The 144,179-nt window shown below is 43.4% G+C and overlaps 1 protein-coding gene across 2 annotated transcripts; it reads left to right on the plus strand.

Moving 5' to 3' along the window:
• The first annotated feature begins 27,170 nt into the window (after nt 1–27,170).
• Nucleotides 27,171–92,160, plus strand: TMEM38B (transmembrane protein 38B). 2 transcript variants are annotated; one of them, XM_073666735.1, is made up of 6 exons: nt 27,171–27,386; nt 77,337–77,493; nt 80,632–80,816; nt 83,959–84,046; nt 86,956–87,073; nt 91,917–92,160. In XM_073666735.1, exons 1-6 carry the CDS (start codon nt 27,278–27,280, stop codon nt 92,148–92,150), a joined length of 891 nt encoding a protein of 296 aa, XP_073522836.1. In that variant the 5' UTR covers nt 27,171–27,277; the 3' UTR covers nt 92,151–92,160. The 2 variants fall into 2 exon arrangements, with proteins under 2 accessions (XP_073522836.1, XP_073522846.1); XM_073666745.1 differs by having other exon boundaries at nt 83,962–84,046.
• Nucleotides 92,161–144,179: the final 52,019 nt, after the last annotated feature.

Here is a 144,179-nt window from a genome sequence, read left to right on the forward strand (position 1 = left end):
CTCTATGAGAGCCATTGCAGCTTCCTGGGCGGAGATGTCCATTGATCAGATATATAAGGTGGCCACGTGGCCCTCTCCTTCTACCTTTTATAAACACTAAAGACTGGATTTGGCTTCTTCTACTGATCTATCCATTGGGGCAAGGGTTCTACAGGCTGTGCTCCCTCCCTAAAAGTTAACTTTCTCTGTAAATCTCTTTGTGGTGCTGTTATGGGTGATAGAAAAAGACATAATTACTTACCGGTAATGGGGTTTTTCAGAACCCATGACATCACCCTTATATTCCCTCCCGTCACTTGTAATGGGTGAGCGTTGGTTCATTTTCTGATATGGGGGTCACATTGTGCTTAGGGAAGCAGTGTGGTGTTGGTGTTTATTTATTGTACATAACCATTATGGAGGCCCTCTCATGCTCTGTAATCCAACTGCTGTGTGGGAGAGGTTCCGCCCTTTTAATCCTACAGGTTTCCTGTCCTTGAAGGGTGGATTTTCTCTCTTCATGGTGCTTTCATGGGTTTTGAAAAATCCCATTACTGGTAAGTAATTAAATTACATCTTTCCTTTTTTTTTTCCTGAAATATACAGACTAGGAGAAATCATGTTGACAGTGGAGACTCCTCGTCTTGCCATAATTCCATTAAGTATTTTAGATAAATTTTCATTTTGATAGAAAATAGGTAGATAATAAAGGATACATTTAGTACTGTTTTATAATCTATACTATAATAAGTAGAAAAAATATGATTTGTTTTCGGTTCTCTAAAAGTATTCGACAAATAGACATCACGTGTTTGTTTTGTTTTCTTTTTTATCCACAATAGACCTGCAAAGTGTAATTTTATTATAACCTCTTTGTGTTTAGTCTTTTGTTAGTAATTTTTGGCTTCTTGTTTATATGTGGCATTGTCAGAGCAAGTTCTTTTAGCGCTGACAAATTGGCAGATTTCTGGTAGTATGTCTAGGATGACAACAACCTGTGTGTAGAACAGTGTTCTCACTGATAGATTTTCTAAAAAAGTAGTTTTAATGGACCCATGACCTACAGCTCCAAATAATGAGACATCTAGGAAAGAAACCATATTTTTTTTACATTCCACAGTGAACCGCAGGGTCATTTGATTAGAATTAATAAAATCCAAAAAGAGGGCAGAAGAACTCTTATTACCACAACAAATAGGAAGAATATCGTCTATTTAACAACCATACCATTTTATGGATTCCAAAAACGGATTGGTGGTCGTATGAGGGTAGAAAATTCTCCTCCCATCATGATATTTACAGGTTGGCTAATGAGGGGGAGAATTTTGCTCCCATTGGACAACCTTCTATTTGTAAATAGAATACATCTGCAAACCTAAAAAAAAAGTTATTCTATAAAAGAAAAAGTGTAAGGCTGTGTGCCCACTATGCGTTTTTTAAGCATTTCCGCAGTGGCAATTCCGCCGCAGAAACGCTTAAAGAACGCTTGCTAGAAGGTCTGCAATGTTCCCCAATGATAATCTGCATGTACTGGGCACATGTTGCGAAAATTTCCGCTGCGGATTAACATTGCAGAAAAATCCGCAGCACTACCAATTATTTTGCGGAATCGCAGCGTTTTTGCCGCCATTGACTTGCATTGAATCTCTTAATATCCGCATGACTACATGGGCACATGTGGATATTAAGCAATTAAATGTGCGTATGGTACCCGGGTCTGGAGAAGAGGAGACTCTCCTCCAGACCCGGGTACCATGGTACCTGTAAAAAAAAAAAAGAATTTAAACTAAAAAAAAACATTATACTCACATTCTGGAGTAATGGAGTAAAAGGACCTTCCATGACGTCATTTAGTCATGTGACGTTGGCGGTCACGTGACCTGTCACATGACTAAATGACGTCATGGAAGGTCCTTTTACACCACTGCGAGACACCGGGGAGACCGGACGCATCGGAGAAGGAGACCCGGGGCCATCGAAAGGTGAGTATAATGTTTTGTTTTTTTTTACCATTTTTATTATTTTTTTTAACTAACTGGGTCACACTATATAAAATCCATGCAAGCCGGTTGCATGGATTTATATAGTGTGACCAAGTTGTCAAGCACTTTTCCATTGTCTTGTTGTCTGTTTTTTTATTTGTTTGTATTTGAATGAAATAAAATATATTATTAATTGTATTTGATACTATTGTAGTTTCTTTATACCTCTATTCGAGCAACATGTATGAAGAGAAATCCCAACATGTTCCTGGCTGTGAATAGGGGAAAATAGGCCGGTCTTGAATTGGGTATGAGAGGTGCCCATGACATACACTCAGCATAGGCGGTGAATATCAGATTGGTTGGAATCAGGGGCATACATAGAAATCATGGGGCCCCATAGCAGAAGTTCAAATTGGGCCCCCCCCTTCCAAAAAAAATTAAACAATTGGGGTCACAGAAGTGCATATCTCACAACTTTCCAGCCATTACATAGTAATTTTCCTCCTGCTGAAGTCCTATATTCCTCTTTTATTGCCCCCATTAAGTATGATGCAAACAAAAGTGCCCCTCAACACACTATGAAAACCCCATGGTGAATTCCTCTACATTAGCCTCCACATGCACAGTATAATGACCCTACTGTACCCCACCTCAGCTCCAAAGGCAAAGTATGGTGACCCCAACACAGTATGATTTCTCCAACTGTGACCCCGCAAAGCCCTCCATGCAGTATGATGGGCCTACATTGTTAAATATTAATTATGGTTATTAATTTTGTGCTCAATTCTGAACTAGGTACATTGCATCAGCCACATGCAAGGTTTTGCTGACATCGTATTCAGGTTATTCTTGTACACTTAGCTCAGGGTAGATGTTAACACCATATATAGAAACAGGTGCTATGTGAGACACATATATACAGTACAGACCAAAGATTTGGACACACCTTCTCATTTAAAGATTTTTCTGTATTTTCATGACTATGAAATTGTACATTCACACTGAAGGCATCAAAACTATGAATTAACACATGTGGAATTATATACTTAACAAAAAAGTGTGAAACAACTGAAAATATATCTTATATTCTAGGTTCTTTAAAGTAGCCACCTTTTGCTTTGATGACTGCTTTGCACACTCTTGGCATTCTCTTGATGAGCTTCAAGAGGTCACCGGAAATGGTTTTCACTTGACAGGTGTGCCCTGTCAGGTTTAATAAGTGGGATTTCTTGCCTTATAAATGGGGTTGGGACCATCAGTTGTGTTGTGCAGAAGTCTGGTGGATACACAGCTGATAGTCCTTCTGAATAGACTGTTAGAATTTGTATTATGGCAAGAATAAAGCAGCTAAGTAAAGAAAAACGAGTGGCCATCATTACTTCATTTCTTAAAGGTCAGTCAGTGTGAAAAATTGGGAAAACTTTGAAAGTGTCCCCAAGTGCAGTTGCAAAAACCATCAAGCGCTACAAAGAAACTGGCTCACATGAGGACCGCCCCAGGAAAGGAAGATCAAGAGTCACCTCTGCTTCTGAGGATAAGTTTATCCGAGTCACCAGCCTCAGAAATCGCAGGTTAACAGCAGCTCAGATTAGAGACCAGGTCAATGCCACACAGAGTTCTAGTAGCAGACACATCTCTTCAACAACTGTTAAGAGGAGACTTTGTGCAGCAGGCCTTCATGGTAAAATAGCTGATAGGAAATCACTGCTAAGGACAGGCAACAAGCAGAAGAGACCTGTTTGGGCTAAAGAACACAAGGAATGGACATTAGACCAGTGGAAATCTGTGCTTTGGTCTGATGAGTCCAAATTTGAGATCTTTGGTTCCAACCACCATGTCTTTGTGCGACGCAGAAAAGGTGAACTGATGGACACTACATGCCTGGTTCCCACCGTGAAGCATGGAGGAGGAGGTGTGATGGTGTGGGGGTGCTTTGCTGGTGACACTGTTGGGGATTTATTCAAAATTGAAGACATACTGAACCAGCATGGCTACCACAGCATCTTGCAGCGGCATGCTATTCCATTCGCTTTGCGTTTAGTTGGACCATCATTTATTTTTCAACAGCACAATGACCCCAAACACACCTCCAGGCTGTGTAAGGGCTATTTGACCAAGAGGTAGCGTGATGGGGTGCTATGCCAGATGACCTGGCCTCCACAGTCACCAGACCTGAACCCAATCGAGATGGTTTGGGTTGAGTTGGACTGCAGAGTGAAGGCAAAAGGGACAACAAGTGCTAAGCATCTCTGGGAACTCCTTCAAGATTGTTGGAAGACCATTTCCGGTGACTACCTCTTGAAGCTCATCAAGAGAATGACAAGAGTGTGCAAAGCAGTCATCAAAGCAAAAGGTGGCTACTTTGAAGAACCTAGAATATAAGACATATTTTCAGTTGTTTCACACTTTTTTTGTTAAGTATATAATTCCACATGTGTTAATTCATAGTTTTGATGCCTTCAGTGTGAATGTACAATTTTCAAAGTCATGAAAATACAGAAAAATCTTTAAATGAGAAGGTGTGTCTAAACTTTTGGTCTGTACTGTATGTAAACCATGCAACACACAGGGGGGTCGCTTCTCTCTCATTTCATTCATTAGAAGAGGGTGCATGCAACAGCTGAGATGTGTTCCTCTTGGATAAAGGCCTAACCCACGTGCTCGACAGACAGATACAACCGATCATTCAGAATCCAGGAAAAGATGGATGAATTTCGACTAATAAGCTAATTATGGACAAATGGACAATCTATTTGTAACTACTTCAACTATTTTATGTTTTGCTTCAGTGATTCTTTTTTGATGGTCAATCCAATAAACCTCTACATTTTTTATAAGAATTATCGTGATATGTTGTTTGAAGTATTGTATCTGGTAAGAAGTCTTGTATAAATAAATATACAAAATAAGCATATTTAAGATACATACAGTATAATGGCCCACACTAGCCCTCCAAACAGTATAATGGCCCCCACACAGCCCTCCACACGGTATGATGGACTCCACACAAACCTTCACACTGTATAATTGCCTGCATACAGTATAATGGCCCCCCACATAGCCCTAAAAATATAATGGCCCCAGATAACCTTCCACATAGTATAATGTGCCCCCCCATAATTCTCCATATAGTATAATGCCCCCCCCATAATCCTCCATATAGTATAATGCACCCTCCATAATCCTCCATATAGTATAATGTGCTTCCCATTGTCCTCCATACATTATAATGCACTCCCCATGGTCCTCCATATGATATAATGTGCTCGCCATGGTCCTTCATACAATATAATGCACACCCAAGGTCTTCCATACAGTATAATGCACCTCCCATGGTCCTCCATACTGTATAATGCACCCCACATGGTGGTCCATACAGTATCATGCACCCCACATGGTCCTCCATACAGTATAATGCACCCCCATGGTCCTTGATACAATATAATGAACCCCCCATGCTCTTCCATACAGTATAATGCACTTCCCCATGGTCCTTCATACAGTATAATGCACCCCCCCATGGTCCTCAATACAATATAATGCACTCACCATGGTACTCCATACAATATAATGCACTCGTCATGGTCCTCCATACATTATAATGCACTCACCATGGTCCGCCATACAATGTAATGCACTCGCCATGGTCTGCAATACAATATAATGCACTCGCCATGGTCCTCCATGCAATATAATGCACCCCCCATGATCCTCCATATAATATTATGAACCTCCCCATAGTCCTCCATATAATATAATGCACCCGCTATGGTCCTCCATATAATATAAAGCACTGCCCATGGTCCTCTATACAGTATAATACACCCCCCATAGTCCTCCAAATAATATAATGCACCCCCATGGTCCGCCATGCAGTATAATGCTTGCCCATGGTCCTCAATATAGTATAATGCACCTCCCATGGTCCTCCATACAGTATAATGCACTCCCATGGTCCTCCATACAGTATGATGCACCCCCCATGTTCCTCCATACAGTATGATGCACCCCCCATGTTCCTCCATACAATATAATGCACACGCCATGGTCCACCATACACTATTATGGCCACCAGTCACTGATTTAAAAAAATAAATACAATACTCGCTTCTCCTCGTTCCACCCGATGCTCCGGTCTGCTGAGCCTTTGGTGTGAAGTGCCGAAGAACAGTGGACATGCTGTAATGACATCATCGCACCCGCTGCTCTGACACGTCAGGCGCCAAGGAAGAATGACAGTGAAGAAAGCATCTGCTGACGATCAGTGCGAGCAATGATGACAGAGGAGGGAGTGTCAGCAGACGCTTCCTCCCCCATCATTCTGGGCGGGTGGCAGAGCGGGTGCTAACTGGTGGAGAGGGGGGCCCGATGCGAGAGCTAACATCAGGCCCCACCCCAGCTCACAGGCCCCATAGCAGTGGCACGGCCTGCCGCCATTGGCTGTACGCCACTGGTGGGAGTCCAACACCTGGCATCCCCACCGATTAGCTGTCATCTGCTCTGATAGTGGCTGGATGTAAATACAATTTATGTTTCCAGAACAGCACAACCCGAAAAAGCGCTCCCATCAAAGTTTTTATCCTATTAAAATATTGCAATCATCTTATTATATAGCACTGTGTACTTACAATTGCTCATTTTGCTAGTTAATTCTTAACTTTTTCATTAGGTCTATTACATCTTGTGATTAAAAGCAGACTAGCTGAATCCATCTAAGCTCTATGTAGAAACAGGAAGCCTCTTTTTCCTGCATGAGTCTTCAACTCATGGCCCATCTGCTCCACTCCTCCTCCTACACTTAACTTTGCAGTGGTGTAGAATTGTAGTTCTAATGATGACTCATGCGGGGAAAAGAGTCTTTCAGTTTTTACATAGAGCTTAGAAGGATTCAGCTAGTCTGTTTATAATCATGTCATTTTATAGACCTAATGGAAAAGAGAAGAATTAACTGGGTAGAAAAGGAAAACGAGCAATTGTAAGTACACAGTGCTATATAATATGATGATTGCAATATACTAAGAGGATGAGAATTTTGATGGTTGTGCTTCTTTAAAGAAGTGCTTGCTTGAGCGTCTTGTTTCAGATAAAGGCTACACTTTCTTATTGATGCTGAAGCTAATACCATACTGAAAGCTATGTTTAAACACTTCTACAGGTCTCCTGTACAGCTCTGTAAGCAATTTTGCAGTTTACAGTTATGATGGCTTAAGGGTTTAAAACTATCAAAAATCCAGTGAGACCTTCTCTAATTTTGGGAGCTGGCCCGCTGACCCTGGATGTTGGGATATGCCCTGAATTAAAGTACTGTCTTAGCATAAAATAAAAATGTAAGCAGCTCATTACACATGCTGCTGTATGTATCCCTCTTTCTTAACTTACAAAGTTGAAAGGTATGCATATATTGATATAAGCTGCAATAAACACAATTCACTGCTGAGTACCACATTTCAAGCCTGTGCTTGATCACAAAGTTGCTGGGATGTTATTTTATGTGTATGTAGGAAGTATAGTAATGCCTCTGCTGCCACTTAGTGGAAATTTGAATCATTGCAATCAATCAAGAAGGAAATAGCATATTGGCATTTGTCTGTTATCTTTTATATACTTTTTTAAGGAAGTATGAACATAGAGATCTCCACATATGTATTAAAATAAAATAATTTGCATTTGTGTCTCTCCTTTTTACATAACTATATGTACCTGGAAAACTTCTGTAACCATTGTATAACCCAAAGTTACTAAATGCGAATTTCTAACAGACATTCGGGCAGATGTTTTAATATTGTCCAATTCTAAGACATTGCAAACATTTATCTCAGTGGTTCTTGCTTTTTGAGAAATTCGGTGCATATTCATAGATTTGCCATCAGTTTATTATTGAAATGGTTTACTGACTTCGTTCTTCCTCCCCTTCTAAATTTTCTCTGTACAGTGGCACTCCTAGCAATATGCCATCACTTTGCAAGATAAAAATACCCATAAACTCTTTTCCAACATCTACTGTACATTAAAATCAAAGAAATGAGTCGGAACAAATAACCTGCAGTAAGTAAATAGTAATAGTACATGTAAATAACATAGGATACCTAGTTGACGCTATTTTCAACAAAAGAGCGTGAAAGCCATCCCACCGCGACAAGGTGTACCTAATCAGGATGGACCCTAACTCTTGTAGTTCATCTCACTATATGTCAGCAGACCTCAAAGTAGACAGGGTAGAGCAGGACCCAGACTTGACAGTTTTGTTCCTGCCCATGGAAAGCCATATAGACAAAAAGCACAGCTCAAAAAGTGGCTGTGACGCCCATGTACGGCAGATGTAGGGTGCACTGCAGGTTTATGGAGCAGGCTCAGACTGGTGGCAGATGTCGGATGCGAGATTCAGCCAGCACCTGCCTCTAATGGTAGTGGCTGGTGGTAACTACACTCACTTCTGTTTAAGTACTTAAAGGAACTGTCAGCACAGAATGAAAGTTCAAACCATGTACAGGCGCTTGGTGCTTCATGGCAGGGCCAATCATTTAAATCCACCTGCTTGGTTTCCATCTATCTCCACCCTTCTCTGACTCTATGAAGCCAGAGATGTCAATCAGATAAGGGGATGGTGGAGACTGAGGGAAAACAAGCAGGTGGGAAGGTGTATATAAATGATTGGCCCAGCCGTGAAGCACCAAGCGGCTGGATTTTGTCAGCACAGAATGACTGTTCAAACTGAGTCCCTTTAAATGCCACTGTCAATCTCTAACAGAAGCAATTAAACAGAGCGGCGATCTCAGTAAAGAGCTGATTTGTGTGCCCATCCACCATCCCCCTCATAATCGAAGGTTACCATGGCAGTGCATTAAAGGCCCCACTGAAATCTTTGTACTCCCATGGGTTTTCATAGGAGATTGTTATTTTCAGGACCTTTCACCAAATTATTCATGTTGAACTTGACATATCATGTAGTAGTGGAATAGAAAGAGTTTTTTTAAAATTTGCCTCACTGTTGCAGAGATATCAGCAATCAAATATTTAGTACCTAATGAATTAACATCCATTTGGATTTAACTAAAGTTATCAGACAGTTTTCACTGGGGGGGGAGGGGACGGACTTCTGCATCCAGTATAATGCTGACCAATCATAAGCAGGCAGCAACATAGAACTGCACAAAGACAGACCAGAGTGCATAGTTCCTGACAGCCGGAGTGTGCAGACTCAATAAGCACTAACAATATATTACACAGCACAGAAGTGTGGAAATATTAATTAGAGTTAACATTCCCACAGCAGAAATTCACTGAAAATTGTTTTTTTACCTGCAGTTTTTCTACCTCTAATGCAATCCTATGAGAAAAAAACGCAAATAAAACTCAGCATACCCGCAACATAAACTGACATGTTGCAGATTTCAAATATGCACCGCAGGTCAGTATACAACCCCTGGCAAAAATTATGGAATCACCGGGCACGGAGGATGTTCATTCAGTTGTTTAATGTCATTGAAAAAAAGCAGATCACAGACATGGCACAAAACTAAAGTCATTTCAAATGGCAACTTTAGGGCTTTAAGAAACACGAAAAGAAATCAAGATTAAAAATGTGGTACTCAGTAAGGGTAATTTTTTTCAGACCAAGCAGAGGGAAAAAATTATGGAATCACTCAATTCTGAGGAAAAAATTATGGAATCACCCTGTAAATTTTCATTTCCAAAACTAACACCTGCATCAAATTAGATCTGCTCGTTAGTCTGCATCTAAAAAGGAGTGATCACACCTTGGAGAGCTGTTGCACCAAGTGGACTGACATGAATCATGGCTCCAACACGAGAGATGTCAATTGAAATAAAGGAGAGGATTATCAAACTCTTAAAAGAAGGTAAATCATCATGAAATGTTGCAAAAGATGTTGGGTGTTCACAGTCAGCTGTGTCTAAAATCTGGACCAAATACAAACAACATGGGAAGGTTGTTAAAGGCAAACATACTGGTAGACCAAGGAAGACATCAAAGCGTCAAGACCAGAAACTTAAAGCAATATGTCTCCAAAACAGGAAATGCATAACAAAACAAATGAAGAACGAATGGGAGGAAACTGGAGTCAATGTCTGTGACCAAACTGTAAGAAACCGCCTAAAGGAAATGGGATTTACATACAGAAAAGCTAAACATAAGCCATCATTAACACCTAAACAGAAAAAAAGAAGGTTACAATGAGCTAAGGAAAAGCAATCGTGGACTGTGGATGACTGGATGAAAGTCATATTCAGTGATGAATCGCGAATCTGCATTGGGCAAGGTGATAATGCTGGAACTTTTGTTTTGTGCAGTTCCAATGAGATTTATAAAGATGACTGCATGAAGAGAACATGCAAATTTCCACAGTCATTAACCCCTTAATAACATCTGACGTACTAATACGCGTCTGTGCCCTGGAACTTAAGAGCCAGACCCGTATTAGTACGTCATCGCGATCGCGCGCGCACACAGGCTGTGCGGGCGCGATCGCCGCCGGGTGTCAGCTGATTGTCACAGCTGACACCCGGTACTATGTGCAGGGAGCGGTCCTGCACCGCTCCCAGCACATTAACCCCCGCGATGCTGCGATCGAAGTCGATCGAAGTCGATCGCGGCATTGCGGGGGCAAGGGGAGGTGATCGGCGATACTCACCTCCTCTTCCGGCTTCCAGCGCAGTCTGCAAAGGCTTCCCGGGTGTTGCCATGATGACCCGATGTCGTCATGACAACATCCGGGTCACCAGAGAGCAGGAAGATTGCTTGGACATGCGCAGTGCATCTCCAAGCAATCTTCACACTGTGCATTTCTGACAGCCTTCATGGCATAGGGATGGTGCTCCATTCCTGTGCCATGCAGGCGATCAGAAAAAAAAAAGTGAAAGTCCCAGAGTGGGACAAAGTAATAAAGTGTATAAACTGTGTGAAAGTGGGGAAAAAAAAAAAAAAATGTGCAAAAATATTATAAAAAAATAAAAAAAATAATTCACCAAAAATAAAAATATAATGTACCCATCAATAAATATTATTATAAAAAAAATAAAAAAAAAACAATAAAAGTACACATATTTGGTATCGCCGCGTCCGGAAAAACCTGACCTATAAAACTGTCCCACTAGTTAACCCCTTCAGTGAACACGGTAAAAAAAAAAAAAAAAAAACGAAGCAAAAAACAATGCTTTATCACCATACCGCCAAACAAAAAGTGGAATAACACGCGATCAAAAAGACGCATATAAATAAAAATAATACCGCTGAAAACGTCACCTCGTCCCGCAAAAAAACAAGCCACCATACAGCTCCATCAGCCGAAAAATAAAAAAGTTATAGCTCTCAGAATAAAGCGATACTAAAAAATATTTTTTTCTATAAAATAGCTTTTATTGTGTATAAGCGCCAAAACATAGAAAAATTATACAAATGTGGTACCGCTGTAAACGTACTGACCCGAAGAATAAAGCTACCTCATCAATTTTACCACACGCGGAACAGAATAAAAAAAAAAAAAAAAAACAATTCCTGAATTGTTGGTTTTTGTTTATTCTGCCTCCCAAAAATCGGAATAGAAAGCGATCAAAAAATGTCACGTGCCTGAAAATGGCACCAATAACAACGTCAAGTCATCCCGCAAAAAACGAGCCGTCACATGACTGTCTGCCAAAATCTGGAAAAATTATAGCTCTCAAAATATGACGATGCAAAAACTAGATTTTACAAAAAATGCGTCTTTTAGTGGGTGACAGCTGTCAGTCATAAAAACCCCATATGATTCTGGCATTGCTGTAATCACACCGACCCGAAGAATAAAGTCGTCTAATCACTTATACCGCACAAGGAACGGCGTCAAAAATAAACTCTTGGGTTAGGATTGGGCTAGGGTTAGGGCTGGGTTTGGGGCTAGGGTTGTGCTGGGGCTAGGGTTGTGCTGGGGCTAGGGTTGTGCTGGGGCTAGGGTTGTGCTAGGGTTAGGGCTGGGGTTGGGATTTTTTTCAAAAGTAAGAAAAAAAGATGACGATATGGTGACTAGTGTTGAGAGCAAGTGCTCGCTACTTGAGTTTGCATCGGGTGCTCTGGTATGCATTGAGTATCGTGGGTATTTGAGTGACATGCTCGAGTCTCTGCCCCATATGCTTCGCGGCCAAAAAACTTTACGGGGATTGCCTGCCATGCACGAGCGATCCCCGCATGTTTTTTTTTGGGTGTCTAATAACCGTGAAACATGCGGAGCAGGGACTCAAGCATGTCACTCGAGCACACGCTGTACATGGTGCATACCTGAGTACCCGATGCAAACTCAAGTAGCGAGCACTTGCGCTCAAGAATAATGACAACTTATTCAATATGATGACCTAATGTAAACAAATTCTGTGCCGTACCTCTGGGTTCAAAATGTTCACTATACACCTTAATAAAATCCTTGAGGGGTATAGTTTCCAAAATGGGGACACTTGTGGGGGAGCTCCACTGTTTAGGCACATCACGGGCTCTCCAAACGCGACATGGTGTCCGCTAACAAATTGAATGGAAAATCGGCTCAAATTGTTAGCGGACGCCATGTTGCGTTTGGAGAGCCCCTGTGTGCCCAAACATTGGAGCTCCCCCACAAGTGACCCCATTTTGGAAACTAGACCCCCCAAGGCACCTATCTAGATTCATAGTGAGCACTTGGAACCCCAGGTGCTTCACAAATTGATTCATAAAAATGAAAAAGTGTTTTTTTTTTCACTTTTTCATTTTTACGAATCAATTTGTGAAGCACCTGGGGATTCCAAGTGCTCACTATGCATCTAGATAGGTGCCTTGGGGGGTCTAGTTTCCAAAATGGGGTCACTTGTGGGGGAGCTCCAATGTTTGGGCACGCAGGGACTCTCTAAATGCAACATGGTATCTGCTAACAAATTGAATGGAAAATCGGCTCAAATTGTTAGCGGACACCACATTGCGTTTGGAGAGCCCCTCTGTGCCCAAACTTTGGAGCTCCCCCACAAGTGACCCCATTTTGGAAACTAGACCCCCCAAGGCACCTTTCTAGATGCATAATGAGCACTTGGAACCCCCAGGTGCTTCACAAATTGATTCGTAATAATGAAAAAGTGAAAAAAAAAAAACTTTTTCATTTTTATGAATCAATTTGTGAAGCACCTGGGGTTCCAAGTGCTCACTATGAATCTAGATAAGTGCCTTGGGGGGTCTAGTTTCCAAAATGGGGTCACTTGTGGGGGAGCTCCAATGTTTGGGCACACAGGGACTCTCCAAATGCAACATGATATCCGCTAACAAATTGTCGGCTCAAATTGTTAGCGGATATCATGTTGCATTTGGAGAGTCCCTGTGTGCCCAAACATTGGAGCTCCCCCACAAGTGACCCCATTTTGGAAACTAGACCCCCAAGGCACCTATCTAGATGCATAGTGAGCACTTGGAACCCCAGGTGCTTCACAAATTGATTCATAAAAATGAAAAAGTGTTTTTTTTTTCACTTTTTCATTATTACGAATCAATTTGTGAAGCACCTGGGGGTTCCAAGTGCTCACTATGCATCTAGAAAGGTGCCTTGGGGGGTCTAGTTTCCAAAATGGGGTCACTTGTGGGGGAGCTCCAAAGTTTGGGCACAGAGGGGCTCTCCAAACGCAATGTGGTGTCCGCTAACAATTTGAGCCGATTTTCCATTCAATTTGTTAGCGGATACCATGTTGCATTTAGAGAGTCCCTGTGTGCCCAAACATTGGAGCTCCCCCACAAGTGACCCCATTTTGGAAACTAGACCCCCCAAGGCACCTATCTAGATGCATAGTGAGCACTTGGAACCCCTAGGTGCTTCACAAATTGATTCGTAAAAATGAAAAAGTGTTTTTTTTTTCACTTTTTCATTATTACGAATCAATTTGTGAAGCACCTGGGGGTTCCAAGTGCTCACTATGCATCTAGAAAGGTGCCTTGGGGGGTCTAGTTTCCAAAATGGGGTCACTTGTGGGGGAGCTCCAAAGTTTGGGCACAGAGGGGCTCTCCAAACGCAATGTGGTGTCCGCTAACAATTTGAGCCGATTTTCCATTCAATTTGTTAGCGGATACCATGTTGCATTTAGAGAGTCCCTGTGTGCCCAAACATTGGAGCTCCCCCACAAGTGACCCCATTTTGGAAACTAGACCCCCCAAGGCACCTATCTAGATGCATAGTGAGCAGTTGGAACCCCCAGGTGCTTCACAAATTGATTCGTAACAATGAAAAAGTGTTTTTTTTTTCACTTTTTCATTTTTACGAATCAATTTGTGAAGCACCTGGGGGTTGCAACTGCTCACTATGCATCTAGATAGGTGCCTTGGGGGGTCTAGTTTCCAAAATGGGGTCACTTGTGGGGGAGCTCCAATGTTTGGGCACACAGGGGCTCTCTAAACGCAACATGGTGTCCGCTAATTATTCAAGCAAATTTTACAATCAAAAAGTCAAATGGCGCTCCTTCCCTTCCGAGCCCTACAGTGCGCCCAAACAGTGTTTTTTCCCCAAATATTGGGTATCTGTATGCCCAGGGGAAATTGCACAACACATTTTGCGGTCCATTTTTTCTTGTTACCCCTGTGAAAATAAAAAAAATTGGGTCTAAAGAAACATTTTTGTGAAAAAAGTTAAATGTTCATTTTTTTCTTCCACATTCAAAAAATTCCTATGAAGCACCTGAAGGGTTAATAAAGTTCTTGAATGTGGTTTTGAGCACCTTGAGGGGTGCAGTTTTTAGAATGGTGTCACTTTTGGGTATTTTCTGTCATAAAGACCTCTCAAAGTGACTTCAAATGTGATGTGGTCCCTAAAAAAATGGTTTTGTAAATTTTGTTGGAAAAATGAGAAATCGCTGGTCAACTTTTAACCCTTATAGCTCCCTAACAAAAAAAAATTTTGGTTCCAAAATTGTGCTGATGTAAAGTAGACATGTGGGAAATGTTATTTATTAACTCTTTTGTGTGACATATCGCTCTGATTTCAGGGCTTAAAAATTCAAATTTTGAAAATTGCAAAATTTTCAAAATTTTTGCCAAATTTCCGTTTTTTTCACAAATAAACGCAAGTGATATCGAAGAAATTTTTCCACAATCATGAAGTACAATATGTCACGAAAAAACAATCTCAGAATCAGGGGGATCCGTTGAAGCGTTCCAGAGTAATTACCTCATAAAGTGACAGTGGTCAGAATTGTAAAAATTGGCCCGGTCATTAACGTGCAAACCACCCGCGGGGCTTAAGGGGTTAATGATATGTGGCTGCATGTCAGGTAAAGGCACTGGGGAGATAGCTGTCATTACATCTTCAATAAATGCCCAAGTTTACATTGATATTTTGGACAGTTTTCTTATCCCATCAGTTGAAAGGATGTTTGGGGATGATGACATCATTTTTCAAGATGATAATGCATCCTGCCATAGAGCAAAAACTGTGAAAACATTCCTTGAAAGAAGACATATAAGGTCAATGTCATGGCCTGCAAATAATCCAGATGTCAATCCAATTGAAAATCTTTGGTGGAAGTTGAAGAAAATGGTCCATGACAAGGCTCCAACCTGCAAAGCTGAACTGGCAACAGCAATCAGAGAAAGTTGGAGCCAGATTGATGAAGAGTACTGTTTGTCACTCATTAAGTCCATGCCTCAGAGACTGCAAGCTGTTATTAAAGCCAGAGGTGGTGCAACAAAATACTAGTGATGTTTTGGAGTGTTCTTTTGTGTGTTTGTTTTTCATGATTCCATAATTTTTTCCTCAGAATTGAGTGATTCCATAATTTTTTCCCTCTGCTTGGTCTGCAAAAAATTACCCTTACTGACTACCACATTTTTAATCTTGATTTCTTTTAGCATTTGTTAAAGCCCTAAAGTTGCCATTTGAAATGACTTTAGTTTTGTGCCATGTCTGTGATCTGCTTTTTTTCAACAACATTAAACAACTGAATGAACATCCTCTGAGCCCGGTGATTCCATAATTTTTGCCAGGGGTTGTAGGTAGCATAAAAAGAAGCACAGTGGGCATAAGATTTCTATAAATCCCATCCACTTCACTGGAACTGCAAGATGCTGCATTTTTTGCACAGCGAAAATATGCAGCATCAAAAATTCACAGTTGGAACAAAGGCCACATGCACACGTGGAGTACAGGTGCATCTCACTAAACTTAGAAAAGCATCAAAAAGTTAATTTATTTCAGTTCTTCAATGCAAAAAGTGAAACTCATATATTATATAGAGTCATTACAAACAGAGTGATTTATTTCAAGTGTTTATTTCTGTTAATGTTGATGATTATGGCTTACAGCCAATGAAAACACAAAAGTCATTATCTCAGTAAATTAGAATACTTTATAACAACAGCTTGAAAAATTATTTTAAAATCCGAAATGTTGGCCTACTGAAATGTATGTTCAGCAAATGCATTCAATACTTGGTCGGGGCTCCTTTTGCATCAATTACTGCATCAATGTGGCGTGGCATGGAGGCGATCAGCCTGTGGCACTGCTGAGGTGTTATGGAAGCCCAGGTTGCTTTGATAGCAGCCTTCAGCTCGTCTGCACTGTTGGGTCTGGTGTCTCTCATGTTCCTTTTGACAATACCGCATAGATTCTCTATGGGGTTAAGGTCAGGTGAGTTTGCTGGCCAATCAAGCACAGTGATACTGATGTTTCTAAACCAGGTATTGGTACTTTTGACAGTGTGGACAGGTGCCAAGTCCTGGAGGAGAATGAAATTTCCATCTCCAAAAAGCTTGTCAGCAGACGGAAGCATGAAGTGCTCTAAAATTTCCTAGTAGACGGCTGCGCTGACTTTGGTCTTGATAAAACACAGTGGACCTACACCAGACATGTCTCCCCAAACCATCACTGATTGTGGAAACTTCACACTAACCCTCAAGCAGCTTGGATTGTGTGCCTCTCCACTCTTCCTCCAGACTCTGGGACATTGATTTCCAAATGAAAATTGGAACTCTGGGACCTTATGGAGTGTGTCAATGACTGCCTTCTGGACATCTGTCAAGTCAACAGTCTTCCCATGATTGTGGAACCTACTGAAACAGACAAAGGGACCTTTTTAAATGCTTAGGAATCCTTTGCACGTGTTTTTTGTTAATTATTTTCATTTACTGAGATAATGACTTTTGTGTTTTCATTGGCTGTAAGCCATAATCATCAACATTAACAGAAATAAAAACTTGAAATAGGTCACTCTGTAAGGACTCTATTTAATATGAGTTTCACTTTTTGTATTGAAGAACTGAAATAAATTAACTTTTTGATTATATTCTAATTTAGTGAGATGCACCTGTATACGGTGAGTTTTTTACCTCAGTATTTCTAAGTCAGAACCAGGAGTCTAACAATCAGAGGAAAAGTATACTAAAAATATGTACACAGTGGCATGCAAATATCAGAATCCGATGGGCCCCGTTGCAAGATTTGGACCGGAACACTCCCAATACAGGTATATATACAGTCATGGCTGAAACTGTTGGCACCCTTGAAATTGTTCCAAAAAATGAATTTCTCCTGGAAAATTACTGCAATTACACGTTTTGTTACTCATTTATTTCCTTTGTGTGCATTGGAACAACACAAAAAAACAGTAAAACAGTGAAACAAAGGCAAATTGGACACAAATTCACACAAAACCCCAAAAATGGGTTGGACGAAATTGTTGGCACCCTCAACTTAATAATTGGTTGCATACCCTTTGGAATAAATAACTGCAATCAATCGCATCCTATAAATATCAACAAACTTCTTGCACCTCTCAACTGGAATTTTGGACCATTCTGCTTTTAAAAACTGCTCCAGGTCTCTCATATTTGAAGGGTGCCTTCTCCCAACAGCAATTTTAAGATGTCTGCACAGGTGTTCAATGGGATTTAGATCCGGACTCATTGCTGACCACTTCAGAACTGTCCAGTGCTTTGTTTCCATTAATTTCTAGGTGCTTCTTGAAGTATGTTTGGGGTTATTGTCATGCTGGAACACCCAAGGACGAAAACCCTGCTTTCTGACACTGGGCACTACATTGCAACCCAGAATCCTTTTGGTATTCTTCAAATTTCATGAAGCCTTGCACACAGTCAAGGCATCCAGTACCAGCAGCAAAACAGCCCCAAAACATCTTTGAACCTCCACCATATTTGACTGTAGGTACTGTGTTCTTTTCTTTGTAGACCTCATTCCATTTTCGGTAAACAGTAGAATGATGTGCTTTACCAAAAGGCTCGATCTTGGTCTCATCTGTCCACAAGACCCTTACCTAGAAGGATTTTGGCTTACGTACATTTTGGCAAACTGCAGTCTAGCTTTTTTTTTATGTCTCTGTGTCAACAGTGGGGTCCTCCTGGGTCTCCTGTCATAGCGTTTCATTTCATTCAAATTAGACAAAGGAACATCAAGATCTCTGGAGATGAACTTGTAAACTTGAGATTCTTGATATTGTTCAATAATTTTGGTTGTCAAGTCCTCAGACAGTTCTCTTCTCCTCTTTCTGTTCTTCATGCTTAGTGTGGCACACACAGATGCACAATGCAAAGAATGAGTCAACTTCTTTCCTTTTTATCTGGTTTCAGGTGTGATTTTCAAATTGCCCACATGTGTTTCTTGCCACAGGTGAGTTTGAACGAGAATCACATGCTTGAAACAAAGTTGTTTACCCACAATTTTGGAAAGGTGCCAAGAATTTTATCCTTCCCATTTTTGGGGTTTATCTTGAAATTATGTCCAATTTGCCTTTTTTCTCTTTTTTGTGTGGTTTCAATACACATAAAGGAAATATACATGTGTATAACAACACATGAGTAATTGCAATAATTTTCTGGGAGAAATACTTCATGTTCTGGAACAATTTCAAGGGTGCCAACACTTTTGGCCATGACTGTATATATGTCCCTCATCCTGGCTCCATCCTGGTATATACACTGCTCAAAAAAATAAAGGGAACACTCAAATAACACATCCTAGATCTGAATGAATGAAATATTCTCATTGAATACTTTGTTCTGTACAAAGTTGAATGTGCTGACAACAAAATCACACAAAAATCATCAATGGAAATCAAATTTATTAACCAATGGAGGCTTGGATTTGGAGTCACCCCCAAAATTAAAGTGGAAAAACACACTACAGGCTAATCCAACTTTGATGTAATGTCCTTAAAACAAGTCAAAATGAGGCTCAGTATTATGTGTGGCCTCCATGTGCCTGTATGACCTCCCTACAATGCCTGGGCATGCTCCTGATGAGTTTGCGGATGGTCTCCTGTGGTATCTCCTCTCAGACCTGGACTAAAGTATCCGCCAACTCCTGGACAGTCTGTGGTGCAACGTGACGTTAGTGGATGGAGCGAGACATGATGTCCCAGATGTGCTCAATTGGATTCAGGTCTGGGGAACGGGCGGGCCAGTCCATAGCTTCAATGCCTTCATCTTACAGGAACTGCTGACACACTCCAGCCACATGATGTCTGGCATTGTCCTGCATTAGGAGAAACCCAGGGCCAACCGCACCAGCATATGGTCTCACAAGGGGTCTGAGGATCTCATCTCGGTACCTAATGGCAGTCAGGCTACCACTGGCGAGCACATGGAGGGCTGTGCGGCCCTCCAAAGAAATGCCACCCCACACCACTACTGACCCACTGCCAAACCGGTTATGCTGAAGGATGTTGCAGGCAGCAGATCGCTCTCCACGGCGTCTCCAGACTCTGTCACGTCTGTCACATGTGCTCAGTGTGATCCTGCTTTCATCTGTGAAAAGCACAGGGCGCCAGTGGCGACTTTGCTAATCCTGGTGTTCTGTGGCAAATGGCAAGCGTCCTGCACGGTGTTGGGCTGTGAGCACAACCCCCATCTGTGGACGTCAGGCCCTCATACCACCCTCATGGAGTCGGTTTCTAACCGTTTGTGCAGACACATGCACATTTGTGGCCAGCTGTAGGTCATTTTGCAGGGCTCTGGCAGTGCTCCTCCTGTTCCTCCTTGCACAAAGGCGGAGGTAGCGGTCCTGCTACTGGGTTGTTGCCCTCCTACGGCCCCCTCCACGTCTCCTGGTGTACTTACCTGTCTCCTGGTAGCGCCTCCAGCCTCTGAACACTATGCTGACAGACACAGTAAACCTTCTTGCCACAGCTCGGATTGATGTGCCATCCAGGATGAGCTGCACTACCTGAGCAACTTCTATGGGTTGTAGAGTCCGTCTCATGCTACCACAAGTGTGAAAGTACAACCAACATTCAAAAGTGACCAAAACATCAGCCAGAAAGCATTGGTACTGAGATGTGGTCTGCAGAACCACTCCTTTATTGAGGGTGTCATGATAATTGCCAATAATTTCCATCTATTGTCTATTCTATTTGCACAACAGCATGTGAAATTGATTGTCAATCAGTGTTGCTTCCTAAGTGGACAGTTTGATTTCACAGAAGTTTGATTTACTTGGAGTTATATTCTGTTAAGTATTCCTTTTATTTTTTTGAGCAGTGTATATATACTGTATATATATGTTATTAATCCGGGTATATATGTTGACCTTCAGGGCCCCAACCTGGCATATATAGTGCCCATCATTGTATATATGTCCCTTATCCTGCCTGGGTCCCATCCTGTTATATATATCGCCCATCCTGGTATATACAAGTGCTTCTCATTAAATTAGAATATCATCAAAAAGTTAATTTATTTCAGTCCTTCAATACAAAAAGTGAAACTCATATTTTATAGAGTCATTACACACAGAGTGATCTATTTCAAGTGTTTATTTCTGTTACTGTTGATGATTATGGCTTACAGCCAATAAAAACACAAAAGTCATTATCTCAGTAAATTAGAATACTTTATAACAACAGCTTGAAAAATTATTTTAAAATCCGAAATGTTGACTTACTGAAATGTATGTTCAGTAAATGCACTCAATACTTGGTCAGGGTTTCTTTTGCATCAATTACTGCATCAATGCGGCATGGCATGGAGACGATCAGCCTGTGGCACTGCTGAGGTGTTATGGAAGCCCAGGCTGCTTTGATAGCTGTAGCGCCGGCGTCTCTGCCTTCTGCCTCTCTCCCCCGGCAGAGACGCCGACCCCCTTACCGCTGTAGCCCTGGTGGGGTACACGCCGCTCCTCCTTCTGGCTCCCACGCTGACTGTGCCCAGGGTGTGCGCGCTGCGCCAGATTCCTGGGCACAGTGCTTAGGGCGCGTGAGCGCAGTCCCAAGGTGTCCCCGGCCAATGGACGGAGGGCATCTACTATATAAGGCACCTCCTCCAACATGGAGGTGCCTGAGTGATGCTGTCAGTTTGTGTTTACACGCCCTTAGGTCCCAGTGCTGCCTGCCAGCCCGTCTATCAGCCGTGCCCGCCTGTCTACCAACCGTGCCTATCTGCCGTGCCAGTCAGCGCCTATCACCAGTCCCTAGGGAGTCGCCTGCTCTCACACAAGTTCGGTCCTGGAGTAGCACCTGGTCCTCCTCCCCGGTCCTTCCTTGGTTCACAGAGTCGACTAAGCCGCCGTATAGCCAAGTTCGGTCCGAGTGAGGTCCCTAGTTACGCCCCTCCAGTCCCTCCTTTTACCACGGCACAGTAGTTCCACCACCCAGCACCTTAACAGTTTGCTCAGGCCATGGAATCCGGTGGCTCCCAGGCTCCTTCGGTCTCGGACCTTTCCCAAGAGGTCTCCAGCCAGAGATTGCAACAGGATACAATCCTGTCCTTCCTGCGGACTGTACACTCCCACCTGGATGCACTGTCTACACCGGCTGTGCCCACCTCTACCCAAGCGGTAACCGCTCCGGCGGCATCTTAATCCAGTGGCGGTGTAGTACCCGGCTTTGGACTCCACGCTTAGGCGGTGATACCGTTCTATGTTGGGGCTTTGTAAATCAGTGCACGCTACACTTCGAGCTCCTGGCTCATCAGTTTTCTTCTGATCGGGTTAAAGTGGCCTTCATTATGTCTCATCTCACAGGAGAGGCATTGGCGTGGCTCAATCCCCTGTGGGAAAGAGGGGACTCTCTGGTGTCTGATCTCCAGGCCTTCCTTGCTGCCTTCCGGAGTGTTTTCGATAAGCCCGGCCTCACGTCCTCAACTGCCTCCTCTCTCCTCCGTCTGTGCCAGGGTAACCTCACAGTGGGCCAGTACGCTGTACGTTTCCGCACCCTTTCGTCTCAACTCGTCTGGAATAACAATGCTCTGGTGGCTACCTTTTGGGAAGGTTTTTCTGGGCGGATCAAAGATGAACTGGCAGGTCGTGACATACCCACCTCTCTGGATGACCTAGTGTCTTTGGCCACGTGGATTGACATCAGGTTCCAAGAGCATTCCAAGGAGGTGGCCCGTGAGAAATGACCTCTACGCCTTGCACCCACCTTCCAAAGGCCGGTCTCGCAACAAGCCTCTGCCTCGGCATCCACCCCTGAATCTATGCAGGTAGACCAGGTGACAATGGTCAGGTGTACGGACAGCAGCCCAATATTCCGTTTCCTGTCTCTACTTCTGTCGACAACCCTGCTGCGGAGTCTCTCGTTAAGAGCTTTTATGAGATCTGGGAGGACACAAAGTCTGCGTTGCTTCAGTCCCCTGAGAGGATGAAGAAACATGCAGACAACAGACGTCTGGATCCGCCTCTATTCCGTCCGGGGGACAAAGTCTGGTTGTCATCTAAGTATGTTCGTCTCAAAATACCTTCATACAAGTTGGGTCCATGCTTCATTGGTCTTTTCGTGGTTTTGAGACAAATTAGTTCTGTGGCGTACAAACTGAAACTCCCTGCCTCGTTACGGATCCCCAATTCCTTTCATGTGTCTCTCCTCAAGCCTGTCGTTCTCAATCCTTTCTCTGATGATCTGGGTACCACTCCAGCTTCAGTTTCCACTGGGGACGTTTTTGAGGTAGAGAACATTCTGGCTGCCAAGAGGGTAAGAGGAAAAACCTTTTTTCTTGTGGATTGGAAGGGGTTTGGTCCTAAGGAGAGGTCCTGGGAGCTCAGGGAGAACATTCACACTTTTCTTCTGGAAAAATTTCTTGCGGGCTTGAAGAAGAGGGGGCGTAAAGGGGGGGTACTGTAGTGTCGGCGTCTCTGCCTTCTGCCTCGCTCCTCCGGCAGAGACGCCGACGCCCTTACCACCGCGGCTCCGGTCAAGTACGCGCCGCTCCTCTTCTGGCTCCCATGCTGACTGTGCCCGGGGTGCACGCGCCACGCGCAGATCCCCGGGCACTGTGCTTAGGGTGCGTGCACTCCCTGTCTCTAAAAGGGGCCACACGGGCGCCGTCCCAAGATGTTCCCGGCCAATGGCCGGAGGGCATCCACTATATAAGGCACCTCCTCCAATATGGAGGTGCCTGAGCAATGTTGTCAGTTTGTGTTTAACACGCTTGTCAGCCCTTAGGTCCCAGTGCTGCCCGCCAGCCTGTCTTTCAGCTGTGCCCACCAGTCTGTCTATCAGCCGTGCCCGCCTGCCTACCAACCGTGCCTATCTGCCATGTCAGTCAGCTCCTGTCACCAGTCCATGGGGGAGTCGCCTGCTCTCACATGAGGTCGGTCCCGGAGTAGCACCTGGTCCACATTCCCGGTCCACCTTCCCGGTCCTTCCTTGGTTCACGGAGTTCACTAAGCCGCCGTATAGCCACGGTCGGTCCGAGTGAGGTGCCTAATTACGCCCCTCCGGTCCCTCCTTGTACCACGGCACAATGGTTCCACCACCCGGAACCGTAACAATAGCAGCCTTCAGCTCGTCTGCATTGTTGGGTCTGGTGTCTCTCATCTTCCTCTTGACAATACCCAATAGGTTAAGGTCAGACGAGTTTGCTGGCCAATCAAGCACAGTGATACTGTTGTTTTTAAACCAGGTATTGGTAATTTTGGCAGTGTGGACAGGTGCCAAGTCCTGCTGGAGCATGAAATTTTCATCTCCAAAAGCTTGTCGGCAGAGGGAAGCATGAAGTGTTCTAAAATTTCCTGGTAGATGGCTGTGCTGACTTTTGTCTTGATAAAACACAGTGGACCTACACCAGCAGATGACATGGCTCCCCAAACGATCACTGATTGTGGAAACTTCACACTAGACCTCAAGCAGCTTGGATTGTGTGTCTCTCCACTATTCCTAAAGACTCTGGGACCTTGATTTCCAAATGAAATGCAAAATTTACTTTCATCTGAAAACAACACCTTGGACCACTGAGCAACAGTCCAAGTCTTTTTCTCCTTGGCTCAGGTAAGACGCTGCTGGCGTTGTCTATTGGTCATGTGTGGCTTGACACAAGGAATGCGACACTTGTAGCCCATATCCTGGATTCATCTGTGTGTGGTGGCTCTTGAAGCAATGACTCCAGCAGCAATCCAATCCTTGTGAATCTCCCCCCAAATTTTTGAATGACCTTTTCTTAACAATCCTTTCAAGGCTGCGGTTATCCCGGTTGCTTGTGCACCTTTTTCTACCACACTTTTTCCTTCCACTCAACTTTCCATTAATATGCTTGGATACAGCACTCTGTGAACAGCCAGCTTCTTTAGCAATGACCTTTTGTGGCTTACCCTCCTTGAGGAGTGTGTCAATGACGGCCTTCTGGACATCTGTCAAGTCAGCAGTCTTCCCCATGATTGTAGAGCCTACTGAAACAGACTAAAGGACTTTTTTAAATGCTTAGGAAGCCTTTGCAGGTGTTTTTTGTTAATTATTCTAATTTACTGAGATAATGACTTGTTTTCATTGGCTGTAAGCCATAATCATCAACATTGACAGAAATAAACACTTGAAATAGATCACTCTGTTTGTAATGACTCTATATAATATATGAGTTTCACTTTTTGTATTAAAGAACTGAAATAAATTAACTTTTTGATTATATTCTAATTTATAGAGAAGCACTTGTATTTCCCTTTTCCTGGGCTCCATCCTGGTATATATATCCCCCATCCTGGTATATATGTCCCTTATCCTGCCTGGTTCCCATCCTGTTATATATCCCCAATCCTGGTATATATGTCCCTTTACCTGGGCCCCATCCTGGTATATATATTCCCCATCGTGGTATATATATCCCTATCCTGTGCCCCATCCAGGTATATATCTCTCCCATCCTGGTATATGTCCCCCATTCTGCGCTGTTCTTTAATGCATTGAAAAAAATAAACAATTTTACTCGTCTTCCCTCCGCTTCCCTGACGAGCGGCGTCCTTTTCTGAAGCTCGCAGCTGACTTCAATGTGTCATGGGAGCGCAAGACGTCAAGTCAATGCCATACTCCCACAGTCTCATGCACGCCGACGTCAGCTGCTGGGCTCCTATTGGCTGGCAGCATGTATTGCCGCGCAAGGGCCTAAAGGGTCTCTGTGCTGCAAAACACTTCAGCTGAATGTGCGTCCAAAGACGCACATCCAGTTGAAATTTGTGCTGGCGTCGGTGGGCTCCCACCTGCATGGGCCCGGTCGAGGTGAAAACCTCTGTGACCGCGGTCGTTATGCCCCTGCATATGCACCACTTCTGCATTTCTTACCCACTCCTGGTTTTGGCTTACAAATACTGAGATAAAGAACTCACCAAATATTCAACGTGTGCACGTGGCCTTAAAGAGTCTTCTGATGAAAGTCTGCAGTCTATGTGACTTCAGATTTCTGAATCTTTAAGGCTTCTGCACCGCATGCTGTCAGGATTCTCCAGTGCTGTCGGTGAAAGCAGCCGGTCACGTCACCTCAGGTATGCGATTTGCATATTTCCAGCCACATTCCGATTAGACATATTTGGCCTCAAACAATTCGCTTGTGTAGTCGGCACCTGACCAGATGTTGCATACTTGTGGTCACACGACCGCCGCCTCTGGAGGATCCTACCATAGAGTGACTGGAGACTTTCATCAGAAGACCTGACAACTCATTTAACCTTAGGCCACGGCCCCACTATCAGTATTTGGTCAGTATTTTTACTCAGGAGGAACCAAAACCAGATGAAGGACAATCAGAGAAAAGGTATAATAGAAACAAGTCACCAATTCTGCATTTATCACCCACTCCTGGTTTTGGCTCCCACTCCTGAGAAAAAATACTGACCGAATACTGACCAAATACTGATAGTGGGGCTGGGGCCTTACAGCAAACATTGGAAAGTTAGGAAAAAAAAAGGAAACTCCAAAATGGCGCTTTTTTTTTGTGGCTCCTGACCCCAAAAATGAAATAACACAAAAAGCGATTAAAACATCATTGGTACGTCAAAACGATGCCAATGAAAATGACAATGCACCACTCATAAGGTCTCACACAGCTTCCTTATAGAAATGTAAAAAGTGTTTAGACCTCAGAAAATGGCGACAAAAAACTATTTTTTTATATAAAGTTTTGAAATTTTTTAAACACTAAAATAAAAAAAGAACTGTAGACTTTGAGGCTAGACCTTTTAGACCATCGCGAGCTGCCGGGAAACCAGGACGCATCGCTATGGAGACCGGGGGCCATCAGAAGGTAAGTATAATGTATATTTTTTATTTTAATTCTTTTTTTTTTTTGCAGGTTCTATGGTACCTGGGTCTAGATGAGAGTCTCCTCGTCTCCAGACCCGGGTACCATCCGCACATTGAATCGCTTAATATCCGCATGTTCACATGTACTCATGTGGATATTAAGCGATTCAATGCAGGTCAATGGCGGGGAAAACGCCGCGATTACCCAAAATAATTGGTAGTGCTGCGGATTTTTCCACAATGATAATCCGCAGCGGAAATTTCCGCAGCATGTGCACAGCACATGCGGATTATCATTGGGGAACATGGCAGACCTTCTACCATGCGTTTTTTAAGCATTTCTGTAGCGGAATTACCACTGTGGAAAAGCTTAAAAAACGCATCGTGGGCACACAGCCTTAGTATCACCGTAACTACTGATATGAGGAATCACACGGTCAGGTCATTTTTACTGCACAATGGATGTCGTAAAAACACAATCCAAAAAGGAATGGTGGAAATGCATTTTTTTACACCATCTCACAGCACTTGCAATTTTTTTCCCCATTTTTCAGTACATTATATTGTAAAATAAATGAAAGGTGACAGAAAAATAAGTGTCACAACTCTTAAAGGCCACATTCAGTATTTGGTCAGTATTTGCCAGAGCTGGGCACCTTGTGTACCGGGCACGTGCTTGTGTAGAGCTGCCTGTCTGTGTGACCGATGTAAACCCTGCAGGAGCGCCTCCAGCAGCACAACCTGGAGCCTGACACCTCCCACACACGTGACTAATCACATGACGTCATGGAAGGTCCTTCTGTCAAGCATTATTTACCGTGAAGCCTCCTCAGCTGTGAGACTGTCAGTGAGAGGAGCAGCGGGCTGGCAGCATGGAGCTCGTCTCTGAGGCTGCCGAGCACTTCTCCCGTCTGTCTATGTTTCCATACTTTGATGGCGCCCATTACTTGGTGTCCGTGTTGTCAGCCCGGGAGCAAGCAGGTGAGTGGGGGCTGGGACTTGTACAGGTGGGCAGGTTAATGGAGGCAGTGGCCGCAGTGCTGACAGTGGCTGTGACCTCCCAGCTGACCTCTCTGATGGTGATACTGTACTGGTTCTTGTGCACATTTTGTATTGAGAAACGATATAAGCCAGTCTACTCAATCAGAGCTGCTGAGATCACCGATTGGCTGCAGCGCTGTCGATGTGACCTTAGTGCTGCAGGCAATAACTCACACCGGGTGCATTGGTGGTGGAGACTCAGTGCTACACCCCAACTTGTTGGGTAAAGCATTATACATATAATATACACCACCCTGTGCTTGATTACTGGGGTTTTCACTAAACTGCTTTAATATGTGTTGGGGCAATGAGGTTACATTCACGCATTGTGGCCAGTGCTTTGAAACTGCAGGGTTTTTTTGCCACTGTTTTTGAAAATTGCTGCACAGAATGCACCGTCTGCATTGTGAGCGCAGCTTAAGAGCTCGTGCCCCAGGTGGTTGTTTTAGAATGAGTTCTACCAGCCTAGATTTTTGACAAACATTAATTTAAAGTGCATTTGGCTCCATTCCTGACACGACTGTTTGTTTTATTAGGTACTTGTTGTACCCAGGGCTGTGGAGTCGGTGTCCATTTTGGTGGAGTCGGTATAAAATGGACCGACTCCTAAAATATATAATAAATTGGGTTCAGTAGTACAATGCAGGATGTGCTGTAAATGCTTTCATAAGAATTTGGCATAGTTATTGTCCTATAAATGTCTGTTCTGTTCCTGATCTAATGATCTCGGCTTTTAGCTGAGATGAATCTGTGCTGCACTTTATCTACACGCTCAGTAGTGAGGCCGTGTTGTGGAGTCGGAAGTCAGGGAAACTGAGGAGTCAGTCGGAGGTTTGGCTTACCGACTCCGGTTGCATGGATTTATATAGTGTGACCAAGTTGTCAAGCACTTTCCAAGTGATGCTAAAATCGTTTGGAAAGTGCTTGACAACCCGCATGCGAAATCGCATGATCAAAACGCTTCACTTAAGCTTGTCCCTGGCAGCAAAAAACGCATTTAAAATCCGCATGCGTTTTTTCTGTGAGGGAGATGCAGAAATGCTCAGGAAAAATCCGGAGCATTTCTGAATCGTTGGCACTTAGCCTTAGGGCTCTCAGACAAGTAATAATACATACGTGGACGTGTGCTGTCGGAGTGCAATTCGGACAACACACTGACCAATGTAATTGAATAGGGCTGTACAGATGAGTTCATATCTTGGATGAATGTCACACTTTCAAGTCTGAGTGCGTTTAAAAAGAACCTGGATCCCGCGACGAACATCTGTATTACATGTGATCTTTATGAATACATTGCAATTATTAACCTAAAAGACTGTATTTGATTATGTAGATCAGGGGTTGCGAACCTTTTTTCTGCCAAGGACCATTTGGACATCATTTTGGAGCCGTACAAAATTATCAACTTTGAAAAAAATATAGTAGGGTAATTTTAAACAATTAACTCGCCCCTAATGTGATGTTGATGTTAGATGGTATGGATGATGTTGCTACTCGTAACTGCTTTTCATGGAGCTGCGGCATCTACCGTATTTTTTGGACTATAAGTCGCACCTAGGTTTTAGAGGAGGAAAATAGTTTTAAAAAAAAAATTGAAGCAAAAAATGTGGTCATGATGCACTGTTATAGGGGTTATGCTCCCATCCTGGTATGCATGGCATCCCCATCACACTGCGTATATATATATATATATATATATATATATATATATATATATATATATATATATATATATATATAATATATATAATATATATATATATAATATAAATTTTTTTTTTTTTTTTTTTTTTTTTTTTTTTTTTTATATATATAATATGCTGATGTCCCTGCCATGCATCCCCACATGCTGAGGTCAGCTGCCAGAACATTCACTGCTCCCCGGACTATACTCCCCACGTCCAGTGAATATTCATTCTCTTTAAGGCCAGTTTCACACGTCCGTATATTTCCGGTATCTGAGATATCCGTGTGTGGCAATGGTGTGCCGCATCAGGATCATACGGAACAGCCCTAACTGTAGCTCTAATTCCAAGCGCCGGGTGCTGAATGCTGCCCTCATCATGGTCCCCTGCCGGCACTGTGATCAGCCCCAGTAGGGACAATGATGAGAGTAGTAGTGTCTGCTCCCGCAGTGTCCACCTGTAAAGATAAGAAAAAAATAAAAAATTCTTATACTCACCTAAGTGTCCCCTGCTGTAATCCATGCGACCGATCACGCCGGGGAGAATGAACAGCCCCAGAGCTGCGCTCAGTGAGTGACAGGACACCTGTCACACTGATGTCATCCGTGTGTGTTCAACGTGAGACACTTTTATGGACTGCGCATCCGCAAAAAAAACCGGACATGTCAGCGTGTGGAGCACACGGTCCGTGAAAACACACTGAGATGTGCACAGACCCATTCACTTGAATGGGTCTACGTGTGTCAGTGTCTCCGGTACGTGTGGAAACTGTCACCACTCGTATTGGAGATACTGACCTGTGAAAGAGCCCTAATAGCGAGCACAAGTGATCGCCGAGCAGCTGCAGGATTCAGGTGGCTGACACTGCGTGCTATCAAGAGGAATGAATATTCAGTGCTCCACATGCCCAAGAGCATGGGGAGTAGTGAATATTCATTTTCTTAAAGGGGTATTCCCATCTCCAAGATCCTATTCCAATATGTAGTAGGTGTAATAATGATAATATTAGCAAATACCACCAATTAGAAATGTAGTATAGTATTTTTGATTTGCTATGCCTCTTTCCTCCTGTGCAGGCATTGCAGGACCTTAGGTATCCATGGTTACGTCCACTGATAAAGTGACAGTTAGTTAGCTAGCTACTAGTGGTGGTAACCGTGGATACCTAAGGTCCTGTATTGCCTGCACAGGAGGAAAGAGGCATAGTGAATCAAATACTGTACTACATTTCTAATTGTAGGTATTTGTTGTTATTAATAATAATAATAATAATAATAATAATATTATTATTCCTACTACATATTGGGATAGGATCTTGGAGATCGAAAACCCCTTAAACAGCGGGTACAGTATTAACAGCAGTAGGCGGCTCCTGCCTCCTGTACTCCGCTGCTACTCCCCACCACCATTCACAGCCGGACCGTACATCCGAACTATAAGACGCCCCCCCCCCACCCCACTTTCCTCCAAAATTTTGGTGGAAAAAAAGTGCGTCTTATAGTCTGAAAAATACGGTACATCACTGGAAATGCTGGGCTGGGGTATGTACATCACTGGAGGTGCTGCTGCTGTCATCATGTGTGGGACGGGAGCGCATCACGCCCTAACTCCGTCCATAAATACGTCCTGACCCCTGTAATCTTCCATTGCGCGCGACGCAACGTCCCATAGTGAACGCTGCGTACTCGCAGAGTAATAAGGAAAAAAATTAAAGATCTGGCAGCTGTCAAAACACAGCTGCCGGCCAGAGCACTTCGGTGCCGAAGGAAAGGTAATCGCGGGCCGGAGGTTCCCCATCCCAAATGTAGATATATGTAAAGTAAATCACACATGGATGTCACACAAACATAAAAAATCTGACAAACGGGTGATGATATGGAGGAAAATCTTCAAGGTTTTTTTTTTTTTTTTCATAGAGAATACAAGTATTTACAAAATCAGACATGTCAATAGACTTCGGGGGGAATCAAAGCACTCCCTTCATTTCCAGGCTAGTTTAATTGTGGTTTCCAAGCCTGATTCTCAACACCAGTGCATCAGATTACTACAATACTTTCAATGTATTGTTGTGTTAGGACCTACACAGCCATGCGACTAGTGTTGGTAGTAAAGTCATCCCAACTGGTTCCGTTAACCATCCTGTGCGGTACCCTTCCTACCAATTCCCAGTGTTAATACAACAACATGCTAACCTTAAAATATTGCAGCCAGCTACTGAATAGACTGTTAGCTGCTTTTTTTTCTTGCCATAATACAAATTCTAACAGTCTATTCAGTAGGACTATCAGCTGTGTATCCACCAGACTTCTGCACAACACAACTGATGGTCCCAACCCCATTTATAAGGCTAGAAATCCCACTTATTAAACCTGACAGGGCACACCTGTGAAGTGAAAACCATTTCCGGTGACTACCTCTTGAAGCTCATCAAGAGAATGCCAAGAGTGTGCAAAGCAGTCATCAAAGCAAAAGGTGGCTACTTTGAAGAACCTAGAATATAAGACATATTTTCAGTTGTTTCACACTTTTTTGTTAAGTATATAATTCCACATGTGTTAATTCATAGTTTTGATGCCTTCAGTGTGAATGTACAATTTTCATAGTCATGAAAATACAGAAAAATCTTTAAATGAGAAGGTGTGTCCAAACTTTTGGTCTGTACTGTACATTTTGCAATATAATGCTATGGGTACTTAAGATATGTTTGAATACTTTAACAGGAAAAAAAGTATATTCTTCTGACTTAAAGAAATTGTCCATGATTAGTAAAACATGACACTTTTTTTTTTTTTTTGTTTTGTTTTCCAAAAGCTGCACCACACCTGTATGAGATACTACAGCTCCGCTTCATTAATGTAAAAGGCCCGGAGTTGCAATACCACACAACAGGCATGACTTCTTTTGGGAATGGCCATGTTCTTGTAATTCTGGACTACTCCTTTAAGGGATTATTTCCATCTCTGCCATTCATGAATATGTCTCTCTATTTTCTGTACAGCAAGCTGTGTCATTTCTAGAAGTCCTATCCTATGAGAATTAGGCTACATTCCCACAATGAACTTTTGGTGCGTTTTTGACTCCCTTTGCTCCTATTTTTGCTGCCTGCAAAATGCAGTCTCTTACAGTTTCAGCATAGGGAATGGGATTTAAAGAAATCTCATTCCCACTGTGCTTTTATTTTACTCCGCGTAAACTGGCCTGCGGTGCGTGGTTTAAATCTGCTTTTTCCCCATAGACTTGCATTAGATGTGGAAAATCTGCATGTAAAAAAACAAAACAAACATATGTTCGTTTTTGCTACTGAAACAAATCAAAAATGCTTGTAATCCGCATATACCGTATTTGTTTTTGGACTATAAAGCACATGGGGTAAGTATATCAATAAATTTTTGTCAACGCCAAATACCAGGAAATATCCAAAACAAAGCGGCTTTATTTAAAGCATGATACACCAAAAACGCTGCATCGCAGAACACTATAAACGCAATGAAAAACCGCAAGTAACCTAATTTCAATAATGGCTGCAGAAATTCTGCAGCATCAAAAGCTCATCATGACTGGGAACGTTGCCTTCTGGTTATGGTGTACTGCAGCCCTCACGACAGCTTCCGATGTCCAGACCACTTGTGGTCAGTGCGTAGACACATGAATGGGAATACTCTTTTCACAAATAAACATGTTGCGGAAGGGACATGATCTGTATAAATGTACCGAAAAGGCCATGATACAGTGAAAAGAACAATATCTGCTTTGTAAGTGTTAACTTTTAGGCTGACAATTGCCTTTAGAAGCCGATCTGTTAATAGTTTGTTGCGCTTGTAAGGGCATAGTGGTATGGGGGCAGATCTGCTCTTCCACTAGTCAAAAATATCATTATTATGCCAGTTGACTGATGGGAGCAATTAGAGAATACACCGGACACACAAACTATGTATCTGGTGTATTTTATGATAGCTCCTATTAAACAGATTAGCATAATATTTGTTTATAATGACTGCTCTAATGGGAGACCAGACCAGATTTAATTAACCCAAAATCTAATTTTTCAATTGTATTGTTTCTGTCAGTCCAAAGCTCACAGTATAAACTAAACACACAGCGTTGTAGGAGGATATAGCATCTATAAAATCACACCTTTAGTGATCTAATCACTGCATTCGTTCTGCAGCAACTGAAGTTTTATCTAATAATCTAATTAGGAGCGTGGTGCACCCTTGGTGTGGCCAAGAGGCTTTGTGCACCTTTCCGCAGACTGGTTCTTCTTAAACTCCCTTTTAGGGTGTCAGCCCAAATGGAATTATGTTCACATGCATTGTTCTTGCTTGCCACCTTTTTTGTTTTTCATAGTTAAATGTTCCCTTTGGTAAGCTAAATATATTTGTTTTTCTCCCATTCAAGCATATGGGGGTAAAAAAACCAAATCAACATGTATCAAAAAAGAGCTAATTTTTCAGTTTTTCTTTTTTTTTTTTTTCTCCTTGCCAGCACTCTTCTTTTTGTAGAAAAATCTGCAATTGCTCAACATGTGCACATGCCCTAGTGCTTGAGTCCCTAACCTGTAGCTTGTGGCTGTCTGCCTGCTTGGTGCTAATGGTCTAGCAAACCGCTATGGAGAGCAGGTCTCCAGATGGTGACTTTTGTGAATAGACCCTTACAAAGGAGCAAATCTGGATGCTCCTGTACTGAGCTTGGAGGTTTAGAGATAGGATGATGATACCAGTTGGAAGAAGTATTTGAAGCTGGTGTGGTGGGAGTGTTTGTGAGAATACTGATTCAGGGCAAGGTGGCAACCCACGGATGTAAGTACCGCCTCGGTGTGATTTCTGTGGAAAAGCTTTGGCTGTCATTATACCGATAATTAGGACTTTGGGTGTCACTATTCTGGGGAAGGGAGAGGTCTGGATGTGGCTTGCAACACTTTTACTTTCCAGGTAAGAAAGATTGAAGACAACTTCCCTAAACTGTGATTAGTTTTTATTATGGATCAGTCTTTGCAGAGTACTGAATCTTCAGTTCAGGTGCATGCCACAAGGATCAGGCCCGATGTATTATATAAACAAACTACTATTTACCCATCACACATCAGTATGTCTTCAATGTATACTCAGCATTTATGCTTGTCGTTCTGTTTCAGACAGTAACATTTATAAAGTGAGACAGGCTCCATAGAGGTGAACTTGTCAGTGAATCACAAAAACCTCATTCTTATGACAAGCCTAAACAGGTTGTGCAAGATTAGACAAAATGAGGGTTCCCTTTCTGGTATTTCTAGATCAGTTGTTTTTCTTGGCAAAAATGTATTTCTTTAAAGGGAATCTGTCACCACATTTGACTTGTCTAGACTATTAACCCCATCGCTGGAACCCGCACCAAAGGGAGAGCCCCAACATGTGCTGTACACTTCATATGACCTTCATGCCCATATAGACAGCTCTTGAGGGTTGATGCTACTGACTCTTTAAATCCTGAAGTACTTGTATCTCTACGGTTGGCATTACAGACATCTTCTTAGATAAGAGGCTGTCTTTAGGATTGAGCGGCTACCTCCCTCTTGCTAATTAGCTCTGGCCGGGGTGTATATATACCTGGTGTGTCTGAGAGGAAGTTGCCGGCTATATTCATTTCTACTTGTGCGGCGGAGCAGTACTTCGTCCTCTCTGGAGCTTGAGGCCGTGTGCATATTTGGAGTCATCTAAAGCTAAGCAATTTCCCCCTGTTTTGTCTTCCCTTGTTGTCTATAGTGTTTAGTAGAGGTTGACTAGTGTTCATCTCCTTCCATCCCTAGCCGTATGCCAGGGAAAGTAGGGCGAGGCACGCGTGAGGCGATTGCTGAAGAGGCAATATAGGGACGGTAGTTGAGACAGGGTGATGCTAGACCAGGCTATGAGGTCTCCACTTCCCCCTTTCCCTAGTGTCTGGGCTCCCTTTCCCTTTCCCTTTTCCCTCTGTGTTGCACTAACACCTGGCATGACATTATAGCCGGCCGAACACGTTTTGAAAAAAGGAAACAAATAAAACTGACATTTTATTGTGTTCCCTTTCGTATGGATTCAGTTTCAGAGCGGCTGCACAGGCGGTCTCTGGAGGTGAATGACCTCCGTGGTGAGGTAAGGCATCAGCAGCTACAGGTCGCCAATACGGGGGTCTCTGCAGCTAGGCCTGTCCTAGTTGAACCCAAGGTTGCCCTCCCGGACAGGTTCTCAGGAGGTAGGGACAAGTTTTTTATATTTAAGGAGGCATGCAAACTGTATTTAAAACTTCTTCCCGTCTCCTCCGGTAATGAGGAGCAACGGGTTGGTATTGTGATCTCTATTGCAGGGCGATCCTCAGTCAAGGGAGTTTTCGTTACTGCAGGACTCGGTTTGTCTCCAGTCTGTGGAGGGGTTTTTTGGAGCTCTGGCCCTTATCTATGATGACCTTGATCGAGTCGCCTTGGCTGAGTCTACGCTATGTCACCTTCAGCAGGGGATTTGGTCAGTGGAAACATAAAGTTCGGAATTTCGTAGATGGGCAGCGGATTCCAAATGGAATGACTCAGCCCTTAGAAATCAGTTTTGTGAGGGGCTTTCTGAAAGGTTGAACGATGCCTTGGCTGTATATGAAACCCCTCAGTCCTTGGAGGCTGCCATGTCTTTGGCCATACATCTTGATAGACGCCTTCGGGATAGACGGGTGCGACCACCTTCTCTGGGGCCTTCTTGTCGGGGTTGTGTACCTCTGCCAGGGGAGTGGTGTGGGGGTGAACCAGTACTGGGGGAGGTGGAGGAACCCATTCAGTTAGGGGGTGTATCTAAATCATGCATCTCCCCAGAGATTCGCAAGAAAAAAGCGTATGTTTGTTTTGTTTTTTTTTGTGGGAAAAAGGGACATTTTGTTGGGGCCTGTCCTTCAATTCCTAAACAAAAGGAGACTTGATTAACTCTTGGTAGTCTGGATTTGCATAAACAAGGGGTGCATTTATGACTAAACTGCAGTTCCTGCTTTGTCCTAACAGCTGAGGTGATTCAAGAGAGCAAAACCGAAAAAAAATCTGTGTTTGACAGTGAAGCTGGAGTCAGCATGGTTGATGCGGAGTTTGTGTAAACTCATGGTCTTGCTTGCTGTGCTTTAGCTGAACGTATTCCCATCTTTGCCGTTGACTCAGTGCCATTTGCACAGAGAGCATTTACTCAGATTGTACATAATGTAAAACTGAGGGTGGGCTCAGTTCATTATGAAATCATCCCTTGCTATGTTATGAACAATCTTCCTACTCCGATTGTCTTGGGTATACCTTGGCCTGTTAAACATAATCCATTGGTGGATTGGCAAACTGGTGAGATTACTGCCATGAGAATGGTCTATATATTTCCATTGCTACTGTCTCTACGGCAGTATTACCTGCTTTTGTCTGATTTTGAGGAAGTTTTTTTCTGAGAAGAGGTTTCAGGATTTGCCTTCTCATCGTGCTTAGGACTGTCCTATTAACCCGAGCACCAGCGCTAAACTACCAAAGTCCAGACTGTATAATCTTTCTGGCCATGAGAGACAAGCCATGAAGGATTTCATTGCGGAAAGTCTGGAGAAGGGACATATCAGACCCTCATCTTCGCCCGTGGTGGCAGGTTTCTTCTTTGTGAAGAAAAAAGACGGCGGTCCACGTCCTTGTTTAGATTTCCGGGAATTTTAAATCAAATTGCCATACCCTCTTCCTCTGATTCCTGATTTGTTCAGCCAGGGTGTAGGAGCTTAGGTATTCTCCAAGTTGGATTTAAGGGCAGCCGACAATCTGGTTAGAATCAGAGAAGGGGACGAATGGAAAACAGTGTTCAATACCCCAGAACGACATTTTGAGAGTCTGGTTATGCCTTTTCGGTTGACCAATGCAAGTGTGGTATTCCAGCATTTCATAAATGATATTTTACATCATTTGGTGGGGAGGTTTATTGTGGTCTATCTGGATGATATTTTGCTTTATTCACCTGATTTTGAGACTCATCGGGGGCATGTTAAGTAGGTGCTCCAGATATTAAGGGATAACAAACTTTATGCCAAACTAGAAAAATGTGTTTTCGCTGTTCAGGAGGTGCAGTTTTTGGGGTACTTGTCATCTTCAGGTTTTCGTATGGATCCGGAGAAGATCTGTGCAGTTCTTGACTGGGAACGTCCCAAGAACCTGAAGGCTCTAAAACGTTTTCTGGGCTTTTCCTAATTTTTACAAGAATTTCATCCAAAATTACTCTGTTATAGTGATACCCCTTACTGACATGACTAAGAATGGGTCTGATTTTTTTTCCAAATGGTCGGATGCTTCCCTCCAGGCTTTTTCTTCCTTAAAGAATCATTTTGCCACTGCACCTATACTCGGTAAACCCGATATTTCTCAACCCTTTATTGTGGAGGTTGATGCTTCGGATGTCTGGGTTGGGGCTGTGTTGTCTCAGGGTTCGTCCCCTGGTAAATGGCGTCCATGCGCCTTCTTTTCTAATAAATTGTCTTCGGCTGAGAGAAATTATGACGTGGGTAATAGGGAACTTTTGGCAATCAAATTTGTGTTCGAGGAATGGCAACATTGGTTGGCGGGGTCTGTCCATCCTATTACTGTTATTACTGACCATAAGAACCTGTCATATCTCCAGTCAGCTAATCGTCTCAACCCTAGGCAAGCCAGATGGTCCCTGTCTCTTACTAGGTTCAGTTTTGTTGTTACTTTTCTCTTTCTCCATGACTGCACCACGGAGAGAGGGGATCCGCCCTTCAAGGACAGGAAACCTACAGATAAAAAGGGCGGCACCTCTCTCCCGCATCAGTTGGTTTCCTGTCCTTGACAGGCACCTACAGATGGAAGTTCCTGAAAAGGAATGAAGAAAATGAGCACTTACCAGGCCCGGCCAGACCGGTTCAGGCAGCGGGGGTTCCCTGCCTCGGCTGGTGCGGTGTCCTGTAGCGCCACCGCTGGGGGCAGCGGGCCTCTAGGGTGGCAGGGAGACGCTACACAGCAAAGAACTGGATCGCCGCGGTCTCCGGTGGCGTCGAGGCCCAGGTGGTGAGTGTGGCGGGGCTTCCGGGGCCCGGGTCGGAGGCTTGCCTGGGCTTCGCGAAGCTGGCACTCCCCTCTGACGCAAAGTGATCGGTAGTGACGCAGCCGCGGGTCCCTCTGGGCGTGCGGTAAGCTGCCCACACGGGGGGTACAGGCCAGAAGGGGGGGCGGACTCCTATAGAGTTTAAATGGCCAGGGAAGCACAGTGGAAGTGCTTCCTGGCATTCTCTGGCACTCTGCAGCTATGAGCGAGCAGGAGCCCCAGGAGGTGCAGTCCCTGCACCCCCACTCACCATCGCCTCAGAGGAAGCGTACGAAAGGATCCTACAGCGGCCCTTCACGGCAAGGTGACGGAGGAAGCGGGCGTTCTGGCAGGTCTTCACAACGTGGCAAGGACTCCAGCGCGGCGTCAGCCTCGATGAAGGACCCAGCTACTGGAACGGGTTCCTCTTCAAATCCGGTATTCCCTCTTACTACGGTTCGGTAAGTGACCTTCGTGAAAGCTCACTTGTAACTTGAGACCCCCCTCTTTCTTCTCAGGGAAGGAAGAGTACGGGCAAGTCCAAGCAAAGGGCCTGCGCGCTTTGCGCAGCGGATCTGCCCACTGCATGGCAAAAGAGACTGTGCAACTCATGCATCGAGCAAACTATCTGTGAGGAGACCCCTAAGTTTGCCTCCGAACTCAGATCCCTGATTAAATCTCAGATGGAGGACACCTTTAAGTCCCTGCAGAAGGAGGGGAGGGGGGACAAGGGAAAACTAGACGCCTATCCCTGGTGCCGGAGTCCAGTGGTTCAGACGAGAAGGGAGTAGTCTCCGATTCATCGTCTTCGTCGTCTTCAGGGTCAGGGGACGGGGGTCGTAGCTGTTTCCCTATAGATGGAACCGATACCTTGATTAAGGCGGTTAGGTCTACTATGGGGTTCGTGGATCCTCGCCCTAAAAAGTCTATCCAGGACATAATGTTTAGTGGCCTAGGACAGAGGAAAAAGAAATCCTTCCCTCTTAATGATCAAGTACATTCTCTGATTAAGAGGGAATGGAGAAAACCAGAGAGGAAAGGGTTGTTGTCACCCAAAAGGAAATACCCCTTTGAGGACCCTGTGTGCTCCTTCTGGGGGAAGGCGCCTAAAATTGACGTCGCGATAGCCAAGGCCTCTAGAAAGTTTTCCCTGCCATTTGAGGACATGGGGGTGCTTAAAGACCCTATGGATAGGAAAGCTGACTCCTTTTTGAAAGGCGCTTGGGAGGTGGCGGGGGGGGGGTTAAAACCCGCGGTGGCAGCCACATGCACGGCCAGATCTTTCATCGTCTGGCTAGACCAGCTAGAAGCGCAGTTGAAGGATAAAGCCTCAAGGGATGATATAATAGACTCCATCCCAGTGATGGAGGGCGCAGTGGCTTTTCTGGCTGACTCCTTAGCCGACTGTCAGGCTGGCTGCTAGGGCTGGGAGTTCTTCAAACGCAGCTAGGCGGGCCCTCTGGCTCAAATGCTGGCCAGGCGACCTCCAAACGAAGTCTAGGCTGTGCTCCATCCCGTGTGAGGGGGAATTCTTAGTCGGGTCTACTCCGGATGATATCCTGGACAAGGCCGGGGATAACAAAAAACGCTTCCCGGTCCTCTCCGGTACTTCTTTAAGGAAATCTTTTCGGGGTCGGAAATTCATGTGAAGGAGGCCCCCCCCCCAAAGACCAGGACAGGTGGGAGGACAGGAGGCAGAGAAAAGCCAAGGGGTTTATGTTTAACAGGCCCCCTAGTGACAATAGGAAACCCGCACCAGGTGGTGGTGGTGGTGGTGGGGGGGGGGGGGGGGGCGCTTCTCCATTTCCTCCCGGCCTGGGAAAAAATATCAAACGTGCGCTGGATTTTAGACCTGATAAAATCGGGGCTAAGATTCCAGTTCCTCTCCACTCCCCGTCCAAATTTCATAGTAACCCCCGTGAGGTCTTCAGGGGTAGAGCAGTTGGCTCTAGAACAAAAGGTTCTAGGCCTAGTGGACAAGGCAGTCCTTCAGGAAGTCCCAGCTCAGGAGGTAGGCGATGGGTTCTACTCCCCTCTATTCCTCAGGAAGAAACCAGATGGAACATTCAGGACTATTGTAAATCTAAAGAAATTGAACAGGGTTCTGAAAGTTCATTCGTTCAAGATGGAGTCAATAAAAACATCTGTGAAATTGTTGTTCCCAGGCTGTTTTATGGCTGTCCTGGATCTGAAGGACGCATATTATCATGTCCCCATACACAGAGACTACCAAAAATTCCTGAGGGTAGCGATACCGATAAGGGGCACAATAAGGCACTACCAATATACGGCTCTCCCCTTCGGGTTAGCAATAGCCCCAAGAGTCTTCACAAAGGTGGTGGCAGAGGTTATGGCCCATCTGAGGGAGAGGAATATCCTAATAGTCCCGTACCTGGACGATCTACTTATTGTAGGCAACTCCTTCAGCCATTGCAAGGACCATCTAGCAAAAGTCATGGGTTCCTTGACGAGTTTAGACATTAACCCTGCAGCGTTTTGTCTTGAACTTCGTCAGGCCTTTAAGGTCCACAAGGTGTTCTACAGGTCCTTACTGAAAAGGTATGTGGAACCTCTTGAGCCCTCACCTCTACCTCCGCCTCCAGTAATGGTTGATGGTAATCTGGAGTTCCAGATTTCGAGGATTGTAGATTCTCCTCTCCAATCAGGGTGACATTAGACCAGACTAGGAGATCTCCACTTCCCCCTTTCCCTAGTGTCTGGGCTCACTTTCCCTTTTCCCTCTGTGTTGCACTAACACCTGGCGTGACAGTTGTTCATGTAATCAAAGATCTTTGCTATGGGATAGTAATACTTGTTAGATGAAGGGTAAGAGTAGTGTATGAATTCATGCAAGGCTAGTGACTGGAGCTTTATAAATGTTTCCTTATTTAGTACAAAAAGATGGTTAGGCCACTGTACAAAACAAGCCCTTTTTTTTTTTTTTTTTTTCTTTTACCCTTTGCGTCATTAAAGAGCTGGGCCGGTTCCAAATCATCATTTCTAAATATCTAGCTGTACTCTCTCTAACCACTTTTGTAATTGGCTTTATTATACAATACCCTACACTTCTCCCTGTTCTGCTAATCCTTAAATATTGTTGTGTGTTTTTTATATAATACTTATACTTTGTCACATTTTGTTTGAGCGCAAAGGAGGCCAGGTCCACTGTCACTTTCCTGCAGCGTCTGTTGCACTTCCCAGAACAGGACTTCATCTGGGGTTCAACAATGCAGTTATAACAGTTTATTGCATTGCTGTTCTCTGGATGTCATGGCGATAGAAGCTGCAGGAGAGGTGAGTGCAGCACCAGTAGTCTGCTTCTATCTCCGCTGCTTTGAACTGTAAAAACAGACGTCATCTGGGGGGCGGTGATGGAAGCAATGAGTTTCACCAGTGCCACCCCCTGATGATGATTTGCTTTTGTAGTGCTAGAAGCTCTGGGATGGTGCTGGTGTCACTCCCACTGCTTCTATCTCCTTCCCCTGACAACATCTTGTCCACAGAAGATGTGGCAGATCTAAAAGCAGAGTGCCAGCGCTGTACTCTCCTTTCCCACATCGTCTGCCACCATTGATCCAAGACATCTTCAAAGTGTGGCAAAATAAATTTAGGGCCACCTCTGTTCCTGGAGGAGGATAGATGCTGCAGGAGAGTGAGTGTAGCCACAGCCTCCTGTGACGTCCTGTTTGAGACTCCTCTCAAATGAAATGTCACAGGAAGTGAAGTTAAAAAGACCAAACAAAATGCACTTTGAGATTAGTTGGCAAGCAGTGTAAGGTATTGTGCAATTAGCTTTATTATACAAGTGGTTGGGGTGTAAAGATAGATATTTCGAAAGGACATTTTAAATACCAGCCCACCCTTTCAATGTCCTTTTTATAGATTGTTAGCTTTTGAGAGTAGAGCCCTGTCTTTTATAAAACTTTTGATTAGATTGTCACTCAGTATTGTCTAAATTTAGGCTATGTGTGCATGACTTCTTTTTAAGATGGCTCTCCCATCCTGTGGTTAGTAGACTACCACCTGGACTTCTGTCAATCATAGCTACAGAGCACTTGGATTATGCCAAGAGCAGCATGACTGCTTCCCTGGACACACTGGGATGTCAGAGAGTGGGTCTCCCTGTGCATGCTGGCATGTCACCATGTGAAACTAGATTTCTCAGAAGCCAACGATTTACTAAGCAAATGCAATATATATTTTACATTGCACTTGTTCGCCTGTTGGACTGAGAGAATTCAAGAGCTGTTTTGCAATCATGCTGCATAGGGAGAAAGTGAGCAGTTGTATAAATATAGTCACTTTCACTGCTCCTGCTCAACCAGCCAAAAACTGGCAGACATAAGGTAAAAGCATCAACAAACCAATGGGGTACTTTGGGGCGTAATTGAAGAAAAGCCATGGCGTTTTGCTTGTATTTCCTAATATTTATTTGACAAATAGGTGGCAGTAAGCTATAGTTATGGCTGTGGTGAAACCCTTTAATTATAGACTTTAGAATTCATCATAGCAAAAATTTTCCTAGTGTTCAGTTGAACTAACCAAGCTACTCAGGTTAGTGGATTTCTGAACAAGTCCAGTTGATTGTGCCATGCCACCACTACAAGAGGATAATCTACCAGATAGGATGTGCATCCTCCATTCCCCTAAACTGCAGTGTGCTTAGTTCTTCTAACATGATATATTTCTGAAATGCACGCTGAGTCCCAATGTAAATGAGATGACATTTTAAGGATTGAAATAACCCATCACACTACAGGTAATTTTATTTTTGGGCCAGTGCTTATTCACCTCTTGAGCAATATGTAGCAGAGCGCATCATGTTTCATTTCAATTCTAGGGTTTGACATGCGGCTTTCCAAAATGAAATATTTCCATATGGTTTGCTTAAATAGCTTCTGTGTGAAAACGATTCCTCGAACACTGTAGCCTGACCGAAATAGATCTTGTATTTGGTCTCCAAATACATGAGAGAACCAAACTTGATTATACTGCCCGATGAAGCCAACATCTGTTGTAACTAAAGAATTATCTACTCAAAGTAGAGTACACTTACAGACAATACGAATGACGAATATTATTTAATGGAGGAATTACTGGATTTGTCCCATTTCAAATGTTGTTAGCTCATTGGCTAAGATGTAAAGCATGACTTAAATTTTTACTCCAGCACTGTCTACCTGGTGTTTCTTTCCGCTTTGTTGATCAGTTTCAGAACTGACTGAATATCTACAGCTTGCGGCTAATTGCTGAGCTCTGTTGCTTGTCTTTTCTACAGCAACTGAGTCATTAAAGGGGTATACTCTGGCCACTAAATCTCTCTAATTTGCATCAAAATAGCAAATTTTCAATTGACTTGATTTTCTGATCTGTCATTTCTCATCAATGAGAGCTTTTACCTTTCATAGTGTACAGCTGGTTTCCAAGGAGCTCGTCCAATAGAGCCTACCCAGCCCCTGGCCGAGTGTGCGTGTAGTAGCTATATTCCAGGAGAGAGGTTAAAGTGGTGGTCCAAAACGACATAATTATTTTCATTCTAAATGTCTGTTTATTGTAATGTAATATTTTTTTTTTTCTAATATGGTTTAATTTAAAAGTCCCTACCCTTCCCCCTCATCTAACTGCTTTTAATTTTTATTTTATTTTTCTTTACGTATTCGGTTTTGATGAAGCTTCGTTTTAGAATCCCCAGTGCATGCTGGGATACTCAAAGTTGACATCTCCACCCTGAAATAAAGCATCCTCAAACAGAGGCCATTGATGGGCTGGGCTTGTCCCTGCTGTACTGAGCATACATAGGACAGACGTCTGTTTTGAGGGCGTGGCTGGCCTCGTCTCTGCTCACCAGATTATCTCTTTACAATGTACTCTGACAGTGCGCTATGTTGCCGACTCGTCACTTCTAATTAGAGACTGCTAGGGAGCGCACTGTCACTGTGCACTGAGAAGAATGTTGCACCGTAAGAAGGGAGCTCATGCTGAGCATACGTCAGATTTGACAACCAACAAATGCTCAAGTATAGCAGGGACCAGCCCAGCTCCTGAAGCTGATGTCGCTGGCGCTTGGTTTAAGGTTGAGGCAGTGACAGTGACCGCAGCCTAAGCCCACAGATGACATCCCATTTAAGTATAACAGCATGCACTGGGGATTCTCAAATGAGTCGTCATCAAAGCAAATGGATAAAGGTGTGTGGGGAGGGGGGGGGGATAAAGCCTTTAGATTAGAGAGGGAATGGTAAGGACTTTTTAATTAAACCATATTAGAAAAACTATTATTAAAATAACTAAAGAGATGGATGAAAATCAATATTGGTTTAGGACCACCCCTTTAACTCCTAACATGCCATCCTCCTCTCTCCAGCCAATTGATTTCTTTACTGCAGTTAAGTATATTAAACAACTGTTGCTAACCCCTTTTCAATTCTTAATTGTCATCTTTTTATGTTCATCATGGCGGAGTGCTTCCTGCTTACCACTGGTGTTTAACAGTTGACACCAGAAGTTTACATGCATATGTGTCTTTTTAAATAGTGTGTGTTTTTATCAGTATCTGACATGAAATCAGAATAAACCTTTCCTGTTTTAGATCAATTAGGATTACCATAATTTTTATTTGCCAAATGCCAGAATAATGAGGGATAGAGAATGTTTTAAGGCATTTTTATTACTTACTGCAAAGTCAAAGTTTACATACACTAAAATTACTATGCCTTTGAATAATTCTGGACTGCCCATATGATGATGTCATGTGTTTGGAAGCTTCCAGATAGGTTTTTTTGGCAACATCGGAGTTAGAGACACACCTGAAACACACTGCTTCATTGTGTAACATCATGGGGAAAGTCTCTAAAGAAATCAGCCAAGATATCAGGAAGAGAATTATGGACTTGCACAAGCCTGGCTCATCCTTGGGTACAATTTCAAGATCCCTGAAGGTGCCTCGTTCATATGTACAAACAAGATGGGAATGTCCAGCCATCACACCGGTCAGGAAGGAGACTCGTTCTGTGTCCCAGAGATGAACGTGCTTTTGTCCGACATGTGCATATCAACCCAAAGACAAAAGCAAAAGACCCTGTGAAGATAATGGCGGAAGCTAGTAAGATTGTGTCGATATCCACAATGAAACGAGTACTGTATCAACATGGGCTGAAAGGCCATTCTACCAGAAAGAAACAATTACTCCAAAAGAAGCATAAAAAAGCCAGATTAATGTTTGCAAATGCACACAGGAACAAAGACCTTAATTTTTGGAGACGTCCTGTGGTCTGATGAAACTAAAATTTAACTTTTTGGGCATAATGACAATTGTTACGTTTGGAGTAAAAAGGGAGAAGCTTGGAAGCCTAAGAACCTCATCCCAACTGTGAAACACGGGGTTGGCAGCATCATGTTGTGGGGTTGTTTTGCTGCAGGATGGACTTGTGCCCTTCACAAAATAGATGGCATCATGAGAAAAGAAGATTGTAGTCCCCACATAATGTGAGACGTTGTGCCTGTCACAAATTAAATTGTAAAATTCAAATGCGTGCATGGAAGAACCACATTTGAGCATCAGGGCAGATCTGGGTTTTATTACACAATGGGTCACTTATATAGGTTAAGTCATACGTGGTAACAATATAATTGGCTCAGCTTCTCTCTACATATGTGCTGACATTAGCATAAACACATCTCATTGGCTAAAGGTAATTCTGTACAAATTTTAGGAACCTCTCACTTTCTACTTTCGTTTCTTCCTTATGTTTTCTCGGAGTCTCTAGACAAAGATATATTATTGAGGGACCCCTTATCTCACACACACACACACACACACACACACACACACACACACACACACACACACACACACACACACACACACTGACTCAAACTCCATTCCGGTAAGCAGAAGATACACGTACAAAAATCAAAATGGTGTCCGGATAGATAAAGTAACTCCTGCTGTCACAATTCCCTTCTCTTGTGGCAGTGGGTGGCTGTTCCAGCCGAAGTGCCAGTCTACAGACTCCCCCCAGATACATTCTCCTCTAATAGAAGCTGTCATGGCAGTCTTTGACTGGTGGGTATTGCCATTGGTAGCTTGAGCCATAATGGGATTCAGAACTTGGAGAAGGCAAACTTTGTCCCCCACGTGCCACAGTCAATCTAGTGAGTGCACCATTCCCTTCTCTTGTCATCTGGTGAATTCTTCAACACCAATGTGTTGTAGCTTCTGGAGACTGCCGCAGACCCACCGGTGACCTATGACCGAGTTCACCTGTGCAGCCGCCACCCTGACAGGGTTGTCTCTTGGTTGGGAAGCTGCAGAGTTTGCAGTCTGGTCAGGCAGGTGGTTGCCTTTAGCTGTAGTTGTTGTCCTTTGCATTGCCTTTGACTTTCACCATGGCAACTTTCTCGGGTAAAGTTAGGTTCTCCATCAGGCGTTGGACCGATTTATCATTCTTGACAGGCTTACTTGCTGCTGCGAGGAAAGATTAAGCTCTCCATATAGGTCCATAGTCCTGAAAGTATAGTAGCTGTCTGTATAAATCGTGGGAGTCTGGTCTTTAGCAGGTCTGCAGGCTTCTTCAAGGGCACAGAGTTCAGCTTCCTGGGTGGACATGTATGGGGGCACCTGCTTTGCTTCTATGGTTTCATGAAAGGGAAACGGCAGCATATTCGGTGTAGAACTGGCCATCCACCCCATACTGCGATCCATCCACAAAGCTCATGGTCTGGGTTATCTAGTGGGATATCGGTAACCTGACTAAACCCCCCCTGTGTGACATTATTTGTACAGTCATGTACCTCTTGTGGCTTAACTAGCAGATCACCCACATTATCACTACCAGCCCTCTACCCCCCCCCCCCCTCCCAGAGGCAACAAGGTGGCTGAATTCAGAGGAGTGCATCGTGAATGGTGATGTTATCAGGCATGAGGAGGACACATTAAAATCTGAGATGTCCAGGGGTACCGAGAGAATGGCAGTAGCCTCATGAGAAAGTGAAATTTAAAGAAATATTAGCAGACTTAGGATTCTTAGTGAGACACTGAATCTCTCCCTCCCTGCTGGAGAAGGGGGAAGGAGGGGGGTTATCATTAGTCAAGCAGGGCTGTAGTTTCTGTGTCCAGCTTTTCATGTGTATATAACGTGAACTTTTTGTCCTTGCCTGGACTTGGTCATACAGAAGAGGGGCTCTGGACTGAGTTTTTGCCTTGTTGTTCAGGGAATTTGTTACTTCCACACCCAAACCCTTGGCTACTTGGAGTATCACGTCTGGAGATATATACAGGTACTCTGGGCTGGACACTATTAGTGGCTCTTTAATCACGGGCTTTTAAACCTTCAACAGAGGCATGAGACAGTAAACTGGTGTGAACTTTAGACATGTTCTCATATACTAAGTCCTGCCATCTTTGCCAGAGCCGGGTATAATATTTTTCTACTAACAGGAGAAAGCCTTTCTAACTTAATCTACTTTCTCTAACAAATGGCATGGGGAACATTTCAGGGTCTGGCATTCTACTCATTATGGCCAGCATTTCACTAGGATTCCAGGGACGCCACACACCCTCCTGGGGCTCTAGACTGGGGTGTGAGGTCTGACCGTGAGCTGCGGGCGAGCAGCACATGGGATAAGGTGAGCTGCCCACCCTGACTAAGTAATTGTCCTAGTGAGTCTTTCATGGCAGCAAAAGACTGACTTATAACTGCTGCATCCATTTGGGTTGTGTCAGGGGAGGTGCTGCAGAGCAAGGTCTGAAGGGGCGTTAGTATTCATTGGGGGCCTGACCGAGACTTATGGGGGCGTAGCACTTGGGGCACTGGCCAAGGTGGGGGGCTCACTATGCAAATGGATTGTGGGGCGTTAACGAAAAGGGTACAATCCTGTTTTAGGAGTAGGAGGTTTAATGGTTACGATGGGCCAACAGGGGGCACCACATACATAACAGGTCTCTACCCAATCTGGATTCTGATTCCTACATACAAATGTCCATCATTTAGGGACAATGCACGGGGGTGGAGTCAAACTGGGAGCGGCAAAGGAATGCACGCCATCTTTATTACATACTTTAACATACAAAAACTTATCACCATGTTTTTCTTCCTCCAGCTCGCCTCTAGTTACAGATTTACAGTTTTTCCACCATATGTCAGCCTGGTCTAGTAAACCAGAATCATTTAAACAACCTTTCTGTTCCTCCAATACACTTCCAGAAATCTTCATCAAATCTGCCACCCAGACACTGAACAAAACCTATGCATTTTCTGCACAAATTTATTTTCTTTCTTTAGTACTGTATTCCTGTTTTTAAAGAAACAGAGACACAAACCAGTGGGGACTCTTGCCACACATACACTGGCTTGTATTCTCTCTACAGCACCTCTACCATGCGCAATCTGCCCCTTTTTATTGAACAGATTACTACCCATCTTCTGTTTCTTTAAAAATAGGAATACAGGACTAGAGACACAAGCCAGAGGGGACTTGTACCACACACTCTATGGCTTGTATACTCTGTCACTCCATGCCTAACTTGTAATCAGACGAAAACCATCAGCTCCTACGTCTAGGAGCCGGAACCGTATGGATTTCCTTAGCAGCAGCCTCTTGTATTTCTGACAATCGCCAACATCTGCTCCACCGGTGGCAATTAACTAATGACTACAATCCAACCCCACCTACAGATGACCAGTGAAATGCCAAATCCACACTCTCCATACAACTTACAGCACAGGAATTCAACACAGTACAAATGGTCTCATCAGGGTTCTTTGTCTAACAATAATGGACCCACTTATTATGAACAGATCGAATGACAGAATACTCACCCAATGTACACCGAAACCACCAAAATGGAGGGATAAATTCAGGTAGTGTAAGAATAAAGCTTCTTACAAATTACTGTAGCTGTCCTGAGTTATCCATCTGTCTGGGGTCCAGCAAATTGGTTGGGTCAGCAGTCTTTTGCATTAGCGGGTCCCTGTTCATTGCGCCAGGTTTTGTCGTAGCCACATAATGTGAGACTTTGTGCCTGTTCCAAATTAAATTGTAAAATTCAAATACGTGCACAGAAGAACTACGTCTGATACATTTGAGCATCAGGGCAGATCTGTGTTTTATTACACAATAGGTCACTTATATAGGTTGTCATACATGGTAACAATATAATTGGCTCAGCTTCTCTCTAAATATGTGCTCACATTAGCATACATACAGCTCATTGGATAAAGGTAATTCTGTCTACAAATTTAGGAACCTCTCACTTTCTACTTTCGTTTCTTCCTTATGTTTTCTCGGAGTCTCTAGACAAAGATATATTATTGAGGGACCCCTTATCTCACACACACACACTGACTCAAACTCCATTCCGGTAAGCAGAAGATACACGTACAAAAATCAAAATGGAGTCAGGATAGATAAAGTAACTCCTGCTCTCACAATTGAGGCAATACTGGAGCAACATCTCAAGAAATCAGCCAGGAAGTTAAAGCTTGGGCAGAAATGGGTCTTCCGAATGGACAATGACCTGAAGCATATTGCCAAAATGGTAACAAAGTGGCTTAAGTCAAACAAAGTCAGTGTTTTGGAGTGGCAATCACAAAGTGAATCCAAATATTAATGAAATGTATGTAAACTTTTGACTTTGCAGTAAGTAATAAAAATGCCTTAAATCATGCTCTCATTATTCTGGCATTTGGCAAATATTAAATATTATGGTAATCCTAATTGATCTAAAACGGGAAAGGTTTATTCTGATTTCATGTCAGATATTGAGAGAAACATGCATATGGGTCTTTTTATATAGTGTATGTAAACTTCTTCTGGGTTTAACCACTTCGCGCCAGAGCCTGTTTTTGCCTTCGTGACCAGGCCAATTTTTTCAATTCTGACCACTGCCAGTTTATGAAGTAATTACCCTGGAACGCTTCAACGTATTCCCCTGATTCTGAGATTGTTTTTTCGTGACATATTGTACTTCATGATAGTGGTAAAATTTCTTCGATATCACTTGCGTTTATTTGTGAAAAAATCGGAAATTTGGCGAAAATTTTGAAAATTTTGCAATTTTCAAACTTTGAATTTTCATGCCCTTAAATCAGAGAGATATGTCACACAAAATAGTTAATAAATAACATTTCCCACATGTCTACTTTACATCAGCACAATTTTGGAACCCAAATTTTTTTTTGTTAGGGAGCTATAAGGGTTAAAAGTTGACCAGCGATTTCTCATTTTTCCAACAAAATTTACAAAAACATTTTTTTTAGGGACCACATCATATTTGAAGTCACTTTGAGGGGTCTTTATGACAGAAAATACCCAAAAATGACACCATTCTAAAAACTGCACCCCTCAAGGTGCTCAAAACCACATTCAAGAACTTTATTAACCCTTCAGGTGCTTCACAGGAATTTTTTGAATGTGGAAGAAAAAAATGAACATTTAACTTTTTTCACAAAAATGTTACTTTAGACCCAATTTTTTTTATTTTCACAGGGGTAACATGAAAAAATGGACCCCAAATTTTTTTGTGCAATTTCTCTTGAGCGTGCTGATACCCCATATGTGAGGGAAAACCACTGTTTGGGCGCACGGCAGGGTTCGGAAGGGAAGGAGCGCCATTAGACTTTTTGAATGTAAAATTTGTCTGAATAATTAGCGGACGCCATGTTGCGTTTGGAGAGCTCCTGATGTGCCTAAACAGTGGAAACCACCCACAAGTGACACCATTTTGGAAACTAGACCCCTTAGGGAACTTATCTAGATGTGTGGTGAGCACCTTGAACCCCAAGGTGCTTCACAGAAGTTTATAATATTAAGCTGTAAAAATAAAATTTTCACATTTTTCCCACAAAACCGTTTTTCATCCCTTAATTTTGCATTATCATAAGGGTAATAGGATAAATTGCACCATGAAATTTGTTATGCAATTTCTCCTGAACACGCTGATATCCCATATGTGGAGGCAAATTACTGTTTGGGCACATGGCAGGGTTTGAAAGGGAAGGAGCGCCATTTGACTTTTTGAATGTAAAATTTGTTTGAATAATTAGCGGACGCCATGTCACATTTGGGGAGCCCCTAATGTGCCTAAACAGTGGAAACCCCCCACAAGTGCCACCATTTTGGAAACTAGACCCCTTAGGGAACTTATCTAGATGTGTGGTGAGCACCTTGCACCCCCAGCTGCTTCACAGAAGTTTATAATATTGAGCCGTAAAAATAAAATTCACATTTTTCCCATAAAAAATGTTTTTCATTCCCTAATTTTGCATTATCATAAGGGTAACAGGATAAATTGCACCATGAAATTTGTTGTACAATTTCTCCTGAGTACGCCGATACCCCATATGTGGGGGAAAACCACTGCTTTGGTGTACGGCAGGGTTCGGAAGAGAAAGAAGCGCTATGTTGGCTGGGATAGGCAGCAGACACCATGTCACATTTGAAGAGTCGCTGACATGCCAAAACAGCAGAAACCCCCACAAGTGACCCCATTTTGTAAACTACACCTCTCAAGGAATTCATCTAGGGAAGTAGTGAGCATTTTTAAATTTATACCATTGGGCAGTGAAAAAAGCATAATTATATTTTTACCACAAAAAAATGTTTTACCCTCAGATTTTACATTTTCACACAGGGCAATGGGTAAAAATGGTGCCGAAATGTGTCACACAATTTCTTCTAAAAGTGTCAATACCCCATATGTGGCTGTATCGTACCACTTAGCCATACGGTGAGATTTGAGGGGGAAGGAGCGCTATTTGACAATTGGAGAAAAAATTATTGTAGAATAGGCATTTGGATTTGGGAGCACAAAATTTTCTGAATTTCTTTTGGGGGGCAAGGACCATTTTGCTTTTCCAGAGCCTTTCTGCTACCAGTAACTTGGAAGTCCCTTATATTTTTAACAGATGATGGACCTGAGTGGGGACTAGCTTTTTTTTTTAGGACTGAGTTGAAGCTTTTATTGGGAACATTTTACGTAACATTTATCCGGCGCTCTAGGCTGAGCACTTACATCGGGGTTTCCATCTAATTTTCCAAGTGATGTAATTCAGATGAAACCCCTGCAGGATCCATTCACTGTAATGAGGCAGCAGAGTTACTCTGGACTCCGTCTGGCCTCTGTTTAGTGGTGTCCTTTTTTTTCAGAAGTGCACAAAACTGTGGCCAACCGCACTTTTATGCACGCCTAAAACAAATGACACCGTGGGATCCCAGGCTAGACGGCATCCACAGTGGCCTATATCTGCCTCATTACAGGGAATCTTCCATCATGGGTTCTGGCTGAATCACGTATTTCAGAGATTTACACGGAAACTCTGGTGTAAGTGCTCAGCGCAGAGCACAGGATAAATGTGAGCAGAGCCTTACTGGGATCTTTGGGAGACATAATAAACAAATCAGTAGCAGGTGAATAATATTTGTTTATTTTTTTATGCCGTTTCTAGTGTGATATAACTGATTAGATTACTTTATTCTTCGGGTCTGTGCGATTACAGAGATACCAGATTTATATCGGGTTTTTATGACTGACAGCTGTCACACACTAAAATACGTTTTTTTTGCAAAATCTAGTTTTTGCATCACCATATTTTGAGAGCTATAATTTTTCCATATTTCGGCCGATAGAGTCATGTGACGGCTTGTTTTTTGCGGGATGAGTTGAAATTTTTATTGGAACCATTTTTGGGCACGTGACATTTTTTGATCGCTTTCTATTCCGTTTTTTGGGAGGTAAAGTTAACAAAAACAAACACTTCAGGAATTGTTTTTTGAGTTTTTTTTTTATGCCGTTCTGCGTGTGGTAAGTGATCAGGCAGCGTTATTCTTCGGGTCAGTACGTTTACAGCGATACTACACTTACTGTATTTTTGTTTTGGCGCTTTTACACAATAAAACAATTTTATAGAGAAAAAAATATTTTTTTTGCATTGCTTTATTCTGAGCGCTATAACTTTTATTTTTTGGCTGATGGAGCTGTATGGCGGCTTTTTTTTGCGGAACAAGATGACGTTTTCAGTGGTACCATTTTTATTTCTATTCTGCTTTTTGATCGCATTTTTTTTCCACTTTTTGTTTGGCGATATGATGAAAAAGCATATTTTTTTTGTTCCGTTTTTTATTTATTTTTATTACGGTGTGCACAGAAGGAGTTAATTAGTGTGACAGTTTTATAGCTCGGGTTGTTTCGGACGCGGCGATACCAAATATGTGTACTTTTTTGGTTTTGTAGTAATTTACGGATTTATTGGTTTAATATTTTATTTATTTTTATTTATTTTGTGATTTTTTTTTTTTTTTTTTTTTTTTTTAATAGTTTAAACTTTTTTTTTACTTTTTTTTTTACATTTTTACTTAGTCCCTGTATGGGACATTAATTTTTATTTTTCTGATCACTGATCTCATGTAATGTAATACACATATATTACATTATATGAGATCTTCACTGACTGTTTCAGTCAGAGTCTCCTGTCTGACTTCATCTACATACAGGCTGAAGTCAGACAGGAAGGACACCATATATGGCAGAGCTGGAGGCGGTCATGTGACCTCCAGCTGCCATAGCAACCCCAGGTCCTCAAACGAAACGGAGGTCTTCGGAGGTAAGTAAGACGACCCCCTCTCTTCCTGCTGTCTCCTATATGCCGCGATCACTAGATCACAGCATATAGAAGACAGCAAAGGGTTAACATCACTGGGACCTGATCTAATCAGGTCCCGATGATGTACCCTGTCAGAGCTAACGATCTGCACCGGAATCGCAGTGCTTGCAGGACCCTGGGGGTCCTGAGCACTGCGAGACCACCCACCGTTTTTAAACGTCGGCACTGCACAGAGCCCGGCAAGCGCCGACGTTTATCTACAGTGGGCGGTCGGGAACCGGTTAACTGTATGTCTCAAACAGAAAAATCTTTGAAATGCAGTAGGACAAACAGGGCTATGGAGTTAGAGTTGATGTCCATTTTGGTGAAGGTGGAGTCAGTCGGTATAAAATGGACCGACTCTTAAAATTTATAATAAATTGGGTAAAGTAGTTCAATGCAGTTTGTGGGGAATATTTTTACATAAGAATTTGGAAAAGTTATGAAATGTCCTATTCCTGATCTAAGGGTCTAGACCAGAGGTCCCCAACCTTTTTTGCACCAGGGACCGGCTTTAAGCAAGACCAGTTTTCCATGGCCCGCTGGGTGTGGGGGCGGGGCTTTGGTCATATGGGGGTGGGGTTATGGAGGGGTGGAGCTGTATGGGGAGGATGCTGGCGGGACCTCGGTGTACAGCGCTGCTAAGTAGCAGCATTGTACATTGAGCGTCAGTGTATACAGCGCTGCTGCTTAGCAGCGCTACACACTGAACACCGGTACCGGGAGCCGCGTCACTGAAGCCAGTCTGCTGCCCCAGCACGCCCCACATAACATGTTCTGCCGGGGGCGTGTCAGTGAGGAGAGCCTGCCGCCCCACCCCGTCAGGAACACACCATGCTGTGCAGGAGGGCCGCGTCACTAAGACCCGCCCCGTGACGTACAACAGGTACCATGCTGTGCTGTGGAGGGCTGCGTCACTAAGACCCGCCCGACTCCCCACCCCGTCCTGCATAATGTTCTCTGCCGGGAGCTGCGAGCTGTCACGGCTATGGCAGAAAACATTATAAATCCACACAGAGCGAGCTCTGACCAGGCGCAGGGCCGCGGAGCTAGCTGTCAGCGGCGCCGCAGACCGGCTGAAAAACCCCAACGGCCCGGTCCTGGTCCGCGGACCGGTGGTTGGGGACCTCTGGTCTAGACTTTTAGCTGAGATGAATCTATGCTACAGTAAATTTATCACTTAAGCATGAGCCATGAAGGAGGGAGTCGTGGAGTCTAAGTCGGTGTCTTGGAAATTGAGGAGTCGGAGGTTTGGCTTACCAACTCCACAGCCCTCTCGATAAATATAATTTCCAGAATCCAGACATGATCCAGGAGCCATGAGGTTATAGATTGCTCCTAGATTGTAGTAATTCTCCTGTACTTTAGATATTGATATGATTTGGATATTGAGATGGGTTTTTGTTTTTGCAAAGGTGACAACCAGGAAAGCAGCCCTACTGCATGTCCTTTTAGAAAGAGATTTGTTCGTGGAGAAAACCCCTTTAACCCCTTACTGGCCCAGGGCGTATTAGTACCGCTCAGGGCGTATTAGTACGCCCCAGGCCACTTGTCAGCTGATTATTACAGCTGACATGTGCCCGCAACAGCTGTGGGTGGAATCGCGATCCACCTGCGGCTGTTAACATGTTAAATGCCGATGTCAATCTCTGACAGTGGCATTTAACATCACCGCGCCGGAAGCGCTGCATTAGCCCTGCCCATCGGTGACCCAGTCACGTGATCGCAGGTCACCGATGGGTGGTCATGACAACTCTGGGTCTGCAGCAGACACCAGTGGTTGTCTTGTAAAGATTACTATGAGCGCCACCTAGTGGTCGGCGCTCATAGTACAGTAGCATTTTCTGCTACATACAGGTCGCTGCAACATTGCAATAAAATGCAATAACGGGCGATCAAAACATCGGATCTACCCCAAAATGGTATTTAATAAAAACGCCAGCTCGGCATGCAAAAAATAAGCCCTCACCCGGCCCCAGATCCCAAAAAAATGGAGACTCTACGGGTCTCGGAAAATGGCTTTTTTTTTATTTAGCAAACTTTGGATTTTTTTTTCACCACTTAAATAAAAAAGAACCTATACATGTTTGGTGTCTACGAACTCGTAATCAGCTGGAGAATAATAATGGCAGGTCAGTTTTAGCATTCAGTGAATGTGGTAAAAATAAAAAAACATCTGTGGTATTGCACTTTTTTTGCAATTTCACTGCACTTGGATTTTTTTTTCCCGTTTTGCAGTACATAATATGGTAAAATTAGTAATGGTGTTTAAAAGTACACCTCGTCCCACAAAAAATAAGCCCTCACATGGCCATATTGACCAACAAATAAAAACGCTACGGCTCTGGGAACAAGGGGAGCAAAAAAACGAAAATGCAAAAAAACGGAAAATCCCAAGGTCGCGAAGGGGTTAATGGTTGAACAAAGTTAATTTTAAAAATTGGCTGTTTGACCTTGTACTGATCATACCACATCTCCTGGGCAGGAGAGGAAGGAAAAGTATACAGATATTACAGTATGAGATCACAGAGGATTCATTTTGTGAGGTAAAATATTGTTTAAAAACAGGCTGTGAAATGTTTTACCTCACAAGATGAATCCTCTTTGATCCCCTGCTGTAATGTTTGTATTGTCCCCTGCCCAGGAGCTGTGGTGTGTTCTGTACAAGGTCAGACAGACCATTTTAAAAATTAACTTTTGTTTGTTGGAAAACCCCTTTAATTATTAATAGCAATAAGAGTTGTAATACACACTGTACCAATCCCTTGCCATAAACCTTTTTTTTTTTTTTTTTTTTTTGTTTCAACTATGAAAATGTAATAAGGTGTCAAATGTTTATACACTTTTTTTTTATGTTGACCATTGAAAATTTTCACATTTTTCTATGGACAGGTTGCATACCTTTGTCATCGTGTACAATCATATAGATCTAGATCAATGTACATTAAAGGGGTTGTCCTTATTTTTTTTACACATTCGATGGCCTATGTCAGAATGATTGTTTAGCTGAGTGTTATGTCTCTTGACCGTCCAATTCACAGGAGCACCCAGCTTGGCCTAGTACTCCTGTGTTTTTTGTTTTTTTTCCTGTTTTTAAGAGGCCACTGCCAGACTCCCCTGACAACAAATTATCTTCCCACTGATCAAATGGATTCCCACTGTACTGTTGATCATTCTTTCTCTTGATATTATCTGTCAGGAGGCTCTTGCACACATTAGATGGTCAGAGGCTATGTGCCCACGTTGCAGAAATGAAGCAGAAAATTTCTGCTTCATTTCTGCAAGTCCTCTCCGGAAAAACGCATGCGGAATTCCGCACGCGTTTATCGCGCGTTTTCCACATGCGGAATTGCCTTGCGTCTTTTATGCATTGGACAAAGGCAATTCCGCTTGCGGAAACGCAAAATTAATTGACATGCTGCGGTTTTTTGAACGCAGCATAAACGCTGCGGAAAAATCTGCAGCATGTGCATAGAACTTGCGGAATCCCCTTGGGGACCATGGGGTGCGGATTACCAAGCGTTTTACAAGCGTTTACGCTGCGGAAATTCCGCATCAAAAAACGCTTGTAATCCTCAACGTGGGCACGCAGCCAGATGATCCCACCAAAATCAGGAGACTTGTCTATTGTGGAGGCCCATTTTACGCTAGAATATTATTTCTCTTCTGCTAAACCGTACAGTAGTACTATGCATTAGACATTGAAGCATTGTTCTGGCCTCTATCAAAAAACAAATAATTCAGATTTTCCAAACGTGAAGTGATGTCTGATGGCTCCATATGTTATTTAGAAATACTCCTCCTTGTGTTGTGTTTTGTACCGTTTAGAAATGAGTATTCGTGTTGCTATCAAGGCTGAAGATGCTTTCTTGGGGAGGTGCTGCTTTATGGTATATTGTTTTGTATTATAACCTGACAAGATAGTTGGAGCTTCTATTCAAGATGTATTTTCATGTTTTGGCTTTGATTCAATTTTTAGACGTTACTTGGGTTTTGCTTCCCAGGCAAAGACTTAGTTGCAGTTTTAGAATAGCTGAGGGAATAGTTCCAGTAATTAACGTCTATTTAAATGAGGATGCTTTAAGGACATAGAAATTGAATGAATATACGGAGACTCTTTGAGAATAAGGTAACATGTCTGTCCACTTATAGGGGGTTGCCTTCTACTTCTATAGTGATATCCTTGATGGTCCAGCACCTCTACCATTCAACTGTAATCTCCTCTGCACACTGTTTAGTGGTCCCTGCCAACAACTGCAGCTCCAAAACCTGTCATGTCCCCAAATGCTATTAATACGCTGGAGAGCCAGCTGTCGGTCAATGTACTGGGGCATGCTTAAAGCTTAACGCTACTAGCCTGCACACTAACCCCATATCTGCAGCTTAATAGTTTTTAGGAACATAACTAGCTCTTTTAACTATGTGGTGCACAGGTCAATTGGAAGTGTGTGTGTGTGTTTAACAGAGATACAATGATTAACCTCCAAGCATTGTTGTAATTTACATTAAAAGCCGTTTTATTCTAACCACACATGACATTTGCTGAGAAGAGCTACATACTTCCCAACTAGATTAGTCCCTTCACAAACAGGAAACCTAGTAGAACTCTTGTAAGGAAAGTGGTAATCCCACTTGGAATACCCATCCACCCAATTTCAATCCTGAATAAAAAACGATAAAAAATGAATTTTTTTTTTTTTTTTTTTTTTTTTTTTAGCCAATTATATTACCCTCTTAAAGGGAACCTGACTGCTGATATATGCTGCCTGCTCTATGGGCAGCATGGATCACACTTTCTATATGATTTCAACCATATATGTTTTATGCTGAAACGCTGCGGTGTTTTAAAGCCATCGGGGACCGAGCAGCATGGGAGACTAGTCGGACAGGTGGGTCCACAGTGGCTTTTCCCGTCCACTGCCCGAGAGTGACAGGTCTCCTACTGCATACATGTATAGGGAGAGACCTACCACTCAAGAGTAGCGGGTGGGGAGAAGCAGCTGGGGACCTGCCTGTCCAACTAGTCTCTCATGTGGCCTTTAAACTATTTTTCAGCTGTCATCGTAGGACATTAAAGGGAACCTGTCATAGTACAACACAGGCTGAAGTCTTGAGAGGAGATGTTCCGTACTATTCTGGCAGTCCTATTGCATGAGCACTGTTGCTCTGCCTGCGCAATCGGCTGCAGGTCCATGGCTTTAATATATTACCTGATCCTGCAGGTTTCTCTGATTCTGGAAATTGAACTCCTTAAATGCTGCAGTCAGTAATCTGATGTGTTTGATGGAAAGGGCTCTCTGTCAGCACTTTGGCTCTCCTGCATCACAAATATGGTGGACGAGACAGCGGTAGTATTATTGGTATATAGCACCTGCATCTATCTTCAATGTGTACAAGTGCAGAATGCTGCACGTGGACCCAGCCAACTTTATGGACGGTGAAAGACCAGGAAACCAAGGGCAGATTGGACTTCAGCTATTGTATTACACTTCAGTACTGAATTTCCAGTCACACAACTTAGTACTTCAGTATAAAGTCTTCCATCTGGAGACTAGATCGCAGTGCCGAGATCTCCATATGTACAGGCGCTGCCTCTTCTGCATAAAAACATGGAAGTGTGGGGACTCCGGACTTTCACAAAATGTCGGCGGAGCCCCCACACCGCTGAGGACCGTCAAACACCCCCTCTTACCACCCTGGGACATGCAGTGTCGCACCTCCAGACATCCCCCTCCTCCAAGCGCAGGACCCGCAGTATCACCCAACTCTTGCCGCTGAGCAGCCCCTTCCAGCCTGGGATGGGACTCTCAGCATCACCCCACAGCATCGCTCTTCTGAACACCTCCTGTGTCCCCACTCTATTTCCGCCGATGCCCCCTCGCCGGTAAGCTAAATTCGGATTGTAAGACGGGCCCCCCCTCATTTGACGCATTAAATCCCCCCCCCCCCTATTTTCCTCCTGAAAATTTGGGGTGCATTATATAGTCTGAAAAATACGGTATATTTTTCTCACTTTGCCAACTTTGACTATTTAGTGCTGATGCATCACATACAAATCTGATTACAAAAATATTTAAACACCTGTTATGTAACAAAATAAGTAAAAAGCCAAAGGAGTGAATACTTTCGCAAGCCACTGTATAATGGCCACAAAGTGTTATTCCTCATGTACACATGACGGCCTATTCTGAAATGTTATCTCTAGCGTTGTCTGAACTGCTTGCTTGAAAGTGAAAAAGAATGAAAATTTGCATGTTATAACAATTGCCATAGTCTGTTAAAATGTTAGGTCATGAATATTTGGCCAGTCAGTAGTAAATACTAAATATCCCGTGGTGACTGAAAGTGCAAGTAGTTGGTCCATAGCACACAGGCAGAAGCTAAGGGCATGTCATCAATAAAAGTCAGACAGCTCATTTGTTCATGTTTCTGTTACTCAGACATGCTGCAAATTACTAAAGAGAAATGCATTAACTATTTTATTAAAGGTGCAGGCATATTGGTTAGTCAGGAGGGAATTCCTCTGCAATAAACTATAGTAAACTGTTTGCCTCTTAAATCATAAATAGCAAAGTGCCAGTAAGATATCAGTTTCTGAAAAGATGCATTTTTCAGTGGGGGGGATCCCTTGTGACCCTGCTAATTTTTCAATCAGGGCAAGTGCTATATCCGTGTACGATGAGCTAGTTTAATGTAAAAAGGAAAAAAAATCATGAACAATCCTTTCAATGCATATTTCCAATGTAGAAAATAAAAATTTTAAGGCATGGATGGTCATTAAAGTTTTTTTTTTTTTTAAAAAAAGCAAACGGTTGCATACTTGCCTTCCCATTGGCAGCCCCACAGATCCAGTATAGGTCGGTGTGGAGGTCTAGTCTGGAAGTCGGTAGACTGAATTTTTAGTCAGTTGATGACAGTGGTCCTGTGACTTCTGAGTGGAGCGGGCTTCACTTCCAAAGTCGGCGCAGACCTCCAGACCTGCCCTCTCTGGATCCCCATGACTGTACATCACTGTTTTACTTTAAGAAAATTTATGCCTTTTTAAAATTTTATTTTTTCATTTTTTACAGCTCAGGCAACCCCTCTATATGTATCCATACCCCCCCCCTATAAAAAGTGTAAAGACAGTGTGTATTTATAAAGAAGGTAAAATCCGGTGCCACATGCGATAAATCCTTTTTATTCCAAAATTAAAAATCACATGTCCCTAGGAGGGGAACAACTGGACGCGTTTCGAGGACACAGCCCCTTATTCGTCAGTATACAAATGAATTAAAAAACACCTTTATAATAAAAACTGTGACCACCCCTAAACATGTGTGATAGATTAGTATACAAATTAGGATATTAACTCCTACTTAGACAAGATTTGCATGCAACAAATTCTCATAGAATATTCAAATATAAACTTAGGAGAAAAACAAATTATTTTTTATATATGTAATAGATTTGCCATATAAATGCACAGAAACAGAACATGCATATATGTATAATTTAATAAAAAAAAAAACATTAGATCTGATCTATAATTCATACCTTGCGGTATCTGTGCATTTAATTTCAATATCCATAATTTCTTTATGGAGCATTTTTTCCCAATTACCGCCACGATAGGGACGTGGTACTCTCTATGCCTCTAATATTTAATGTACTTGTATTGCCCACATGTACATCCCTGAAATGTTTGGAGAGACCTGATAACCTGATGGATTTTGAGGCAGGATCCATGAGAGACTTTCGGGGTGGGTGGATTCCAGATTGCGCGTCAGGGGCTGTGTCCTCGAAACGCGTCCAGTTGTTCCCCACGCGTCCAGTTGTTCCCCTCCTAGGGACATGTTGTGATTTTTAATTTTGGAATAAAAGGATTTATCGCATGTGGCACCGGATTTTACCTTCTTTATATATCCTTGCAAGTGTATGCTGAACACTAATCCGTGAGCCTGGGATTCCTGTGAGTAACAGGTGATATGAGCTAATTATCCCCTTTTTAAAGACAGTATACACTGGCCTATTGTTCTTTAAACTGCATAGAAAATCACCAGAATGTTCTAATGCCATGGCCTCACTATCAGTATTTTTTTCTAGGGTGGGAGACAAAACCAGGAGTGGGTGATAAATGCAGAATTGGTGACTTGTTTCTATTATACCTTTTCTCTGATTTGTTTCTCACCGGGTTTTGGCTCCCACTCCTTAGAAAAAATACTGACCGAATACTGATAGTGAGGCCGTGGCCTTATACGGAGGACCACGGCAATAACTCTTCCAGCCTCTCCCCACACTGTAGGACCCTAATGGATGATTCATTCAACTATATGGCATCCACCACAGAACCCAGTCGGATGTATGTTTTTCTTAGGATATGTTTGTGTATAGAATTTGAAGTGGTAATGCGTCTCTGCTCAATTCTACATCAGAAGGTATGCAGGGCTGGTGATGTCACGCCTATAGCAGCGGGCTGTCTTGCTAGAGTCTGGGGCAGGAGCGCAGGCTGCTCCTCTTAGGTCTGGGGCGGGAGCCTCGCTCCTGATGCAGAGCCTGATTACCATTTACTTTTTATTAGCTGTATAAAAAACGTACATAAATGTGTGGCAGTGTACTCATTTTTTATTTATTTTTATTTTTTTTATTGTATTTCAATTGACCATTGTATTTGAAATTTAATTTGCACTGTAACCTTTCTGATCATATATAGATGGTTTTTCACATTCCATATTACCCAGTTACATATTGATGGTTTATTGATGACATACATTAACCATGTGAAGTAAATATGTCAAGGAACAATGTTTTAACATGTAGGGTATAAACTTGTTCCTCTTTTTCTTGAACAGGCAGTCATTTATATCACTAGGAATCCTTTAACGTTCTGTTGTATTCCTGTTGGCTTTAATCTCTATGATGAAGAAGCAGGTTTTGCTTGCATAACTGGGGTCCGAAATCCTTTTACAACATCAGAAAAATGAACACTGAACTTCTATAAACTCTGCACATTTAAAGGGACTCTGACAGCACAGAATGACTGTTCAAACCAAGTACAGATGCTCTGTATTCCATGGTGGGGCCAGTACTTAAAATACACCTTCTAACCCACTTGCTTTCCCTCCATGTCTACCATTCTCGGGCTCTATGAAGCCACAGCTGTCAATCAAATAAAGGGGTAGAGGGGGGGAAAGAAGCAGATGGAAAGGTGTATTTTAAATGGTTGGCTCTGGCTCACTACATAGCCTGTTAACGTAAAATCTGTCATTTTGGAAAGCCACAAAGTACCACACATTCTGACTATGGAGGAAAGAAAACCCATGCAGTCAATAAAATCTAACAATATCTTTGAGCAGCACGGTGACTCAGTGGTTAGCACTGTTGCTTGTTCCAATCCCACCAAGAACGTCTGCAAGGAGTTTGTATATTCTCCCAGTGTTTGCGTGGGTTTCCTCCGGGTTCTCCATTTTCCTCCCACTGACCTACTGATGGGGAATTTAGATTGTGTGCTGCTGATGAGAATAATAATAAACCAGCAGTTTAACCCCTTAAGCCCCGCGGGTGGTTTGCACGTTAATGACCGGGCCAATTTTTACAATTCTGACCACTGTCACTTTATGAGGTAATTACTCTGGAACGCTTCAACGGACCCCCCTGATTCTGAGATTGTTTTTTCGTGACTTATTGTACTTCATGATTGTGGAAAAATTTCTTCGATATCACTTGCGTTTATTTGTGAAAAAAACGGAAATTTGGCGAAAATTTTGAAAATTTTGCAATTTTCAAAATTTGAATTTTTAAGCCCTGAAATCAGAGAGATATGTCACACAAAAGAGTTAATAAATAACATTTCCCACATGTCTACTTTACATCAGCACAATTTTGGAACCAAAATTTTTTTTTGTTAGGGAGCTATAAGGGTTAAAAGTTGACCAGCGATTTCTCATTTTTCCAACAAAATTTATAAAACCATTTTTTTTAGGGACCACATCACATTTGAAGTCACTTGGAGAGGTCTTTATGACAGAAAATACCCAAAAGTGACACCATTCTAAAAACTGCACCCCTCAAGGTGCTCAAAACCACATTCAAGAACTTTATTAACCCTTCAGGTGCTTCACAGGAATTTTTTGAATGTGGAAGAAAAAAATGAACATTTAACTTTTTTCACAAAAATGTTACTTTAGACCCAATTTTTTTTATTTTCACAGGGGTAACCAGAAAAAATGGACCCCAAAATTTGTTGTGCAATTTCCCCTGGGCACGCAGATACCCAATATTTGGGGAAGAAACACTGTTTGGGCCCACTGCAGGGCTCGGAAGGGAAGGAGCGCCATTTGACTTTTTGATTGTAAAATTTGCTTGAATAATTAGCGGACGCCATGTTCTGTTTGGAGCTCCCCCACAAGTGACCCCATTTTGGAAACTAGACCCCCCAAGGCACCTTTCTAGATGCATAGTGAGCACTTGGAACCCCCAGGTGCTTCACAAATTGATTAGTAAAAATAAAAAAGTGAAAAAAACAAACACTTTTTCATTTTTACGAATCAAATTGTGAAGCACCTAGGGGTTCCAAGTGCTCACTATGCATCTAGATAGGTGCCTTGGGGGGTCTAGTTTCCAAAATGGGGTCACTTGTGGGGGAGCTCCAATGTTTGGGCACACAGGGACTCTCTAAATGCAACATGATATCCGCTAACAATTTGAGCCGATTTTCCATTCAATTTGTTAGCGGACACCATGTTGCGTTTGGAGAGCCCGTGATGTGCCTAAACAGTGGAGCTCCCCCACAAGTGTCCCCATTTTGGAAACTATACCCCTCATGGATTTTATTAAGGTGTATAGTGAACATTTTGAACCCAGAGGTACGGCACAGAATTTGTTTACATTAGGTCATCCTATTGAATAAGTTGTCATTATTCTTGAGCGCAAGTGCTCGCTACTTGAGTTTGCATCGGGTACTCAGGTATGCACCATGTACAGCGTGTGCTTGAGTGACATGCTCGAGTCTCAGCTCCGCATGTTTCACGGTTATTAGACACCCAAAAAAAAACATGCGGGGATCGCTCGTGCATGGCAGGCAATCCCTGTAAAGTTTTTTGGCCGCGAAGCATATGGGGCAGAGACTCGAGCATGTCACTCAAATACCCACGATACTCAATGCATACCAGAGCACCCGATGCAAACTCAAGTAGCGAGCACTTGTGCTCAACACTAGTCGCCATATCGTCATCTTTTTTTCATACTTTTGAAAAAAATTCCAGCCCCAGCCCTAGCCCTAGCCCCAGCACAGCCCTAGCCCCAGCACAGCCCTAGCCCCAGCACAGCCCTAGCCCCAGCACAGCCCTAGCCCCAGCACAGCCCTAGCCCAATCCTAACCCAAGAGTTTATTTTTGACGCCGTTCCTTGTGCGGTATAAGTGATTAGACGACTTTATTCTTCGGGTCGGTGTGATTACAGCAATGCCAGAATCGTATGGGGTTTTTATGACTGACAGCTGTCACACACTAAAAGACGCATTTTTTGTAAAATCTAGTTTTAGCATCGCCATATTTTGAGAGCTATAATTTTTCCAGATTTTGGCAGACAGTCATGTGACGGCTCGTTTTTTGCGGGATGACTTGACGTTGTTATTGGTGCCATTTTCAGGCACGTGACATTTTTTGATCGCTTTCTATTCCGATTTTTGGGAGGCAGAATAAACAAAAACCAACAATTCAGGAATTGTTTTTTTTTTTTTTTTTTTTTAATTCTGTTCCGCGTGTGGTAAAATTGATGAGGTAGCTTTATTCTTCGGGTCAGTACGTTTACAGCGGTACCACATTTGTATCATTTTTCTATGTTTTGGCGCTTATACACAATATAAAAGCTATTTTATAGAAAAAAATATTTTTTAGCATTGCTTTATTCTGAGAGCTATAACTTTTTTATTTTTCGGCTGATGGAGCTGTATGGTGGCTTGTTTTTTGCGGGACGAGATGACGTTTTCAGCGGTATCATTTTTATTTATATGCTGTCTTTTTGATCGCGTGTTATTCCACTTTTTGTTTGGTGGTATGGTGATAAAGCATTGTTTTTTGCTTCGTTTTTTTTTTTTTTTTTTTTTACAGTGTTCACTGAAGGGGTTAACTAGTGGGACAGTTTTATAGGTCAGGTTTTTCCGGACGCGGCGATACCAAATATGTGTACTTTTATTGTTTTTTTTATTATTTTTTTTTATAATAATATTTATTGATGGGTACATTATATTTTTATTTTTGGTGTATTTTTTTTATTTTTTTATAATATTTTTGCACATTTTTTTTTTTTTCCCCACTTTCAGACAGTTTGTACACTTTATTACTTTGTCCCACTCTGGGACTTTCACTTTTTTTTTTTCTGATTGCCTGCATGGCATAGGAATGGAGCACCATCCCTATGCCATGCAGGCTGTCAGAAGTGCACAGTGTGAAGATTGCTTGGAGATGCACTGCGCATGTCCAAGCAATCTTCCTGCTATCTGGTGACCCGGATGTTGTCATGACGACATCGGGTCGTCATGGCAACACCCGGGAAGCCTTTGCAGACTGCGCTGGAAGCCGGAAGAGGAGGTGAGTATCGCCGATCACCTCCCCTTGCCCCCGCAATGCCGCAGCATAGCGGGGGTTAATGTGCTGGGAGCGGTGCAGGACCGCTCCCTGCACATAGTACCGGGTGTCAGCTGTGACAAACAGCTGACACCCGGCGGCGATCGCGCCCGCACAGCCTGTGTGCGCGTGCGATCGCGATGACGTACTAATACGGGTCTGGGTCTTAAGTCCCTGGGCACAGACGCGTATTAGTACGTCAAATGTTATTAAGGGGTTAAAGGAGGAGCTCTAGTTATCATGATCATATTAGATTACATACAGGAAGCGCGCACACACACACAACTCTTGGATAGAAAATACTACTCTCCGCTTCAGGAAGATCCCACCAAAAATTACACGGATGAGCTAACACATATCAATGGGTTTGACGTCATCCTCAATACCAGACAATCCCAAAACAGGTACCTACATGCAGGCCTGTGGAGTCGGTAAGCCAAACCTCCGACTCCCTCATACATGGCTCATGTTTAAGTGATAAATTTACTGTAGCACAGATTCATCTCAGCTAAAAGTCTAGATCCTTAGATCAGGAATAGGACAGACATTTATAGGACACTACATAACTTTCTCAAATTGTTATGTAAAAATATTCCCCACAAACTGCATTGAACTACTTTACCCAATTTATTATATATTTTAGGAGTCAGTTCATTTTATACTGACTCTGACTCTACAACCCTGCCTACATGTTACCTAAAATACTTAAAGATGGCAGTCCAGGGACGCCAAGCATCTTTCTTTGCAAACGCTCATCCCTGGGTCCACTTCCAGGGGACACAATATTAGCCACTATGTATGTAGAGTCTCTTTACTTTCCATGACAAGTTCCACCCAACTTTGAAAGTCTCAAATACATTTTATGGCCACTACTATATGCATCAAAGACCATACCATTCAAACATCAATTTAGACCCACAGGACGTCTGGCATATCTTAGATCAGTGTTTCTTATACTCCAGGCCCCCAACAGACCATGTTTTCAGGCTTTCCATAGTGTTGCACAGGTGATGGAATTGTTATCAAGATATCAAAGCATGAGCATCTTAAGGAAAATTGTTGCTGACCTTCAACGCATATTGCATAGGGACCACAGACTGAAAAAAAATATTTCCAGATCTAGCACCGATCTCCTACAAACAGCACCCTAACACAAGGAATCTCATTGTCAAGTGTCCTCTCATCACTATCAGAGCCTGACACATTCCCCTGTAACAGTAAAATATGCAGCACTTATACACCCATATTGCCAACAATTAGTCCTTTTCATCTACATCCACCAATGTGTTGTATTAATATTTATTATAGCTCCATTCCATTTATTCCATGGAGCTTTACATGTGAAAAGGGGTATAAATAAATAAATTAAATAAAAAGTACAATAATCATTAACAATACAAGTCACTGGTACTGAAGGAGAGAGGACCCTGCCTGCGAGGACTCAGTCTACAAGGGATGGGTGAGGATACAGTAGGTTGGGGTAGAGCTGGTCATGCAGCGGTGTAGTGGAGTGAGGTTTACTGCAGGATGTAGGGTTGTCGGAAGAGGTAGGTCTTCAGGTTTCTTTTGAAGGTTTCCACGGTAGGTGAGAGTCTGAAATATTGGGGTAGAGCAATCAAGGGGCAGCCTCTGCTCCCTCCATGGAATGAAGAGTCATCAGTGACTTTTGTTTCAGGGGCTTGGCTAGTCAATGTACACAATGGTAGCGCACTCTCTCTCCGACTTGGATCAACCGTAACGAGCCGGCAACACAGCACATTGTCGTGACATCACTTGTGGGGGCGACACTAGTCTCTGAATGCAGGTATTCTGAAAGTGCGCTCTATTGCTGCCCCCTGATGACTCTTCGTTTGAGTATTCACTGGGATTCTCAAACAAAGCATCATCAAAAAGGAAGTGGGGGAGCAGTTGGTTAGGGAAGGATAGGGAGTCTTTAATTGAAGTATATTATAAAATACTTTTAGGTTGTAGCATTAGCTAGGGTTTTAGGCTGAAAATTTTGGACTTTGGACCACCCCTTTTAAATGTTATGCTCTTGTCTCAGTAATTCATTTGTAAACTTGCCTGACAAAGTAACCTCTGTGCAAATATAATTTCCAGGACTTCCCTCACAGCACCATCAGGAGGTCTTCCTTCATATCTTCATATTCTTGATAGGGACGGGAAACACACAAGGTTAAAAGGCTCCTCCCTCCACTCCAACTCCAGTGTTTTTCCTGTCCCTATCAGGGACGGACACAGAAGAGGATTACGTTACCGGGAGCAGGAGTTCCTGAAGCCTGGCGCAGGAGGATCGGGCAGGGGTCCTCTCACTCCTCCACTCCCTCCTGCCAGGGTCTGGAGGCCGACACCCCACTGAAACCAGGGGTCCGTCAGCCTTTGTCCGGTAGGAGTGGAACAGTCTCCCCCCGCAAAGGGGGCTCTGGGTTCCGGCAGCTACAGCCCTGCGCACAGCTCTAGTGTTTGCCGCATGATGGAGGGGACAGCACTTCCAGTTACAGAGGGAGCACTATGTGAATCTCTGGTAGCCGGCGTGCGTTCCACAGTGGAACGCACTTCCTTAAATCTTGAAAAAAATGGCGCCAAACTGAAAATTTTAAAGGGGAAACGCCTTTTTTTTCTGATGATGCAGATGGAAGACAGGTGAGAGAAGCTATTTAAGGGGTGGATGAGACTAAGCTATCAGTCAACCAGCTCACCAGTAATGGCAGATCAAACCACTGGTCATTCTGATACGCCGACTGAACCTCCAGTCCAAGTAAGTTTACTGAATAGTTCCCATTTGTCTGTGGTAGTAAAGAGTCTTGTGCTCCTTGTCATTTTAGGACAAGTAGACACCTAAAAAAGACATGATGACATCAGCTCCTAAGAAAAGGAGATGCGCCATCTGTAACAAGAAACTACCGGACACATACGGGAAACGGTTATGCTCTACCTGTATTGCAAAAGTTGTCAAAAGAACATTCCTCCTTCATGTCAGACTTAAGAGCCATAGTAAGAGAGGAAGTGCAGAGTACTGTCACAGACTTAGTTGCTCCTCAGGGTGCGCCCCGTCACAAGAGGCCACGTCAGGAGCTAGAGTCCAGTTCTGGGGAAGAAGAGTTGTCGGATTTTTCTGCCCCCGATCAGGACAGGGAAGATTCCATCACTAACCCCCCCCCAGAAGAGAAGAAAAAATATCTCTTCTCCTGGGAAGATACCAATACACTGACTGCAGTAAGAAACACTATGCAGATAGAAGACACTTACCAACCATCATCAGTGCAGGGTGAGATGTTTGGGGGCTTGAGAACCCGCAGGAATAAGGTTTTTCCTGTGAAGGATCACATTAAGGCAATGATCCTGGAAGAATGGGAGGACGCAGAGAAGAAGCTAGTAATTCCCAGAAGCTTCAAAACTCTCCTAGCATTTGAACCAGAAGATATAAAATTATGAAAAAACAAGGGGAAAGGGAAAACGTATGTCAGCTCACCATGTAATAGCCAGACTCATCCAGTCCCAACGAAGTCTTGCAGCGGAGACGCCCAGGTCATGGGCTACCAAGGTTCAAGTAATAAGAAAGCAAGCAAAGATGTCTCCAGCAGGACCAGGGTTGTATATATCTTGTTAAAACTTCACTTTTAATTTCAAATTGTAAAAGCCAAGGATGAGTTACAGAATGAGCAATATAGCGGCTCTTAGGTACAGCTCATTCTGTAACTCATCCTTGGCTTTTACAATTTGAAATTGAAAGTGAAGTTTTAACAAGATATATACAACCCTGGTCCTGCTGGAGATATAAAATTATGGGATGAAACCCCAAAAATTTATATCCCGATTGCCAAGGTAGCGAAAAAAACATCCATCCCGTTTGAGGATTTGTCATCTCTAAAGGATGCAATGGATAGGAAGGCAAACAGTCTCCTTTAAAAAGACCTGGGAAACATCTGCGGCAATAATAAAAGCCAATATTGCATCCACTTCAGTGGCAAGATCCATGAGCATATAGCTGGACCAACTGGAAGACCACCTGAGGAGGAAGACATCCAGAGAGGTGATCCTCGACTCAATTCCGCTACTTAAGTTGGCAACAGGGTTTGTCGCCGATGCTTCGGCAGAATCCTTAAGATTTGCTGCTCGGAATGGGGCCCTTTCTACTGCTTCCAGAAGAGCAATATGGCTAAAAACCTGGTCAGGAGACAGTCATTCTAAAAGTAAATTGTGTGCCATTCCCTTCTCAGGCCTCCGGGTGTTTGGTCTAGTATTGGATGAAATACTGGAGAAAGCATCAGATGAAAAAAAGGGATTTCCGGAGGAGAAACCTAAGGTGTCCTCCTTTCGGAAACCTAGTTACCAGCAAAAGTCAGAATATTCCAGAAAAGGGAAGTCGGGTAGATGGAGCTACCAGAAGGGAGGTATCTCGAAGAATCCCCTTCCAATACAAGTGTTAAAACACGTAGAAGATGACGCCAGGAAAGTAGGAGGAAGACTCCAACATTTCCACGGAGCATGGATGTAGATTACCGACAGCCCATGGATTCTCCAATCTATCGCATAAGGCTACAAGATAGCATTCGGACAGATCCTGCAGGGAAGGGTTTCACTTGACATTAACCCAATCTGCCCAGGTCTCCAAAAGACTGCTAACAGACGTGAGAAAATTGATAAACTCAGGAGCGGTGATACCAGTACCAGAAGAACAGTTCCTAGGCTTTTACTCGGGTCTTTTTTCAATAAAGAAACCCGGAGATGATTATCGCACCATAATAATAAATCTGTAGTCTCTCTAAACTAATCAGTCGTTTACAAAAAATTCAAAATGGAATCAATCAGGTCGACAATTCCCTTAACTGGACACAACATGGTGATGTGTACAATAGGTCCCAAAGAGGCCTATTATCCTGTTCCAATTCACCGTCCCAGTCAAAAGTTTCTACGGTTTGCACTAAAAGGGAGGAGACACCATTCTACATTATCAATTCACTTGTCTTCCTTATGGCCTCTCTTCAGCCCCATGTATCTTTACCAAACTGATGGCTGAAGTTATGGCGTTCCTCAGGGAACAAGGAATATTAATCATTAAATATCTAGACGACTACCTGGTATTGGCAGACTCTCCACAGAAGCTGAAAACCAACCTAACATCAACCATCCTGACCCTAAGAAATTTAGGATGGATTATAAACTGGGAAAAATCACATCTTGTTCCAGAAAGAAGAAAGATCTTTTTGGGAATCCTTCTAGACTCAGAACAACAAATGTCGTTTCTGCTGAAAAAGAAACAGGGCTCAAGGCCAAGATCAAGAAATTCAGGAGGAGGATGAGTTACCATTCGAGAATGTATGAAAATCCTGGGTCTCATGCCAGCTTCCTTACCGGGAGTCAGGTGGAGCCAATTCTATCAACCTGAAATTGGAAAATTGGTCGATCTGGGAAAAAAGGGTTTCCTTATCGAAGGTCACCAAAAGATCATTGACTTGGTGGACCTCCAAGTACAACCTACAGGAAGGAGTCATGTGGAAACTTAACCCCATTCGTGACTCACTACCGATGCGAGCAGCAGAGGCTGGGGGGCTCACGTAAACAGTCAATACCTACAAGGTACCTGGCGGAAGCAGGATCATCCCAGATCATCAAATCTGAGAGCGCTTCAGGCCATCTGGGAGGCGTTAAAAAGGTCTCGAAAACATCTAAAAGGTCAACATGTCAGAGTGTTCATGGACAACATGACATCAGTGGCTTTCCTCAAACATCAGGGAGGTCCACGTCACCACCTTCTACAATCCTTGGCAGGAAAAATCTTCCAGGGGGCAGAAAGATCGGTCCTTTCAGTATCTGCAGCGCATCTAAAAGGTTCCCACAATACAGTAGCAGACTTCCTCAGTCGAGAAACTGTTCTACAGTCAGAATGGGAGTTGATCTGGGAGCTGTTTCGTCACATAACACATCGATGGGGCATTCCCCAATGGATCTCTTCGCCACACGGAAAAATGCAAATTCTTCTCCCTCAATCCAGAAGACAGACCGTCAGGGATAGATGCTTTATCTCAAAGATGGAACATGAATCTAGCATATGCATTCCCTCCTTTACCCTTGATACCATGGGTACTAAAGAAGATTCAGGAAGATCGAGCCAGGATGATAATAAATCCTACCTTTCTGGCCCAAAAGAAGTTGGTTCCCCTTACTCAAGAAAATGTCCATGGAGGATCCAATAATCCTTCCAGACAGGCAGGACTTGCTGTTTCAGGGTCCGATATTCCATCCCGATGTGAAGCTTCTCCAGCTTTCGGCCTGGACCCTGAAAGGCAGATCCTGAGATCTAGGAGCCTGTCAGACACTGTAATCTCAACCATGCAAAATAGTAGGAAACCTGTAACATTGGCCATCTATACAAAAATCTGGAAGAGATTCTATTCGCAATATCAACCAGCATCTGAGGGTTCCGTTCCAGACTTCCCTAAAATACTAGAATTCTTGCAGACAGGGTTTGAAAAAGGCCTAAGACCCAGCACATTGAAAGTACAGATTGTTGCACTGAGCGCTTTCATGGATTATCCGCTAGCTCACCATCCATGGATAGAAAGATTCAATAAGGCTACGACAAGGTTAAGACCAACAATTTAATCCCACATCCCACCATGGGACTTAAACATGGTCCTAAAGAGCCTATGCAACAAGCTCTTCAAGCCGCTCATGGAATAGAGCATAAAACTCCTCTCACTTAAGACATTGTTCCTAGTTGCAATAACCACAGCGAGACGGATAGGGGAGATTCAAGCATTCTCAGAGACCCATACCTGAAGTGCCTAGACGATTGCATTTTACTCAGGTTAGACCCAGCTTTTTTTACCAAAAGTAGTTACCCCTTTCCATATGAATCAGGAGGTGGTCCTACCCTCTTTTTGTCAGGACTATAAAAATGATCAAGGATTAGCCTTCCACTCACTTGATGTCAGGAGAGTAGTTCTACAATACTTGGAGGTCACTAAGGACTGGCGTATAGATTCCAACCTATTCATACAGTTTGGGGGGAAAAAATAAGGGGAAGAAAGCAACAAAATCTACATTAGCAAGATGGGTTTGATCAGTAATTAGTCTAGCCTATTTAACTGAGGGGAAGTCCCCTCCAGAAAATATTAGAACCCATTCTACCAGGGCTATGTCCGCATCATGGGCAGAAAGAGCAGGGGCATCGGTGGACCAAATCTGAACACCTTCTGCAAACATTATGAATTGGACATTCTATCAGGCCAAAAGATGGCCTTCGGAAGGAAGGTCCTCCAGGCAGTGGTCCCACCCTAAAATGTATACTCTGGTATTCTCCTGATGGTGCTCTCAGGAGGGACGTCCTGGAAAGTGGGCATTAGACCTACCGGTATTAGAGTTTCCAGGAGTCCCTCATGACAGCACCCATTATATTCCCTCCCTAAATATTCATGAAATTGCTATGTGAAATTAACATAGATTGTTGAAAGGCAAATAGAGTTGCATCCATCCTGGTGTGGTACTTGAAAAATCACTGGAATTGGGGTGGAGGGAGGGGCCTTTTTAACCTCTTGTGTGTTTCCTGTCCTTATCAAGGATATGAAGGACTACCTCCTGATGGTGCTGTCATGAGGGACTCCTGGAAACCATATTACCGGTAGGTCTAATGCCTACTTTTTCTCGTTAACCAATAAAGGTATCAATTTTTTAATAATTTTATGCCCCCCCCCTAAAAATAGTATTGTAGATCACTGTACTGTAAATTCCTAAAATGGCGTTGATGGGCGGGTGCACGTTTTTTTTATAGTGGCTATGATGGTCTCCCCATGTGATAGCTGCAAGGCATTATGGAGAAGTTGAAGCGATTTTATTAGCTAGCTCTCTGCTATTAAATTTGTGTGCATTTGCAACACAGCTGCAAATTCAAAGTGTTCAAATTTGAATGGACCTGCAAATTAAAGGAAGTAGATTTGCCAAGGATCGTCAAGAAGTATGTATCTGCTCATCTTTTAATAGTCACAGTTCAATACATTTGGGTTGGAAAGGTCATACACCAATTGCATCTTCTATCCTATCAATTTCTGTTGAAGTGTGACCTAAAAGAAACTGCCGTGACAAGACTTCAACTGAGGTTACATTGCCTGACTGCATTATGCCCTGTTTACATAAATGCATACATACTGAAAATAGGTATTTGATACACTGCCGATTTTGTTTTCCCACCTACAAAAAATGTCTATAATTTTTTATCGTAGGTACACTTCAACTGTAAGAGACAGAATCTAAAAAGAAAAACTAGAAAATCACATTGTATGATTTTTAAATTTAAGCTGCATTTTATTGCATGAAATAAATAAGTATTTGATCACCTACTAACCAGCCAGAATTCAGGCTCTCACAGACCTGTTAGTTTTTCTTTAAAAGCTCTCCTACTCTGCATTCATTACCTGTATTAATTGCGCCTGTTTGAACTCATTACCTGTATAAAATACACCTGTCCACACAATCAATCACACTCCAACCACTCCACCATGGCAAAGACCAAAGAACTGTCTAAGGACACCAGGGACAAAATTGTAGACCTGCACAAGGCTGGGATGGGCTACAGGACAATAGGCAAGCAGCTTGTTGAGAAGGCTACAGCTGTTGTCGCAATTATTAGAAAATGAAAGAAACACAAGATGACTGTCAATCTTCCTCAGTCTGGGGCTCCATGCAAGATATTGCCTCATGGGGTAAGTATGATTCTGAAAAAGGTCAGGAATTGACCCAGATCTACACAGGAGTACCTGGTCAATGACCGAAAGACAGCTGGGGCCACAGCATCAAACAATACCATTAGTAACCTACTACACCGTCATGGATTAAAATCCTGAATGGCACACAGTCACCCTGCTCACGCCAGCACGTGTCCAGGCTCGTTTGAAGTTCACCAATGACCATATGGATGACCTAAAAGAGGCATGGGAGAAGTTCATGTAGTCAGATGAGACCAAAATAAAAGTTTTTTTGGTATCCACTCTACTCAGTGTTTGGAGGAAGAAGGATGAGTACAACCCTCAAGAACACCGTCCCAACCATGAAGCATGGTGGGAGAAACCTCACTCTTTGGGGGTGCTTTTCTGCAAAGTGGACAGGACAGCTGGTATTGGTAATGTGTTCTGTGCCATAGAAACATGATCTAAATTTCTTTTCCTAGCTGCTTCTGATACTTTTGTGTTTTTATTACTAATGTCATGTATTTATTTATTTTTTTTCTTGTGATGCATCCAACCTATTTACGATCTCAATTCCACTCTAATAATTTACATCTAGTATATGTCAAATATAAGAAATGGAGAAAAAGGAGAATCCAGCTTCCACAATATAAAATCTTCTATCTTTATTTAATCCTTTAAAAATCGAGACATGGGTACAAACCACTGAGGGAGGTGTGAGGGGTTAAAGGAAAACACAGCACGCAAACCATATAGAGGTAATTGGGGCCAAAAAAAAAAGTACAAATTAGGGAAGCACAATGGATAATGTTGCTCAATAGACCTGTAGGAATGACCTGATGCAGATCTTCCTCTGCATAATATATATATTTTATTGTGCTTTTGCTTATATAAGGCCATCATATTCCGCAGCGCTTTACAGACTTCATCACTGTCCACAAAGGGAATTTAGAGATTTGTGAGGCCCAATCAGTGTATGTGGCAGTGACCCAGATTAGTCCAACTTTAAATGTCTTTATATTCAACTCCCAAACAAAATCCAAAACTTTATCCTCTAGTTCACACCTGGATCATGCATAACGGTTCGTGGGCAACCGCACCACTGTATCACTCATGGGTTTGTCAGTAGCTTTGCCTTCTCTGGCCCGAGTTCAGACTAGGACAGACCTGTACTGCACAGAGCCTCCTGTCTCCTGCTTGCAAACAAAATGCTGACACGCCCAAACATTAACTGAAAGTTTAAATGGGAATTGTGGACATGGGCCACTCCTAAGACCCAGAGTGGAGGGAGAGATCCACCCCACTACCATCCTGCAGTCCTCTCCAAAAAATAAAGGCCCATGTCAGATTTTCCTAAATCTGACTTGGTCAAAAAGTGTGATCAAGTCCACCCTCTCTCCTTTTTTATTTTTCATTGTAAGCACAGCTGTGCCTGTAATTACAATGCACTCCAGCGGGTTTAGTATGCTTTTATGTGCATCCTAACAACCTTCGTATATGATTCCCCTCACTGCCTCACAGTATATAAAAATTTTTTTAATCCGCTATATGGTTCCATCTATCTGGGCCTGGGTTCTTTTATGTGCTGCTAATTTTTATAGTCTTTACTAAGGGGATATGACGGAGTATTTAAAAAAAAAAAATAAATAAAAAAAATAGTTATGGAAGCAGCGGGAATAAAATAAGAGCAAAAACTAGCTGCTTTTGATCTCGTGACAGGTGCTCTTTAAATATAAAGTGTGCATTCTAAGGTTAAAGGGAACAGATCCCCAGTTTTTAGTAAGTAAACCAATGCCATCACCTTTCTGAGCTCCTATACTGCATTACTTAAATGTGTCCATCCCAGAATTCCCCTTTATTTATTTTTTAATCTATGTATAGGTGCATGCAGTATAGCATTGTAGGTCAATATAGTCACCTACCGCCATCTCCGAGAGAGAGATCTGTGTTTTTTTTTTTTTTTTTTAAATCTGAGTGTTTCTTTAATCCCACACAGTTTGTGTGCATCCAAAATATTTTATTGTGCAATCTGTTCACGCAGTTTTGTTCGTTGCAAGAAATTAAATCCAGTTGATCATTTATGGATGGTTTTAATGGCCTGAAATTAAAAAAAATAAATAAAATTAAATCAAATCTGCAAAGCTTACCATTAACTGTTAGCTACAATTGTTTTATGATCTAGGTAAACTTGCACTACTAATATTAACACACATAGGGTTGCTGTTTTCTTGTTGTAGGAGCTGTTGATGTGGCATCTCGGAGTCCTTTTGCTTCCTGGTTCAGCGCCATGCTGTGCTGTTTTGGAGGTGGCATATTGTCTTCTATATTACTAGCGGAGCCCCCTGTTGCAATCCTTTCAAATAGCACTAATATTATTTATGCCTCTGTTGTTTGGTAAGTGCTGCTACATTCTTTATTTGATAATAGGATATCATTCTTCTTTTTTTTTTTTTTTTTTTTTTTTAATAGTTTTATGTATTATAAAGGCTGTTATTTAACAAAAGTAAAAATTCAAAAACAAAAATAATTTTAATTATTAGTGTGAAACTTGTTGCATAAGAGCTCAACTAATGACTTTCCCAATTGTAAAACTTTGTTCACAAATTGCCCATGTGTTGCAGTATTGTAGGAAAATGACAGTAAACTGACATCGGGCACCCCCATGTTATCGCATTAGCGAAGGTGTTGCTTACTAAACCATTTACTAATATTTTAGTTACTTTGACTATAAAGTTCATTTTTAAACAAGAGTCTGAAATATGGTAGATTAACGGCAGAGTCCAGATGCCTTTCTTGTTAACTTCCACTTTTTTTCCCTATAAAATAACATGAGGTGGCATTAAGATGGCAATGAAAGCAAAACAATGTTTTCAATGCCAGAGGCTATGCTCCAGATTTTTCCTGAGCGCTTCTGCATCTCCCTGGCAGAAAAAACGCATGCGGATTGTACATGCGTTTTTTTCAGCCAGGGACAAGCGTTTGTGAAGCTTTTTTAGCATGTGATTTCGCATGCGGGTTGTCCAAGCGCTTTCCAAACGATTTTGGCATCACTTGGAAAGTGCTTGATAACTTGGTCACACTATATAAATCCATGCAACAGGCATGGATTTATATAGTGTGACCATTTTAGTGAAAAAAAACAAACAATAAAAATGGTAAAAAAAAAAAACACATTATACTCCCCTTCCGATGGCCCCCGGTCTCCTTCTCCGGTCTTCCCGGTGGTGTAAAAGGACCTTGCATGGCATCATTTAGTCATGTGACAGGTCACGCGACTGCCGACTCTGCAATGCATATGTGTATAGGGAGCTGTCAAACTCTCTGTAGCCACACTGTCAGGTGGCCGGACAGTATTCTAACGCGATTAACCCTATATCTGTATATATGTTAGTTCCAGAGGTGACAGGTTCTCTTTCACATGTTCAGTATTTGGTCAGTATTTTACATCAGTATTTGTAAGCCCAAATCAGGAGTGACACAAAGTATAATAGAAACACGTCATCACTTCTGCATTTCTTACCCACTCCTGGTTTTGGCTTACAAACACTGATGTAAAATACTAAACGTGTGTGAATATGGCCTTTAAGAGGATGGTCCTTGGCTGATGCCAAATTCCACTTATTTTGTGCAATGAGATCAGTGCTGTGTTTTCTGAGTCAATGTAACCTTCTCCCGGATCGGAATATAGATCCCGTATAAAACTGACTACTGTCTGAAAAGCACTCTTTTTTTTTTTTATTTATTTTTTATTCTGCTTCAAGACTTAATTAATTCTGTGCTAGACTATGACTGACTAATGAGGACATTTACTTTAAAAGTAGCATGTTCACAAAGAGAAGACTAACCTAAATCTCTGAATTCACATCCTCCTCTTCTGCTCTGTAAACCTGCTCCATCCATATCCTCTTCCCACGCCTGCTTGGATTTTGTTTCATTTGAAGCTCAGAATAGTTTCTCATTAGCAAAATGAGAACATGCGTCTATCATTTGGCTTAATGGTTATAAGGTAATATCTGTAGCTACTCTCATCTATTGATATCAGACAGTTGCCACGTATCCTGCGCCATCTGCTGGCACACGGGTGTTTTCTAACTGGACGTTTAAATTAAATCTAAGCCACTGCACGCCATGTAGATGGGTTTTGTAATTATCAGCTCATTTTAAATATGGTAGATTCCCGATATCCTTTTAGCAAGTTAGTGCAAATATGTTGTCATATATTTTAGAAGCGATAAAAAATATACAATTTTAACTGATATAAATTGTCTAAATATCAGATTATTTATTACTTTTAGAACTGTCAAGATTTATCTGATCTATTTACAATAGCATGCTGTAAGTGTTCCCGACATACAGGCATGTAAAGTGCTACTGAATTATCTGTTACTAACTTACTTGAGTTTTACAAATGGGTAACAGGAATACATGGAAAAAGAATGTGCGCGTTTTAGATGGGAACGGTTCTCTGGGATTTAAACATTGATGAGCGCAATAAACGGCATAGCAATCCCCTTCATTGTTCCCACAGATACAGCGGCTCCTCTGTAGAAGTGTCTATTCTTAGTACTGCAGCTATGCTTGGTACTGCAGCTTAGTCCAGTTAAAGTGAATGTGATGGACTTCTCATCCATTGGTACAGAGAAGTCACTGTGCCTGTGTATATGTGTAGTGTGAGCGCTGCAGCCAATTCCTGGAGTATGGAAAAACCTTTCTACATAATCTTCAAAATCCAAACACTTTTTTAATCGTGATTTATTAAATAAGAAGGCCATGTACTTGTGGTCTGTACATCATTCTATGGAGGACCAAATTAATAGCTTGGTCTGCAAGTTATAGCAAATCATGGCATTAGTTTATCGTTTACAAGTAGCCTAGCACAGCTATAGGGTCCTATACCCTGTTGACATGCTTCAAGAAAAAAAATCTGCATGGAATGATTAATTACAATGTTTCAGCTGTGCACTTTGTACAAGGCCTCTGTAGCAAATTGCTCTTGACGCAACAAATTACTATTAGATTTTGAACCTGGTGCTTCTGCCATGAATGTGAACAGATCCTTAGACATGACGGGTTGTCCACCAGTGATGGTTTCATTAAAAATGTTCTACAGTTTTTTTGTTTTTACTGGCTATGTTCACCTCCACATTCAACTTTTTATGTGGTCTGTAGTCACAAATCTACTGAAAAGGACTTTAACAAAAAAACAAACAACAACTTGCGAGCTAGAAACTCTCCCAATGGACCGTCAGATTGAGCCCACTGATGGCATTCACAGTAATCGTAGTCTGCAGATGGCAATATACGGTGCAACGCAGTGGCAAACTTCTGAATGAAGCCCAATTATAAAATTGATCTTGAATGCATTTATTTTTTATGAAAGTCAGGAAAAAATGTCCCTAAAGATGGACAACCGCTTTTAAAGTAATATAATTCCTATCAATTTCATATAGAACATAAAAACAGACATCATAAAATATCAACTAAAACATGTTAAGTGCTTTTATTTCTATATTTTTTTTCTCTATCACTCAGGTACATGGTCTACTACTTTCCATTAGATCTATTCTATAGATGCTTTTGCTTTCTACCTCTACGAGCTATTGCTGCAGCAATGAAGGAAGTGACCAGAACTTGGAAGATTTTGGCTGGAGTCACACAAGCACATAGTCGCTTTAAAGATGCTTTGCTAGTCATGGTTGCCAATGGCTGGGCGAAAGGTAATACGTGAGCAAAGTATTTGATATGCTTATTTCTAACAAAAGAACATGTTAACAGATGAGAATAGAGAATTTAACCTGTGGCTGTCCAACTGCAATGAATCATCCTACATGACCTAACCACTTGCAACATTGGCAGTTTAAGCAAGAGCCACACTAAAGACCTCTGCATTAAAGGGGTTGTCTGGTCTAATATGATAAGTCTGCAGTCACTCTGTGTGACTGCAGACTTGTGAATCCTCCCAGCACATGCACTGTTTTGGAACTGCAGTTAAGTATGTGATATGCATACTCCTGGCCAGAACGTATGTATGGTATGTCTGTATCTATCTCACGCAATTAGAATATCATCAAAAAGTTAATTTATTTCAGTTCTTCAATGCAAAAAGTGAAACTCGTATATTATATAGAGTCATTACTTTCAGTGATCTATTTCAAGTGTTTATTTCTGTTAATGTTGATGATTATGGCTTACAGCCAATGAAAATGCAAGTCATTATCTCAGTAAATTAGAATACTTTATAACAGCTTGAAAAATGATTTTAAAATCCAAAATGTTGGCCTACTGAAATGTATGTTCAGTAAATGCACTCAATACTTGGTCGGGGCTCCTTTTGCATCAATTACTGCATCAATGCGGTGTGGCATGGAGGCGATCAGCCTGTGGCACTGCTGAGGTGTTATGGAAGCCCAGGTTGCGTTGATAGCCGCCTTCAGCTCGTCTGCATAGTTGGGTCTGGTGTCTCTCATCTTCTTGACAATACCCATAGATTCTCTATGGGGTTAAGGTCAGGCGAGTTTGCTGGCCAATCAAGCACAGTGATACTGTTTTTAAACCAGGTATTGGTACTTTTGGCAGTGTGGACAGGTGCCAAGTCCTGCTGGAGAATTGAAATTTCCATCTCCAAATAGCTTGTCTGCAGAGGGAAGCATACAGTGCTCTAAAATTTCCTGGTAGACGGCTGCGCTGACTTTGGTCTTGATAAAACACAGTGGACCTACACCAGCAGATGACATGGCTCCCCAAACCATCACTGATTGTGGAAACTTCACACTAGACCTCAAGCAGCTTGGATTGTGGCCTCTCCACTCTTACTCCAGGGTCTGGGACCTTGATTTCCAAATGAAAACTGGAACTCTGGGACCTTGTGGAGTGTCATTGTCAAGTCAGCAGTCTTCCCCATGATTGTGGAGCCTACTGAAACAGGCCAAGGGACCTTTTTAAATGCTTGGGAAGCCTTTGCACGTGTTTTTTGCTAATTATTTTAATTTACTCACTTGTGTTTTCATTGGCTGTAAGCCATAATCATCAACATTAACAGAAATAAACACTTGAAATAGATCACTCTGTGTGTAATGACTCTATATAATGAGTTTCACTTTTTGTATTGAAGTACTGAAATTAACTTTTTTGATGATATTCTTATTTCGTGAGCAGCACCTGCATATTTTTCATCCATTGACCATAAAAGAAAAAGTACAGCCCTTCATGTGATGGTACAGTTGGTGGTTTCTGGTGAAATTGCAATAGGTGAGAACAACTGAACGGAACATTGATGTATCTCAACTACACAATACGAATATATAATATTGGTGCAAACTTATGTTTATTATTCTCAATATTACCTTGTGATGAACCCCCTACAAGTAAAGGACATTGACCCAATGACGCCGTTGGGTCAATATTGTATAGTCCTCTCTCACTACTTCATCACATACTACAGACATCGGAAAGGTGATCAAAATAACTCCAGTCCTATCCCACTTCTCCTTTCTGTTGGTAGGGGGAGGTGGAAGTGGAAGGGTTTGCCCTCTATTCATATAGCTACATTTTTCTGGTTTTTATAGGGTAGAGTAGGAAACACTAAGAAAATAAATTGATGGAAGAAATATTTTTACGGATTAATTTCTTAAATTATCTTTTAATGGTCACAGCTTCTTTTTTCTGCCGAATTCCAAATCCTTTTCATAAAATTTAAGGTCTATATGACTAGGTATTCCAACATGCTCTTGTCAAAATTGTTAATTTCTCATTCTGGCTAAAAAAAATAAATAAATTGTTTAGTCTTTGCTCACAATCATGTAATGAGCTTAACCAGGTGTCATGAACGTGGTGTTGGAACCATGCAGAAATACAGCTTCTTTGTTCATAGTATTCCCATTCTTCTTTAACTGGCTCTGGATGTTGGAAATTAGCACCAGCTATTAAGAAAGAGTCAATCAAGTAGCGATGGACATGCTAAGAGTCAGGTCACATTGACTGTGTATGGCTCCAACACTGCCATATTGACTCCTGGCTAGCTCTTAATATATAGTGTCACTGATATAGAACTTGTCTTTTCGGCCTCAGTGAGAAATAGATGAGGACTAGTGATGAGCGAACGTGCTCCTTTAACCCTTTTTAAACAAGCACGCTTGGGTACTCGCCGAGTAGTTTCGGTATGCTCTGCATCTTAGTAACACCTGCCGCGGCTGCATTTGTCACAACTGTTAGACAGCTGTGACACATGCAGGGATAGCCTGACAAACAGGCTGTGTCCTGCATATGTCACAGCTGTCTTACAGATGTAACACATTCAGCTGCGGCGGCTGTTACTGACATGCTGAGCACACCGAAACTACTCGGTGAGTACCCAAGCGTGCTCACTCATCACTAATGAGGACCTATTTGGTATGCTGTTTACAAGTAATACAGCATCACATCAGTTTAGTCACTCAAAATCCTGTAACTGGTTCCCTTTAAATCTACAATGTATCTGTGCAGAACCTTGAATAAAAACAAAATGAGCAAATACCCTGTAGTAAGTAAATACTAATGGTACATGTAAATAACATGGGGTGCTTGGTTCTCACCATTTTGATCAGAAAGCGTAAAAGCCATCCCAACCACGATTAGGTGTACCCAATCGGGATGGTTCCTAACTTTTGTAGTGCATCTCACAGGACCTAGGTTCTTTCTGTTAAATGGCCCCAGTGTGAATGTGCACCTACACATTACATATACCAGCATATATTCCGGTTCATTTCTTTGGTAATGTATGTGCAAATCCCACCTCTTGTTGTGAAAGAATGCATACTAAAAAAGTTGCTCTATCCTATGATGTGTATTCGTAGACAGCTAACTGATCGGTTTTATTTGCAGCAGCTGGAGGTGGCCTGATCTCCAACTTTGAACAACTTGTAAGAGGTGTCTGGAAACCTGAAAGCAACGAGCTTCTAAAGATGTCATAGTACGTGACTGTTTTCATTCTCCTTAAAATCTATAATCCCCATGTGTGGTGTTGAATAGGGAATGAGAATATATTTTCTGTAGTTAAAGGGGATATAAGGGGTTAAATGTCCATTGTCAGCGCCAACACTGATTCATGGCTGATGCAGCAAGTTGTCAGCTATAGTGTACAGGTGACAGTTACAGGATTGTTACCTGTCGGGGAACGCTAGTCTCTTATATCGCAGGTCACTAAGGGGCTAAAGCAAAATATTAAAAAGTAGAGCAAAACTTATCTTAAAAAGGAAAAAGGGGGCAACTGCCTGGGGGCCTACACCACTTTCCTTTTGGCCCAAGAGTATTTGAAAACCTAGTGTAAAGGTCCAATGAAATCTCTCAAATAATAAAAAGGGCAACTGCTTGAAGGCTTGATCACTTTATAGGCTAAAATCAACAAGAGTCCATTAACCATTTTGCGACCACATGTGGTCAATTTACTTCATATAGCAGTAGTGACCTCCGAAATGGAGCCCACAGACTGCATCTTTCTGCAACAGCAATGGTTGGAACTTGCTCCTATCCCTGATTGACAGTAGCATTTGAATGGTAAATCGGTGACAACTGCATTTAAACATTGCCAGTGCAAAAGTATTGGCTTCCATTTAAAATTTTAATGTTTCATTAAACCACATGCATAGTGAGATTAAACCATAACTGCTATGTGGGTTAGTGACGCCAAGCCCTAGTTAACTGGTTAACCAGCGCTGATGTACATTTTCATCATAGGGTGTTATACAAAGTATAAAACTGGCTAATGATTTGGGGTGAACTGATGGACTACTGTGGCAGCCAGTGGCCTGCTGAAGGCCACCGTAACTGTTATCTTGCTGTTCAACAGGTTGAGCTTTATAGTCGATAAACAATTTCACTATATAGTGCAGTACCTGTTGCATTGCATGTTCCAGTTCTCTGAGGACTGAAAAATGAAGCAAAAAATATATTTTGCGTTGTAAAGTGAATGGTGTCATTCAAAACTAGAAGTCGTCCCACAAACTCCTCTTTTACAGCTATTTTGATGGACAAAGAGGAAAAAATAAGCACAAGAAAGCTGAAAATTTCTTGCTCATAAAGGGGCTTGGGCAGTAGGCCCACTGTATTATAAACTACACCGCGTGCAGAATTATTAGGCAAATGCGTATTTTGATCACTTTGATACTTTTTATACATGTTGTCCTACTCCAAGCTTCATAGGCTTGAGTGCCAACTACCAATTATGTAAATCTGGTGATGTGCATCTCTGTAATGAGGAGGGGTGTTGTCTAATGACATCAACACCCTATATAAGGTGTGCTTAATTATTAGGCATCTTCCTTTCCTTTGTCAAAATGGGTCAGAAGAGATTTGACGGGCTCTGAAAAGTCCAAAATTGTGAGATGTCTTGCAGAGGGATGCAGAAGTCTTGAAATTCCCAAACTTTTGAAGTGTGCTCACCGAACAATCAAGCGTTTCATGGCAAATAGTCAACAGGGTCGCAAGAAGCGTGTTGGCCAAAAAAGGCACAAAAGAACTGCCCATGAATTGAGGAAAATCAAGCGTGAAGCTGCCAAGAAGCCATTCGCCACCAGTTTTGCCATATATCAGAGCTGCAACATTACTGGAGTATCAAAAAGCACAATGTGTGTGATACTCGGGGACATGGCCAAGGTAAGGAAGGCTGAAAAACAACCACTTTTGAACAAGAAAAATAAGATAAAACGTCAAGAATGGGCCAAGAAATATCTTAAGACTGATTTTTCAACGGTTTTATGGACTAGTGAAATGAGGGTGACTCTTGATGGGCCAGAGGCTGGACCAATAAAGGGCAGAGAGCTCCACTCCGATTCAGATGCCAGCAAGGTGGAGGTGGGGTACTGGTATGAGCTGGTATCATCAAAGATGAACTTGTGGGACCTTTTCGGGTTGAGGATGGAGTGAAGCTCAACTCCCAGAACTACTGCCAGTTTCTGGAAGACAACTTCTTCAAGCAGTGGTACAGGAAGAAGTCGGTATCGTTCAAGAAAAACATGATTTTCATGCAGGACAATGCTCCATCACATGCATTAAACTACTCCACAGCTTGGCTGGCCGATAAAGGTCTAAAAGAAGAAAAAATAATGTCATGGCCCCCTTGTTCACCTGATCTGAACCCCATAGAGAACCTGTGGTCCATAATAAAATGTGAGATCTCCAGGGAAGGAAAACAGTACACCTCTCGGAACAGTGTCTGGGAGGCTGTGGTGGCTGCTGCACGCAATGTTGATCGAAAACAGATCAAGCAACTGACAGAATCTATGGATGGAAGGCTGAGTGTCATCATAAAGAAAGGTGGCTATACTGATCACTAATTTTTTTTGGTTTTTGTTTTTGCATGTCAAATGTTTATTTCTAAATTTTGTGCACTGATATTGGTTTATCTGGTGAAAATAAACAAGTGAGATGGATTATATTTGGTTTTTATTAAGTTGTCTAATAATTCTGCACAGTAATAGTTACCTGCACAAACAGATATTCTCCTAAGATAGCCAAATCTAAAAAAAAAAAACCCACTCAAACTTCCAAAAATATTAAGCTTGAATATTTGAGTCTTTTGGGTTGATTGAGAACATAGTTGTTGATCAATAATAAAAATAATCCTCTAAAATACAACTTGCCTAATAATTCTGCACAAGGTGTATATACCGGTAGTGTTATTGCTTTGAAGCTCAGGCAATAAGGAGTTTTGCTCGTTATGATGTGTTCTCTCCCCCTTCTTCCACTGTTGCTTAATTGTTCAGCAGGTAATTAATAATTTAATTAACTTTTTATGGTTTCAGCCACTATAAATATATGTAGATACAATTTTGGTGCAGTGTTTAGAAGTTAATACCCTTTTTTTTTTTTTTTAAATTTTAGCCCTGTAAAAATTAGTCTCTTGGGATCGGTTTTATTCACACTCCAACATGTTGATCTGCTGCCTATTGAAAGACACCACCTCATGTTCATCTATACTATGTTTCTTATTACTATAAAGGTAAGATTAAACAAATGTTTCCGTTTACATCATCTCCCTACAAAACACATGCTATCATGAGCGTTTTTCCTTTAAACTAGAATTATTCACTTTAGTGATAAGTTTAATGTGAAAGCACCCTTAACCTTTTATCTTCACGTTCGTGGATCCTGTCGGGGCTTATACATAATAATACATCTACATGTCAGCCTCCAGTAGGCGTATACACCCAAAAATGATGCACTACAAAGCGCATGTTCAATCTGATGGCCCCATTATAGTCGATCGCCCTGTCGGCGCATACGTCCAAATTCCTTTTAGCGGGGGTGTTTCGGACGCAAACCCCCATGGGACCCACGAACGTGACGATAAGCAGTGTGAAAACACCCTTAAAGAGAATCTGTCAGCAAGATCAGCCCTCTTAAACCGTTAATCTTTCACTGACCTTCATTCTTGTATAAACACATTGGATCCTTTTTATACCCGTGTGTAAGCTGAAAGAGATTTGAATCAGTCCATAAAGTGCAGTCTAAAATAGAAAGAAACCCCGTAAAAATCATTTTTTTGATATACATTAAAAATGTAGGACTAAAAAAACGTAGGAAAAAAGCCCCAATTTTTATATGGAATTATGTGATAGGAATTTTAACCATATAAATAAATGACTACTTTATCCTTATCCGGAAGCCTATTGATAGATCCTACCAAGCTGCGGAGGTTGGCACCCTAGTGTTGAAAATGATAATGGCGCCCCATATCCTCGACTGCTATCCCTGTTAGACCCCAAATATCCCTAAAATTTGAGACTCCTAAATCAATATATCTGATTAAATGCACTTTATGGAGTGCTTTATGCACTACATATAAATTGCCAATGGTCATTAGAGATAATAAACCACTGTCTGATAACATTTAGCCCGTATAAAATGCATAGTGATTCATGAACTGACAATAATCATTAAAGACGTTAAAGCAATCAATATGTCTCTGATAACATGCAACCTATATAGTTAAAGAAGAGAAATATGCACAAGGATAAAACATACGTTTTTTTTATTAGATAATACTAAAAATAGATAAAACCATGTATACATATAGCAAGGAAAAGGAACCAGTTACCCAATCCACGTGTAGATAAGCCTATTGCCAATTTGCAAATAGGCTACAACTCCAGGCTATCACTGATTAGACCACACAAATGCATGACCCCACTTCTAAGGTGCATTGTGCCAGAGAAAGGAAACCTGCATTTTCATGACTATGGAAATTGTACATTCACACTGAAGGCATCAAAACTATGAATTAACACACGTGGAATTATATACTTAACAAAAAAGTGTGAAACAACTGAAAATATGTCTTATATTCTAGGTTCTTCAAAGTAGCCACCTTTTTGCTTTGACTGCTTTGCACACTCTTGGCATTCTCTTGATGATGAGCTTCAAGAGGTAGTCACCGGAAATGGTCTTCCAACAATCTTGAAGGAGTTCCCAGAGATGCTTAGCACTTGTTGGCCCTTTTACCTTCACTCTGTGGTCCAGCTCACCCCAAACCATCTCGATTGGGTTCTGGTCTGGTGACTGTGGAGGTCAGGTCATCTGGCCTAGCACCCCATCACTCTCCTCCTTGGTCAAATAGCCCTTGCACAGCCTGGAGGTGTGTTTGGGGTCATTGTCCTGTTGAAAAATAAATGATGGTCCATCTAAACGCAAACTGGATGGAATAGCATGCCGCTGCAAGATGCTGTATTCGCCATGCTGGTTCAGTATGCCTTCAATTTTGAATAAATCCCCAACAGTGTGACCAGCAAAGCACCCCCACACCATCACACCTCCTCCTCCATGCTTTACGGTGGGAACTAGGCATGTAGAGTCCCATCCGTTCACCTTTTCTGCATCGCCCAAAGACACGGTGGTTGGAACCAAAGATCTCAAATTTGGACTCATCAGACCAAAGCACAGATTTACACTGGTCTAATGTCCATTCCTTGTGTTCTTTAGCCCAAACAAGTCTCTTCTGCTTGTTGCCTATCCTTGGCAGTGGTTTCCTAGCAGCTATTTTACCATGAAGGCCTGCTGCACAAAGTCTCCTCTTAACAGTTGTTGTAGAGATGTGTCTGCCGCTAGAACGGTGTGGCATTGACCTGGTCTCTAATCTGAGCTGCTGTTAACCTGCGATTTCTGAGGCTGGTGACTCGGATAACCTTATCCTCAGAAGCAGAGGTGACTCTTGGTCTTCCTTTTCTGGGGCGGTCCTCATGTGAGCCAGTTTCTTTGTAGCGCTTGTTGGTTTTTGCAACTGCACTTGGGGACACTTTCAAAGTTTGCCCAATTTTTCGCACTGACTGACATTCATTTCTTAAAGTAATGATGGCCACTCGTTTTTCTTTACTTAGCTGCTTTTTTTCTTGCCATAATACAAATTCTAACAGTCTATTCAGTAGGACTATCAGCTGTGTATCCACCAGACTTCTGCACAACACAACTGATGGTCCCAACCCCATTTATAAGGCAAGAAATCCCACTTATTAAACCTGACAGGGCACACCTGTGAAGTGAAAACCATTTCCGGTGACTACCTCTTGAAGCTCATCAAGAGTATGCAAATCAGTCATCAAAGCAAAAGGTGGCTACTTTGAAGAACCTAGAATATAAGACATATATTTTCAGTTGTTTCACACTTTTTTGTTAAGTATATAATTCCACATGTGTTAATTCATAGTTCTGATTCCTTCAGTGTGAATGTACAATTTCCATAGTCATGAAAATACAGAAAAATTGTGAAATGAGAAGGTCTGTCCAAACTTTTGATGTATGTATAAAATTTTATATTTTTTTTTAACTTTTTGCATGCTTCAATAGTCTCCATGGGAGATTAGAAGCAGATCGCCTGTATGTAGCAGATTTGCTCACTTGCTATGAGTGCTGACCACTTGGGCGGTGCTCATAGCGATCTGGACATGACGACCACAGGGGCATCGTGCAGACCTCCGGGTTGTCATGCCAACCCATCGGTGGCCCGTCATCATGTGACGGGGTCACCGATGGGTGGGGTAAGTGACGCGCTTTCGGCGCAGCGATGTTAAATGCTGCTGTCAGAGTTTGACAGCGGCATTTAACTAGTTAACAGCCGCGGGTGGATCACAATTCCACCCGTGGCTGTTGCGGGCACATGTCAGCTGTATAGATCAGCTGTCATGTGCCCGGTTCAGTTTGTGCTCCGCGCCGGAGCCTGCGCTGAACAGGGGGTGATGAGGTGGTGCTTTTTATTATGTACCATGTCATAAAGGGGTTAAAGAATTATTATTTTCTAGAATTTTGATATTGGACCGCAAGACATCCTCGCAGGCCATATTTTTCAAGGCTTACTAATGACCACTCTACAAACGCTTCAATAGGTAAACTCCCACAAACCTCACTTTTATTTTCTCCTCATATCGACTGATGGCTTTTATTGAAATAGTTGTTTAAAGTATTTGATGTCTGCTGATATGAGGTGAAATTAATTTTAGTCGTTCGTATTTTCCCAAGTACATAATAAGAATAATTTTCAAGACTTGATCTAATCTGTAATTTTGTTTGCTCTTCCTTACTGACAGGATATCACGGGATCGCAGCTGATTCTTTCTTTGAGGTATAACCTGTTTTTAAACAGGTAGTGAAATGTTTTACCTCACAGGAAGCAGCAGCTCTCATCCCATACTGTAATGTTTGTATAATCCCTTCCCAAGCTATGTTCCTGTACGGTCAGACACAGCCATTACACAGTATACAGCAGGGGCACATTTATAAGATTATCTCAGCACAGGGACATTTTTTAACACATCCAATTGTGGAACTTTTTTATTTTAAGATGTATTGATTAAAATGTACTTTGTGGGGAAAACCCCTTTACGCTTACAATATAAAGCTGGTTATCACTGGTATGCATAACTAATCTGGTGATTTAGGGCCGAAACCATTTTTGACGGTCATAACTTTTATTTTTAATTCTTTAATTTTTTGTAAATTTGGTGGCAATGGTAATTTATATTTTTGATTTGTGTTTTTTTAACTTTGCAGAGAAGAACTGACTGGAATACAGCATTGCATTGTCCAGCCCATACAAAGATGTACAGGTGCATCTCACAAAATTAGAATATCATCAAAAAGTTAATTTATTTCAGTTCTTCAATACAGAAAAAGTGAAACTCATATATTATATAGAGTCATTACAAACGGTGATCTATTTCAAGTGTTTATTTCTGTTAATGTTGATGATTATGGCTTGAAAAACACTTGAAATAGATCACTCTGTTTGTAATGACTCTATATAATGAGTTTCACTTTTTCTGTATTGAACTGAAATAAATTAACTTTTTGATGATATTCTAATTTTGTGAGCAGCACCTGTACATAGAGATAACGAGATAACAGGGCTTTTGAACTCTGGGGATTTTGCAGGACTGATAGCAACATGTCAATAGCTGAGGGCCAGGCAGTTCAATAGATAACTGCTCTAAAAATAACTTTATTTTAATGACTGCAAATGTATGTTAATAAAGCTTGGATATATATTTTATATTTTTTTATATATTTTTGGATAGTATATTACTCTTGACTACATGACTACAATGTGCTCAGCCTTTTGAGATTTTATTTGGGGAAAATTAAGTATTGAAGAAATATGCTTCAAAATAAAATTATCCATCTAACTAAAGGGGTTTTATTCACGATGGACAATGTATTTTTGGTGGAAGATGTATTTCAAGTCAAAATTTAACAATGTGTTAATTGAAAATTTGGTTTTCTAAACCAAAATTCATAAAATGTCTACATTCAGAATGTCCTATGTGGTCTATATAACATGTTTTTGTTTTTTCTAGGTCAGAATGATGCTAACAAAGTCATCTGCTTCTCCGTTCCTACCAGTAGAAGACTTAATTGGTCGCTTGGTATTTGGATTGCAACAAGCCTCTAACATATCAAAAGAAAAAGTTACAACAAGTGACAAAGATGAACTCAAGGTGAAAGAGAGCGTTTCCAAAGAAGAAACTGGAGCAAGCAGCTCAGAACCCAGTGACTCTACAAGGAAAAGAAATACTAAAAAAAGTGAATAAACTAGAGTTAGGCTGTGTTCACACGATGCGTATTTCATGCGTTTCCGCGGCGTTTTTGCAGTTGCGTAAACGCCGCGGAAACGCATGAAAAACGCATGGTAGAAGGGAAGCAATGTTCCCCAATGGAAATCCGCATGTGCTGTGCCCATGATGCGGATTTTTCCGCAGCGTTAACGCTGCGGTCAAAAATCCGCAGCATGTCAATTAATTTTGCGGAAACGCGGCGATTTCGCCGCCATTGACTTGCATTAGAACGTGCCAATTCCGCAAGACTGCATCTGTACTTGCGTAATTGGTGCGTTCTAATGTGCGGATGGTACCCGGGTGTGGAGGAGAGGAGAGTCTCCTCCACACCCAGGTACCATTAAAAAAGCTGTAAAAGAAGAATAAAATAAAAAATAAATGTATTCTTACCATCTGTCGGCCCGCGCACCGCTCCCGCTTGGTTCCCGGCACTTGCAGTGAGTTGTAGGACCTGCGGTGACGTCAGAGTCATGTGACGGGTCACGTGACGCTGACGTCGGCAGATCTTTCAATTCAAAGTTGCCGGCGAGGGAGAACAGATTGAGCAGGACAGCGCGGGCCATCAGAGGGTAAGTATATATACACTCTCAGTTCACACTGTATAAATCCATGCTGTTTGCATGGATTTATATAGTGTGACCTAGTTATCAAGCACTTTCCAGGTGATGCTAACATCGCCTGGAAAGCGCTTGTCAATCTGCATGCGGAAACGCATGTGAATCTGCATGTGGATCCGCATGTATTGTGCATGCGTTTTTCCTGCAGAATCTGCATGTGTTTTTTCTGCCAGGGAGATGCAGAAATGATGCAGAAATTTTCTGCTTCATTTCTGCATCGTGTGCACATACCCTTAAACAAAATGAATCATTGTGAACCTGGTCCAGCAGCCACGTCAGTTGCCTGTGGCCACCAGAACAGATGTTTGAGGACCTGCAACATACCCTATGACTCTTCTGTTAAGCAGGCTGCCTCAACATAATGTTGGAGAGTGACTTGTGCATGATGTTACCACAACCTGCTAATCCAAAGATGTTTCAGGCATTTAAAGATTAGCAGTTGTTTTGCAGTGTTCTGGTCCGGCAGCCATGGGCTACTGATTTGGTTGCTGCATTTGGCTCTTGCAAATGTTTTTGCTAAATTCTTGAATAAACCTATGATGCAAGTTCAACATGTATTTACTGCCATAATTATTGAACTGACTTATCCATACAATGGCTGATGTGATAAGTCAGTATGAGCTTATAAAGCTTGCATACAGAACGGAAATACCAATTTTACATGAACAGTCTGTTAAAGTGTCACTTTTAAAACGAAAGAAATTTTCTTAAATAGTTACAGGACCTTTCATCAGTTTGAGCATGTTAGACTGACCACATCATGGAATAGTGGCTGCAGAGTTGAGTAAAAATTTTTTAAAATTTTTATTTTTTTATTTTTCCTCTCTATTGTGGAACTATTAGATTGTCAAATTTAGGTTATAATTATGCTATAGTTCAACTGTGTTACCAGAGATTTTTCTCTAGGGGCATGCACTTCTTCCTCTGGTTGACCAATCAGAAACAGGCAGTAACACACAGGGGAAAAAAAGAACATGCCCTATTCTCCTCACTGATCTTTGCAGTTACTGTGTAGAAATACAGCAAAGCTGAATTATGCGTCATTACAAATACTTCCAGTTCTCATGTCAAAGCAGCCAGTGTGGAGGGAAGGTTAGAGCTAACAGCAGTATGGGAAGAGATCTGAAATGTATCTAATGATGCAGCAGAACTTAGTTATGTATCTTTGCACAGTAGCTGCAGGAGATCAATGAGGAGAGGCAAAAAAAAACTATTTTACGTAACTCTGCAGCCACTATTCCATGATGTGGCCAGTTTAACATGCTCAAATTGGGGAGAGGTCCTCTTTAAGGCCACTATACACACCAGACCATAGTCTTCTGAAGCTACTAACCACGACAGGAAAGGCCAACAGTCTAATTTGAATGAAGACCTTACAAATCTACCCTAACAGATGGCTCGGGAGGAAAGTGGGGTGGAAATCGGTTCAACATATTCCAATGGTTCTGCCATTGGAGTCAGACAGCGAATTTCTTAGGGACCTCTAGCATTTTTTTGCAGTGGTGGGAGTAAAGAGAGATGACAGTCAGGTAAACTGTTGTTTTGCTGACAACTATGTAATGTGTACAGCAGCCTTTACTGTTCTTGGTATTGGCGCATTTAGCAATACCTTAAACAATAAAGAACAACAAGAGCCAAAAACTATCCTGCATGCTTAGTTTTGTGAACACCTCTTCTGTTCTAGAAGTAGCTGTAATGATAGATCCATTTATAAAAAAAAAAATGTCCGAGTCCTATAGGAGATCCAGTGTTTTTGAAGAATACTACTGCAGGCTCCACTATTCTGTTTGGGTTCCTGTGTTTTTGATTGCACAAACAGTAGCAGCATGAACAGAGTTTAACTATAATTGAAGGAATTTCTTTTGTAATTTATAAGAAATTGGCCAAAAGCAGGAAGTAAGTTAAAATTTAATAAATTCCCCAACGTTTCTGTGCCACCAATCTGGTGGTTTTTGCTTCATTCCTTCTTCCATCACATATACATAGTTAATGTGATAGCTGCTGCCATGCGCTGTCCTCAGTGGTCACGCACTGAACGTTCTTGATAACCACTTGTTTGTATACTACCTCCAAGACCAGTGATACATTATAAGCACTATATAACTACAGAAAGAATCACATGTACAGTTATATGAAAAAGTTTGGGCACCCCTATTAATCTTAAGCTTAATGTTTTCTTAAAATTGGTGTTTTTGCAACAGCTATTTCAGTTTGATATATGTAATAACTGTTGGACACAGTACAATAAACCTCATTTCAAGGCAGAAACATTACTAACAGAAAATGTGCAATCTGCATTCAAACAAAATTTGACAGGTGCATAAGTATGGGCACCTCACCAGAAAAGTGACATTAATATTTAGTAGATCCTCCTTTTGCAAAAATAACAGCCTCTAGTCGCTTCCTGTAGCTTTTAATGAGTTCCTGGATCCTGGATGAAGGTATTTTTGACCATTCCTCTTTACAAAACAATTCCAGTTCAGTTAAGTTTGATGGTCGCCGAGCATGGACAGCCCTCTTCAAATGATCCCACAGATGTTCAATGATATTCAGGTCTGGGGACTGGGATGGCCATTCCAGAACATTGTAATTGTTCCTCTGCATGAATGCCTGAGTAGATTTGGAGCGGTGTTTTGGATCATTGTCTTGCTGAAAGATCCATCCCCTGCGTAACTTCAACTTTATCACTGATTCTTGAAAATTATTGTCAAGAATCTGCTGATACTAAGTGGAATCCATGCGTCCCTCAACTTTAACTAGATTCCCGGTGCCGGCATTGGCCTCACAGCCCCAAAGCATGATGGAACCTCCACCAAATTTTACTGTGGGTAGCAAGTGTTTTTCTTGGAATGCTGTGTTTTTTTGCTGCCATGCATAATGCCTTTTTGTATGACCAAACAACTCAATCTTGGTTTCATCAGTCCACGGGACCTTCTTCCAAAAAGAAATTGACTTCTCAAAATGTGCTTTTGCATACCTCAGCCAACTCTGTTTGTGGCGTGCTTGCAGAAACGGCTTCTTTCGCATCACTCTACCATACAGCTTCTCCTTGTGCAAAGTGCGTTGTATAGTTGACCGATGCACAGTGACACCATCTGCAGCAAGTTGATGCTGCAGCTCTCTGGAGGTGGTCTGAGGATTGTCCTTGACTGATCTCACCATTCTTCTTCTCTGCCTTTCTGATGTTTTTCTTGGCCTGCCACTTCTGGCCTTAACAAGAACTGTCCCTGTGTTCTTCCATTTCCTTACTATGTTCCTCACAGTGGAAACTGACAGGTTAAATCTGAGACAGCTTTTTGTATCCTTCCCCTGAACAACTATGTTGAATAATCTTTGTTTTCAGATCATTTGACAGTTGTTTTGAGGAGCCCATGATGCCACTCTTCAGAGGAGATTCAAACAGGAGAACAACTTGCAAGGGGCCACTTTAAGTAGCTTTTCTCATGATTGCATACACCTGGCTATAAAGTTCAAAGCTCAATGAGGTTACAAAACCAAAAAAAGTGCTTTAGTAAGTCAGTAAAAAGTAGGCAGGAGTATTTAAAACAAGAAAATGATAAGGGTGCCCATACTTATGCACCGGTCAAATTTTGTTTGAATGCAGATTGCACATTTTCTGTTAGCACAATAAACCTCATTTCAAGGCAGAAACATTACTGTGTCCAACAGTTATTACATATATCAAACTGAAATAGCTGTTGCAAAAACACCAATTTTTATAAAACATTAAGCTTAAGATTAATAGGGGTGCCCAAACTTTTTCATATGACTGTATATACATGTGGATTGCCATGTTGCTAGTCTTTGAATTGTGTATCCTGGGGAAATATTTACCTGCACCAAATTTCTTTGCAAAATTGTCCCAAAATCAGTTTGTTTTTTTATGTCTGTAAGCACAGATTTCTGCAAACTTCATTAAGATAATTGCGACAGTTGCTGAAATTTTCACAACAAATCTGCTACGTATAAATATACGCAGAAGTACCTCTCTGTTTATCACATCTTCAGTTATTTGGTGTTGTGTGGGGTGGTATAGCATTTAGTCACTTTCAAAAGCAATTTTTTTTTCTGTAATTTGGGATAAAAATTTCAGAAATATAAATTATTTAATTATTTTTCTCCAAAATAATTTATAATACATTTTATAGATATTTATCTGTAGTGTTATTTGAACACTTGATTTTGATAACACCTTTCTGAATATTCTGAATTTAGTTTTCTACTGTGTGAAGATATTGTTGTTTTTCACATTGTTTTAAACTGTTTGCACTGTTAAATTTTCATACTGTGACATTTCTAATGTTTTCACTGCATTTGTCAAAATAACCTAAATAAAATATTCAACTTTATAACTAACTCCATGATTCCTAAATGCGTTCTGAAGCAGTTTGTGTAACGTATGTATTGCTGTTTTTGTTCTTGGTATGATTAAAAAAAAATATATATATTTTAGAAATAACTATGAACAAAGATCTGTTTTGTACAGTAGGGTAGGTGTCTGCTAAGTTATATGGAGAAAGGAACTTTTGTATCACAAGAGTTTGGAGGGTTACATAGGTGGAAAAAAAAAAAGATCAAGGTCCATCAAGTTAAACCTTTCACCAACTATAAATTCATTGTCGTCCGCTATATACTGGGATACTAACCTTCCCAGGTCAGCACGTAGTAAAACATTGGTGGTATGTTCTCTGACACTCCTTTAATCCCTTCCCAGTAAAGGTAAACCTAGCCCATTGAACATGTTAGACTCCTATAATTCTTCTGATAGTCAGAGTTTTTCCAAGGATGATATCTTTGGACAAAGCAAGTTACAGATACACCAGGGTCATCTCTGCACCAATTTCTGGATTTCCCCTCTCTCCCACCCACAAACTAAACAGCTGGAAAGGAGATGGGTGGTCTGAGTGAGAGGAGCTCTTTTTTTTTTTTTTTTTTTTTTTTTTTTGGGTGCTGGTAGTGCAGAAATTTTTCACTTTGTTGCACGCAACCTCTGTGGGAATCAAATGCAGGCCTAGTGGTGGGAGATAGGAAAAGACCCTCAGGAGGGTCCTTTCCTATTAGCAGTAGTAAGGGTTTTTGGGTTTTCCAGCTGACTGCAGGCTTCCGCACCTCAGGTGTTTGCGGATGCCTATATTGCCAGTCAATCTGGACTGCATCCTTGGGCTCAACGTCCATCAAACTGTTGCACTTCCATTCAGCAAATGTATAAAAACTGGACATCTGGTTCTCAAAGGTGGAAATGGATAGACCTTGGATTTACTCATGGAATGAAAATTAACCTTCATTGACCACATTTATCATTAGGTCCACATTAAAATGTCCAAAATATATTGGTGTGCTTCCGGGGTGAGCTTGTTTAAGAAATGGTATTCACTTTTTCATGTTTTATTGTGTAGCAACATTACACCACATTATACATAAAGGGGTTAATGAAATTAATACATAGCTAATTTTTTTTTCTTTATACAGTGTGGATTGGTGCTGGAATGACAGTTATATTTTATTATGTTATACACTGCACTTATTATTATGCCGTGTAAAATTTACAAAATTTTAAAGCGGTTTCTCTGTCATGTGAATCAAAGTTTTATGGAGTGACCCTGCAAGTGCCTTCTCTCAAGCTATGGAAGAAACCTCAATTGTAGTTATTCTGTCATGTAGTGCTGCTAAGTTTTACGCACATCCCTGAACCCCCCCTCCCCCCTCTCAATTTCTCCAATTTACAGTAACTCTGGGCTTAATCATGAATGTTGGAGACTGTTACTAGTTCGTACATTTTTTTTTTTTAAAGAAATTGCTCAGAGCAATTATGAACCAGGCAAACCTTTTGCCATGCAGTTTTTCACATAAGCCAGCATTCTGTTGTGTAAGGCTATGTGCCCACGATGCAGAAATGCTCTGGACTTTTCCTGAGCGCTTCTGCATCTCCCTGGCAGAGAAAACGCATGCGGATTGTACATGCGGATTGTACATGCGTTTTCCTGCCAGGGACATGCGGATGTGACGCGTTCTTCACATGCATTTCCGCATGCGGGTTGACAAGCACTTTCCAAGCGATTTTAGCATCACTTGGAAAGCGCTTGTCAACTTGGTCACACTATATAAATCCATGCAACCGGCATGGATTTATATAGTGTGACCGAAAGAATGTTTTAAAATAAAAAATAAATATATACTTACCTTCCGATGGCCCCCGCAGTCTTGCTTCACTCCGTCCTGGCTGCCGGCAAATCGCAGAACACTAAAGGACCTGCCAACGTCAGCGTCGCGTGACCCGTCACATGACTATGACGTCAGCGCAGGTCCTCCAGTCCATCGCGATCTGCCAGCAACGGAGGACGAGTGCACCGCGTGCCATAAGAAGGCAAGTATAAAACATTTATTTTTTATTTTATTCTTTTTTTTTTTTTTTACAGTTTTCTATGGTACCCGGGTCCGGAGGAGAGTCTCCTCTTCTCCACACCTGGGTACCATTCGCACATTGAACGCATGTATTCTGCATGTGCTTATCTAGTGAAGTGGAATACATGCGTTCTAATGCAAGTCAATGGCAGCGAAAACGCAGCGCTTCCGCAAAATAATTGGTAGTGCTGCGTTTTCTTCCGCAATGATAATCCGCAGCGGAAATTTCCGCAGCATGTGCACAGAACATGCGGATTATCATTGGGGAACATGGCAGGCCTTCTACCATGCGTTTTTTTTTAAGCGTTTCTGCAGCTATATATTAATGCCTATACGTTGTGTGGAGCACAGATACAGTTCATATAAAAGGGGAGTGGGGGAACAAAGGTACGTGGTATGAACGTACCACAAAGTAGAACTATAATCTAAAAGTGCATAAAAATAGGAGTGCATGCGCCATGAGTTTTTCGCACAGTAATATATGAAACAAATCGCAAGAAAAATAAATACAGGCACATGATTAGCAAGTTAAAATTAATAAATAAAATTGCATAATCTGTTCACATGATCAAGATCTAAGATCCCATTATACGATCAGTAGCAGTCATTATAAAACCTCTACTAATGGTAAAAGTGTATGAGGACTTTTGTTGGGGCCGTAATACAGTGTGGAGACTACTGTGGGGGCCATCATACAGTGTAGTGGGCATTATACTTGTGTATAATGGGAAGCATTCCAATATATTTAGGGAGCATTGTTGACCCATCATACTACGCATAGGGAAGCTGTGGGGGCAACCTACAGTGTATAACACTATACATGGGGGGACTTGGGATATTACTGTACATGGGGAGAACTCGGGGGGGGGGGGGGGTTAATATTACATGTTAAGTGGGCCTCTGTGTATTGTGATTTGTCAAAGGTGCACAGAGGGGTGTTTGGTTTTTGTATACAAATTTATTTTCAGTAACGGCATGGTCATCTATTGAGGTTTCCCTATACTCACGATTAGGCCACGGCCCCACTATCAGTATTTGGTCAGTATTTTTTATCAGGAGTGGAAGCCAAAACCAGGAGTGGATGATAAATGCAGAATTGGTGACTTGTTTCTATTATACCTTTTCTCTGATTGTTCCTCACCTGGTTTTGGCTCCCACTCCTGAGAAAAAATACTGACAGTGGGGCTGTGACCTTAGGGTGCTACATCGTAGTTGTAAACATGGTTACCTGGTTAGGGGCCTTTTAAGATGTTTCGCCACCTCCCCCTGAGCTGAACCATATTTTATCAGACCGCACACAAACATATAATGTGTTTTGTTTTCTATGGCTCGTTCAGACAATCAAAGGCCTCATGTTGAAAATGGACATTGTTAAAAAAAAAAAATACTGGACAGCAAGTTCTATCCATGCTATACCAGTTTTTTTTTCTGCAGTAATGTCGAGGAGCATATATGAGGTATTGAAGCAGTTCCAACATTTGAATAACGAGATTGCCTTTTTTAGGCAGTAAACTGCTTTCCAACATGTGTACAAATTAGAATATATCCCTAAATCAACAATCTATCTCCAAAAAATCTATTACAAAATCACTTGTAATATTACAGACATCCAGGTATTTTTATTAATACCCTTAAGAAACACTGACACATCTTTTTACGACCGTCATTAAGGGGCGTTAATCCTCAGTGCTGTAAAGGCGGAATAAGAGAATCGTGCACCCAGTAGGCAAAAAAACTTTGGATACTGGGAATTAACAAGAATGCCATTAGTAGTGCATTCCAGAAAACTTGTGCAGCACGAGAGAAGTCCTGGAGATGGGAGTGGGAGGTTTAGATTATACAGAATGTTAGTCTTATGTCATTAGCAAAATGGAGAGAATGGCTAGGGTGGTAGACAGAGATGAAGAAGGAGATGTAGGGTGGTTCAGATCTGTGAAGAGCTTTGTGGGTAAGTGTGATAAGTTTATAATGGACTCTGTAGTGTATTGGCAAGCAGTGCAAAGACTTGCACAGAGAAGTGGCATCAGTGTAGCTGTTGGACAGAAATATCCTGGCTGCTCCATTCAGGATAGATTGGAGAGGGGAGAGTTTAGTGGAATGGAGACTGATTAGTAGAGTGTTACAATAGTCCAGGTGAGAATAAATCAGAGCAATACTAAGAGTTTTTGCAGAGTTAAAGTTAAGGAAAAGTCAAATTTTAGAGTTGTTTTTGCGGTGACTTGATCGAGCGAGTGATTGGATATAGGGAATGAAATGAATAATAGATCTGACTCAAATATAACCCTAAGGCTATGTGCCCACGATGCAGAAAATTTCTGCAGCATTTCTGCATCTCCCTGGCAGAAAAAACGCATGCAGATTGTGCATGCGTGTTTCCTGCAGAATACATGTGGATCCACATGCGTTTTCGCATGCAGATTGACCAGCGCTTTCCAGGCGATTAGCATCACTTGGAAAGTGCTTGACAACTAGTTCACACTATATAAATCCATGCAAGCAGCATGGATTTATATAGTGTGACCGTAAAACAATGCTTAAAATAAAGCTATACTCACCCCCGAGGCCCCGGCGTGTGCTGCAGTGCTCGTTCCTGTCTGGTTCCCGGCTGCCGGCATATCGCGAGACAGAGCGGTGAAGGGCCTGCGGTCACATGACTGTGACGTCACCGAAGGTCCTTCAGCGCTGCCGGCATGCCGAGAGAAGCCGTTGGACAGGTGAGTATAAACTTTATTTTTTATTTTATTCTTTTTTTTTTTACAGGTACAATGGTACCCAGGTCTGGATGAGAGTCTTCTCTCCTCCAGAACTGGGTACCATCCGCACATTGAGACGCATGATATCCGCTTGTACAAATGTACAGACACGGATTCTATGCGTCTCAATGCAAGTCAATGGCGGCGCTTCCACTGCACTTCCGCAAAATTAATGAACATGCTGCGGATTTATGAGCGCTGCAGAAACGCTGCGGAAAAATCCACAGCATGTGCATTGACATTGCGGAATGCCATTGGGGACCATGAGGTGCGGATATACATGCGTTTTTGATGCGTCTCCGCTGCAGAAATTCCGCAGCATAAACGCATGAAAAATGCATCGTGTGCACGCAGCCTAAGACAAAGAGTTATGATAGAACCACGCTCTGAAAGGGCAATTTTAGGTGTCGTGGTAGCCCTTTCAAGAAGAGCTAATTTGGATGGAGATAACAAATTATCTCTAAGTCTGTCTGTCATTTTTGGTTCAAATTAGATAAATAGGAGAAAAGAAAAATAACACACAGCCAGTGTCTGAGTGTACAATTCTTGTCTGAAAACTCAATCACATATATTTATTACAACAACAGAGATAAGAAAAGGGGAATGTCTGTACAGGCTTTACGTTACCTAACGCTGCAGATATTTTAATTGGAGAAAGAAAGCATTTTAAATGGAGATAACAAAATAGTAAATTATGGAAATATCTGCAGATGTACTTGAAAATAAAACTAGCTCTCTCCAGTTAACTATACTTAAAAAAAAAAACAACAGAGGAAAGTGTAACAGAAACACAGCTCTACACCCTGTGTTATCGCTTTTATGAATAACACTTAGAAAGCTAATTTTAAATTATCAAATATATAGGTAGATTTAATTGTCTAAAATAATAATCAAAGCAAAGTATAAATATTTACCACAATAATTCCTCCCTTTTTATTATTTACAGACAATTTATCCATCAGCTACTTCCCCATGCTCTGGGAACCTGAAGGAGACCGATCCCGTTCACTGACAGATACCTTGTCCGCAAATCTCATCATAACAAATACACCAGTTCTAGCAGTTACATACACTAGTAGTACCAACATTTATGTAATGAAAGGGTAAATGAATATACTCTTATTCCCCATCCTCATTTCCACTATATGAGGTCTACCATTCGGTTGGATTGTCTGCAGCTCATGTATATAGAGAATGTTTGGGGGACACCATTTGTATCTAGATCACCATGCGGAAGTCTGAAGGTTGCAGGCGTAAGGTGTAGGTTCCCTCTGCACCCAGAAGAAGCCATTTATAGGCCTGGAGACCACATACTAGATATAAATCCTTAGGCAGTATGCAGGGCATAATGTCAGTGAGTCTCTCAAGAAAACGTACAGTACAGACCAAAAGTTTGGACACACCTACTCATTTAAAGATTGTTCTGTATTTTCATGACTATGAAAATTGTACATTCACACTGAAGGCATCAAAACTATGAATTAACACATGTGGAATTATATACAGTGGTGGCCAAAAGTATTGGCACCCCTGCAATTCTGTCAGATAATACTCAGTTTCTTCCTGAAAATGATTGCAATCACAAATTCTTTGGTATTATTATCTTCATTTAATTTGCTTGCAGGGAAAAAACACAAAAGAGAATTAAGCAAAAATCAAATCATTGATCATTTCACACAAAACTCCAAAAATGGACCAGACAAAAGTATTGGCACCCTCTGCCTAATACTTGGTTGCACAACCTTTAGCCAAAATAACTGCGAACAACCGCTTCCGGTAACCATCAATGAGTTTCTTACAATGCTCTGCTGGAATTGTAGACCATTCTTCTTTGGCAAACTGCTTCAGGTCCCTGATATTTGAAGGGTGCCTTCTCCAAACTGACATTTTGAGATCTCTCCACAGGTGTTCTATGGGATTCAGGTCTGGACTCATTGCTGGCCACCTTAGAAGTCTCCAGTGCTTTCTCTCAAACCATTTTATAGTGCTTTTGGAAGTGTGTTTTGCGTCATTGTCCTGCTGGAAGACCCATGACCTCTGAGGGAGACCCAGCTTTCTCACACTGGGCCCTACATTATGCTGCAAAATTTGTTGGTAGTCTTCAGACTTCATAATGCCATGCACATGGTCAAGCAGTCCAGTGCCAGAGGCAGCAAAGCAACCCCAAAACATCAGGGAACCTCCGCCATGTTTGACTGTAGGGACCGTGTTCTTTTCTTTGAATGCCTCTTTTTTTTTCCTGTACACTCTATGTTGATGCTTTTTCCCAAAAAGCTCAACTTTTGTCTCATCTGACCAGAGAACATTCTTCCAAAACGCTTTAGGCTTTCTCAGGTAAGTTTTGGCAAACTCCAGCCTGGCTTTTTTATGTCTCGGGGTAAGAAGTGGGGTCTTCCTGGGTATCCTACCATACAGTCCCTTTTCATTCAGACGTCGACGGATAGTACGGGTTGACACAGTTGTACCCTCGGACTGCAGGGCAGCTTGAACTTGTTTGGATGTTAGTCGAGGTTCTTTATCCACCATCCGCACAATCTTGCATTGAAATCTCTCGTCAATTTTTCTTTTCCGTCCACATCTAGGGAGGTTAGCCACAGTTCCATGGGCTTTAAACTTCTTGATGACACTGCGCACGGAAGACACAGGAACATTCAGGTCTTTGGAGATGGACTTGTAGCCTTGAGATTGCTCATGCTTCCTCACAATTTGGTTTCTCAAGTCCTCAGACAGTTCTTTGGTCTTTTTTCTTTTCTCCATGCTCAATGTGGTACACACAAGGACACAGGACAGGGGTTGAGTCAACTTTAATCCATGTTAACTGGCTGCAAGTGTGATTTAGTTATTGCCAACACCTGTTAGGTGCCACAGGTAAGTTACAGGTGCTGTTAATTACACGAATTAGAGAAGCATCACATGATTTTTTTAAACAGTGCCAATACTTTTGTCCACCCCCTTTTTTAGGTTTGGCGTGGAATTGTATCCAATTTGGCTTTAGGACAATTCTTTTTGTGTTTTTTCATTGAAGGCAAATTAAATGAAGATAATAATACCAAAGAATTTGTGATTGCAATCATTTTCAGGAAGAAACTGAGTATTATCTGACAGAATTGCAGGGGTGCCAATACTTTTGGCCACCACTGTATAAATATATATATATATATATATATATACATATACAGTACAGACCAAAAGTTTGGACACGCCCTCTCATTTAAAGATTTTCCTGTATTTTCATGACTATGAAAATTGTACATTCACACTGAAGGCATCAAAACTATGAATTAACACATGTGGAATTATATACTTAACAAAAAAAGTGTGAAACAACTGAAAATATGTCTTATATTCTAGGTTCTTCAAAGTAGCCACTGTGATGAATGCCAGCCGGTGGGTGCAGCTCTATGGCGCCCCCTTGCCTCTCAGGTGAGTCAAGGTACTGCACCTAGAGTAAGTGGTGCCAGGAAGCTGCTACCAGCGGGGGAAAACACGGTGGTGTGTTGTCCCTTACACGTCACCAATCCGTGACGCCACGATACAGGTACAACTCTCTGGCGCCCTCTTGCCTCTCAGGTCAGTCAAGGTACTGCACCTAGAGTGAGTGGTCGCCGGAGAGGCCGTCCTGTAGCCCTCTGGGTATTTGAAGCCCTCTGCAGTGAGGGCGGTATATATATTCCCCTGGCTGCGCCAGTAATATATATCCACACCTCCGACCATCACTGCCAGCCTTCCTCAAATCCCCCAGATGGTATGCTGCCACCAGTTCTCGTTTGATACAAGCCCGGTCCGTTAATAGACTTGTATCGGGTCAGGAACCAATCCGGTAGCGTTTCAGCCAAGCGTTTCCAGACCAATGGATTCGTATATGCAGAGTAAAGGATACAGCCCACGATTAATTTATGATTTAATCGATTATAAGAATACACTAGATTACAAGGCTATACAATTAACTATACAACGTGATTTTGGCCAGAAAAAGAGCTATAACAATTAGAAATACAAAACACAGGAATAACAACGATGAATCAGTTATCGTTCTTGTGGTGCAAGGGAGGATTTGCGATCCCACAGGTTCAAGCTTAGTTGCAGTCGTCCAGGCCTCAGTAGCACATGGCAAAGGTGCTCCTCCCACTCAGATACCTGGACCCGACGTTAGGAGTTGTTCACATCATCTCCTGGGTCAAACTGAAGGGGTTTCTGGCTGTCGGCTATACTGAAATGTCCTGTCACGCCCACTCTTGGTGATGTCAGTTTACTAAGCCCCCCCCCACCAATGCTCGTTTTAGCTCCATTTTAGAAAAGTACCCATAACTTTCCCTGGGGTGATCTCATCGTATCACCAGAGGTCTCGTCGTGATCCTACTCTTGTGGGGAAGCCATTGACTCTAAACATGCCTCCTCTGGGACCTTGTATATGGTTCTTCTAAATATCTAGCTTTCCAGGGCCCGCATGGATTTATAAGTCCTATGATTGTGTCCGCGGCCACCTTCCCCACATGATACATTTTATTTGGGTTCCCTAACTTGTATCGTGTGGTTATAAATTGATAGTATGTCTGTAGCTTTTGGCGGCCATTTTCCACAAAGAAAGCACATGGTTCCTTGGGACAATGGGAGAGGTTTGCAGGCTTGCACAGATGGTTTGCTTCTGCTTTCAAGTGACATCAAGGTGTTATTTACCCCCTAGGACACAACAGAGCTGGCCCATCTATTTACCATATCAAGGAGTTTCAGGAGACTGATCTCCAGAGGTGGGGGCGAATTGCTCTGTTTGCCAGGGGCTGCAGAAATGTGACATGGTAGAAGCTGTGTGACAATAGGGAATATCTTCAGGTATGACGTATCAGATCTACAGTACAGACCAAAAGTTTGGACACACCTCATTTAAAGATTTTTCTGTAATTTCATGACTATGAAAATTGTGCATTCACACTGAAGGCATCAAAACTATGAATTAACACATGTGGAGTTATATACTCTATAAAGTGTGAAGCAACTGAAAATATGTCTTATATTCTAGGGTCTTCAAAGTAGCCACCTTTTGCTTTGATGACTGCTTTGCACACTCTTGGCAAAGCTTTTTTAAAGAAATTGCTCAGAGCAATTATGAACCAGGCAAACCTTTTGCCATGCAGTTTTTCACATAAGCCAGCATTCTGTTGTGTAAGGCTATGTGCCCACGATGCAGAAATGCTCCGGACTTTTCCTGAGCGCTTCTGCATCTCCCTGGCAGAGAAAACTCATGCGGATTGTACATGCGGATTGTACATGCGTTTTTCCTGCCAGGGACATGCGGATGTGACGCGTTCTCCACATGCATTTCCGCATGCGGGTTGACAAGCACTTTCCAAGCGATTTTAGCATCACTTGGAAAGCGCTTGTCAACTTGGTCACACTATATAAATCCATGCAACCGGCATGGATTTATATAGTGTGACCGAAAGAATGTTTTAAAATAAAAAATAAATATATACTTACCTTCCGATGGCCCCCGCAGTCTTGCTTCACTCCGTCCTGGCTGCCGGCAAATCGCAGAACACTAAAGGACCTGCCAACGTCAGCGTCGCGTGACCCGTCACATGACTATGACGTCAGCGCAGGTCCTCCAGTCCATCGCGATCTGCCAGCAACGGAGGACGAGTGCACCGCGTGCCATAAGAAGGCAAGTATAAAACATTTATTTTTTATTTTATTCTTTTTTTTTTTTTTACAGTTTTCTATGGTACCCGGGTCCGGAGGAGAGTCTCCTCTTCTCCACACCTGGGTACCATTCGCACATTGAACGCATGTATTCCGCATGTGCTTATCTAGTGAAGCGGAATACATGCGTTCTAATGCAAGTCAATGGCAGCGAAAACGCAGCGCTTCCGCAAAATAATTGGTAGTGCTGCGTTTTCTTCCGCAATGATAATCCGCAGCGGAAATTTCCGCAGCATGTGCACAGCACATGCGGATTATCATTGGGGAACATGGCAGGCCTTCTACCATGCGTTTTTTTTTAAGCGTTTCTGCAGCTATATATTAATGCCTATACGTTGTGTGGAGCACAGATACAGTTCATATAAAAGGGGAGTGGGGGAACAAAGGTACGTGGTATGAACGTACCACAAAGTAGAACTATAATCTAAAAGTGCATAAAAATAGGAGTGCATGCGCCATGAGTTTTTCGCACAGTAATATATGAAACAAATCGCAAGAAAAATAAATACAGGCACATGATTAGCAAGTAAAAATTAATAAATAAAATTGCATAATCTGTTCACATGATCAAGATCTAAGATCCCATTATACGATCAGTAGCAGTCATTATAAAACCTCTACTAATGGTAAAAGTGTATGAGGACTTTTGTTGGGGCCGTAATACAGTGTGGAGACTACTGTGGGGGCCATCATACAGTGTAGTGGGCATTATACTTGTGTATAATGGGAAGCATTCCAATATATTTAGGGAGCATTGTTGACCCATCATACTACGCATAGGGAAGCTGTGGGGGCAACCTACAGTGTATAACACTATACATGGGGGGACTTGGGATATTACTGTACATGGGGAGAACTCGGGGGGGGGGGGGGAGGATAATATTACATGTTAAGTGGGCCTCTGTGTATTGTGATTGTCAAAGGTGCACAGAGGGGTGTTTGGTTTTTGTATACAAATTTATTTTCAGTAACGGCATGGTCATCTATTGAGGTTTCCCTATACTGACGATTAGGCCACGGCCCCACTATCAGTATTTGGTCAGTATTTTTTATCAGGAGTGGGAGCCAAAACCAGGAGTGGATGATAAATGCAGAATTGGTGACTTGTTTCTATTATACCTTTTTCTCTGATTGTTCCTCACCTGGTTTTGGCTCCCACTCCTGAGAAAAAATACTGACAGTGGGGCTGTGACCTTAGGGTGCTACATCGTAGTTGTAAACATGGTTACCTGGTTAGGGGCCTTTTAAGATGTTTCGCCACCTCCCCCTGAGCTGAACCATATTTTATCAGACCGCACACAAACATATAATGTGTTTTGTTTTCTATGGCTCGTTCAGACAATCAAAGGCCTCATGTTGAAAATGGACATTGTTAAAAAAAAAAATACTGGACAGCAAGTTCTATCCATGCTATACCAGTTTTTTTTTCTGCAGTAATGTCGAGGAGCATATATGAGGTATTGAAGCAGTTCCAACATTTGAATAACGAGATTGCCTTTTTTAGGCAGTAAACTGCTTTCCAACATGTGTACAAATTAGAATATATCCCTAAATCAACAATCTATCTCCAAAAAATCTATTACAAAATCACTTGTAATATTACAGACATCCAGGTATTTTTATTAATTCCCTTAAGAAACACTGACACATCTTTTTACGACCGTCATTAAGGGGGGTTAATCCTCAGTGCTGTAAAGGCGGAATAAGAGAATCGTGCACCCAGTAGGCAAAAAAACTTTGGATACTGGGAATTAACAAGAATGCCATTAGTAGTGCATTCCAGAAAACTTGTGCAGCACGAGAGAAGTCCTGGAGATGGGAGTGGGAGGTTTAGATTATACAGAATGTTAGTCTTATGTCATTAGCAAAATGGAGAGAATGGCTAGGGTGGTAGACAGAGATGAAGAAGGAGATGTAGGGTGGTTCAGATCTGTGAAGAGCTTTGTGGGTAAGTGTGATAAGTTTATAATGGACTCTGTAGTGTATTGGCAAGCAGTGCAAAGACTTGCACAGAGAAGTGGCATCAGTGTAGCTGTTGGACAGAAATATCCTGGCTGCTCCATTCAGGATAGATTGGAGAGGGGAGAGTTTAGTGGAATGGAGACTGATTAGTAGAGTGTTACAATAGTCCAGGTGAGAATAAATCAGAGCAATACTAAGAGTTTTTGCAGAGTTAAAGTTAAGGAAAAGTCAAATTTTAGAGTTGTTTTTGCGGTGCCGGTGACTTGATCGAGCGAGTGATTGGATATAGGGAATGAAATGAATGATAGATCTGACTCAAATATAACCCTAAGGCTATGTGCCCACGATGCAGAAATGAAGCAGAAAATTTCTGCAGCATTTCTGCATCTCCCTGGCAGAAAAAACGCATGCAGATTGTGCATGCGTTTTTCCTGCAGAATACATGGGGATCCACATGCGTTTCCGCATGCAGATTGACCAGCGCTTTCCAGGCGATTAGCATCACTTGGAAAGTGCTTGACAACTAGTTCACACTATATAAATCCATGCAAACAGCATGGATTTATATAGTGTGACCGTAAAACAATGCTTAAAATAAAGCTATACTCACCCCCGAGGCCCCGGCGTGTGCTGCAGCGCTCGTTCCTGTCTGGTTCCCGGCTGCCGGCATATCGCGAGACACAGCGGTGAATGGCCTGCGGTCATATGACTGTGACGTCACCGAAGGTCCTTCAGCGCTGCCGGCATGCCGAGAGAAGCCGTTGGACAGGTGAGTATAAACTTTATTTTTTATTTTATTCTTTTTTTTTTACAGGTACAATGGTACCCAGGTCTGGATGAGAGTCTTCTCTCCTCCAGAACTGGGTACCATCCGCTCATAGAGACGCATGTTATCCGCTTGTACAAATGTACAGACACGGATTCTATGCGTCTCAATGCAAGTCAATGGCGGCGCTTCCACTGCACTTCCGCAAAATTAATGAACATGCTGCGGATTTATGAGCGCTGCAGAAACGCTGCGGAAAAATCCACAGCATGTGCATTGACATTGCGGAATGCCATTGGGGACCATGAGGTGCGGATATACATGCGTTTTTGATGCGTCTCCGCTGCAGAAATTCCGCAGCATAAACGCATGAAAAATGCATCGTGTGCACGCAGCCTAAGACAAAGAGTTATGATAGAACCACGCTCTGAAAGGGCAATTTTAGGTGTCGTGGTAGCCCTTTCAAGAAGAGCTAATTTGGATGGAGATAACAAATTATCTCTAAGTCTGTCTGTCATTTTTGGTTCAAATTAGATAAATAGGAGAAAAGAAAAATAACACACAGCCAGTGTCTGAGTGTACAATTCTTGTCTGAAAACTCAATCACATATATTTATTACAACAACAGAGATAAGAAAAGGGGAATGTCTGTACAGGCTTTACGTTACCTAACGCTGCAGATATTTTAATTGGAGAAAGAAAGCATTTTAAATGGAGATAACAAAATAGTAAATTATGGAAATATCTGCAGATGTACTTGAAAATAAAACTAGCTCTCTCCAGTTAACTATACTTAAAAAAAAAAACAACAGAGGAAAGTGTAACAGAAACACAGCTCTACACCCTGTGTTATCGCTTTTATGAATAACACTTAGAAAGCTAATTTTAAATTATCAAATATATAGGTAGATTTAATTGTCTAAAATAATAATCAAAGCAAAGTATAAATATTTACCACAATAATTCCTCCCTTTTTATTATTTACAGACAATTTATCCATCAGCTACTTCCCCATGCTCTGGGAACCTGAAGGAGACCGATCCCGTTCACTGACAGATACCTTGTCCGCAAATCTCATCATAACAAATACACCAGTTCTAGCAGTTACATACACTAGTAGTACCAACATTTATGTAATGAAAGGGTAAATGAATATACTCTTATTCCCCATCCTCATTTCCACTATATGAGGTCTACCATTCGGTTGGATTGTCTGCAGCTCATGTATATAGAGAATGTTTGGGGGACACCATTTGTATCTAGATCACCATGCGGAAGTCTGAAGGTTGCAGGCGTAAGGCGTGCTAAGGTGTAGGTTCCCTCTGCACCCAGGAGAAGCTATTTATAGGCCTGGAGACCACATACTAGATATACATCCTTAGGCAGTATGCAGGGCATAATGTCAGTGAGTCTCTCAAGAAAACGTACAGTACAGACCAAAAGTTTGGACACACCTACTCATTTAAAGATTTTTCTGTATTTTCATGACTATGAAAATTGTACATTCACACTGAAGGCATCAAAACTATGAATTAACACATGTGGAATTATATACAGTGGTGGCCAAAAGTATTGGCACCCCTGCAATTCTGTCAGATAATACTCAGTTTCTTCCTGAAAATGATTGCAATCACAAATTCTTTGGTATTATTATCTTAATTTAATTTGCTTGCAAGGAAAAAACACAAAAGAGAATGAAGCAAAAATCAAATCATTGATCATTTCACACAAAACTCCAAAAATGGACCAGACAAAAGTATTGGCACCCTCAGCCTAATACTTGGTTGCACAACCTTTAGCCAAAATAACTGCGAACAACTGCTTCCGGTAACCATCAATGAGTTTCTTACAATGCTCTGCTGGAATTGTAGACCATTCTTCTTTGGCAAACTGCTCCAGGTCCCTGATATTTGAAGGGTGCCTTCTCCAAACTGCCATTTTGAGATCTCTCCACAGGTGTTCTATGGGATTCAGGTCTGGACTCATTGCTGGCCACCTTAGAAGTCTCCAGTGCTTTCTCTCAAACCATTTTATAGTGCTTTTGGAAGTGTGTTTTGCGTCATTGTCCTGCTGGAAGACCCATGACCTCTGAGGGAGACCCAGCTTTCTCACACTGGGCCCTACATTATGCTGCAAAATTTGTTGGTAGTCTTCAGACTTCATAATGCCATGCACATGGTCAAGCAGTCAAGTGCCAGAGGCAGCAAAGCAACCCCAAAACATCAGGGAACCTCCGCCATGTTTGACTGTAGGGACCGAGTTCTTTTCTTTGAATGCCTCTTTTTTTTTCCTGTACACTCTATGTTGATGCTTTTTCCCAAAAAGCTCAACTTTTGTCTCATCTGACCAGAGAACATTCTTCCAAAACGTTTTAGGCTTTCTCAGGTAAGTTTTGGCAAACTCCAGCCTGGCTTTTTTATGTCTCGGGGTAAGAAGTGGGGTCTTCCTGGGTATCCTACCATACAGTCCCTTTTCATTCAGACGTCGACGGATAGTACGGGTTGACACAGTTGTACCCTCGGACTGCAGGGCAGCTTGAACTTGTTTGGATGTTAGTCGAGGTTCTTTATCCACCATCCGCACAATCTTGCATTGAAATCTCTCGTCAATTTTTCTTTTCCGTCCACATCTAGGGAGGTTAGCCACAGTTCCATGGGCTTTAAACTTCTTGATGACACTGCGCACGGAAGACACAGGAACATTCATGTCTTTGGAGATGGACTTGTAGCCTTGAGATTGCTCATGCTTCCTCACAATTTGGTTTCTCAAGTCCTCAGACAGTTCTTTGATCTTTTTTCTTTTCTCCATGCTCAATGTGGAACACACAAGGACACAGGACAGAGGTTGAGTCAACTTTAAGCCATGTTAACTGGCTGCAAGTGTGATTTAGTTATTGCCAACACCTGTTAGGTGCCACAGGTAAGTTACAGGTGCTGTTAATTACACGAATTAGAGAAGCATCACATGATTTTTTTAAACAGTGCCAATACTTTTGTCCACCCCCTTTTTTAGGTTTGGCGTGGAATTGTATCCAATTTGGCTTTAGGACAATTCTTTTTGTGTTTTTTCATTGAAGGCAAATTAAATGAAGATAATAATACCAAAGAATTTGTGATTGCAATCATTTTCAGGAAGAAACTGAGTATTATCTGACAGAATTGCAGGGGTGCCAATACTTTTGGCCACCACTGTATAAATATATATATATATATATATATATATATATATATATATATATACAGTACAGACCAAAAGTTTGGACACGCCCTCTCATTTAAAGATTTTCCTGTATTTTCATGACTATGAAAATTGTACATTCACACTGAAGGCATCAAAACTATGAATTAACACATGTGGAATTATATACTTAACAAAAAAAGTGTGAAACAACTGAAAATATGTCTTATATTCTAGGTTCTTCAAAGTAGCCACTGTGATGAATGCCAGCCGGTGGGTGCAGCTCTCTGGCGCCCCCTTGCCTCTCAGGTGAGTCAAGGTACTGCACCTAGAGTAAGTGGTGCCAGGAAGCTGCTACCAGCGGGGGAAAACATGGTGGTGTGTTGTCCCTTACACGTCACCAATCCGTGACGCCACGATACAGGTACAACTCTCTGGCGCCCTCTTGCCTCTCAGGTCAGTCAAGGTACTGCACCTAGAGTGAGTGGTCGCCGGAGAGGCCGTCCTGTAGCCCTCTGGGTATTTGAAGACCTCTGCAGTGAGGGCGGTATATATATTCCCCTGGCTGCGCCAGTAATATATATCCACACCTCCGACCATCACGGCCAGCCTTCCTCAAATCCCCCAGATGGTATGCTGCCACCAGTTCTCGTTTGATACAAGCCCGGTCCGTTAATAGACTTGTATCGGGTCAGGAACCAATCCGGTAGCGTTTCAGCCAAGCGTTTCCAGACCAATGGATTCGTATATGCAGAGTAAAGGATACAGCCCACGATTAATTTATGATTTAATCGATTATAAGAATACACTAGATTACAAGGCTATACAATTAACTATACAACGTGATTTTGGCCAGAAAAAGAGCTATAACAATTAGAAATACAAAACACAGGAATAACAACGATGAATCAGTTATCGTTCTTGTGGTGCAAGGGAGGATTTGCGATCCCACAGGTTCAAGCTTAGTTGCAGTCGTCCAGGCCTCAGTAGCACATGGCAAAGGTGCTCCTCCCACTCAGATACCTGGACCCGACGTTAGGAGTTGTTCACATCATCTCCTGGGTCAAACTGAAGGGGTTTCTGGCTGTCGGCTATACTGAAATGTCCTGTCACGCCCACTCTTGGTGATGTCAGTTTACTAAGCCCCCCCCAACAAATGCTCGTTTTAGCTCCATTTTAGAAAAGTACCCATAACTTTCCCTGGGGTGATCTCATCGTATCACCAGAGGTCTCGTCGTGATCCTCCTCTTGTGGGGAAGCCATTGACTCTAAACATGCCTCCTCTGGGACCTTGTATATGGTTCTTCTAAATATCTAGCTTTCCAGGGCCCGCATGGATTTATAAGTCCTATGATTGTGTCCGCGGCCACCTTCCCCACATGATACATTTTATTTGGGTTCCCTAACTTGTATCGTGTGGTTATAAATTGATAGTATGTCTGTAGCTTTTGGCGGCCATTTTCCACAAAGAAAGCACATGGTTCCTTGGGACAATGGGAGAGGTTTGCAGGCTTGCACAGATGGTTTGCTTCTGCTTTCAAGTGACATCAAGGTGTTATTTACCCCCTAGGACACAACAGAGCTGGCCCATCTATTTACCATATCAAGGAGTTTCAGGAGACTGATCTCCAGAGGTGGGGGCGAATTGCTCTGTTTGCCAGGGGCTGCAGAAATGTGACATGGTAGAAGCTGTGTGACAATAGGGAATATCTTCAGGTATGACGTATCAGATCTACAGTACAGACCAAAAGTTTGGACACACCTTCTCATTTAAAGATTTTTCTGTAATTTCATGACTATGAAAATTGTGCATTCACACTGAAGGCATCAAAACTATGAATTAACACATGTGGAGTTATATACTCTATAAAGTGTGAAGCAACTGAAAATATGTTTTATATTCTAGGGTCTTCAAAGTAGCCACCTTTTGCTTTGATGACTGCTTTGCACACTCTTGGCATTCTCTTGATGAGCTTCAAGAGGTAGTCACCGGAAATGGTTTTCATTTCACAGGTGTGCCTTGTCAGGTTTAATAAGTTGGATTTCTTGCCTTATAAATGGGGTTGGGACCATCAGTTGTGTTGTGCAGAAGTCTGGTGGATACACAGCTGATAGTCCTACTGAATAGACTGTTAGCTGCTTTTTTCTTGCCATAATACAAATTCTAAGTAAAGAAAAACAAGTGCCCATCATTACTTTAAGAAATGAAGGTCAGTCAGTCTGAAAAATTGGGAAAACTTTGAAAGTGTCCCCAAATGCAGTTGCAAAAACCATCAAGCGCTACAAAGAAACTGGCTCACATGAGGACCGCCCCAGGAAAGGAAGACCAAGAGTCACCTCTGCATCGGAGGATAAGTTTATCCGAGTCACCAGCCTCAGAAATCGCAGGTTAACAGCAGCTCAGATTAGAGACCAGGTCAATGCCACACAGAGTTCTAGCAGCAGACACATCTCTTCAACAACTGTTAAGAGGAGACTTTGTGCAGCAGGCCTTCATGGTAAAATAGCTGCTAGGAAACCACTGCTAAGGACAGGCAACAAGCAGAAGAGACTTGTTTGGGCTAAAGAACACAAGGAATGGACATTAGACGAGTGGAAATCTGTGCTTTGGTCTGATGAGTCCAAATTTGAGATCTTTGGTTCCAACCACTGTGTCTTTGTGCGATGCAGAAAAGGTGAACGGATGGACTCTACATGCCTGGTTCCCACCGTGAAGCATGGAGGAGGAGGTGTGATGGTGTGGGGGTGCTTTGCTGGTGACACTGTTGGGGATCTATTCAAAATTGAAGGCATACTGAACCAGCATGGCTACCACAGAATCTTTCAGCGGCATGCTATTCCATCCGGTTTGCGTTTAGTTGGACCATCATTTATTTTTCAACAGGACAATGACCCCAAACTCGCCTTCAGGCTGTGTAAGGGCTATTTGACCAAGGAGGAGAGTGATGGGGTGCTACTCCAGATGACCTGGCCTCCACAGTCACCAGACCTGAACCCAATCGAGAAGGTTTGGGGTGAGCTGGACCGCAGAGAGAAGGGAAAAGGGCCAACAAGTGCTAAGCATCTCTGGGAACTCCTTCAAGATTGTTGGAAGACCATTTCCGGTGACTACCTCTTGAAGCTCATCAAGAGAATGCCAAGAGTGTGCAAAGCAGTCATCAAAGCAAAAGGTGGCTACTTTGAAGAACCTAGAATATAAGACATATTTTCAGTTGTTTCACACTTTTTTTGTTAAGTATATAATTCCACATGTGTTAATTCATAGTTTTGATGCCTTCAGTGTGAATGTACAATTTTCATAGTCATGAAAATACAGAAAAATCTTTAAATGAGAAGGTGTATCCAAACTTTTGGTCTGTACTGTAAGATGGCGGCTAACTTTCATGACACCTCCCCCTATAAGATGGCACCTATAAGATGGTAACACACTTCTGTGTTCTCCCATGCGTCCTTCTGCACCCTCCCCTTGCCGGGATGACCCGTCAGCATTACCGTGGTCACGGCCTCTTCTGTGGCGAATGGAGAAGTGATACTGCTGGAGAGCGAGGCTCCAGCGGAGCAACCTTCCATTCGACCCAGAGACCGCGTGTAACCAGCTGAGGGGGTTGTAGTCCGTCTCCACGGTGAAATGGCTCCCGTACAAGTAGGGCTGCAGACGCTGCAGGGCCCATACAATTGCCAGGCATTCCTTTTCCACCGTGGAGTAGGCCACCTCCCGTGGCAGTAGCTTCCTGCTCAGGTACAAGACAGAATGTTCCTGGCCTGTCGTGTTGACCTGACTTAGCACAGCACCGAGGCCAAAGTCACTGGCGTCTGTCTGTACCACAAACGGCCGGTCGAAGTCGGCAGCTTGAAGTACAGGGGAGCTACTTAGGGTGGTCTTGAGTGCCCTGAAGGCTGTCTCGCAGGCGACAGTCCAGTCAACTGCGACAGGCAGCTTCTTCTTGGTGAGGTCCGTCAGGGGCTTGGCCAAGGTGCTATAGTGTGGAACGAACCTCCTGTAGTAACCGGCAGTCCCCAAGAAGGACAGCACCTGCTTTTTGGTCCTGGGGGTGGGCCAGGATGCGATGGCATCCACTTTTCCAGGTTCTGGCTTCAGAACACCCCCGCATACCCGGTGACCCAGGTAGAGGACCTCACTCATGCCCAGCTGGCACTTTTCTGGCTTGATGGTCAAGCCTGCCCGGTGGATCCGACTGAGCACCTGCCGCAGGTGCTTCAGGTGATCCTCTCAGGTGGGACTGAAGACTGCAATATCGTCCAAGTACGCAGCCGCGTACCATCCAAGTCCCTCAAGCAGCGTATTGACCATCCGCTGAAAAGTGGCAGGGACATTCCTCATGCCGAATGGCATCACCGTGGACTCATATAGTCCAAAAGGGGTGATAAAGGCAGAGCGTTCCCTTGCCGCGGGGGTCAGGGGAATCTGCCAGTATCCCCGGCTCAGATCCATGATGGTCAGGTACTTGGCCCCGGCCATATGATCGAGCAGGTCATCGATGCATGGTATGGGAAACGTATCGGGGACCGTCACCACGTTGAGCCCCCGGTAGTCCACACAGAACCGCGTAGTTTGGTCCTTTTTGGGAACGAGGACTACAGGTGAGGCCCACGCGCTGTTGGATGCCTGGATCACCCCCAGCTTCAGCATCTCGTCTATCTCTTGGCGCAGGTTTTCCTGCACCTCGAAAGAGACTCGATAAGCTGAACCCCGGATCGGGGGGTGATCGCCGGTGACCACGTCGTGGACAGCCATTTCAGTCCTTCCGGGCAGGCTGCTGAACAGCTCCCGGAAGGAGTGCAGGGTGGCCTCCAGCTGGGACCGTTGGTCCTCCGTGAGATGGTGGCCAACCCTCACATCCTCGATGGATCCACCCGCCTTGGCTTGGGCGAGCAGATCCAGGAGGGTTTCTACTTCTCCCTCCTCGGGAAGGTTGCACACTGGGTGGGCATACGCTTCCCGCTCATGATGAGCCTTCATCATGTTCACGTGGAAGGCCTTCCTCCTTCCACGGGCGTGGTCCAGGGTGACCAGATAGGTGACGGCGTTGGGTTTCTGTTGCACGAGGTATGGACCTTCCCAGGCTGCCTGAAGCTTGTTCTGTGGTAAGGGGACCAGTACCCACACTTTTTGACCCCACTGGTAGGTCCTCTCACAAGCATTCTGGTCATACCACAGCTTCTGGTCGGCCTGGGCCATATTGTCCTGCACCAGCTTTGCCAAGGCCATCATCCTGTCCCGGTGGCGCGCGACATACTCGATGACTGACACCTCCGAGGTGGCTAAATCCCCTTCCCATGCTTCCTTCACCAGAGCCAGGGGTCTGTTAGAACTCTCCTGTTAGGTTTTTTCTATCTTGCTGGTCACATGACCTTTTTTGCCTTTTTAGTCCTGCTCCGCCCTCCTGGCCTTGCTGGACTTCATTGTAATTTCTACTCTTAAGCTAGCCTGGTGCTTAGTTACCTTTCTCTGTCAGTTTAGCTACGTCTTCGGACCTTTGTTCTATGTTGTGTGTTTGTCTTTTACTGCTACAATTTCTGCTAGGAGGTGTCCAACTTTATCCCAGTCCCTAGTTCTTGTAGGGATCCCTCCCTTGCATCTATAGGTCTTCGTACAGACTAGCCGAGGACTTTAGCGAGTCTGATCGCAGGATCAGGTTCCCCGTTACATCGTAGGGATCTAGCTTAGTTCTATTGTAGGGACAGATCTCCTTTCTTTCCTTAGTGCTTGTAGCAGATCATAACAGTAAGTCCAGCCAAAAAATATCTCTAAGGAAAGACTTCCAGTTTCCATCATGGTGTCGGTTCAGGATTTGGCTCAACGCCTGCAGGGACTCTCTCTGGAGGTGGCCGAGCTCCAACAACACGTGAGTAGCTGTTCTGGAGCACATTTTGTGGAGCCAAAGGGACTTTTGCCTGATTTATTTTTTGGTGATCAACAAGAATTTTTTTCCTTTAAAAATGCTTGTTTGTTGCATTTTCGTTTGAGACCCAGATCCTCTGGTGATGAATCACAGCGCATAGGGTTCATAATGTCACTTTTGCGCAAAGAACCTCAGGGATGGGCCTTTTCTCTCCAACCTAGTGATCCATGCTTTAGATCAGTGGATAGTTTTTTTTCTGCTTTGGGTTTGTTGTATGATGATCCTGATCGTGTCTCATCAGCTGAGACTGAATTGAGACGTTTGAGACAGGGATCAGGTAATGTGGAAAAATATTGTTCTCAGTTCCGTCGGTGGTCTGCCCAGGTGGGGTGGAACGATTCAGCTTTGAAAAGTTTGTTTCTTGTGGGGCTAGGTGAAAGGGTTAAGGATTTGCTGATTGCTTATCCCACACCTGGAAACTTGCAGGAGGCAATGCAATTAGCTATACGGGTGGACAGGAGACTGCGTGCAAGGGTTAATGAGAGTAAATCCTCTGCCATGTCAGCTCCGAGTCTTGAGAGGGTCTGTACTGACATTGGAGAGCCGATGGAGATTGGGGCGATGGCACCCCGCTCTCAGGAAAAAAAACGCAGGTCTTCTGAAGGTTTGTGCTTTTATTGCTGGAAATCTGACCATTTTATTAAGAACTGTGTGCTTCGTATGAACAAAGAAAAAAAAAAGGTCAGTTACGCCCGTATAGCCTGTTTAAATACTAAGGGTGTATTTCTTTCTGCTACTACTGCTGCTCAGGAATAATTAATTGAATTTCGGGTATTTGTGGATTGTGGTTCTACTCTGAATGTGATTGATGGGGGATTCTTGGAAAAACTTAAATTAAAACCCAAACCTTTGTCATCCCCTATTGCTGTGGTTTCTGTCGATGGCTCTCCCTTGAAGAGTGTTACTCACAAGGTCTGTGAATTCCCCCTCACTATTAATGGTGTTCACCAAGAGAATTTGGATTTGGTAGTATTAAATAATTTGCCTTCTCCAGTAGTTTTGGGGTTGCCCTGGTTAAAACTGCACAATCCTGTACTGGATTGGTCTTCCAATGAAATTAAGTCCTGGAGCCCTAAGTGTTATGACAAGTGTTGTAACGGACGTATTGCTGCGGTGGAAAAAGGGGAATTACCTGTACCTATTCAGGATTTTTGGAGAGTTTTTTCTGAAGAGGAGTCACAAATTCTGCCTCCCCATAGAGACAACGATTGTACCATTGAATTTGTCCCTGGAGCGACTCTTCCTAAAAGTCGTTTATTTGACCTTACTATTCCTGAGAGAAAGGCTTTGGAGGAATACATACAGACAAGCTTGGCCGCCTGTCACATTAGGCCTTCCAAGTCTCCTGTGGCTGTTGGATTTTTTTTTGTTAAAAAAAAGGACGGCGGTTTACGTCCTTGTCTGGATTTTCGTGAGATTAATAAAATTACTGTACGCAATCCTTACCCACTGCCATTGATTCCTGATTTGTTTAACCAGTTAGTGGGGGCTAAGTGGTTCTCTAAAATTGATCTCCGGGGGGCATACAATTTGTTGCGCATGAAGGAGGGTGATGAATGGAAGACTGCTTTTAACACTCCTGTGGGTCATTTTGAGAATCTGGTTATGCCTTTTGGTCTTACCAATGCTCCAGCATTTTTTCAGAATCTTATTAATGACATCCTTAGACCTTTGATCGGCAAAAATGTGGTTGTGTATTTGGATGACATTTTGATTTATTCACCGGATCTGGAGTCTCATTGGCGGAGCGTATGTGAGGTATTACAGTTATTAATTGACAATTCGCTTTTTGCTAAGCTGGAGAAATGTGAGTTCGCTGTACAGAGAATTAGTTTTTTGGGCTACATTATCTCCAGCGAGGGCTTTGAGATGGACCCGGTGAAAGTTCAAGCTGTACAGGAGTGGCCTAGGCCTATTGGTTTGAAATCGATACAGAGGTTTTTGGGTTTCGCCAATTATTACAGAAAATTCATTCAAAAATTTTCTATTATTGTCAAACCACTGACCGATCTCACCAGGAAAGGTGCTAATGCGGTTCAGTGGACTACTGAGGCCATTGAAGCTTTTGTGTTTCTAAAGGAGATGTTCAGCTCTGCTCCCATCCTTATGCAGCCTGATGTGACTAAGCCGTTTGTGGTTGAGGTTGATGCTTCTTCGGTAGGGGTCGGTGCGGTGTTGTCTCAGAAAAACAAGGATGGAGTACATCCCTGTGCCTTTTTTTCAAAAAATTTTTCTGAGACTGAACTTAATTACGATATTGGTAATCGGGAATTGCTGGCTATTAAACTCGCATTTGAACACTGGCGTCATCTCTTGGAAGGTGCTGAATTTCCCATTCAGGTTTTCACTGATCATAAAAATCTGATCTATCTTGATGCTGCCAAGCGCTTGAATGCCCGTCAGGCTAGGTGGGCACTTTTTTTCTCGCGGTTTAATTTTTCTGTTACTTACATCCCGGGTACCAAGAATGTTAAAGCTGATGCTTTGTCTCGCAGTTTTTCTCCCATGGTCGGTGCTGAGGATGAGGAGAGCATTTTACAAGAAGGTGTTGTGATTGCTGCTTTGGACTCCGTTTTGGAAGATGAGATTCTTAAAGCACAGGAGAATGCCCCATCTAACACTCCCCAAGGGAGGTTGTTTGTGCCTAGGACCTTTAGGAGAGATTTGTTTGTCGAGTGTCATGAGTCTCGGTTGGCAGGTCATCCAGGAATTTCTGAGACCAAGAGACTTGTGGGTCGCAGTTTTTGGTGGCCTGGATGGCAGAAGGAAGTCATTAAGTGGGTGTGTCAATGTACGGTGTGTGCTAGATCTAAGTCTTCACATACTCCTGCAGCGGGGTTGCTTTGCCCTCTGGAGGTTCCTAGTGCACCTTGGACACATCTGGCTATGGACTTTATTACTGACCTTCCCCCCTCTGAGGGTTTCACGGTCATCTGGGTGGTCGTGGACCATTTTAGCAAGATGTGTCACTTGGTTCCTTTCATCAAACTGCCCTGCGCAAAGACACTCGCTAAGGCCTTTGTCAAGGAAATTGTCAGACTACATGGCGTTCCTACTGACATTGATTCGGACAGGGGACCTCAGTTCGTGGCTCGTTTTTGGCGTGCTTTTTGTGACAGGTTGGGAGTTCAGTTGTCGTTTTCATCTGGATATCATCCTGAGTCTAATGGCCAGACAGAAAGGAAGAATCAGGATGTTGAGCAGTTCTTGCGTTGTTTTGTGGCAGACAATCAGGAGGGGTGGTCTGAGTTTCTGCCACTTGCTGAGTTTGCTCTTAACAACCATACATCCTCTTCTGCTGGTTGTTCGCCTTTTTTTTGTTGTTCTGGGAGACATCCGTCTTTTGGGTCATTCTCCAAATTGGTATCGGCTGTGCCTGAGGAGGAGAGTTTTTCCGGTGATTTTGAGAGAGTTTGGATGGATGTGCGTGGTAATCTTCAGGAGGCTAACAAAAAATCTAAGAGGCACTTTGATAGGAAACGGCAAGAGGTTTTGTTTGCTATTGGTGACATGGTTTGGTTGTCCTCTAAGAATCTGCGGTTGAGGATTCCTTCTAAAAAATTGGGTCCCAAGATTGTAGGGCCCTTTAAGGTGCTTCAGGTAGTTAACCAATCTGCTGTTAGGTTGGAGGTTCCTACCTCCTGGAAGATTAATCCGGTGTTTCATGTTTCTCTGTTGAAAAGAGCTTATGTGTCGGATGGTGACACCTCTGCCACTGTTCCTCCGGTGGTGGAGGACGGGGAATACGAAATTTCCCGCATCCTAAATTCTAGACGGTATAGAGAGAGTTTGCAGTATCGCGTCGCTTGGAAGGGTTTCGGACCCGAGGATAACTCATGGGTGAGGGCGGATGATGTTTCTGCTTCCAGACTTGTCAGAGTGTTTCACAAGAGGTTTCCTGATAAGCCTGGGCCTAGGGGATCCGGAGGATCCTCATAGAAGAGGGGGTACTGTTAGAACTCTCCTGTTAGGTTTTTTCTATCTTGCTGGTCACATGACCTTTTTTGCCTTTTTAGTCCTGCTCTGCCCTCCTGGCCTTGCTGGACTTCATTGTAATTTCTACTCTTAAGCTAGCCTGGTGCTTAGTTACCTTTCTCTGTCAATTTAGCTAGGTCTTCGGACCTTTGTTCTATGTTGTGTGTTTTTCTTTTACTGCTACAATTTCTGCTAGGAGGTGTCCAACTTTATCCCAGTCCCTAGTTCTTGTAGGGATCCCTCCCTTGCATCTATAGGTCTTCGTACAGACTAGCCGAGGACTTTAGCGGGTCTGATCGCAGGATCAGGTTCCCCGTTACATCGTAGGGATCTAGCTTAGTTCTATTGCAGGGACAGATCTCCTTTCTTTCCTTAGTGCTTGTAGCAGATCATAACAGGTCCCCGTACACGTCACCCGTACAGGAGCTCAAAGGGGGAGAACCCCGTTGAGGCCTGCGGAGCCTCCCTGTAAGGAAATAGCAGGTGCGGGAGAAGATTTTCCCAGTCGCTCCCTTTAGGAGTCGGCGAACATCTTAAGCATGTGTTTCAAGGTGCCATTGAACCGCTCACACAGGCCATTAGTCTGTGGGTGATACGGGCTGGCCACCAGGTGTTGCACCTGTATTTGCTTACATAGGGACTCCATCAGCTCCGACCTGAACTGGGTCCCCTGATCGGGGAGCATTTCTTGGGGAAATCCTACTCTGGAGAAAATCTCCAATAAGGCGGTTGCCACTTTGTCGGCCTTAGTGGAGGACAAAACTACCGCTTCCGGGTACCGGGTGGCGTAGTCTACTACAGTCAGTATGAAGTGTTTCCCGCGGGGGCCAGTGGGCAGGGGTCCCACAAGATGCACAGCCACCCTCGAGAAAGGCTCTCCAATGATTGGCAGAGGTATCAGTGGGGCTTTGGAGCGCCGCCCCGACTTCCCCACCCTCTGACAGGTGACACATGACTTGCAGTAGGCCGTCACCTCGGCTCCCATCCCAGGCCAGCAGAAATGCTGAGCTATCCTGGCCTTGGTTTTAGCGATCCCCAGGTGTCCAGCCATCGGAATCTCGTGTGCGAGCCGCAACAATTCCGCCCTGAACGGATAGTGTACCACTAACTGTCGGTCCCTGGGCCACGCCTCCGGTGAACCCTGCTGGACCGTCATCCGGTACAGCCGTCCCTGGTCCCAGACCACATGCTTGCCGTCTGAGTCCTGGGGAGGCTGCGCCGCCCGCTCCTTGAGAACTTTCAGGCTGTCGTCGGCTTCCAACGCAGCCCGAAACTCCTGACTTGATGGGGCAAGAATCGAAGAAACTGCCACATCTTCCGTCAGCACCTCTGAACATGTCTCCTGGCCGCTGTCTGACCCAGCTGCCGCTTGGTCAGAAATGGGGAAGCCTTCGGACCTTTGCGAGGCTCCTTGGGCTCCGGCACTCCCACTCCTGGTGACAGCGGCTATGACCGCTGTGACCGTAGGTAGTGCCCGCTTCCCCTCGGTTTCTGACCAAGCTGCCAGATCAGGCAGGCTTCCTAGGCCTGTCGACATCCCGGACGTGGGGAACTCCTGTTCTGGGGTTTTACCTGGCGGTTCTTCTCCTGGGACACCCCCACCCTCCATGGCTCGCTCCCCCCGCGCAGAGGCCCTAGACTCAGCGGCCTGGATTCTCCTGGAAGCCCTACACTGCCGGTAGCAACCTTCCTCTCCATCCCTGAGCCTCCCTCTACAGGATCCTGCCCCCCTCCTCCCTCACCGGAGAGCAAGAGGTCCCTGTGCGCTGGCTGAGCACCTCTGGGGGCATCCTCACCTGCCCTCACTAACAACCCTGTTTGTGTTGTGTCTGTGTGTGGGTTACTCTCAGGTTCCACTCCCTCCTCCTCCGCAGGAGACACACTCCATACAACATTATTGGTGTTAGAAGCAGTTAAATCAAGACATTTTGGGGGGGGCCGAACTTGGGGGTTCAGTGGGTACATACTGCGACACTAGCCGCCCCAAGTCGGTCCCTAATAAAACGTTTGCGGGAATATTTGGTGTTGCTCCCACCTCCCGCATCCCCCTTCCGGCACCCCAATCCAAATACACCATGGCAACGGGAAGTGCCGGCTCCACGCCTCCAATCCCAGAGACGGAAAGGGTCTTTCCTGGTACAAAGTCTTGAGGGGACACCACCTCAGGCTATACCAGGGTTCGTTCAGCGCCAGTGTCCCGCAGTCCCATGACCGCAGAACGGCCTATGGTGACGGGTTGGATATTGTCCAGGGACCTACCACCACCCCTTCCCTCACACAGAACATTGGGTGCTCTCTGGGACTGGGATGGGGCCTTTTGGCACTGGGGACACTCAGCCCTAAAGTGTCCTGGCTTGTTGCAATGATGACAACATCTTACGTCCGTTCCTTGCCTGGAGAGGGCAACAGGGGGATACACCCCTTATGTTCTGGGGGCTTGGGAAACAGGGGCAGGATTGGGCTTACCCCCTCTCCAGGTGCTGCTGGCAGACTTCTTCGGCTCAGGCGCCCTGTTATTGGCATACTCATCTGCCAGGGCTTCTGTAGCAGAAGCCCCCGTTGGTTTGCGGTCACGGAGGAACTGTCGGAGGTCCTCTAGGCAGTTCCACAAGAACTGCTCCGTGACGAATAGTTCCTGGACCTCCTGGCGGGTAGTAAGCGCTAGAGCCGAGGTCCAGTGCTCTGCGGCTCTCAACAGCGCCCGCATATGATCGGTCCAGGTGTCCTTGGGGCCACGCAGCAGGCTCCGGAACTTCTGGCGGTACGACTCCGGAGTGAGGTTGTACTGCAGGATCAGGGCCCGCTTGATGCTGTCGTAGTCCTGTACCTCCCCGGCAGGTAAGTCCCCCAAGGCATCCAGGGACTTACCCCTCAAACGGGGGGTCAGGTATCTTGCCCACTGATCCCGGGCCAGATGGTGTTGAAGGCAGGTCCTTTCGAATGCCAACAGAAAGGAGTCCAGGTCTCCATCTTTCTCAAGCAGGGGGAAGTCCTTGGCTCGGACTTTACAGGTCTTCGCCTCCTGCTGTGCTGGAGGTGCTGGAAGGAATCCGCGCTGAGCCAGGTCCAGTTGATGCTTGCGCTCCGCAGCTCGTTCTGCACACTTCGCCTCTCGTTCTTCCATGAGGAGCCGAAAAGTGGCGGTGTCCCCAGACCACTGACTGGCCAGGGCCGCCTGCAGGAGGGCATCCATGGTGGACAGGCTGTGGTGGGCAGGCGGTGGGCAGTCCACTGCGGGACCGACTACTGGGGACTGGCTCCTTGAGGTGCCCGAGCTGAGCTCCTCCCCGCCATGAGTAACATTGTCCTCCCCCACCTGCTCCTCCGCCATCTTGGTAACCTTGGGTCACTGACACCGCTGCAACCCTGAGTTTGCACACAGCTTGTTATAATTTTACTCTGACCGTCTAGTGTTGGGCTGACCTTAAGACTCTAGCAGTGGAAATTACCACTGGCAGTCTTTAGTGTCTGTGAGTAGGGATCCCACGTACACTATACTCTGCAATCCCACCGCTTTGCCACCAATGTGATGAATGCCGGCCAGTGGGTGCAGCTCTCTGGCGCCCCCTTACCTCTCAGGTGAGTCGAGGTACTGCACCTAGAGTAAGTGGTGCCAGGAAGCTGCTACCAGCGGGGGAAAACACGGTGGTGTGTTGTCCCTTACACATCACCAATCCGTGATGCCACGATACAGGCACAACTCTCTGGTGCCCCCTTGCCTCTCAGGTCAGTCAAGGTACTGCACCTAGAGTGAGTGGTCGCCGGAGAGGCCGTCCTGTAGCCCTCTGGGTATTTGAGGCCCTCTGCAGTGAGGGCGGTATATATATTCCCCTGGCAACGCCAGTAATATATATCCACACCTCCGACCGTCACTGCCAGCCTTCCTCAAATCCCCCAGATGGTATGCTGCCACCAGTTCTCGTTTGATACAAGCCCGGTCCGTTAATAGACTTGTATCGGGTCAGGAACCAACTCGGTAGCGTTTCAGCCAAGCGTTTCCGGACCAATGGATTCGTATATGCAGAGTAAAGGATACAGCCCACGATTAATTTATGATTTAATCGATTATAAGAATACACTAGATTACAAGGCTATACAATTAACTATACAACGGAATTTTGGCCAGAATAAGAGCTATAACAATTAGAAATACAAAACACAGGGATAACAACGATGAATCAGTTACCATTCTTGTGGTGCAAGGGAGGATTTGCGATCCCACAGGTTCAAGCTTAGTTGCAGTCATCCAGGCCTCAGTAGCACATGGCAAAGGTGCTCCTCCCACTCAGATACCTGGACCCGACGTTAGGAGTTGTTCACATCATCTCCTGGGTCAAACTAAAGGGGTTTCTGGCTGTCGGCTATACTAAAGTCCTGTCACGCCCACTCTTGGTGATGTCAGTTTACTAAGCCCCGCCCCCCTACCAATGCTCGTTTTAGCTCCATTTTAGAAAAGTACCCATAACTTTCCCTGGGGTGATCTCATCGTATCACCAGAGGTCTCGTCGTGATCCTTCTCTCGTGGGGAAGCCATTGACTCTAAACATGCCTCCCCTGGGACCTTGTATATGGTTCTTCTAAATATCTAGCTTTCCAGGGCCCGCATGGATTTATAAGTCCCATGATTGTGTCCGTGGGCACCTTCCCCACATGATACATTTTATTTGGGTTCCTTAACTTGTATCGTGTGGTTATAAATTGATAGTATGTCTGTAGCTTTTGGCGGCCATTTTCCACAAAGAAAGCACATGGTTCCTTGGGACAATGGGAGAGGTTTGCAGGCTTGCACAGATGGTTTGCTTCTGCTTTCAAGTGACATCAAGGTGTTAATTACCCACTAGGACACAACAGAGCTGGCCCATTTATTTACCATATCAAGGAGTTTCTGGAGACTGATCTCCAGAGGTGGGGGCGAATTGCTCTGTTTGCCAGGGGCTGCAGAAATGTGACATGGTAGAAGCTGTGTGACAATAGGGAATATCTTCAGGTATGACGTATCATATCTAAGATGGCGGCTAACTTTCATGACAGCCACCTTTTGCTTTGATGACTGCTTTGCACACTCTTGCCATTCTCTTGATGAGCTTCAAGAGGTAGTCACCGGAAATGGTCTTCCAACAATCTTGAAGGAGTTTCCAGAGATGCTTAGCACTTGTTGGCCCTTTTGCCTACACTCTGCGGTCCAGCTCACCCCAAACCATCTTGATTGGGTTCAGGTCTGGTGACTGTGGAGGCCAGGTCATCTGGCGTAGCACTCCATCACTCTCCCTCTTGGTCAAATAGCCCTTACACAGCCTGGAGGTGTGTTTGGGGTCATTGTCCTGTTAAAAAATAAATGATGGTCCAACTAAACGCAAACCGGATGGAATAGCATGCCGCTGCATGATGCTGTGGTAGCCATGCTGGTTCAGTATGCCTTCAATTTTGAATAAATCCCCAACAGTGTCACCAGCAAAGCACCCCCACACCATCACACCTCCTCCTCCATGCTTCACGGTGGGAACCAGGCATGTAGAGTCCATCCGTTCACCTTTTCTGCATTGCACAAAGACACGGTGGGTGGAACCAAAGATCTCAAATTTGGACTCATCAGACCAAAGCACAGATTTCCACTGGTCTAATGTCCATTCCTTGTGTTCTTTAGCCCAAACAAGTCTCTTCTGATTGTTGCTTGTCCTTAGCAGTGGTTTCCTAGCAGCTATTTTACCATGAAGGCCTGCTGCACAAAGTCTCCTCTTAACAGTTGTTGTAGAGATGTGTCTGCTGCTAGAACTCTGTGTGGCATTGACCTGGTCTCTAATCTGAGCTGCTGTTAACCTGCGATTTCTGAGGCTGGTGACTCGGATAAACTTATCCTCAGAAGCAGAGGTGACTTTTGATCTTCCTTTCCTGGGGCGGTCCTCATGTGAGCCAGTTTCTTTGTAGCGCTTGATGGTTTTTGCAACTGCACTTGGGGACACTTTCAAAGTTTTCCCAATTTTTCTCACTGACTGACCTTCATTTCTTAAAGTAATGATGGCCACTCGTTTTTCATAACTTAGCTGCTTTTTTTCTTGCCATAATACAAATTCTAACAGTCTATTCAGTAGGACTATCAGCTTTGTATTTACCAGACTTCTGCACAACACAACTGATGGCCCCAACTCCATTTATAAGGCCACTTATTAAACCTGACAGGGCACACCTGTGAAGTGAAAACCATTTCCGGTGACTACCTCTTGAAGCTCATCAAGAGAATGCCAAGAGTGTGCAAAGCAGTCATCAAAGCAAAAGGTGGCTACTTTGAAGAACCTAGAATATCAGATATATTTTCAGTTGTTTCACACTTTTTTGTTAAGTATATAACTCCACATGTGTTAATTCATAGTTTTGATGCCTTCAGTGTGAATGAACAAATTTCATAGTCATGAAAATCTTTAAATGAGAAGGTGTGTCCAAACTTTTGGTCTGTACTGTACATTTTTTAAAATGACCAATAATACCGCATACAAGGGACAAGTACCACCACACTATGACCATATCACATATTACCACCATATAGTGACCGAATAATACCACATACAAGGGACAAATACCGCTACACCATGAACAGTCCACATATTACAACCACATAGTGACCGAATAATACCACATACAAGGGACAAATACCGCCACACAGTGACCAGATCACATTTTACCACCACATAGTGACCGAATACTACAATACTGATCATTAATAAAAAAAACAGAATACTAATATTACCATAAGTACTATTATACAAAGAAACTCTGTACATAGTATACAGTGTATAGTGTCAGTGTACAGATAACACACTGACTCACTGGTCCTTCATTTTCGCTTTCCCGGACACTCTATGGCTGCTTTTTTTTAATGTGGATTGAACGTGCTTAATTGCATGTTATTTCTGAAATCGCATGGCAGATCAGGCCATTGCCCAACTCTGTAGTCACGAAATTAAAGGGCAAAGAAAGATGTTTGTGTGTCGAAGCACCACCAACAAGTGCGAGGTGATGTTGGATGGGCTGCTGCCATTGCTTATGCACCAAGCTGCATTAGAGGACTTCCTGGAAGAAAGGACAGCTGGAATAGATACAATTTCCCTAAAGTCAGTCCTTTCACCGAGCTAAAAAATATGGCTGTAGTGAAATACAACTCACCGACAAGCTGTGGACTGGTTCCATACCGTCCCTGGCCATATTCACTTGTCCACGTGTTTGTGGTTAGGTGGTCCTTCCCAGTAAGTGTACTGGGAAGAGCATGGGTAATGTTGTAGGTCCCATGCTTGTGGAAGGCGGACACCGGGACAAATAGTGGCGTCTGGGGACCGAGTCTGGACACCCGGCCACCGCCATAAGGCTGTGGACAGCTTCTGCCTCCACGAGCCTAAAAGGCCACATTTCAAGTGGAAGCAGCTGTTAAAAATTTGGCAGTATAGTACTGTGGCCTGTTGGTGGGTGACTGGTTGAATACTTGCGCTTGCATTCCAAGGAATGGGGTAGGGACAACTGAATGCTGCGCTGGGACAAGGACATGGACGGTGATTGTTGCAAGTCTGCAGCGACAGAAGCATCTTCGCATGCGCCAAGGATCACTTATGATGGGCACACTTTTAGGCAGTGAACTGGGAGTCAGAGATGCTTCCAGGGGTCTTCCCCATGCTGTTCCCGTGTCTTTTCAGCACTATGCATCTGTCTGATGATGTGTCACACACCACATGGCTAGATAAGGTTGTAAAATGTTAAAATGACATTTCCCAGTGAATGTATTTGTCTTTGTTGAAAGCAATGCAAAAGTGCAAAAACGCATCAAAAACGCTACGTGTGAACATAGCCCAAGGTGTGGAGGAGCATTTTTGTTTTTGGTTATTTTTCCTTATATACAAGTCATTACCCTGGAAATAATGTTCCTTAACATTTTTCCCAGGAAAATCCATTTTGGTTTAGTTTTTGCATGTTTTATTGTGAGTTAGCAAAAGTGGCGTAATACTTGTGACAACGTTGTTGACAGCAGTGACCTGGGCGATGGAAATGCTTCCAGGGGGTCTTCCCCATGCTGATCCCATGTCATTTGAGCACTGTTCTCATGGATTTAGGCAATTTTTATGCTCTCTGCAGACCGCCGGGGAAAGTCGCCGGAAAAATGCTCGAGTTTCCCATAGACTTACATTGGGCTCGTTACTCGGTCCCAGCACTCGAGCATTCCAATTTTCTCGACTCGAACAATGAGTACTCGAGCATTTTAGTGCTTGCTCATCACTAGTTAGGAATCGAAGAAAGTATTTTTTACTGTGGATGAGCCCTGTATAACATCGAATATATGCTTCAAGATATTTCAAACTCAGATCTAGCCTGCTGTATCACGTTAGGAACAGCAAAAAATAGATTTTTTTTTACTCTGTATAAGCTCTGCATACAGCTGAATTTCACAGCCAGTAAAGCGGCTTATAGCAGAGTGTAACATGTTTGTGAGAGAAAAAATTTTCTTTTGTACTCTGGCTAGCAACAGAAAAAAATCAATTTATTTACTCTGAAAACCGCTGAAGTTCAACGCCACTAAAATAGTAGGTGGCTTATAGCAGAGTGTATCATGTTTGCAACACAAAAATATCTGTTGTGGACTCTGCCTAGCAAGACAAAAAAATCTATTTTTTTTACTGTGCATACAGCTGAATTTCACCCACCCAAAAATGACAAAGTGGGCTACTAGAGCTTGCACTATCACATTAGCAAATGAAAAAAATTTTTTTTTGTGCTCTGCACTTAGAAGCTCTGCAGAGTCTGCATACAGCTGAATTTCAATCCCACAAAATCAAAAGTTGGGCTACAAGGGCTTGCTTGCTTTATCACATTAGCTAGTGAAAAAATAGATTGAAGGGATACTTAAGCATACAGCACAATATAAGCAGTGCACAATAGAGCTCTATGCCATGGGCCCTGCTGTTTCTGTCTGAATCTCAATAATTGCACAAGAAAAAAAAATATACTGCAAGGTCGATTTCACAGGTACACAGGAGAGGACTTATCTCCACTATCTGACTTCCAAACAAGCGCCCATTTATCTAGCTAATGTCTCTCATTAAACAGGAGAAGGGTGCCGGAGGAGCGTCTATCACGAGTGACATGCATAAAATGGCGCTGAGAGAACATGGCCGCTCTTTATATAGAGAAGACATGTGATTTCAGCTGCCAATGACAGAAGCCCTTGTGTCTGGACAGTGTGGATGCTTCCTGCGCTCTGATTGGCTAGCCGCCCTTTCCTCACTTAAAGTTACAGGGGAAAAAAAAAAGATTACAAGCGCGCCACTGCTCTGACCTGTTCTTAGCTCTCTCTAGCCCCCCCCCACTCATCTAACATGTCCCCCCTTCTCATCATACACAAATCATATGCTGGCCAAACTACTAAAAATGCTGTAGTTGCCCTGCAATCACGTGCCCGCAATTATTTGCTGAACAGTGCCGATTTTCCCGAATTTAAGTAAAAATGCTCACCTTTCCGATCACGCATCCAAATGTGCTACATTCGAGTCGAACTTAAGTTTGGAGATTGGATTTCGAACATATTCACTCATCACTAAATATAAGTTGCTGGTAGTGGCGTCTGCAATCAAAAATCTCTTTACTTTTAAGTTTCATAATTGGTTGCACCAGCTTTACCAGCCATAATAATTACACACAAATGCAATTATTGCTTTACTTGTTCAGGCAAGCAAAAACTTTTACATATCCAATCCTCTGTACAAACATAACAAATTCAATCATAATGCACCTACCAACACCCACCAAGATCCAGTGCAGTCCGCTCCATGGTCGGCGCAGAGGCACTGCAGCCTGTGATTGATTACCGCGATCAGGTGACATGAGCAGTGCTTATACAGTAAATATGTAAAAACTCTATGCAAGTCTGTTAAAATGGCAAGTTTTTGTCATGTAAAAAAATTATAGGTGGAAAAAGTTCTAAAATGATTTTTCATGGTATAAGGTCACCTATAAGCTGAACAAATCCTCTGATTGAGAAACTAAAACCATTTTGAGGGGGGAAATAAAATGCTAAAATAATATGGTTGCATAGGTGTGAGCACCCTCTTATAATTGGGGATTTGTTTGTGTTCAGAATTAGCCAATCACATTTAAACTCATGTTAAATAGTAATCAGTAGGGATAAGCAAATATGCTCGGTGATACTCGTATATCACTTGAGAGTCTGGGTGCTCGGATGTGCTTGGTACCCGGGGAGCATTACGCTGTGCTCTATTTCAAATCCCCGCCCCGCATTTTTGGCATCTGCTATACAGCCAATAAGCATGCGGAGATTGCCGGACATTACTGTGATTGACTTTCTGTATCAGGCAGGGCTGCCACCAGGAATTTCAGGGCCCCATACTGGCAAAATTTTTGGGCCCCCTTGAGACTCCACGCCAGTCCCGACTCCACCCCTCAAACCTTCCACAGTGCCACCGCCCACTCTTGGAAAAACTCCACTTCTACACCCCGTCCTCACTAGTGATAAGTCAACGTGCTTGCCACTGCTCGGTATTAGCCCGAGCATCACTGTGCTCGGCGAGCTTGGCACTCGGCGAGTATTTCCGGGTTGCTCGGGTGGGAACTCTGGTCCCCTTCCTGCATGTTTTGCGCTCTTTAGAGAGCCAATGAACATGCAGGGATTGCCTGCCATGCACTGCAATCCCGTAGTCATGTTGGTTGTGGGCATTACAGTGATTGGCTGGCCGCACAGCATCATCAGGGGTATAAAAGACCGAGCACTGCCATGCTCGTCACAGTCTACCCCGGAATCAGACAGAGTAGGGAGAGTTGCTGCGTCAGGGAGAGATTTGCTTGTTCATAGCTAGTATAGGTATTCCACAACATATATCTATATCCATCTGAACTAACAGTCCTTCTGAGGACTACTCCGGCTTCATATATTCAGTGGTGATAACAGGAGTTAGGCAGGCACACAGTGTATGTGGCAGACTGCAGTGCATGATACAGCACAAGAGGGTCCATTGAACGTCTTGTTTTTCCACAACATATATATATATATATATATATCCATCTGAACTAACAGTCCTACTGAGGACTAATCCAGCTGCATAACCACCTTCTCCACCATTATGGAAGATCAACTTTCCTCTTTACTCTCCAAATCACACCTCACCACCTGTGAACTTAACCCAATCCCGTCCCACCTCATCCCAAACCTTACTACTATCTTCATCCCAACCCTAGCCAACCTTTTCAACCTGTCACTAACAACTGGCGTCTACCCCTCATGCTTCAAACATGCCTCGATCACACCCATCCTCAAAAAGCCCTCCCTTGACCCATCCTCTCTGACTAGCTATTGCCCCATATCACTTCTCCCCTATGCCTCAAAACTACTGGAACAACACGTCCATTCTGAACTCTCCTCCCACCTCTCCTCCTGCTCCCTCTTTGACCATTTACAATCTGGTTTCTGACTGCACCGTTCTACTGAAACTGCACTGACTAAAGTCACCAACGACCTACTAACCGCCAAATCCAAGCGACACTACTCTGTCCTCCTCCTCCTGGACCTGTCATCTGCCTTCGACGCAGTGGACCATTCCTTCTTACTCCAGACTCTCTCATCTCTCGGCATCACAGACTTAACCCTATCCTGGATCTCCTCATGCCTAACAGACCGGACATTCAGTGTCTTCCACTCACACACCACCTCCTCATCTCACCCCCTATCTGTCGGTGTCCCCCAAGGTTCAGTTCTAGGACCCCTACTCTTCTCCATCTACACCTTAGGCCTGGGACAACTCATAGAGTCACATGGCTTTCATTATCACCTCTATGCCGACGACACACAGATCTACCTCTGTGGACCCGATATCTCCTCCCTACTAACCAAAATCCCACAATGTCTGTCCGCTATTTTATTCTTCTTCTCTTTCTGCCATCTCATTCAACCCCCCCAACTGACCTATCTATCAACGTTGACGGCTGTCCACTGTCCCCAGTCCCTCAAGCTCGCTGCCTTTCGGTAACCCTGGACTCTGAATTCTCCTTCAAACCACATATCCAAGCCCTTTCCACTTCCTGCTAATTCCAACTTAAAAATATCTCCTGGATACGCACATTCCTCAACCATGAATCTGCAAAAACACTAGTGCATGCCCTCATCATCTCCCGCCTCGACTACTGCAATCTCCTGCTCTGTGGCCTCCCTTCCAACACTATCGCAACCCTCCAATCTACCCTAAATTCTGCTGCCCGACTAATCCACCTGTCCCCCCGCTATTCCCCGGTCTCTCCGTCAATCCCTTCACTGGCTCCCCATTGCCCAGAGACTCCTAAATCCTAACCATGGTATACAAAACCATTCACAACCTGTCTCCGCCATATATCTCTGACCTAGTCTCCTGGTACATACTCGCACGCAACCTCCGATCCTCACAAGATCTCCTTCTCTACTCCCCTCTTATCTCCTCCCACAATCGCATACAAGATTTCTCCCGTGCATCCCCCCTATTCTGGAACTCTCTACCCCAACAGATCAGACTCTCGCTGACCGTGGAAACCTTCAAAAGGAACCTGAAGACCCACCTCTTCCGACAAACCTACAACCTGTATTAACCATCGCTCCACCGTACCGCTCCACGACCAGCCCTACTCTCACCTACTGTATCCTTACCCATCCCTTGTAGATTGTGAGCCCGCGCGGGCAGGGTCCTCGCTTCTCTTGTTCCAGTCGCCATCACGTTTTGTTCAAGATTATTGTAATTGTTTTTGCTATGTATACCACTTTTCACATGTAAATCGCCATTGAATAAATGGTGCTATAATAATAAATAATAATAATATAATCAGTGCTAGTTAGGCAGGCAGTGTATGTGGCAGACTACAGTGTATGATACAGCACAAGAGGGTCCACTGAACGTCCTGTCTGCTGCTGCTGTAATAATTCCAGATATTTCTAGATATAGAAAGGCAATTTTTTTTAAAATCTTAATCCTGGTTATTTGCTTAAAAAGCAATCCAGAGTAGTGTTGAGCGAGCATGCTCGACACTGCTCGGTACTCGCCAGAGCATCACACTACTCGGGATGTTCGGCGAGCACCGAGCATTTCCAGGTTACTCGGGCGGGAGTTCTGGTCTCCGCCCTGCACGTTTGGCGCTCTTTACAGGGCCAATGAACATGCAGGGATTGCCAGCCAGTCACTGTAATGCCACAGCCATGTTGTTTGTGGGCATTACAGTGATTGGCTGGCCGCACAGTGTCACCTCGAGTTTTTAAAACCGGGCGCCGCCATCTTGGACACAGTCGCCCGGGATCAGACAGTGTAGGGTCAGTGCTGCTGAGTTAGGGAGAGATATATAGTGCGAAATAGGTAGTGTAGGGTCTCTAAAGCCTGTCAAATCAAACAAACAGTCCTTCTCAGGACTAATATCCATCCCAGATATCAGGCAGGCAGGCAGGCTGTATAGGAGATGCAGTGGTTATACAAACAAACAATGCACTACAGTCCGGTGTGCTCCTGCTGGTCAAATTGCTAGACTTATCCCCCGGTCTCAGGGGTCAGGAAAAATCCTTTTTTTTTCATGTAAATCCTGTATTTTTTTTTCCTCAGTCAGACTGTACAAATACGCATCTTATTAACCTTTTGCTATTTCCCCTCCATCCCCCCCAAAAAAATTGAGTGTGTCTGTGACTGTTCAGGCACCAATATATCTGTTTAAAAGATTCTGGTGTAGGCCACATAATTATAACTGTGGTTTTGCAGTTCCACGGTTCAAATCTCTGTATTATCCAGCTCTTGGCCTTTTTCCGTAAAAAAAAACAGTACTAGTGTCTCCCTGACTGTTCAGACACAAATATATCTGTTTAAAAGATTCTGGTGTAGGCCAGATAACTAGAACTGTGGTTTTGCAGTTCCACGGTTCAAATCTCAGTATTATCCAGCTCTTGGCCTTTTTCCATAAAAAAAAAACAGTACTAGTGTCTCCCTGACTGTTCAGACACAAATATATCTGTTTAAAAGATTCTGGTGTGGGCCAGATAACTAGAACTGTGGTTTTGCAGATCCACGGTTCAAATCTCTGTATTATCTAGCTTTTGGCCTTTTTTCGTAAAAAAAAAACAGTAATGGTGTCTTGCTGACTGTTCAGACACAAATATATCTGTTTAAAAGTTTCTGGCGTAGGCCAGATAACTAGAACTGTGGTTTTGCAGTTCCACGGTTCAAATCTCAGTATTATCCAGCTTTTGGCCTTTTTTCCGTAAAAAAAAAACAGTAATAGTGTCTCGCTGACTGTTCAGACACAAATATATCTGTTTAAAAGATTCTGGTGTAGGCCAGATAGCTATAACTGTGGTTTTGCTGTTCCACGGTTCAAATCTCTGTATTATCCTACTTTTGGCCTTTATTACTGTTTTTTTTTTACGGAAAAGTGTCTCGCTGACTGTTCAGACACAAATATATCTGTTTAAAAGATTCTGGTGTAGGCCAGAGAAATAGAACTGTGGATTTCCTCTTCCACGGTTATAATCTCCTTTTTATTACCCTTTTGTCATTGATAGTGCGAGTGTAAGCTATTTTACTTCGTTTACAATGGGCAAGGCGTGTGGCAAGGGACGTGATACTGGACGTTCTGGTGATGGTGCGTGTAGAGGATGGGGCCATGGCCAAGGTGAAAATCTGTCACAACCAACAGCGACATCTTCTCGCTCCCACTTCTTGACCGAATTACTAGGTAAGCACACTACAACACCAGTATTGCGAACTGATCAGTGTGAACAGGTTATTAATTGGATAGCAGATAATTCTGCCAGTTACCTGGGCACCACCACCTCCGGTCTGTCTTCCACACGGTCACGTTTTAGTAGTCGTGAGTCTCGACCGCATACTCCTCCTCACCCTGATGCTCCTTCCTCCCACCATGCCGAGTGTCGTCAGACAGCAACTGATCCCACAGTTGGACACTCTAAAGAGCTGTTCACTGGTCCATTTCCATATTTGTGCCCCTCGCCTGCTCCGCTTGAAGTGGTGGAAGAGGAGATTCCATGTAACGATGCTCAAATATTTGAACAGCCACGGCCACAGGAAGTCGGCGCTGGCAATTTGTCACAAGAGGTGGACGATGACGAGACACAATTGCCATGAAGTGAGGAGGAGGATCGTGGTGCGCAAGTGGAAGAGGAGGAGGTGGTGGACGATCTAGTAACTGACCCAATGTGGCTGGAGGACATGTAGAGCTAGGCCAGCAGCACACAGGGGGAGGGAGGCAGAGTACCCCAACAGGCAGGAAGAAGCAGTGTGGTGGCCCCACACAGAAGGCGGGCAACAGTTCCCCGTGACAACAACACGAGGGACATTGCCAGTACAACCTGTAGGTCTTCCAGAGTCTGGATTTTTTTTAAAGACTCTGCTGATAACCCCAAAAAGGCCATTTGTACCATCTGCCAGGCCAGCATCAGCAGGGGTGACAAAACTACCAGCCTGACCACCACCAGCATGATCAGGGACATGTCAGCAAAGCACCCGACTTTGTGGGGCGAACCCCAGGGTCCACGACCAGTGTCAGCGGGTGTCACCACTGCTTCTTCCGCTGTTGTACGTGTAAGAGAACCTCTTGTTGTGCGTGCAAGGCAATCCCCTGTCCATACTGCATGCAAAGATGCCCCCTCCTCTCAGTCTTCACTTGTAATGGCAGTTTCTCAAGAAACAGCATCAACGTCAAAGTCCATGTCCCACCGCAGTGTTAAATTGTCCATATCCCGGAGCTTTGAACGAAAGCGCAAATTCTCAGCCAAAGCTCCACAGGCCACAGTCCTAAATTCGCACATTTCACGACTGCTTGCGTAGGAAATGCTGCCTTTTAGGCTGGTGGAGACGGAATCTTTCCGCAACCTTATGACGGTGGCCGTCCCTCGGTACTCGGTCCCCAGCCGACACTATTTTGCCCGGTGTGCCATCCCCGCACAACGCAAGCACGTGTCCCGAAACATCGGCCGTGCCCTCAACAACGCAGTTACTGGGAGAGTCCACCTGACAACAGACACGTGGACAAGTGCTTGTGGCCAGGGACGGTACATCTCCCTGACAGCACACTGGGTAAGCATAGTGGAAGCTGGGACCCAGTCGGACCTTGGGACGGAACACTTCCTCCCCACACCGAGGATTGCGGGCCCTATGTCAGTCAGAGTTGCCCCCACAGTGTACAGCTCCTGCGCATCATCCTCCTCCTCCTCCTGTTCAGCCTCCATCTCAGATATCACCACATCACTTACAAGCTGGAAGCACTGCAGCACTGCCTCAGCCAAGCAGCAACAGGCTGTGCTGAAACTCATAAGCTTAGGTGATAAACCTCACATTGCTTGTGAGTTGTTTATAGCTGTGAAAGAGCAGGCAGATCTGTGGCTGAGACCGCTGAACCTACATCCAGGCATGGTCGTGTGTGACAATGGCCGTAACCTGGTGGCAGCTCTGAGGCGAGATCACACACGTACCATGCCTGGCTCATGTGCTTAACCTCGTGGTTCAGCGGTTTCTTAAATCGCACCCCGAGTTGCCAGATCTGCTCGTCAAAGTACGCCGCCTGTCAGCTCATTTTCGGAAGTCAGCTACAGCTTCCGCCACCCTTGCTGTGTTGCAGCAGCGTTTGCAGCTTCCGGCACACCGACTGGTGTGTGATGTCCCCACACGTTGGAACTCTACTCTCCACATGTTGCAAAGGTTTTGTGAGCAGAAGAGTGCAGTTGTGGAGTACCAGCTGCAACAAGGCCATCGATATTCAGGTCAGACTCCACACATAAGGCCTCAGGAGTGGACCTGGATGTCTGACATATCTATCATCCTGACAAACTTTGAGGAGTCCACCAAGATGGTGAGTGGCGATGACGCCATCATTAGCGTCAGCATCCTACTTTTCTCTCTTTTGCAATGCTCTCTGCAGAGAATTAAAGAGGAGGTATTGCAGCCAGAGTATGATGAGATGGATCAAGAAGCCGTAATGGGTGACTACACACAGCCCAGCCTCATCTCATCCCAACGTGCATTGGGGGACAATGAGGGAGAGGAGGAGGAGGAGGAGGAAGAACAGGAGCTGGTATCATGCACTGTAGACGGTAGTACCTGTACAACTGTCATACCGTCGGTTCAGCGTGGGTGGCCTGAGGACAGGGGGGAGGAGGAGAGCATGGTCAGTCGTCATCTTGGTGAGGACACGGAAGTCTTGCCCGTTACCAGTCTGGCACGCATGGCTGACTTTATGTTACGCTGCCTTAACCGTGACCCTTGCGTTGTTAAAATGTTTTAGACCCCCACTACAAGGAGAAGTTTCACTCTCTTATTCCTGAGGTGGAGAGTTCTACAAAAATGGGGCAGTACCAGAAGGCCCTTGCTGCAGAACTGTTAAAAAAATTCCCATCTGAACACTCTAGTGGCAGAGGTTACAGTTCGTTGCCCGACCAAGGTGTACAGGCGAGAGAGACGCAACTCCAATCCAGCAGAGGCAGGGGAACACTGTCAACGTTCTAGGACAGTTTTCTGAGACCCGCTCAGCTTACAGGCCCTGAGGCGCGGGGTACTCTCACAAGGAGTGGAAAGTTTCAAAAGATGGTGAGGGAGTACCTTGCCGACCGTAACAGCGTCCTCCGTGATTCCTCTGTGCCTTTTAATTATTGGGTATCCAAGCTGGACACTAGGAATGAACTCGCTCTGTACGCCTTGGAGGTCCTTGCCTGCCCTGCCGCTAGCGTGTTATCGGAGCGTGTTTTTAGTGCCGCTGGGGGAATTATAACTGATAAGCGCACTTGCCTGTCAACTGACAATGTTGACATGCTGACCCTTATCAAAATGAAAAAGGGCTGGATTGGGCCAGACTTCTCATCACCACCAAATGACAGCAGAGTAACATGAAGTCAAATCCACTGTGTTATTTCGGGAGGTGTATTCCCATGCACCGCTTCACACCCACACATGGGTATACGCTTCCTCATTTCGGCTGTATTTTGCTCTTCTCCTTATCCTCAGCCTCCACCACCACTATACCACCAGGGTGACCGTGGTCCGTGTTGCCAGCATTGCAAGTTCCTCCGTCCTAATTTTTGGCAGCTTTTGCTTGGAAGGCATAGGCAAAGACTATGGGAGACCCACTCCCCAAAAATGGCAATAATGTTTTTAATATGCTGTACTGCATGGCTCTTGTTTGCCAGCATTGCAAGTTCCTCCGTCCTAATTTTTGGCAGCTTTTGCTTGGAAGGCATAGGCAAAGACTATGGGAGACCCACTGCCCAATAATGGGAATAATGTATTTAATATGCTGTACTGCATGGCTCTTTTAAGGGGCATGAAAACCGTCTTGTTAAACCACTCTGAACTCCACAGCTCTTACAAGGGGCATTAAAACCGTCTTGTTAAGCTACTGTGACCTCCAGAACTCTTCCAAGGGGCATTAAAACCATCCTGTTAAGCTACTGTGACCTCCACCACTCTTCCAAGGGGCATTGATATTGTCTTTTTATTCCACTGCTGCGACCTCCACCACTCTTCCAAGGGGCATTAAAACTGTCTTGTTAAGCTACTGTGACCTCCACGTCTCTTCCAAGGTGCATTAAAATAGTCTTGTTAAACCACTCTGAACTCCACAGCTCTTCCAAGGGGATTAAAACCATCTTGCTTAGCTACTGTGACCTACACCACTCTTCCAAGGGGCATTGATATTGTCTTTTTATTCCACTGCGACCTCCACCACTCTTCCAAGGGGCATTAAAACTGTCTTGTTAAGCTACTGTGACCTCCACGTCTCTTCCAAGGTGCATTAAAATCGTCTTGTTAAACCAGTCTGAACTCCACAGCTCTTCCAAGGGGATTAAAACCATCTTGTTAAGCTACTGTGACCTCCACCACTCTTCCAAGGGGCATTCATATTGTCTTTTTAATCCACTGTGACCTCCACCACTCTTTCAAGGGGCATCAAAACTATCTTGTTCAACTACTGTGACCTCCACGTCTCTTCCAAGGGGCATTAAAATCATCTTGTTAAGCTACTCTGACCACCACGTCTCTTCCAAGGGGCATTAAAACCGTCTTGTTAAGCTACTGTGACCTCCACAGCTCTTCCAAGGGGCATTAATACCATCTTTTTAAGCTACTGTGACCTCCATCACTCTTCCAAGGGGCATTGATATTGTCTTTTTATTCCACTGCGACCTCCACCTCTCTTCTAAGGGGCATTAAACACTGTCTTTTTAAGCTTCTGTGACCTCCACGTCTCTTCCAAGGGGCATTGAAACCTTTTTGTTAAGCTACTGTGACCTCAACGTCTCTTCCAAGGGGCATTAAAACTGTCTTGTTAAGCTACTGCGACCTCTACCACTCTTCCAAGGGGCATTAAAACTGTCTTGTTAAGCTATTGTGACCTCCACCACTCTTGCAAGGGGCATTAAAACCGTCTTGTTAAGCTACTGTGACCTCCAGCACTCGTCAAAGGCGCATTATAACCATCTTGTTAAGCTACTGCGACCTCCACCACTCTTCAAAGGGGAATTAAAACGGTCTTGTTAAGCTACTGTGACCTCCACGTCTCTTCCAAGAGGCATTAAAACTGTCTTGTTAAGCTACTGTGACCTCCACGTCTCTTCCAAGGGGCATTAAAACCGTCTTGTTAAGCTACCGTGACCTCCACCACTCTTCCAAGGGGCATGGATATTGTCTTTTTATTCCACTGCGACATCCACCACTCTTCCAAGGGGCATTAAAACTGTCTTTTTAAGCTACTGTGACCTCCACGTGTCTTTCAAGGGGCATGAAAACCGTCTTATTAAGCTACTGTGACCTCCACGTCTCTTCCAAGGGGCATTAAAACCGTCTTGTTAAGCTACTGCGACCTCCACCACTCTTTCAAGGGGCATTGATATTGTCTTTTTATTCCACTGCGACCTCCACTGCGACCTCCACCACTCTTCCAAGGGGCATTAAAATTGTGTTGTTAAGCTACTGTGACTTCCATGTCTCTTCCAAGGGGCATTAAAACCGTCTTGTTATACCACTCTGAACTCCACAGCTCTTCCAAGGGGCATTAAAATCGTCTTGTTAAGTTACTGTGACCTCCACCACTCTACCAAAGGGCATTAAAACCGTCTTGATGAGCTACTGTGACCTCCACCACTCTTCCAAGGGGCATTGATATTGTCTTTTTATTCCACTGCGACCTCCACTGCGACCTCCACCACTCTTCCAAGGGGCATTAAAATTGTGTTGTTAAGCTACTGTGACCTCCACATCTCTTCCAAGGGGCATTAAAACCTTTTTGTTAAGCTACTGTGACCTCCACGTCTCTTCCAAGGGGCATTAAAACCGTCTTGTTAAGCTACTGCGACCTCTACCAATCTTCCAAGGGGCATTAAACTGTCTTGTTAAGCAAGTGTGACCTCCACCACTCTTGAAAGGGCCGTTATAACCGTCTTGTTAAGCTACTGTGACCTCCACCACTCGTCAAAGGCGCATTAAAACCGTCTTGTTAAGCTACTGCCACCTCCACCACTCTTCAAAGGGGAATTAAAACTGTCTAGTTAAGCTACTGTTACATCCACATCTCTTCCAAGGGGCATTAAAACCGTCATGTTAAGCTACTGTGACCTCTACCACTCTTCCAAGGGGCATTGATATTGTCTTTTTATTCCACTGCGACATCCACCACTCTTCCAAGGGGCATTAAAACTGTCTTGTTAAGCTACTGTGACCTCTATTTGTCTTCCAAGG

This window comes from Phyllobates terribilis, unplaced genomic scaffold (genome assembly GCF_046119375.1).
Source record: "Phyllobates terribilis strain yellow unplaced genomic scaffold, ASM4611937v1 Scaffold_1__5_contigs__length_1240528914, whole genome shotgun sequence".
Lineage (NCBI taxonomy): Eukaryota > Metazoa > Chordata > Amphibia > Anura > Dendrobatidae > Phyllobates > Phyllobates terribilis.

What these genes read in the sequence shown, in the direction of transcription:
- TMEM38B (XM_073666735.1), top strand. Translation starts at nt 27,278, where the DNA reads ATGGAGCTCGTCTCTGAGGCTGCCGAGCACTTCTCCCGTCTGTCTATG. An exon ending in ATTTATGCCTCTGTTGTTTG is followed by an intron (nt 77,494 to 80,631) that starts GTAAGTGCTGCT and finishes TCTATCACTCAG; the next exon opens with GTACATGGTCTACTACTTTC. An exon ending in GAGCTTCTAAAGATGTCATA is followed by an intron (nt 84,047 to 86,955) that starts GTACGTGACTGT and finishes TTTAAATTTTAG; the next exon opens with CCCTGTAAAAATTAGTCTCT.